The sequence below is a fragment of the Catharus ustulatus genome, chromosome 6, assembly GCF_009819885.2.
Source record: "Catharus ustulatus isolate bCatUst1 chromosome 6, bCatUst1.pri.v2, whole genome shotgun sequence".
Classification (NCBI taxonomy): domain Eukaryota; kingdom Metazoa; phylum Chordata; class Aves; order Passeriformes; family Turdidae; genus Catharus; species Catharus ustulatus.
Window position 1 is genome coordinate 10,899,107 of NC_046226.1, and position 133,404 is coordinate 11,032,510.

Consider the following 133,404-nt stretch of genomic DNA (forward strand, 5'->3'; position numbering starts at 1 on the left):
TTTCCCCTGCTTAAGGCTGGGCAAGCAGAATTCCTTCCCAAGTCCTCCACCACAGCCCTTTGCAGATCATATTTTCCCTTATGGATTTTGATTCTAGTTACCTAAAGAGTCCTCTCTAGCCCTCAAGAAAATTTTCATAAATGCAGAAGTTCAGGCAAAACAATTCTCTGACCATGCACTTTCTTATCCCTGGAGGCTACCAGTCTTGGACTGAAAGTGAGGAATTGAGCTATGCGAGGAATGAGGGTAATTGGGTGTCTGCCTGTTTCTCTGCTCATTCCATTTTCACAAAGATATGACATCAGGTCCTGAAGCTGGAGTGGTGGGTGTACCACTCACTGGAACTTCTAGCACAGATCTTTTCCCCAAAAAGCTGAATATTTTAGAATGCATCATGGTATCACTTACACCCAAGAACTAAACTCGTCTGCCACCATCTCTACAGAACAGGTGTGCTGAAAATAAACAGCTCCCTAAATAGATGCAATCTGCTGGAGAGAGGGGTGCATAAAAGCTGGCTTTACCTTTGCAAGGTAAGTGCTTAACACAGCTAAGTCACAGGGAGGGGACCTCAGTGTGGAAATGCGGTAAGTGCAGGCACCCTTGTTCTGCCCAGCACCAGATTGGCATCCCTGGGAGAAAGCAGATGTGTAAAAACCTTGAAAGCTGGCACTGGTAGCCTGAAGCACAGGGAAGTGTTTGAGGGAAGAGATGACTGTGGGAACGGAACTGCACCTTGAGGTGCAGTTAAACAAAGTATTCATGAAAGGAAGGTGGTGTATCATGACCAAAAGCCTTGTCCTGCTGAGTTTAGCTAATTTTGAAAGAAAAAAGACACGTAGGATTCTTGTATGCCAGGCTACTGGAGCATCTCGAGTTCCAGTTTGCACCATCTGCTCTGGATGAAGCAGCTCTGGCAGGCAGAAGGGAGGAGGACAATCCAAAAATCAGTGTTCAGCTGCCCAACCTTTGCCTTCCACTGCTGTGGCAGCAGCTCCAGCCAGCCTGTTTGCACCCCTGTAAATGTGGCTTCCCTCTCAGTTTCCCCTTAACATCCCTCCGTGGCAGCCTTGGGGCTCCTGGCAGCTCATGGGCTCAAGAGCCGCCACCCTCAGCCAGGGCAGGGCAGCCCCTTCCTACAGGGTGAGAGCTGCCCTTGTGTCCTGGGCAGCACATGGGGCTGGAGGGAGTTCCGTGGGCACAGGACCACGTCAGGAAGGCAGGATGGAATCCACAGTGCCAGCACAATCTCAGTGCTTGCAAAATGTCCCAAACATCTTTTTGCGAACAGGGGGTGATGATGAGACAAGGCATCAGCTGCAGGCCTGGTGTGGGATGCCCAGGAAAGCCGAACATTGGCAGGAGTGTGTCCCAGCGGTGCCTGATGCTCAGGCCAGCGTTGCCGGCAGGGTTAGCTGAGGACAGGAGCAGAAGACAGCAGGACGTGCTCAGCCAGCAGGAGCTGCAGTGCTGTGCTCCAGCCAGAGGAGGAACATGGACCAAGGAATCAGCCCCTTCCCTGTCCTTGCAGCAAATATTTTCCCTGCTCCACAATAAGCTGCAGCACTTTTTTGTCATCTGACTGCACAGGTTCATGCAGGTTTATTGATGCTTTCTCATAGATAAAACCCTCAGATTTTTTCAGCCTCGCCTCCTTTGCTGTTCCTTACGCAGTCGCTGCTCTGCAGTCCCGTGAGGATGAGCAGTGCAGAGCCCTGGATGCTGATGGACACGGCCAGAGCTGCCACCCCCAGTGCCTTGGCCAGCTCCTGCACTCCGGTGAGACCAGTCCCTGCCAAATGCCCTCCTGCCACTGCTACCTCCTGCTAAAAGAGATATACGAAATTAAATTCATTGAGCCAAGTCTGTCTTTAGGCTCAGGGATATTTTGAGGACTCTGCCACAATCTGGGTTTGCACAACTTCTGTGAGCAGCTGTATCGTGCACAGGGAAGGCGCTGTGCTACGAGTTGGTGTCCATTAATAGTGTGCAGTTTGCTTTTTCTTTTGAGGCTCTGGGAAGCAATGACTCCTGAGATCTTGCCATTAACACTAATGCATTTTGAATTAGTCTGTCACGGTGGGGGACCCCTGACACTCAGGACAGAAGCAAAACAAAGCCATCAGGTGCCCAGACCTGCCGCGCACAGCCTCAGTGACATAACCCCCCATCTAATGTGCTGCTTACCAAAGATGTCTGTGAATTAAATTCCTTATTTAGGCAGGATCCCAGGAGACATTTCTGTACCGAACCCCTTCGCTCTGCCGTGCCTGCACAGTGGGCTGTCTGTGTTGGTGTGCAGCAATCACGGATACAATCACGGATACAGCTGTTTTTCCAGCAGCTCTCAGTCCCCAGCATCACAAACTGCCTCTGGTGCTTCATTTTGTTTCTGCAGAGCTCCCCCCTCCCTGTGCGTTCTGTACGAGCGAGCGGACGTGGCTCCTGAAGGAAAAGTACAGACTGTGCTCTGCTCGTGCACTGACAAAAATTGATCTCTGCTTTAATTAAGCCTCTATTGTAAGTGACCTCGAGCTGCTAATGCATTTTAAAAATGAAGCTTTGCCAACAGCAGATCTGTACATGTAGGGGTGACCAGGTGGAGATTCCTGCCACAGGGTGGTCTGCCTCCCTCTGTGTCAGGAATGGGTCCCAGGATGGTGTCCCCCACAAGCACATGCCCATGGCTCACCCTCAAATCCCTGTGTGTCCAGGCAGGACACAGAGCTGATGTCCTCAGCCACTTGCAGGAGAAGGACACTATCCTGACACCTTTTTGCAATGGTCCCTGTTGCCAGTGGGTTGTCTCTTCTCTCCCGCAGTCTATGGCCATGGGATGCTCTTGCCTTTCCCCTTCTGCACACGTTGTGGGAATAGAGACCCCTCCCAAACCTCACATCACAATTCACTCTCACAATGAGCGAGGCCAAAACCAGGGCCACACTCACAGACAGCGAGCTCTGAGGTGAGGGGCCAGGGGCTCCCTGGGGGTCACCCTTGAGTCCCTTGTGTGGGCAGGGCTGGTGTGTGATGGGCTGCACAGTGCAGAGGTCTCCAGCGTGCAGCACTGCACTGGCCCCAGGAAGAAAATTTCTGTGTGTGTGTGTGTATTTGAAGGCTTGTGGGCTGGAGGAGATGCAGTCACCTGCAATGAACTGATGTGAAAGGGGAAAAGAACACAAAAAGGCCCTCACAGGCAGAAAGTAGGGATGTAGCTGGTGGAGGATGTGGCTGCTCTCACGGGCACCATGGTAACACCACGGCTGCTGAGCTGCACCAGCCCTGACCATGCAGTGCTGTCCGGCCCTGTGGGGCCAGCAGGAGGGCTTGGGGTGGGGATCTACCTTGGGCTCACATCACATCTGTGTTGTGTGATGTGTTTTTCGGTCCTGTCCCTGGGTCACTGCTCCCCACAGTGATGCACTGGTTGTAGGACCATGGGATGATGGGGATTGAGTATTCCCAACGTGTCCATGTCAGCTGCTGCAGGCTGATGGCTTCCTCTGCTTCTTGACATGCCAGTGACCATGGCACCCTGCAACAAGCTCCTGACAGAGGCAGGGGAAACTCCTGCCCAGGCAAGTTGCTTTTGGTCCCAGTGCTGGTAGAGGAGCCCCCTCAGGAGAGGTGTGCATGGTGAAATCCCAAGGGTGTGTGTTCCCTGAGCACAGAACTCCTCCTGGCTCTGCTCCATCTGCAAATTCACTGCAGCAAGCAGGAGCTCAGAGAGGCTGCTGATGTTCCCTGCCTGCCTCGTGCTTTTGTCCTGCCTGTTTCCAGAGGGCAGGGCTGGTCCCACCACCACATGCTGCCTGTTACCCTTTCTCAGGGCTCTGATGCACCTAATGATGAATTCCCAGGCCTTTGAGAAGGCATTATGTCTTCCAGAGACTACAACAAAATATTATAAACTTAAAATAGCTGCTTCCATATGGAATATGCCAACAAGCCCTACTGAACACCCAGTAGAGTGTAAATTTGCATCAATTTGCATACATATCCATAATTTCCACTTCACCCATCAGCCCTGCTCCATAAAGATGCAGTGCCTGACATTGTGGGCAGATGATGGTGTTTGACACAGGCCAGCACTAACGAGGCTCCTCAGTGCCACTGCCCCAACCCTCATCAGACATGGGCTGGTGACTGTCCCCAGCCCTCAGTTCCTGCCTGCATCTCTCCCTGGGGATCCTGGCACCAAACTTCCTTCCCCTTCTACCAGGAGAACACTTTCTCACCTGAAGAAATAAAAGAATAAATCCCCAAAAGTCCAAAAATGTTTCTTACCCATCAGTCCAGGCACAGAGGGAATGAGCAAGCTCCAGAAGCTTCCCTGGGAATTGTTTAATTGTTTAATCAGGACTGCACCTCACCCAGTGGACAGGAGTGAGAGGAGGAATGGGGACCCTGAGCAGAGATCCCCAGTTGGAAAGCAAAACAACTTTCCAACTAATGGGTCCAAGCCCTGAAGGCCCTGGGTCATATTCTGTGATGTGTATGAGCACTGAATTTCTGCCATACCTCCAGAGATGCTTCCTTCAACCTGCACAGTGCTGGATGAAGCATGGGGTGCTGAGCTAGACCCAAACTCCTCTGGATACCATTTGAGACCTAAATCTCAATGCTGAACTGTCTAAAAAGAACTGCAAAATACAGTTTAAAACCCAGAAGTAACACCAGGGAGGCCATGTCCATGTGACTGAGTCCCAGCAGTGAAGGTTTGCTATGGTTTCCTTCACTGCACAGACACTTTTATTCAGGTGGGATCTGCTTCTGGCTTAAATCCCACCAGGAGTGGTGTGAGGGGCTGGAGAGATGGTGGTGTCCCCAGGGGAGTGGTGTCTGCCTTCAGCATGAGTCCACACCATCAGGTCTCTGTCTCGCTTGCATCGTACAGAGGGTTGAGGTAGAAAACCTGGAGATCTTTTGGTAACTCCTCTCCAAGGTCAGCATCTGGAGGCTCCTGCAACAGCAAGGGAGGAAAAACAACCCATGGGGAAGAGAAGCAAACCCTCGGCAAAACCCACCCAGTGCTGAGTCCTTGAGCAGCTGAGAGGTGACCCGAGGGAGAACGGGCATGTCCCACAAACCCCCCCTGGGCTGGGAAAGCACAGCCCCTACCAGGGTCACCCCGAGAGGCTTTCAGGAGTGTCAGGGCACCCAGCAGCCCCCGGTGTCCCTGCAGTGGTGACTCACCACGCTGAACACGGGGTTGTCGAAGCCTTGGTCGCTGGCTGGTGCAGGGGATGCCGGCTCCTCCAGGCGGTGCCAGGGCTGGGGCGGGCGCAGGACGGGCAACCTGGGGAGAGCTGGGCATCACCACCCACTCCCCTCCATCCCTGCAGCTCCCCCGGCTCAAACCCTGCCTCTCCAGGCGGTGGATGGGAAAACAGACAGGGGCAAAGTGTCAGGCTGTTATGGAATGGGATATTTCTACCCTTTCCTAGGGAATAGCCACTGTATCCAGCAGAAATCATTAAGCCTGGAGATCTGGGACCTGCATTCTGGAGGGAGGAGTTTGCAGAGGCAGACAACTCTAGCACAGGCTTCACTTTGGAGCAATCATTCCTTCCCTGTGGCCTAAATGAATTGCCACAGAGCTGACACCTGCTTCCCATTGCAATCTCAACAAGTACTAATTACTTTTATCATTACTTTTATCGCGTTATCGTTTTTTCATCTTAATCACCATCACTGCTTGTATTATTTTCTTCATTACTTTTATCCTAAGGGTCCCAGCCACTGAGCATTCCCCTGCACTGGGCACCTGCTGCATGTCACCTCAGGAGCTCTGAGGGAAGCTCTGCCCTTATTTCCCTTTCAGTGGAAATAAGGGGGACCTGCAGCAGGAGTGGGACAGGCCCTGGGCTCGTGTTCAACTCTGTCTCCTGTAGCTATACAAAAATCCCTCCTGCTGCTGACAGAGCTGGTTTCAAAGGCCTGTCCAGCATCCAAAGTAGCATCAGTGAAAGATAAATCATCAAGTAGCAATTATGGGTCTGGGAGTTTTACTTAGAAATTAAATGGGTTTACTGCTAGGAAATACCATGTCAGCACATGTCAAGCAGCAGGGTAATTGTTCCTGGCCAGGGCCACTGCTGCACGGTGATAAAATCCCAGTGGAGAAGTGGGAGGGAACAAATAACCTGATTTGTGAGCCTGTGACACAGCAGCCCCAGCACCCTGGAGACACAGGTGCACTCTGCATGTGCAAATTTAAGCAATTCCTGGCCCCTGGTTATCAAGTATGTAAAGTCAACCCCACTTTCCCACAGTTGGGTAAGTGAGACAACCCCCAGTGGCTCAGCAGGCAGGCAGCAAACCTTGCAAAACCCTCCATGAGAAGGTGGGTGCATGTGGGAGGAGTAAAGGTGGGTGCCCCAAGCACCTGCCATGGGCACTGCTGGGATGCCCTAATCACTGCCAGGCCCCATCTCCAAGCTGTGAGGGAAAAAGGTGATGGAGAAGGGGTATTTCTGAGCAGCTCCCAGCTGTGGTGCAGTCAGGTGCACCCTCCAGCCCTCCCCTGGGACCTCCACTCCATGCTGTGTGAACAAGCAAAGCACCAGAAGCTGCACTTGCTTTTGGATGCTGTCTCTCCCTTTAATGGTTATGAAGCTGTGGGACGAGTGTTTTGCATTATTTTGATGCATTTCTATTGAGCAGCTGGCAGGTTCAGTCCTTCCCTCCCCAGCAGGGCTGCAAACTAATGGTGCCAAGGAGAGGAGATGTCACCAGGCACCATGACTAGGCTGTGCAGAGCTCCAGCCAAGCTGCAGCAGCCCTGCTCCCACCAGGCACACTGCACCCAGCCAAGAAGCAGCTCCTCCTGGTCAGGGAGGAGAATAGAAGCCACAGTCCAAGAGCACAGAAATGCCTTTCAGCCACCTCACCTGCAGTAAACCATGAGGAGCAAGGACAAGTTTTAAACTGACACAGGGCAGGTTTAGATCAGATATTGGTAACAAACTCTTTACTGTGAGGGCAGTGAGGCACTGGCACAGGTTGCCCAGAGAAGTGGATGCTCCATCCCTGGATGTGTTCAAGGCCAGGCTGGCTGAGGCTCTGAGAAACCTGGGCTAGTGGAAGGTGTCGCTGGCTACAGCAGGGGGTTGGAACAAGATGATCTTTGAGGTCCTTCCAACCCAAACCAGGCTGTGGTTGCATGAACAGTAATGCTGGGGTAGCAGGCTGCCAGGCCATGCCCCTCTCTGTGGGAGCTCTGGGCAGCACCCTGTGCCTTTGTGCCAGACTGGAAGGACAGCCTGGGCTGGCAGCTACTCCCAAGCAGAGGCAGCCTGAATATTTGCTGCTGGCAGAAGCCCCATCCCTACCTCAGCTTTCCCTTTCTGTAGAGAAAGAGGATCCCTGCAAGGAGCAGGAGACTGAAGAGCAGCCCCATGACGGTCCCCACTGTGATCCTGCTCACTGGGTGACTCCCCACTTGCCCGCTGGCAGTGCTGCCAGTGGCCACTTCCATTTTGCCACTTGAAATGCCGAGAGCTTCACCTGTGAAGAAAAAGGGATGAGGATTGTACAGGGCAACACATTCCACACCCATAGCAGAGGGAGCCTTCAGCTGGGTCTGGTCCTGCTTGCCTGGTTGATCACCCTTCCCTGGGAACAGGGGTGGGATTCACAGGTAGATGGGCTTGATGGGGACAAGCCCCTGTGGGTCTGACACCCACACAATGACCACCAGGTCCTCTGGCTGTGACCTGTGTGCCCATCAGCATCTGCCAGCTTCCACTGTCTGCCTCCACAAGGAGCATCCTGGCTGCAGAGCAGCTCTGCAGACAGGGACCTGGGGGCCTGGGCATGGTCAGACATGGCATGGAAGCACACCAGCATCCCAGGCTGCATGAGGAGAACTGCCAGCAGGGCAAGGGAGGTGAGACCTTCCACTCTGCCCTGGCCTGCCCTGGTGAGCCACAGCTGGAGCACTGAGCCAGGCTCTTCTCAGCAGCACCCAGTGACAGGGCAAGAGGCAACGGGCAGATACTGAATATGGTAAATTCCACTTAAATACCTATATTTATCTAAGTATTTATATATAAAAAACTGGTTTACTGCAAAGATAGTCAGTTGTGGAGACAGGCTGCCAAGAGGTGTGGAATCTCCATCCTTAGAGACACTCCGACCCCACTAGACATGTGGGCTGCTGGCAGGGAATACAAAGCTGTGGCCAGCAGTGTGTCTGGGTGCACTGCAGGGGAGCTGCCGAGGAGGACAGGGGTGTTACCGTGCTGTGCTATGCTCTCCATGATGTCTGCTGCCAGCTGCTCCGCAGCCGTGCCCGCCTGCCCTCCTGCTCTGTCATCAACCAGCACAATCTGGATGACAGGAGTGGCGCTTCGGGACACGATGCCCAGGAAGGTCTGTGCTTTGTGCACCTTGGATATGGCCATCTGCACACCGGCGTATTTGGGCTTCCCAAAACACAAGGAGACACATAAAGGCCGTGAGAGGGTAGGCACAAATGAATCACATCTCCAGACAGCCACGGTGGGTGCAGCTGCAAACCCCAGCTGAACCCATGTGAGCCCCACCACAGAGCTGCCACCCCTGTCACTGCAGGACTGTTGCATTTCCCAAAGGAGAGGCTTGTACATCCCCTCTCTCCCAGCACCCACCCAGCACACAATGAGCCCCCATGGGGGAGAGCATGCTGAGAAAGCAATTTCCTGTATCACACCCATTAAAAGCTGTATTGAGATGTGTGTCTGTAAGGAGGGCAGGCAGACAGCTTTCAGCTCAGGATCAATACAGCAATACTCTGGTATCGAGCCTTCCAGTGCAATGCAGAGCACACCTCCTCCCCAGCAGCCCCTGGTAAAGAGGAGCGAGGTCATGCTGTGTCTGACAAGCAGCAGCAAGAAGTGATGTTTCTAGAGCATCTGAGAGCTGACCAGTGCCAGTCACCCACCAGTGCTTGCCTACTGGGGAATGGAAAAGCAGCCAGAGGCCAGGGAATGCCCTGGTGCAGGCTTGCATGGTCCCAGCTGGGTGCACTGAGATCCTGTGTGACCTAGACCTGACCTCCTGTTTTTTAGAGCAAGGTTGCCTGCAAGCCCCCCTGCATCCTTCCCCACTGCATGTCAGCAGCTCTTCCTGCCCTGAGCTGAGCCAACGGTGGGGAGCAAGGGGCCCAGCCCCCACAGCAAGCAGGCATGTCCAAGAGGTCACTGCAGGGTGGTGGGGAGTGAGCTGCACCCCTGGATGCATGCCTGCCCCAGACAGTCCCACAAGCATCAGGCTTGTGGTTTCATTGGCCCCTCCCAATCTGACAGGCTGATGTACCTGGCTCAGCAGCTCTTGGACCAATCTGTCCTGATACTTCTGCAGGTCAAAATCAGGAGTGAAATCCAGGTTAATGGTGGCCCCTGTAACCAGAAAACAGAAGACATGAAACTGTCACCACGAGTGGGCCACGGCAACACAGCTCTGGCTGCCAAAAAGGCACTGGGACCCTTTGGTACCCTGTGCACCTGGTCTGGCTGGGCTCAGAGAGAAACCTCCCTTGCTGGTCTTTTGTCAGCTGGGTTTGGCTTTTGGCTTTCCAACATATTCTGGAGAGAAGCTTTCCCTGGAAAGCTTTCTCCCACTCACCCTCTGGGAAGTTCTTCATGTCCCTGGTTTTGGGGCCATGAGGATGTGGTGCAGCAGCACTACCCTGGCTTTAGGGGGAAGGCTGAGAGGAGGGAAAACCTGTGCTCCCTGCACCACTGCACTGCAGTCATGGAGACAAATATTTTCCTGGGAAAAATACAATTAAGCATTTGCTGAAATTTTAAATTGTCCTAAAGACTGTAAGAGACTATGCTTTTAGGACCACATTGGAGAAACATATGGTGCCATTTTAATGAATTTGGTATGACATGCCAAATATTGGATACCAAATATCCAGGTACAATTGTGCATGAAAAACTGCCCCTAGCAATATTTCATGCAGATTAATGGAGGAGCACCCATTGCAGAGAGGATGCTGTCAATCTGCATGCTTTTATTTCAAATTAAATTAAACAAGCTGGCTGTTGGGAAGCTGACATTACAGTGGAAAAGGTTGCATTTCCTCTGCGTGTTTTCGGCTGCATAAACTCAGCAGAGCCCTATTAGCTTGACGAGCTGTGACATCCTGACAGGATAAACCAGAAGCAGGGACAAAGGGCTGTGACTCAGAACAGGCTCCCAAAAGCCAGGATCTCTTCAGAGAGACATGCTGGGAAGGTGGCACGATGAGATCTGCACATGGGACCCACAGATGGGACCCTTGGCAGCAGTGATACAGCAAAACTTCAGCTTACAACCAGCAGCAAGAACACACCCTGCACCCAACCTTCCCCCATGGGGCCAAGGGAAGCAGCTGGCATGGCAGGGAAGAGGAATAGGGCTGTGCCCCCACTCACCACAGACCCCACAGCAGTGGCCAAGGGGCTGCAAAGGGCTCTGGCACGCTGGCTCTGGGCACTGCCTCCCTGATGCCCTGAGCAGGGCTGCGCAGATGCGGGGGCCGTCCTAAAGGAGAGCAGGGCGTCAGTCCCTCACCCCACAAACTGCACTGGAGACCCCAAAATGGGAAAGGGAACACTCACCAGGGTGTTCCCACAGGCACAGCCAGACTTGTCAGGACAGCCAGTGCCTGTCACCTGGAGAGTGCCATTGCCATGAAACTGCAGCGGGGCAGAGGGCCCCCCCAGGTACCCCGCCCAGGATGATGGGGTGTTCAGCTCCTGTGCAGGGAAGAGCAGCAAAGCAGGTGAGTATCCAGGACAGGTCTCAGTGCTGTCCCCAGGCACCCAGCTGTGCTGCTGGGACACCTGGTGTCACATCTGATGGCCATCACTGGGCAGCCCCACCGCAGGCAGCGATGCACCAGGAAAACCCTGCCAATACACCCATTCCATCTTTTCCCCGGACCAACAGAAAAACTCTCTCTAAAACCAAAACCAATGACAATGGAATGGCTAGGCCTTCTCTTCTTTTGTTTCCATCTTTCTGCTGGCTTAGAGAATTCAAGTTAGTCAGCTTTTCACTACTGGGAGGAAGGGGGCTGGATCTGAGCTGTTTTCCTTCTATCTAGGAAGAATTTCTATGTGCTTGGCATTAGCAAAGGCTGAGCTGGACCAAGCAGCCTCCTGCCATGTCACCTGTGATTCCCTCACCCACTCTCTTCCACAGGAAGTGTCTCCATGCCCTGGCATGAAAATAATCATCACAGAGCACAGAGTAGGCTGGCTACAAAGCGATAGAGAAGCTCATAAGGTCAGTTCTTAGGAAATATTCTATGATCACAAAAAGCACCTTCTCCTTCCATCTCATCACTCAGCAGCAGCCCTGCCCAGAGGGACAGCCAGCAGTGGTCCCTGGGGGGGATGATGTGCCATGGGGTAGTCCCCAGGCATCAGCAGGACTGCATCACTCTGAGCACCCAAGAGCATCCACCTCTCCATCCTTGGGGCCATGTGTGTCTGGGGTGAGTCCCATGGGGCGCTGCCTTGTTCAGACTCACCTGCACCCACCTGGGTGGGTAAGAGAATGAGTCTATTACTAAAAAAGCAGCTACCTTATGCCTGGCCCTGAAATGGCAGATCCCAGCCAGCACAGCAGCAGAAATAATAAATAACTTATGAAACGCCTGCCGCATCTTCCACTCCTGGAAGGAGCCTGTGTTTACTGCTGCAGCGCTGTGATCTTCTGCTCCTTGACCAGGAGGGACAGGGCTCGTGAGGAGCCTGATTCCCAGGCTGAGGCACAGCAGGCTGCCAGCACTTCTATAATTATCCCTCCAATCAATTAGAGAGCAGTGCTGAAGCAAAGCTGGGAGATGATGACTGGGCCACAGGCCATGTTAAGGTCGGGGCAGGAGAGAGGTGTCCCCAGAGGGTCCCTGAGCAGCTCGGCTGCAGACACGTGCCGGGGAAGGGACAGACCCCTGGGAGCCAGCGAAGCTGCCGTTTGCTGCTGGTTTGACCCATGCTTTAAACATGCACAGTGAGACAGCCTGCGCTCCCACACTGCAGGGAGGGAGGCAATAACAAACTGGTCAATGCAAAAAGCCATCGAGGCCATCCACAGCAGCAGCTCACGAAGCTGCAGCCCCACCGGTGTGCCCCATCTCCCTGAGCAGTGCTGCTCCCCCAGCTCCAGCTGTGCTCAGAGGGTGTGGAGCCAGTTCCTCCTCCTCACCACCTTACCTGGCCCATGACAGAGATGCTGCGGAGGCGGATCACAGGCTGGGATGAGTCGGTGTTCACCCGGAAGGAGGTTTGGGGCTGGAAGATAACATCATCATAGTGGCACGGGACACGCTCCTCGTCCACAGAAAAGATGGGCCCATCTGCCTTGAGCTCCCCACTGGGAAGAACATCCTGCCACAGAGTGGGGTCAAACCAGGCATGGTGCTCAGCATCAGCAAACCTCACTGTTCCACCTGGAAAAGGGACAGGAAAGGCTGAGCATGACCCAAACCCAAAGCCAAAGCCCCAGCAGATGCGTCTGGGTTGGTGAAACCAGGCACTGTCTGGCCTGAAGGGACAGATCTCTCTCATCCTATGGGCAGGGAGCCAAGGGCTGCTCCTGGCATCCCCTCATGGGCAGCCACTGCAGGCATTTCCCAGAGCTTGGCAAAGCTTCCTAGAACTCAGGGCTGGGGTCTCAGCCCATATCCCACATCTGCCTGCAGGGTTCCAGGCCCAGATCCCACAGGATATTTTCCCCCCCATTTTTTACAGCTCATCCTTCTGGTTAATGAGGAAAACATCTGCCTGAATGCTGAGTATTAGCTAAACCTGATAAAGATGGGTATGACAATTCATGTCCCAGTTTCCCAGCAGCCTGGCAGGTCTGCAGAAATGTGACCAGCCCTGTTCCTGCAGTATGTAACCCCAAAGCCAATGCCCCATTTAACTATCAATTATTTAACCATTAACTATTTCCCTGCTGGTTAGTCTCATCATGCAGTGCTCTGATTCCTTCTCTCCCTTCCCAGCAGCTGAACCTTTACCAATTCAGCCAGCATGCAGGTACTTAGGGACTGAATTATTTGCATTCATTTTGAAATCATGCTTTAAAGAAGTCAATTTGTGAGAGCTGTCCCAGAAGCACCAGCTGATTTCAGGAGAGCAGTGCAAGGTCAGCAGTTAAAGCCCAGCGCCAAGCACAGATGCCAGAGCATCCCTGCTGGGGGGCAAACAGCCCCAAAGCAAAAAAATGATAGGGATGAAGGATTTCAGAGTGGCTCCAGACAGTCTTAAGCTACAATCTTTCCTCTCGGGAGCTTGGTTTAGACTTTTTCTCCCTTTTTTCTCTCTTTTTTGTTTTTTTTTCCTTTCTTTCTTTCCATTCAGGGTTCAGGCCCAGATGCTCTACATAAATGCTTCCTTCCCTGTAGAGGAATTAAAAAGTTACTTGCCACTGAAAGCTTGGGGTAATTCTTAAGCACCCAAAATACAGCTCCCTAGAAATCAGCTTTCAGATAATAGCAGGCATCAATGACAAAAACCCGCTGCCTCAGCCATGGGCTGGAGGCTGGGAAGGGAGGAGGATGCGTTTGTGGGGGCAAAGGCCAGCTTGCTGTGATGGCCATGGTTTGGCTCACCAGTGTGTACCTCCTAACTGGCTTTCTTTAGAAATACCATGGCAGAGAAAATAAGGGCTTTGATGTGGCTACATGCCTAATAGGCAGGGGAATATAAAAACAGTATTTGCCTCTCTGTTACTACTTCAAAGGCTTCCCTACTATAATTACCTTTTTAGAAGACAGGTGATCTACAAGGAAAAAAAGATCTGATGTTAGAGAGGTCATCAAATAAAAGGTAAGGACTAAGGAGGAGTGATTCACTTTGCTCTGAGGTAGGACCTTTGGGCTGAGTTTGCATGATTCATCACAGGCTTGATGGGATGCCTGGTTTGGGCAAAAAAATACCTGAGTCACAGCCTGGATCCCAGCTGCCATCGAAAGCTGTGAATGCTGCACCAGCTGCCAGCACGAATTCTCCGCTCAGGGGCAGGTACTAGATGAAGGGATGCAGAGAGTTACTGTCCTGCTGCCAGCCACCCAGGCTTGTAATCAAATAGCTCTGCTAATTATTAGGCTGCCTATTACATTCACAGTCTCTGAGGCACTTTATAGTTATCAGGAGCTACCCTTACCGTGCCCAATGTAAATGGGAAAGTAGCAGCTCCTGGATTATGGATGGGGAGAGGCAGTGTGACATTGCCTTCCATAACACAGAAAAGCATGCAGAGAAACAAGAAAAGGAAAAAGCAAAATAAGCTCTTTACCAGTTTCTTCCTCCTCCTGTACACACTTGCAGCAGCTGAGGAAAGGATTTATACATGGTTGGTACACCAAGAAAAACTCCACCTTGCTCTGCAAGTGCCAGAGGCCTCCTCAATTAATGGGTTCCCATTTCCAAGGGCTGTGCTTGCCCCACAAAATATAACTCAGGGACCCAGGCTATGCTTGGTACAGTGTCAGGTAGTGAATTCACACTGAGCACAAGCAAAGGGAAACAGTGGCACAGTGGCATTTGGAGCAGCTTGCCATAGCCAGACCCTCTTCTTGTTGGCTAGGACATCACCAGCAGGTAGCCAGGGTCACTGTTGACAAAGTTCAGCAGGCACAGTTCTGCCATGGGAACCTTTTCAGCAAGAAACTGTGGTCACCTGGGTCACCAGCCAGCACTGCTAACTCTGGGACAGGCCCTGGGAAATGATCGACTCAGGCACCTCATCCACAGCAAACAGGTTATTCAGCCCAGCCCATCTTATTTTGCATTTAGAAATCGCAGAGGGAAAGTCATGGTTTCTCCCAATATTCTAGAGTGAGTGACGCTCAATGCTCCCTTCTCTAATTTGGTCTATCCAGTGTTTTAGCATCACTCCCAACAGCAGCTGAAAACCCTTCAGGACTGAGTCATGCCAACATTCAGGGTCCTCTGCTCAGGCACAAAAAGTGAAATGGGACTTTAAGGTTTCATCTACTTAATTGGTCTTTAAATATGCATGTAGGTTAGAGAAAGCAAGACTTATGATTGCTGCAGGTGGCTGTGATAGCTCTCTGTCCCTGGCCAGTCTTGCCTGAGGATGCTCAGTCTCACTCAGAGGCCCCCATGGGGAAGGCATGGGGGAGGTGGACAAGGCAAAAAGCTCATCACCTCCAAACAGTAGGCAGGCACCTGTTAAGAACTTTAGTGCCTTGGTGGTGCAGTGCTTTGAAGGCCTTAGCCCTGGTGCCCCTCTTGGTTCAGGAACCATGAGAAACCAGGACAGAGAGCAGAGGGTGGCTGCCACCAAGAAGAGTCCCACAGCGCTCCTCTGCTTTGGACCCAGCAATGCCATACCCTGGGCTGGACAAGAGGGAATAACACTGGGAATAACTGAGGTTGGGGTTGTGTCCCAAGGGTGTGGAGTCTCCCCCCCAGCCAGGAAGAAGCCTTTGCCTATGGACACTGCTCCATCAGACCACAGCCTGTGTCCTGCCATCAGTTTCTCTGATTTTTATTACTTTTGAGTAGAGGAAATTTGTCTTGTACTGAAGCACTGAAAAAGGATGAAAGGTCTGCCGGGATACAAAAGGCATCATGTCCTTTAGCTGCAGATGAAAAAGCCATCAAAACATGTCTGTTTTGAGGCTCAAGACTTGGCCTGCATTCAGCTGGATGAATGCAATGCTACCAGCTTCAGCCACAAAATGCTGTACTTCACTTCAAGTGTCCTGGCTTGTTTTCCTGTGAGCTCAGGCAGGAGCTCAGACAATGGGACACTTTGGAGCAGCCAGCTGTCACCCATACTCAGGCCAGTGCCAGTAGCACTGCCAGCCCAGACCCTTCTCCCAGCCTGGCTGGGTCACTGCAGCCTGGAGTCCCTGGGTGCTGCCTCTTGCCCAGTTTGAAGGCTGATCCCCTGCAGCCAGCCAGGCACAGCAGGGCCAGGCAGGAAGGGCAGCCAGCTGGCTGCTGGGACCCATCTGAGCTGTGACCCATCAGTGGGGGGCTTTGGAAGGGATGCAGCACATCCTTTCAGGGTACCAGCTCCTCTCTGCAGTCAGCTCTGGGCACTCAGACCCAAAGCTGCAGGGATCTTAGGGTGAAAGAAGGAAAATCAGGCAGCAGCTGCTGCTGAGGGGGATGGTTACACAGCAGGACCATGATTGGTCTCCATTTGCTTTCCCAGGCTGCCGAGGTTGGCATTTGTGAGTGTTGTGGCTGGATCAAGACCACTGGGTTGGGAAGTCCCCGCTCTCATCCCTGCCTGCCTGACAGCTCTCTCCCCTGTAGTTACCACTTTGACCACAGCTGTGGATCAGAGCTTCCCAAACACCCTGTGATGAGAGAATCACAGAATGACTGGGCTGGAAGAGACCTTCAAGATCATTCAGTCCAACCTGCACCCTAACACCTCAACTAGACCATGGCACCAAGTGCAACATCCAGTATTTTTTAAACACATCCAGGGACAGAGACTCCACCACCTCCCTGGGCAGACCATTCCAGTTCTTTATCACTCTTTCCATAAAAAACTTTTTCCTAGTATCCAACCTATACTTCCCTTGGTGCAGCTTGAGGCTGTGTCCTCTGGTTCTGTCAGTGCCGCCTGGAGAAAGAGCCCAACCCCCACCTGACTAAAACCACCTTTCAGGATGTTGAACAGAGTGATAAGGTCACCCCTGAGTCTCCTTTTCTCCAGGCTAAACAACCCCAACTCCCTCAGCTGTTCCTCACAGGGTTTGTGTTCCAAGCCCCTCACCAGCCTTGTTGCCTTCTCTGGACACACTGCAGGTCCTCAAGGTCCTTTCTAAACTGAGGGCCCAGAACTGGACACAGCACTCGAGGTGTGGCCTCACCAGTGCTGAGTACAGGGGAAGAATGACCCCCTGCTCCTGCTGGCCACACTGTTCCTGACACAGGCCAGGGGCCATTGGCATGCAGGACATAAGCTTTTGTGTCCAAGGGGATTGTTCATTCAGACCTTCACGAACTAGCTAGGGGAGAAGGAAAACATGTCAGGGATTCACACAGGGATCCCCGCTGAGGCCAAAATCCCAGGCTGGCTGGACTTCCCAAGCCCAGACAAAGCTGCCCATGTGGGTGGAAATGAGAGTGTGGCAGGGAAATGAGAGTGAGCACACATAAGATCCCTTCACACCCTGGGATTACCCAAACACTGCATGCACCAGCCCTGGAATGAAGATGCAACAAAACACGATGTAAGACAGGGGGCAGAGCCTCCTCATCTCCACAGACATGAAGTTCAGGAAGAGCTCTGTGCTTCTGCTTTGTCATAGGAATTTCTGGGGCTGGGCCCTGCAGCTATGGCTCCATGCCCACTGCACATCCACCACCAGCCCTGCCTGGGACTCTCACCACTGGGCAGCATTTCAGGAGTGTCTCCATTATCCAGTGAATCTTTGTAAATAATTTGCCCTTTCTTTTTTCCTAACATAAGTTGAGCATCTTGGCTCACTGCAGAGGACAAATGGAGACTCTGGTTGGGCAGTGGTTTTCTACCTTTGGGAGTTTAGTATGGAAATTGCATACAGGCTGGGCCACTTTCCAAGTACATTTTGAACTGAGCAATGACAGGTACCAGTGGACCAAAGCCAAAAAGCTGGCAGTTTCATCTGCTTTCCCTTCCTCCTGCCAACCTGTATTCCAGGACCATTAATACAGTGAGTGCTTAGAGTCCCATTAGTCATTTCCCATCCTTGATACTGGTAAATCACTTATCTCCTCAGTTATCATTATCAAGTGTAATGACAACTGAAACACAGTCATCATTTTTCTTATCAAAGTCAGCCAAGACAAAAAAAAAAAAAAAAAAAAAAAAGAGGAAAGACCCCATGTGGCTCTTGGACCAGACCCAGCATTGCACTACAGAAGGAATCTGCTGCCCCAATGCATAAGTAACCTCCAAAAAGTGAAACAAAAAAATAGCGAAGTCCTGAGAGAAGGCTTTCCAATCCGATGTCCTTACCCAGCCTCTGGCACATTCTGGCTCTGTTTGAGTCGCAAGCATTGGGCTGAGATGACTGACAGCAGCACTGTGACTGGCAAGTCACCATCATCAGCACAGGAAAAATGCAGCACTTGTGCTTTAAACTGGGTGAACAACACTTGTGACTGCAGCCAGGTCTTTCCCCAGCCTTGCTTTTATTTGCAGCATCAATGCATTTGAATTCCTTGCTTGGATGAGATGGTGCCACCGTCCCCATCATTCAACACTAAGACTGCCTGGGCACACTGAGCTCCCCAGTGTTGCACCCATGGCTGCTCCAGCAGGCAGGTCAGCAGCCATCAGCCCCTGGGTACATCCCACTGCCTGGCACCCAGCCCAGGAGCAGCTTTGGCACTGCTGCTGCTGGCCTTCCATTGAAAAACATCACTGGGATAGGGCGCAGGCGGGCTATCCAACACAGATTGTTGTAACCCACCATAAGCAAAACTGCTCAAGGGAGCTGATTTCCATCTCATCTTTCCCAGTACAGCCCTGCTGGGGCAGTGGCAGCCCATGGACAGCAGCAGTCGGGTGGGCCCTGCCCATTCTGCCCACAGGTGGGAACAGCAGGATTTTCCTGGTGCCTGCTGGGGCTGGGGGTCCCAGCACAGCTGGTGGTGGTGTCTGTGTAGGCTGTCCAGCTGTTGGCTGACACCCCAGAAAGGCACAGGGCCAGGTTCACCCACAGGTGAATCCCTCTGACAACTCTGGAGCATTGCCAGGGGCTTGCTTGCAGCAGCAGTTCCTGGGTTCATTACTGGGGCTTCATTTATTCACCTTCTGGTCCAGCTGAAGCTTTCACCTGCACCCTCAGGACAGTGTCCTTCCCCTCAGCCACACAAGCCACCCCACACCCCCAGTTTGCTGCCAGAGCAGCCTGTTCCTGCCACAGCCCTCGATCCCACAGGCAGGATGACCTCCTGCCAGCCCAGGACCTCTGTGTGAGCTGAGGGTCACCTGCAGTGGGGCTGCTGCCCAAAGACCTCCCTGCTCAGGCACACGGTCCCATGAGGAATGGGCCTTTAGCTTCCCAAGGAAACCAGGCCAGAAATGCAGCCTGTATCCCTCATGCAGGCTGGTGCAGCACACCTGGGGCACAGAGACTGGTGCTGCTGTCCATGAGCCTCACCAGCAGTGGCAGGGGATGCCCACAGCCCTGCTCTGATCCCAGCAATAGCTCACCCCTCTGCTTCTGATCCAGAGCAGGCAGGAGCACAGGCATGGTGTGCCAGGAGATATCATCATTTCAGTGCCATCCCCTGCAAGCTAACGAGGTGCTTGGCTCCCCTTGTGCCCAGCCGTGCTGTCATTAATGCCAGAGCCAGCTCCCCTGCTGTGTCTGCTCCTCACGTTTTAGGTTGTGTTTCAGCACATGGGCTCCCCACAGCACCTGCCCAACCTGGCCTTACCACCACATCCCCTGGCACAGGGGTGGCCTGACATGACACATCATGTTCCCAACTCATCACAGTCCTGCCCATCCCTACAGAGAAGCCACAGCTCCTGGCCATCCCACACTGCTGCTGGCAGGCACAGCCCCTGCCAAACCACCCCGCAGGGCCCAGTGAAAGCATAGGAGGATAAAAAACAAACAACAGACCCCAGAAGCCCCTTAACTTGGTTGCAGATCCCCAGAACACATTTGTAGCTGAACAGGTCCTGACCTGTACAGAAATCAGGTGTCACAAGGACACGTGAAGCCCCTTGGGTAGCTGAAGACATTGAGCTATGAATGCAGAAGACACAGAAAGGCTTAAAGCCATTTGCCAAATCTATTTCACATTAGTTAAGCTCCCTATCCTGAACTTTCCTCTACAGACAAGGTCAGAGAAAGCCAGGAAGAGGCTCGAGGTGTGGGCAGAGGGGCCATGCCCAGCAGTGAAGGGATGGCAGACGGTCCGTGGAGCAGCTTCCCAGCCAGACAGGCTCCAGCATCCGCTACAGCCCAGGATGCTGGCAAGCTGCTCTGCTCATCACAGACTTCAGTAACTCCTCCTGCTGGAAACCAGCCTGAAATGAGCAAATAGACTCGGGGAGATGAGTGTAAATGGCTGCTTAACCCAACTCCTTTCTTAGCACACACCTTCAGTGTGAATGCTGACACAGAAAAGACTGCAGGATTCCATCTTGGAATTATGTGCTGGCACACACTCCCCTGAAATTTTTTACCTTCATCTTAGGGGAAGGAAAACTAATCCCTTTTCTGGTTGTGTGATTACCCTGCTGTCTGGGAAGAGTGGGGGAGGGAGCACCGGTGCCTGGGACTAGCGCGAACTGTGGCAATTCATTAGAGCCGGTGCCCCTGGAGAGCAATTGGCATTTCAAGATCAATCTCTGCCAGGAACCGAGCGGGAGCATCCTGCAGCAAAGCCGAGTACATTTGGCTCTCGCAATTAGGCAGCTAAAAATATAAGGCTGGGGGAGGTGTCCCTGGTCAGACCCCGGTGCCCCACACACTCCAAACCCTTGCCCAGCCCTGCAGCCCCCATGGGGCAGGCAAGGAGGGGTACAGACAGATGCTGCCCCACAGCAGAGCCCAGGGATGGGGCAGAGCTGGAAAGGGGATGTCAGGGCTGCTGAGTAGCCCCAGCCAGTGTTTGACCCTGGGGTCGAGCAAGGCTGCTCTGCCCATGTGAATAAACCCGACTCTTGCCGCCCCAAAAATAGAAGCAGCAGCATCCATCCCTGGCCTGTGTGTCAGTGCTGGCCAGCTGAGACACAAACTGCACAGGGGCTGGTGTTACTGGGGCAAACACCAGGCTCACTGCTGCAGCCATGCCCCAGCCTGGCTCCCTTCGGAAGCAGAGCCATAGCCAGAGGCTCCAGTCCCTGCAGGAGTCTTTCTCCCCCATCAGGAGACAAACAGCCAAAATCTGCCTTGCCCTGGAGCATCCATGCCAGGCATCATCACCTCCATTTCCATCTTTTCTGCACATTTAGTCTCAGGCACCTCCAAAAGCTGGCTAAATACTGATCTGCATCTTTAGGCAGCTAAATACCATAGAAAATCCAACCTAATCACAACAGTTGTGCATCAAAGCCACTTGCGCTTAAGCAGGATTTGGATTTAGTGTGTGACTGAATTAGGAATCCATTTGAAACCTCAAATAACTGCTGAGCTGGGTGCTCAGTGGGTGAGCTCTAAGCAGGGAGGCAGGCTCTGTGCCCCAACAGCCTCCTTCTAAGAAGGCATCTCTCAGCACTGGGCTGATGCCCACAGGGGATGGATGGGGAGGGATCTGCAGAGCTCATCTGGAGCCCACATGGGATGGATGGGGAGGGGAGCTGGAGAGCTCACCATACAGAAGTGAGCTTTCACAAAGATGTCCAGGAGAGGAGCAATGGTGACACTTGAGGACCGCCTGATGCCCCACTCACCTGGGGAGTTGGGAGGGGAGGTCTCATGCTGTCCCTCCACCACCAGCACCAAGCATCCTCCCCTACTCTTGCCACAGCAGGCACTATCTTCATGAAAGTCACTGAGAGCCTAATCCCTCCTCAGCCGTGAATTTCCTTCTATGCTACTATAGCAAACAACATTCTGCCTTTTTTTTTCTTTTTTTTTTTTGGCCAAAGGCTGTATAGCATCTCCATGGTGATTCTAAAGCTTAATGTATTCTTGCTGATTTAAGTGATTAATGCTCCAGCGTGCATGGCTGGCAGCCGAACAGGTGCAGCCCAGGCTCTCTGCAAAAAGCCTCATGACCAATTCATTTTCTAACCAGCTGGCTGCCAAAATTTCATGCCATTTGCATGAGTGGCAGCCCAGCTCAGGTGGTGGGTTTCATTCCTTTTTCATCCCTAACCTTAGCAGTCCTGGTTATCACCTGGTGACAGCAGAGCACGGCAGTGAACCAGAGGGAAGTGCCTGAGCTGAAATAAAAAAGAAATATTAACCACCTCACTAAGAGACATGCTGGGACAGTTCACAGGGAATCGCTGGGCAGCAGTGATGCTCACAAGGGAGGTGTGAACTGCAGTACAGGCTATAGGCAGGGCTGGCTGCCCACCTGCAGTGCAATTCAGTGCAGGAGGGGAATGCTGCCCTCACAGCCCATGTGATGCTTCGTTCCCTCATGGATCCCCTACAGTCCTCCCCATCTGCACAGCAGTGGAACTATCAAATTCCCTGGAGCCTATGCAGCTGCCTGCCAGCAGCCGAGGCCCAGAGAAACCCCAAGGCAGCAGAGGATCCCCAGGGGCTCCCTCCAGCACTCTGGATCCTTTGACTGGGATGAGTCAGGGGTCACTGGGGCACTCTGACCCCTCAGTCACAATAGGAGCCATCCACCCGAGCAGGGGGCAGGGCCATGGATGTTGGTTTGTGCTGTGCAAAGGTTGTGTTGATCTCCCTCTCTGCTCAGCTCCTCTCCAGCTTGGCTGCGGGAGGCTCAGCCGTAATGACTGATGCTGCTCTGCAATTATGCACTTTGCAGGCCTCTGATGAAAGTACTTTAGAAATATTATACATTCATCTGTAAGTAAAATAAAATCTACTGGAGTGGTATTTTGCTCTTTTCTTCTCTGGGTAAATTCCACATCATTTATTACATTATATTTGTACGTGTTTCCCCAGTACATTCTTTCCTTCAAAAATTCATATTTAAAATGCCATATAAATAAAGTATCTTCCCCAAATATTTGTAGAGGGATTAAATGTGGCACATGGCGTTATTAAAGCATCAAAACTATTAGTGGCATAGACAGCCTGAACAAATTACACCACATAAATTTCAAGGGCTTCTTCAAATTTAATGGCCAATAAAAGAGCAAAGCTGCCCTAAAACCGAGAGAGGAAACTCGTCCACAAGCTCATCAGGACTAGAGGAGGAGGTTTTCCAAACAGGATCCAGCCCATTTCTTCCCATTCCAGCACTGAGAGAGGGCTCACTGGTGACCAATCCCCCACTGGTTGGGGGAGTGGGGTTGCTTTTCCCTTTAATTCCTCCCTGTTAAATTTTACCCTCCAACTCACAGAGACTGAGAGCATATGGCTGCCAGCCTGCTTTGGGGCAAAGTTCCTCATGTGGGGCAAAACCAGGTTGCTCAGAAACCCCTCTGAGCTGAGGCCCCCCAATCTTATATCACTCAACACACATTTCAGCAGAGTGTCATGTTCATCCTGCCACAGCCAGCCTGATAATACCACAGAAAAATATAAAACCCAATGGCACTTGAAAGAAAATTTCTCAAGCAACATTTTGGGATTTCCCAGAACAGTTTGTTTTCATTTCGAGATATTTTGATGTCAGCTTCACTTAGCCTCTGCCCAGGGCTAGTGCCTGCTCTGTCAGCAATGCTGTGGATTGGTGCTCCTCAGCCAACTACTGCCAAGCTCTCCATCACATGGAGAGGGTTTTTTCCCTCCTTTGAGAAGGGAAAATCAATTTCTTTCAAATGAAATTGGGTTTTGTTGCAGTCTCTTTCATCTCCCCTAATTAAAAAAAACCAAAACTAAACAAAACAAAAAACAAACAAACAAACAAAAAATAGAAGTGGGCTTTTTGGTTCCATGGTACAGAGAAACCCAGGCTGCTGCAGGACTCCTGTCCGTTGCCTCAGCTGAGGCATCCTTGGCCTGGCTGGACCACGGAGGAAAGTGTCAAAGTCCATGGAGTGATTTTAAACTGACAGAGGACAGTAGGACATTAGATATCAGGAAGAAAGTCTCTTCTGTGAGGGTGATGAGACACTAGCACAAGTTACCCAGAGAAGCTGTGGATACCCCATCCCCAGAAGTGTTCAGGGCCAGGTTGGACAGGACTTTGAGCAACCTGGTCTGGTGGAAGGTGTCTCTGTCCATGCCGGGGGTTGGGACTGATGACCTTTAAGGTCCCTTCCAAGCCAAACCATTTTATGATTCTGTGGAGAGGGGGAGAGGGGAATGTGCCACCAGGAAGAGCTCCAGGGCTGGCTCTGCCCTTGCCCACCCTCTTACACCCCTGCACACCATGCCTTACCATGTCTGTCAGCGCGTGGGGAGACCTGACGAAGACTGAGACAACCTGTAAGAAAAGCAAGAATAAAGTGGGCTTTGCCCTGTCAGGTAAAGGGGCTTTTCCAAGCCTGACAGTGTTTTGTGTAAACAAAAATAAAATTAAATTTAAAATGTTTGTACCTTGTCCTTCTCAAAGTGAACCACATCCCTGGCACAGGGGACTCTGCCTTTATCCCAGTTGGAGGCCGTTTCAAAATTGGTGTTGGGGATCCACTGTTTGTACGTGGCAGCGGTGGCAGCTGGGAGAGAACAAAAAACCAGTTTATCCCAGTCCATGGGTGGCACTGGGAGCCTGCTCTGGGATGTGCTTTAGGATGGCCTGGCATTTTTAGGCCAGATTTGGGGATTTTCCCAAGAGCAGCTCCTGCATTGTCCCAGCTGAGCAGTCACAGACCTTCCCTACAAGGGAATTTTTTTTTGCTAGGTGATGGTTTTAGCCACCCAGACAGGAAGAGAAGCAAGCGACAAACACTCAGCAGGCAGACAGAAGGCAGGAAAGTGTCCTGCAGACAAAGGGTAAGAATAACATACACCTGGTAGTTAAGCAATCCTTGCAGGGGGTTTTGTTGTCACTCAGGCTAATTAAACAAGTTCAAGATTCCTCAGCCTTTGGTTTCCAGAAGGTACAGAGTGGGCATGCAGAGCTGCAACACCACTAAGGGCAAGAGAAGAAAGGGCATTTGCTATGGGATGTGTAGCACAAGTACAGGCTGGAGCTGGAGGATTCAATGGTGTACTTCAGCCTGAGCCTTCAACATGTTGGGAAACAGGGTTCTTCCCCTTAGAACCTGGGACAGCAGCAGTCCTGCCCTTGGGGCCCCACAGGGACGAGCCTGCTGGCCAGGGCCAGGACATGGCAGAGGGGTTTTCATTCTGACCTCTCTGATTGCACAAGAACTGCAGAGCAGCTTCCCAGCCTGACATTTCCCAGGCTTGGCTGGGGGATGCACGTTCAGCTGAAGATGAATGAATCTCCAGCAGCCTGAATTAAATGGCTTCGGGCAAGTGACTATGAGACAGAGAAGAGAAAATGACAAACCCCCCTGCTTTCGCCCTTTTAATGGATCATCTTTTCTGTAGGAGAAAGACCCACAGGATTATAAAATATGTTGAAAGCCCGTGGTGGAAGGGGCTGGGGCACTGAAAGGGAAATGCAGGCACAGCCTGGGTGGGAGCGGGGGCTCTGAAAGGCTCCAGCCGGCAGAGGAGAGTGCGCTGCACAAAGCCTGGGCACGGCTGCTCCAATTGATGGGGTGCGCTGTGGCTGCAGAGCCTCTGCACACAAGGATCACCTTGAGGTGCAATTTGCGCTGCTCTCTCTGCCAGGGGCTCTGCTGACCGCTGGCTGTAGTAGCCATCCCCAGAAGAACAGGAAACAACGTAATTTGAACCAGAATGAAAGCCCTGGAGCCCGGGTACAAGGCACATGAAGGAGCCCTCAGGCAGAGCGAACACACCCGTGCCGTGTCCTCTTTACAACCCACCGAGAAGGAAAAAAACATCACCGGTGGAAGAACTGGAGCCAAGAATCTGCTCGCAGTGTTGTGGTTATAAGCACTTTGATGGCTCAGAGAAGAATAAGAAGGGGAAAAAAAGCCCCCAACAGTAATGGCAAGTTGTTCCGTCCTTGCTGCAGTTCCCTCGTGTCCCTGCCCCCGGGAATGGAGAGGTCACAGCTCCAGCCCCACCACACAAAGCCTCACGTCCCGTAGGTCAAGCGAGCTCAGAGCCGGGCACAGCCTGGACACAGCTCCGCATCCCACCCGGCCGCAGGGCAATCCCCCGGCCCCGTGCAGTCCTGCACCCGCCCAGCTCTGGAAATATCCGTGTGTTTTTCAATCGGCCCTGTCTCCCGGGAAGCGCAGTCCTTGAACATCAAAGCTAATGCATATTCAGCAGGGAGCGTGTCCTGCAGCGCTGCTGGCTCCACATGAGAGGCTCAGCACGGCTATCCCAGCCTCAGTCCCTGCCTGCCTTCCCCGTGCCTGGCTGTGAGTGACAGAGCCTGCAGCCCTGCTCCAAGCCAGGGCAGCCGGAGCACACGCGGAATGCGGAGCTCGCCCAGTGTCAGCCCTGCTCGCCACGGCCGGGCCCTGGGTACTCACCCAGGAGCTGCAGGAGAGCCAGGAGGAAGAGCAGGCACTCCATTTGGCAGGGTGCTGCTGTCCCTCGATCCCTGCCCAGCTGGACCTTGCACCTTCCCGGACACGTGATGGGCTCAGCCGGGAAGCTGGAGGGAGCAGGGAGTTAACCGGGATGGGTTAAGCCTTCCCCAGAGCCAACAGCAGCCTGCTCGCTTCCAGAAGCTCCTTTCCCAACCTTCCTGCTTCCTTGGCACCCACTGAGAATCTGAGAGAGCCACCGAGGAGATATTTGGGGAGTCAAGAGTGGGGCTCTCCCCAGCTTGGCCCACCAGACCTGGCCACCCACACTCCGCCCACCCAGCCCGGTCCGGCTGAAGGCTGTCAGGGTGTCACACTCCGTGCACATCCCACGCCACTCTCCCTGCTGAACAGCGGCTACCTCGTAATTACTAATAATGGCCTCCATGTGTTTTCAATTAGCTCCTTGGAAGGGAGCAGCTCCCAGCCACGACTCGTGATTGTACTTTGGCCACCAGCTGATTTGATCATTAGCCAGCACAGCCCGCGCTGCTCCTGTGGGAATACAGCAGGAGGGGAACTGCACCATCCCTGTCATCTGACACAGCTTGGAGCAGTGCTGCACAGACCCACGTCTTCACCAAGGGGGTGTTAGGAGCAGAAAAAGACGGGGGGAGAGCATGGATGGTGGCAGAGGCTCATGCCAAGGAGAGAGCAGTGGGGCTCAGCTGCCCTTCAGCTGACACTGGTACCAGCAGGGTAAGGGCAGAGATTGGTGAATGCAGGGGTTTACTAGAGGCCAGGAAGAGGCTGGAGAAGTTCTTGGAAGGGTCATCCAGTGGAAGGGTCACAGACCACAAGAAGCTCTCACCTGACACCAGCAAGGATTTAGGAGTGCAGGAGTGGGAAGCAAACCATCCCCATCCCACCATTCATACTCCCCCTGCTTCCTAGCTTCCAACTTGGCAGACAGACTGTGGTGCCAGGAGAGAAAGCTCCTTAGAGCTGCAGCTCTGAGCCTGGGCATCAGCCAAAACACAGTCAGCACTTTCTGCCCAGGGAGCTCAATGCTGAGAGATGTCCTCGAGGTGAAAGGCTCCTGCACTCTAATTACCACTCACAAATCTCTCCTAGGGGACTCTCGAGGTGAATGCTGGCTCAAGTGAGATCTGCTGTATTTTAATAGAGGGGGGGAAATTATAAATCATGAATACTTGGCAATAAGAGCTCGGAGAAAGGACTGCAGTGTGCAGAGGGCAGGTGTTTGCTTGTCTGCGGCCTCAGCACCCTGCAGCACAGCCAGGATGGGAGGAACTGCTCATGGGACCCTGTGCAGAGAGCAGTGCACAGCCCCTGAAACCCAGTGTGTTGGCATGTGCTCCACACCCTTCGTTTGACTTTCTGCACTCTGCAACTGCTGCTTCTCAGTGCTACTTGTCCCACCAAAGCTGATACTTGATTTTAAATGAGCTGGAATTCACCTGGCAAGCAGGCAGAACTCAAAAATTCCCCATCCCTGGGAAACCCTACTCAAGATGGACAGTCCCTGCTCCAGTATTAGGGTAAGACAGGACAGGGTAGAGGAATGACAGAAATTCCAGCAAAATTTATTACTGGGGCCAAGTGCTCACTGCAGCATTGCTGAATAACCCAGTCAGAATAACCCAGCTCTCTCTGCAGGTCTCTCCCCATGGCTGGAGAACACTCCTCTCCATCCTGCATTGTTGCTACTGTCCCAGGATGCTGCTGTGCCTCAGGACCAGACAGAAGGCTGCCCAGGAACAAGGTTTGGGTCAGGTGGTTACAAGGAGAGTGAAGCAAAGTTGAAAAGAAGAAGTCAGTCCCCAGAAATTAAAGCAGCTGCCCTAATGCAGAGATCAGCACTTTTTGCTGCCTGCCTGTTCTGCTCTCCCATGCTGGCTGCCCACAATGCCCCTGGGAGGGGCAAGAGCATCACCACCACAGAGGGGAAACAGCACTCAGTGGATGCTTGGCCTTCCCAGCACTGAGTTATAAACGGGCATCAAAGCCAAAAACATTGTTCCCCTTAGCCAGCCAGCAGAGCCACCTCCTAAAGCCCTTCAGGCACATCCAGCACCTCTCAGAATTTCCCTGTTGCACAACTGCATCTCTCCTCACCACTTAAAAGCTGTATCCTGCAACACAAGGGACTTTACCCAGTACAAGCACTCAGACCCAGGGCTGAGCACAAAGCAGTGATGGTGTGGGCACCACGCCCCAAGGCAGATGACTGCCCCCACAAGCACAAGCTTCCTGCAGCCCTCCAAACAGCCAAACAGCAATGGCACCATCCCCAGAAAGTCATTAAATGCGTGGAAAAATTTGTGGTAACTGTATTACATGCCATGGCCTCAAAAAGAGAGAGGGGAGAAGGCAGAGGTGTGCCAAAAACTGGCTCCAAACCCCCAGTGCTGAAGCCACCCCCTGGGAGCTGGGCTGTACCCAGGCACTCAGTGCTTGCCAGTCTCCTTGGCACAGTGCAGCACTGCTGAGGGTTTGAATGTGAAGCTAAGCTTAAATAAATGAGGAGAAATACCCTGGCAGGTGACAACCTTTAGCTGTTATCTATCTCATGGCTGCCCTTAAAGCAGGCAGCTCCTAGCATCAACCAGAGAAAATCCCCATGTGGGATTTCCTTTAATTTAAAAAAAAGATTGTCTTGAGTGCAACAGCACAATCTATACTGCCAGAACCAGTCTCTGGTGGCATAGGAGATGTGTGTGCTGCTGGAGAGGCATGGCCTCATTTCAGGGCTGGTCAGGAGTCGAAGCTGAATATCCAGTCAATGTGTGGAGTTAAATCCCTCTTTAGAACTCCACACCAATTCAGCAAGAGGAACTCACACAGCGCTTACAGGCCTCCAGCAGCCGCACAGCCACCTTACCCTCAGGGCAGCAAAGCAGGAGGAGTCACTGGAGGGGATCACATTTGATTTCAGAGCTACCTGGAAGCCACGCTCCAACTCACATCTTGTAGTGTGAAGCAGGGGAACAAGAGCTTCTTGTTAGGGATGTCAGCAAGGAGCAGCTGTGGAGTGAGATCTGTGTGGATGTAGGGGTGTGAGCAACCAGGTTTGCTTCTCAGCCCTGAGCCCAGGCCAAGTTGCACACTGGAACCAGCCCACTCCATGGCTGGGATTTCTCTTTAACCTCAGGAATCAAAGGACCTTTCCCCAGCCATCCCTACCCACCCCAGGGATACCTGCTAAGGAGCCATGGCTGGGGACAGGCTCACACCTCGCCTGTGGGGCTGGTGGCACAGGGTGTGCCGAGGGTGTGCACGTCATTCCTACCTGCCAGGCAGAAATACCTGGTAGAAATCCAAGTAATCTCTGCAATGCTTCTGCGTTGGCACAAAGTGTCCACAGCAGTATCTGCAGACAGCTCCCACCTCCACTCACACAGCCATGCTGCCAAAACACAGCTGTGTCCAAACACTGCTTAACCCAAGGGGCAGCCTTGGGTGGGAGTCAGTTCCTGAGGTCTTTTCTGTGTTTGCCAGCCCAGCCAGTGGGAATTCAGTTCCTGGCTTGGGCCATTCCCCATTCTTGTGAGCCTACAGAACACACCAGAGCATGGTCTGAGGTCCAGTGCTCACCCAAAGACCCACTTGAAAGAGCAAGAGATCTGAGTGGGCTCAGCCTCCTCAGGTGCCATGTTTGTCAACAGGGGTAGGGAAGGTACTTGGGTTTTCACCTGTTTTGGAAAAACAACAGGCCAGACACATTACTCGACAGGAACAGCCTCCAGGGCTCAATCCAGGCGTGCAGGAAGGAACCACACAACTGATTCACAAAATAACTGGCTTTGGGGAAGGTTGGGGGAAATCACCTCTTTCACCACTTGTTTTGATCACTGGGTATTTCCCCATTCCTCAGACAATTCCGACTTGGTCACATCGAAGCAAACAGGGAGCAGGATACACAGGACTGAACATTTTGAAAACCTCTGACTTCTTACCAGACAGCAAACCAACCAAAGGTTTGAAACACTGGAAAACTTCCCAAAAACTTCCCAAAGACTTTTAAAAAACCCCCTGCAGTTCTTCCAAGAGATGGCCCTAGCAGCAGGTCCAGGCTCTGGGAGTGCTCCTGTCAGTGAGCACCCTCTGTAGCCCAGGAGCTCCTCACCCTGCTCTCCCTGGCTCTTGGTGCTCCCAGAGCTGGCACTCTGCTCCTGTCACCGTAAGTACAGATGGCTCACTGGGGGAAAGCACCCCACAAAGCTCACAGTCACCTTCTGGGACCTGGCATGATGGAGAAACCTTTTGTAAAGCCTCACTGGAGCCAGGAAGGGCACCACTTGCCATTTCAATTACAGTTCTTTGCTGGGTGAGGAGCAGCAGGGAGCTGAGAAGAGAATTAGTGTTTGCCTTCAAGTTTAAAGCAAATTTGTTTCCTCTCTGCTTATCCTGCTGCTCTGTAATGATGGAAGTGTCACATCTGAGCAGCACCAAGCTCCCCAATTTGGGAGGAGGAGTCTCTGCTGGAAGGTAACCCACTTCATTAGGACAGGAAGCTCACCAGCCCTTCACGCTCCAGAGCAGAGATATGAAGAGCTTCAGGCAGTGCAGCCTCAGGTGCCAGCGCTGGGAGTGCGAGTGGAAAGGCTGATGAGCAGGACAGCCAGAGCAGAGTCACATACAGTGACTGCTTCCAGCAACAAAAGGAACAACCTCAGCACATCCTGCTCGAGGTGAGGATGGCACTTCTGACCCACGCTCCCCATGCCCACCTGCCTGCATCTGCCATTTCTCTGGCATCCCAATGGCATGCAGAGGGCACACAGCTGCCCAGCACTTTCAGACTGCCTGCCTGTTCCAAACACCAGCATGGGCTGGCCAGGTCTTTCTCATATTCCAGTGCCAGCAACGTGGTGGCGGCTTTTGCCAAGACACTGTAGTCTTGTGTCTGAGCACAGGGAGGACATTCCAGCATTGCTAAACCCAGTACTACCCCTGCAGTGATGGGAAGGAAGGGAAACTGCAGATTCAGTGAGAGAGGGGTGGGAGGGACAGCAGGGAAGAAACAACAGAGTGGTGCTCAGTAGAAGTTGCACATATTGTACAACACCCCAGGGGATCAGGGTTTGCATCCCTAGGCTGAATCTGAAACGTGGTGGAAATACTATTGCTCCACACATTCCAGAACTGCCAGGTGTTTTTACAGACTGCATCACGTTCAGTGACTACAAGCACACACCTGGCATGAACTTCTGAGCTGAGAAGAGTCACTGATGACACAAGAGAAGAAAAAATAACAACTCTTCATCTTTACACATTTAAGCTCTGCTTCAACTCTCCTTTCCCATGCTCTTTGGGAAAGCAGTGTATTACAAATGCATGAAAAGCCATTCCATTTATTTCTACTCTGTCTGCACCAGGGCTCTCAACTCTGATCTTAGGATGAACACCATTGCCTGGTTTATTCCAGCAGAGTTAGCACACAGAAAATAAGACTCTGACAGAAGTTAAGGCAAGTTACCTGAGCAGAGGATGGGAAATGCCACAGTAAAGCTGTAATCAGGTGTGTGAGCACAAAGCACAGAACAGCCATGCACTGGGCTCACACAGGAGGAATGATGTACCCTGGCCATCTGCAAGTCAACAGCAGTCATTCAAATTCAACACACCACGTTTTTTTAAAAAATATGATTTCCTACTTATTTATTTTTCCTTTAATAACACAGTTTAGCATTTCAGAGTTCAGCATTCTACACTCTTACACACTGTCCTTGTTTATTAGCATTTAAACACAAAAAGACATAGCAAGACCTCCAAACACAAATAAATACAAAAACACAATATACAGTAAACTGAAATACAACATATAATAATGCTATTGGGAAATTAAGACATGTTGCTAATTCCTTTTTTTATTATTATTTTAACAACATGGTTATTGCTGAGCAATAAATTATACATTTTAAAATTGTTTTTCCCCCTAAAAGAAAAGGACGAGAACCACTGGTTACCAGATCACTTGCACTGTATCCTTACAGCTATTGATAATTAAGACAGGCAGAATATACACAATCAAATGAGGCTGGCCTTCTTTGGTCTTTGTTTTTGATCATAAAACTGAACACAAGTGTACCGTTCACTGAAGAGTATGAGATTAAAGAAATGGATACACAAGTTTCAAACACATTAATTTGTACATTATTCTCAATCACTGATGTCTTTTCCATAGTTCTCACAGAATTTCTTGGAAACAAATGTCAGCTCTAGTTTTCCCAATTATTATGTTGTTCCATGCATCTTAAAGGTTATCCTACTTGTCTAAGAGAAATGGACCTACATTTAGCCCATCATCTCCTAATGGGGTATTTTCCACAGCTCTCTAGTCACCACTAATTCATTGGAGTTTTATACCTTGTAGAAAAAATCCTGAACTTCCCCATTTTTTTTCTATAAAACTGAAAAAAAAAAAAAGTATTAACTGAACAACAGCTATAAGAAAAACACAACAGGTGGATCACACGATGCATCAGCAACGATGGACGCTGGTACCTTCCCATTCCACAAGTACAGATTACACAACTCTCTGCCAGTGACGCAGGTCATAGTTGGAAGATGTGTCCTTTCAGGTGCGAGCTATATTCAAATACAGAGCTCGGAACACTATGCAAGAAAATGACCTTTACGAATGATAATGCTGGTTTATCTCAGTAACCCTTAGACAGAGTCAAATTTTATCACTACGCATCGCACTGCCAGCAATGGAGCGTGTGAACACCGGCATCGCTAAGAAGTTAAAAAGTCCTTGCAGAACTGGCAACCAAATTAAAAGCTTAGTTCCAAAGGACCAAAAACACAAACACCACATAGAGACAACAAACCCTTCCCTGAATGGGTAGGTTAGTAAGCCACAGAGCTGGGATCCAGATTTGAATTCCACATCAAGTCTGGGATGTTTGAATCCAGAGTTTTGGTTCAGGTGCTTCTCTGTGAAATTCAGATCTTATTTGAACCCTAAGGAACTAATCCTAACTTGGAGGGAAAATAATGAAGAGACACAGCCTAGTATCTACACTGACATCATGAAATGGAAGACAGAAGCTGCAGTCTTATTAGAAGAGAAACAGGAATAGTCAGATCCCTTATGTGTTGTATAACTCTATCCTTCTAAATCTTAAGAGGATGTCCCTGAATCAGCAGTCCAAAGTTTTCCACAACCTTCCCATCTGGTGCTTCTCTGCAAAGGCCTGGATTAAGAGGCAAGAAAGAACAATTAAGCCCTCCAGATTTTGGTTTACAGAAAAAGGGAAAAAGCCCCACAAGAAAGAAACGATCAGTCACACTGACTGGTAGAACAAAGATGAACCCACTTCACTGTACAGTGGTATTCTCCCTCCTTAGTAAGGAGGAGCATCAAACGAGACTGGTTTTGTTGGATGATTCTGAACAAACAGAGCAGGACACACGTTTGCTGCTGTTACTCACACTGACATGCTGTGCTGGCCTTCACTCTGCACGTCTGGGCCACCACACGTGTACAACCCCAAATCACGACAGCTTGAATGTTTAGTTCTAGCCCTTACTGTCCTGATGTGGGTCTTCAGGGTATGTCAATGAATTTTCCAGTTCCTTTAAGGGACTAATGTGTTAAAAGAGTAAAACCTCATGATTCAGAGATAACACTAGGGAACTGGAACCTCTCATTCAGTCCCAGCTCCAGGAGATTCCTTTTGTGACTCTGGGCAAATCACATTTCATCCTTGATTTCCTTGTTCCAAAAAAGAGAAATAGCACTTGCTATACAATGTACACAGTATTAAAACCTATTCTCAGATTAAACTACCAAACCAATCATTTTTATTGCAGTAGCTTTCACTTCTAGGTCAACCAGAATATCAAGGTATTGAACTGAATAGGACAGGAATTTCAGGGAAGAGGTCCAGATGCTTTTAATCATTTTTTGTTCCAAAGTAGAGGAAATAATTTGCAATCAAAAAGTTGCGCATCACTACAGTTGTTTAAAATACAGGAATCTCCAAATTATCAAAGCATGAGGAAGAACATGTATCCCAAATTACAATTCAAAGTCTTCAGAAAAGCTAAATGAAGTGTTTGCTACATACAGGTCTTCAAACCTGAAAGATATGAACCAAAGTTTGCCCTTAGCCAAGATCCTCCCTTAGCAGCAGCAAGTTATATTTGCACCAATTGTTGGAGGAAAGGGTTTTGTTTCATCACTTCTACATAAAGAAAAGACTTTGCATATTTATGTGCATGCATGTCTGTGTGCATATGTATGTACCTACACACATACAAGTAATTTACAGAGCAAAATCTAAGAGATTAGGTATGCAACCCAAGAATTTCCCCCCTCACCTATCTGTGTATTTGCATAGTTAAATCATATCAAAGGCATCAATACTGCAGTCATGTTTTTCACTCTTCTGCAGTGCAGGCAACTTTCCTTGTCACTCCCTACATGCTTCTCTGTCTTGGACCAAAGAGCACCAGTGCTTTAAAAACTAAACAAAATATCAACAGACACCCTGCACTGTTGGTGAAATGCCTATCCCAGGTGATGGAATACAGATACAAATAGGTGGTAGCTTTTAAACTCCATTTCAGCAAGCCATAATCGTGGCAAACTGAGGAAACAGAAGCGATACATTCACAATCTAACATTCATGGGTTCAACACTTAAATCCCAGCTAACACAAATCTCTATCACACCTTTGCATTTGAGAAATTCACTAGGCACAGAAACAGGCACATATCTTCATCTTTCCTTTTCCAAGTAGAAAACACCACAAGAAAAGGAAATAAACTGCATTTCATTTTTTTTCATCTTTAAAAAAATCTAGCGTGCTTTTTCCATCAAAAGTATGCCACCCACTATTCCCTTTTCCTATTGCACATTCTCTTTGTGAAGAGCAACATTTACAGTACAAGGCTGAAATCAACATTGCATATTGTAAGTCAGCAGTTGAAGGTGTACCGTGTAGACAGTAACTGAAACAAGACCCCAATTAATTAGCTCAGAGAAGCAATGCAGACATGGTCATGCATCGTAACTGCAGGCTGGTCTTTAAACACCCAAATAGTTTCATCCTGTTTAGGATTCAAGACTTTCTAGGTAACAGGTGCACTCACTCTGTGCTGAAGAGTATACACAAAGGGCAACATCCAGATTGTCACACACTGGAATCTCCCTAGAGGAAGTGGAAACGGAAGAGGCTTGTACACAACTCAGAGCATCACCGTGAAGAAAGAGACTTCAGCAAGAGACTTCAGCTGTGTGCTGCTAAGAATTACTAAGTAGAGGACAATATGGTTCCACTGAACAAACTCTGTTCAAAGCAATGAGAGTACTCTGGGACCCCCTCGCACTAGTGGCACCCCCAGGAGTTTGCCAGGATTCAGGAGTATACCTGGGGGCAGGGTGCTGTCCCATCAATCACTTTAAACAGAGAGTCCCTAGAAAACTTGGGATATCTCAGTCAGGAGCAAAGAGAAAAAGGATAAAGGGCATTTCAGCGATGAGAGAAACAGTTAAATAACTTAAAAGTGTTGAGTAAAGCACCAGGTATCTTTTCCTTTCAACTTAGAGAATATACAGTGGCCTTGTTTTCACAAAATGCTACATACTCCTTGCTGGAAAGCAGAGGAAACCGATTTCTATGTACACAGTAAGAACTCTACAGAGATGCCTGTGAGTTCTGCGGAGAAAGGGGTGTTACAGTCAAGGCTTCAGGTATTCCACAGCAGGCGGTGTCTACATTTGTGTAGCAAGATCCTGGATTTCACAGTACGCAGGGTTGGCAAACTGGAAATTCTCTGGCAGCTTCATGTAGTTTTAAAAAATAAGTGCAGTAGGCCTCTGTTTTATTAACTGTGATAAAAAGCACATATGCAAAAATATTTTTATATCGATAGCACATTACTGCATTATAAAAGCTGCCCAAGTGAAGCTGAAGATTCTGGCAGCTGGTGCTTTTGGCACTTGGGAGATGTGGAAAGCAGCATAGAGATCTGTGAAATACAACAGTGACTGATGTTTCTGCTACAGTGATCGGCATTTAGATAGTTAGCAGTGTTCATATTTAAACTTCTCTGTGAAGTTTCTGAGTCAATATCCCACCAAGACGAGATATTCAGATCTCTTAAAGCTACTAGTTTAGGCTGTGTGCAGACTCAGGAAGACTTCCCTATTGGTTTACACATTCACATGTTTCAAAGTCCTCTTTCAATCACCAAGGCTGGAAATGCTTTTTTTCCTCCTCTTTTAAAGAGCTTGGATTTAGAAGCGCAATTCTGTCACAGAAGTTGGAAACTGTAGTCACAAATCTGCAGAATATGCTGGGCCCTGCTTATACTCAAAATCTCCTCCAAGTCCCAGATTGAAACAGGATATAAAGTGTTTTGAGATGGCCAAACGGTTTCGTTTAATTTTACAAGACATGCATTAGCAATGGGAGGAGAGTCCTTTGGACATTTCCACTTGGGAATCCTGTCTTCAGTAAAATTCTGTGATGCACAAACACAAAAGCTCAGCTGCCTACATTCACAATTATTAAAATGACACAAGTTGAGCGAACCTTCGCCCTAAAGCGTAAGTGATGGGTTTACTTATGCAGCCTGCATAAAACTGCAAGTGCCATACAATTATATCTAGAGATATAGATGCAGGTATATCTATAGATATTTGTCTCTTGTGCAGAACATCCTCCTTCCGTGCTAGAAATGAAATGCTAGCACGTGCCTCCATAATGAGCTTGCACCTGTTGACAGCCACGTACCATAGAGGGAGTACAGTACCCGGACAATGGAAGGCAAGAAAAGGAAGACAAGGTGCTGCTGATAGTCAGGACTGTCAGCAGCAGGCAGTATTCTAGCAGGTGCCTGGAAAACCCATGAAGACCACTTAGCATGCATTGTATATCCATAAATACTTCTTGCAGGCACTGTGTGTGAAGGCACAGCCAAAAAAGACAACGGCAAAGACAAGCTGAAATACAAAGGCATGAATTCAACTGCACCTTAGACAAAAATTGTGACTATGCCTCAAAAAAGCAGAAAATTGACAGAGCCTGACATTAAAGGCTGAGATGCAATAGTTTTTTTCAAGCCCATGAAGGCTGAAAACACAGTGGTGCAAGCCTGCTCTGCTTAAGCAGGATTTTAAAGAGCACCACAGTCAGGCTGTGTCTCTGGACTTGCTTGTCACAGGCTATTAAAGAGAAGCAGATGAACACAGCAGGTTGCAATCAGCATGTTTCAGGGCTAGCAAATGCTTTCCACTACAGTTCAGGCTGTTACAAGAAAGAAGCCCATGCATTCCCCATTAGGATGCTACGAGAAGCTGCCACGAGCATCCATATTCACAGCCCCAGAGTTCTCAGATGGATTCGTTTCAAGTGATGCCATCTTACAGCCACAGGCATTAGAGGAAAAATGTTGCCTGCCTTCACAGTGGCCATGGAGACTGTCTAGACCAAGCTCCATAGGAGCACTGAGCATAACGTTTTGGCACCTCAATAGGATGAATTCCACCATGGCCAAGTCATAGAAGCTGCAGAAGCCAAAGGAGTGGGCTTTGGCTTCTGTTTCGAACATTGCAAGGTACCTAAGGGCTCTGAAGACAAGGGTAAACATTATGCCTGAAGTCCAATTAAACTACCATTTCAGATATCAGAATTAATCTGAATAAAAAGCTATGGTTTATAAGCAGCACAGCACATCTAAGGCACATGTATGCATGCAAGCCACCATCACTGTATTAAGACATTGCTGGTTTGTCTTGAAGCAATGGCTGCTAGTACAGAACAAACATAGAGGCTTTTTTTCAGCACTAATCCTCCTCCCCAATACTGAAAATACTATATACTGCTGACAGCATAATGTGCAACATATATAGCTTGATTGGAAAGCATGGGGCAGAACTTTAAAAAATGTACAGGATTCCGTTTAGAACTCCAAAGTTCAACAAATGCCCTATTTTAGGGTGAAAACAATTATAAATCTGATAATGATGCACAGCATCCATGAGTGATTTTTCCTTAATTTTGAAATAGTGTCATTAACTACGACATATATTGTAGGTTTACATTTCTAAAGAGAAATAACAGAATTGAATAGTTTTTTTTTCCTATCACAAGTGATAACCAGTGTTTGATATCTTCTATTTTTTCTTCCAAGAAATATCAGTCTATCAACAGTTTTAAAATAAAATGTTTTCTGTAACAATAGAACTTTAAATAAAAATATGATTTTGATTCAGATACTTTTGAGAAGACATGGATACTTTTCCAAGATCTTCTGACAAAGTAATTATTAAAACAGAGACCAGATGAGGCCTTAAAAAGACAATATACTATATTTCAGACAAGATTGCACCTCAGTTGTTCAAAGAATACCATAATTGCAACATTACTTCATCTTCTTTTAACATGCTGACAATTTCCAGCTAGCCCACGTGTGAAGGGTTTTTCTTGTATTCTAGCTTAAAAGAAATAAAAGTCAGTAATTGATTCAGCACATACTGTATATGTCTTTTCACCTCCAATTGACTAGATCATTAATAAGTTAAAAAAAATCCTCTCTGACCATAATCACTATCCTGATGAGGGATAAGTGATTCTTCAGAGCTCAAGTGTTGCTAGTTCTATTAAAAAATATACCATGGTATGATTTCTTAATGTGTTGCTACTTTCGCAATTGGACCCTATGCAGTTATGCCTTCAAACTCTTCCATCTGTTCCACAAGGTGGTTCTGTGAGCTTTAGGACCTCTGATTGAAGACAAACTGATATAAAACCCCCAAACGGAGTTGCCTTCTGTTTAATCCGCCTCCCTCAGTGTATGTCAGGGGTCTGGTAGATCCGATGTATCCACTATGACTTTAATAAAAATAGTATCATCTTTAATATATGTTCCATTCTCTAGAACAGTTTGAGCCACAAAGACTGGGCAGCCAGATGCAATGTTCATTTCTCCAGTTGGCTTCTTGAAACTGCTGCTGTTTGGATCTGGCTTGAAAGCATCTCCCAAGTGGCGTCGAGACGGTCCCTGATCCATGAGCATGAGAGTCACTTTCTGCTTGAAGGGCCAAGGAAGCAAAGCATCGTATTCTCCGCGCATTATGACAAAAAACAGAGACAAGTGCGTCCCCTTTCCCATGCCATCTCCATTCAGGTAAACTCTGGCACACATCTTGTAGCCAAAGTATCCAGTATAAAAGGGTTGGCTGTACAAGGACAGAGTCTTCCCCATGACTGCTTCCTGCTTCCGCCGTTTATAATCGCGGATTTTCCAAATCAGCACTCCGTTGTAACTCGCAGTTTCGAGGACCTGGAAGCGGAGGTCCATGTCAGCCAGCCGAATGTCGTGAACGCTCAGCATCTGGTCGTGCCTGCTCAGCTGGGTCTCCAGCAGGCCTGCCACAAACACAAAGGATGGGGTGAGAAACCTGCTGTTTACTAAAGACTCTGAAAATCAATCACCAGTGCCACTATTGTGTATGAAAACACTTTCCTCCTCGACAACCCAAGAGCATTTGGCCAGTGATGAAGCAATTTCTACAGGCTCTAATTTGCTGCCTGTATCTAGGTTAGCTGGGATCTTTACAAACGTGGGCATTAATCATACATGCAGTAGAGTCAAACATTCAAATCATCTAACAGATTTTTCCTGGTCACTAAACAGTATAACTAGAGGCTTTCATTTTTTAAAAGGAGACAATCTTATCTGAAGATTGCTATTTAGCAGGTAAGACCTTGGAAGCAGTTACATATCTTATGTAATCCCTCTGAAATTCAGAAGCATTCCTGATCACTCAAAACATTCTTTTTATAGACACTATTTGTCTCAGAAGTACGGTGCTGTTACAGAGTCTAAAGTTCTTCATAAAAAACCCAAAAAATTTAAGCTTAGATCAGTATTATATGGTTATTTATTTAGTCTGGAGGGAGGGCTATATTTTCTGTGTCCCCCTTCCCTTCCATGTTACTCTTTTGTTTTGCTACTGGCAAAATTGGCCAACACACAATACTGAGAAGCAGATGAATTCATAAGGCAGGTTTACCTAATATAGGTCTATTTAAATGTTCTCTGTCACAATAATTTAAATGCTTGCATATAATTTACACTGTCCTGCTGCACTCCAGTCTTTATTCAGAAGCACAACGACATTATTCTTTAGCAGATTTCAGTTTTCTTAGGATCAAATACACCTGTCTAACAGAATTAGGATGGGTAGTTTCAGGTGGATAACCATACTGGTCCATTCACAGGGGAGAACAGTAGTAAAAGATGCCAATACACCAAGACTATATTTAAAGAAGTTGCTGAAAGCTATTAGCTATCAAAGATCAATTAAGAAACTGTTTATAATGAGCTAACAATGCAGTCAAGACAAGAGTCAATAAAACAAAACAGAAGACAAGAATCAAGCCTAAGAAAAAGCATGGAAGCAATGCCACACCACCAACAAATGAAATACACAATCTCCTACTCAGAAATCAGAAGCATCAGCATTACTGATGTTTCCCTATAAAAGTCACAATGGGAGTGCCACTCAAGGGACACCGTTTTCCTCTCAACAGCACCTCAGCCCATTGTGCTTACACTCACTTGTATTCCGAGCTCCTTGCCCTCCAGTCTTATCAACACTTTCCAGCTCAGTCACTCTGTTCTGGAGGGATTCCACACTGCTCTTCATGCTGTCAGCCTCCTCCCAGTTCTGTCGGAAGGGACGGATTTCTTTGTCCAGTTCTTTGAGTTTCTCTGCTTGACTGTCTATCACTCGCTTTATAAAATAATAGCATACGAGTTAAAATAACACAAAGACGTTGATTCATGCAAATTAAACAAAGATTATACGTTGGTAATAAGACTGAATTCCAATATAAACAGGTTTTGCTTATGTCTAATATTTTACTAACAAAAACCTTGAAAATTTAAAAGAATAGCCCAGGAATTTATGAAACCTTTAAAAATATTTAGTTCTACATAGGTAGAGCACTGTCAGAATTAGCAATAGGCTTATTTTTAAAAAGGGACTTGTTCATGTGTACCTCTTGTCTAAGATAGTTTGATTTTGGTTTTTTTTTTAAACCTTTCAATGTAAGAACAATTTTCTGAATGTCTCTATATTGGTATTATGGGCTGATACTTGTTGGGTTTTATCTGACTGTACTTAAGCAACAAAGTATGGGCACAATTTCCTGTGGTGTGGATCAAATGGCTGCCCATGTGCACAGGTTTACATTTGTTTACAGCAAAATAACTTATGCCTCCAGGAAAACATCATTATTTTTGCACACATGGAACATGAGTACACACATGTGCAAGCTCCCAGCTCACATAAATCAGTCATAAAAGCCTAAGTTATAATGTGCCCATAACTGTATCAGAAGACCTCAAGAATATAAGCAAAACAACCACTTCTGCTCCTTAAGTACCTTTAAAATTCCCACTCTTACTTCCTAAACTCAATAACCCATGCATTTTGAAGGTATTTTCAGTTAAATCTTTTTAAGAAAATAAACAAAAAAATAGCCCAGCTGATTTTAGAAAGGCATTAAAGGTATCACTCAAGAAAGAAAAAGACAGAAAGGCCAGTATTCTCTGAAAGAGGGACATTGCAAGCACCTTAGTATATTACAAATATAAGGAACATATTTCCCAGTCTATCTCAAATCTGATGCAAGAAATACACAGCACTTCACATTATCACATCTAATTTGGACTAGCAGGAATTTTAGCCAGAACCCTATAATCACTTGTGAAGTTTAAATGATAACAAAAATATCTGAGAGAAGAAACTACTTTTGCTACCACCTACAGTTAAATTCCAAATCTATAGCTTTATAGTTCATGATCACTAAGAGCCAAAAAATGTAAAAATTGTTTTTAACTTCTTCACAGCAATAAAGTGGCAGTTGAGTACAAAATAAGAAAATAAATTAACTTTGCATTTGCCTTCTGGTTAGCCATGTGGATTCAGTGATTCCCACTCATGGGGAAAACCCTTCTGCCTCATGCAACCTCCATCTCCCTTTGAGCCATTTGCTTTTAATCACGTGGTTTCAGTTAGACTGAAAGTCTGCAACCTTTAATTGAAGGTTGTCAGTTTGATGAGCCAGCTAGCAAAATCAGGTTCTAGGAGTCTTATTTTTTGTCTCAAAACCACTGAGCAATTGAACATATTTCAGGATTAACTATTTATTTCTGTGCTCATGTTTTAAAACAATTTATGTATCTCTGACTTCCAGAATTAGGGCTTTGTGAAGGAAAGCTGTGCACTGAATAATAAATGCTAGGGGTATGGACCCAGTAAATGTATGAAGCAGCTTGCCTGAACTTATGAAACACCACCTACCAACACAGTCACACCCTCCCACTTGGGCTGATGGTAATCAGACAACAGAGCAGGGAAGGGCTCTTAGCCATATATGTAAGGAAAAACACCACAGCATGGCCTGAATGCATGTTATGAGAGCAGAACCAAAGCATTTGGCCACTAGCTCATAGTTAACATGCAAAAGTAACTCAAAATATGCCCAAGTCTGATATTTTTCCTTTACTCATACCAAACATGAACTCTCCAAGGCAGGAACAGTAACATGGCTGGGGTTTGCACAGTGCTCACAGCTTGCATTTCTTTGGACTAACAGCATCAAACAAAATAAATGATCACGTTCTTACATGAACTGGGGAAGTGCTAAACATGCAGAAGAATTTTAAGCTATTCTTTTGGGAGAAGGTTACCCAAAGTTGTTATCAGGGACCCATTTCTCTCCACCACCCTGTTCAACATTCTACCTTTGTATATGCACAACCAATTCTGGTTTAGCTGCTTCTGCTTCGCATTGGAAAATATGCAGCATTTTTATCTAGCTTGACATGAGAATTCAAGAGATATAAAATAATCAGAAATAAGACCTCTATTTAATTTTTTAAAAGCAGTGGAATCTCTATCTTTTTACCCTACAGGGAGCCAACCTCCCTCCTGCTGGGAGATACTGATGTACTAAATCTGAATTTAATGCAGCAGTGGAGATTTTCACTCTAATTATTCCATTAGAAAGCACACAGATGTTTCACACTGTACTCATAAATTTTCAAGTAGTTATAAATTTTCTGCATGCGCTTTTCATTCTAGCAACTGACCTCTCCGGATCATTAATCCCGAGTTATGTGCTTGGCAAACCATTGTGAGCTCCTTTTGATGTTGATTTTCACATGGGGTTTTGTTTAGTATTTCTAACAACTTCCAGAATTTTAGCACTATACTTACTAAAAGAATTTGAGAAAATGTCATGAGGAATTGAAGAGCTGTAATGACCTTTCCACTGCAACTGATAGGGCGAAACTGAAAAGCTAAAGAACAGACTAGAAAAGGTACTGCTTGCCTTGGGAAAGAAATCACGTGTCCTTCTCTTCTGAAGGAAGGTATTACTCAGCAAATCATTTTATCTTCATGAGGTCACTGCTTCTTTTGTCCCTCAGCACTTCACGTCCCCTCTCCCCTTACAATGGCTTACTCACATGCTTCCATTTCCATATGAAAGACTGGACACTGCACGTGAAAGTGGCAGCAGCCAAAAAACGCATCACACCCTCTTGGTAAAAACACTTCCCCTAGAGACTAATATATATAAAACTCATCTGAAAACAAAACACCCCTAGGCTGAGGTTCCTGCCAGTGCCCAGACTGCCTGGATGCATTTACACTGGTTGTGTCTGATGCCTCCCAGTGCAGATGATGCTCAGTGATGCTGCTGCCACTCCCCAAAAAAGGTCACCTGACAGCCAACACTGCAGCTGTACTAGACATCAGTAGCATCTGTAGGTCTTGGGGGACTAAGCAAACAGTCCTTGCCCAGACCTGACCTGGTTAGTGCAGTATCTGTTAGTGCAGGGCTGCTCAACACAACTCAGGAAAGGAATGGCTCACAAAAGGCAACTAATTCCTTCCACTCCTGGTGGGCAACAGAAGGAGGCTGATCATGTTGTCCAGGAAAAAACATTGAAGTGTGTATCCAGGATACCCTTAACAATAAGACTGAACCAGGAAATTCTGCTAAGTGGAAGGAATCAGGTTGAAATAGCTTTGAAATACAGTTTGGCTTAAAATAACTAAATTGGAATAGCTGGCAAGAGGAAGTAAAGAGCAGGGGGGGAAAAATAAAAATTAAAAAAGAAAAAGAAAAAAGAGCAAAACATTTTCTCCAGTACTTATTACCACCATAAAGCCACCTGTTGGAATCTGCTGCTTTATAGTGGTTTGGGGTTTTCTTTTTTCCAAAACCAACCATTTGAAAATTGATTTTGCTAACACTTACAGCTCACGGAAAAAGATATTGCAATCTGTCATTTAAGACAATAATGAAAAACTCTATGTTTTTTCAATTTCCACTCTCATTGCTGGCCACTGAGACAGCATGTGTAAGAACTCCAGGCTTACAAATTAACTTACCTCCTGGTAGATTCAATCAGCAATATCACTACATCCCAGGATTAGCTCCCCAGTGTCAGAATGCAATACTGCAAGCAGGCAGCCATATCCCAGACTATCATCAGACAAGTAACAATGACTAAGGCAGGCTGAGCTGATTACTAAGTGGGCAGGTCATGGAAAGAAATTACTGATGTAAGGAAAAATGTTACAGCTGCCAAACTTGAAGATTTCCTTATAAACCATCATCGAGGGTTTCCAGGATCTGAGCTCCTGAATGTGCCACCCTTTGAAATTTAGCCACACACTGGTTTGGAGGCCTTTATCTTTCTTGAGTTATCAACATTTGCAGTTAATATGTGAAGTGAATAGTAAATGAAAAAGATAATTTTATTTACATTCCTTTAAGGGGGATGCTACAACAGGTATCTGATATTTTAGCAGCAGACATACTACATTAATGTGTAAATGATACCTCCACAATTGCTTGCTAAATATCTCCTGAGGTTTCCCTAATTGTGGTTAGTATCATGCAAGCTAATAAAAATTCCCAGCACCCACATTCCAAGTGAGCTCTGAATACAGAGCAAGGAATTTCAGCTTGGGCTAACCACCATGCCAGGGCATCCAGAGGATTTCTAGTTTCATGCTGGCTTGTGGCCAGGTCATTCAAAACACAGAACATGAAACTCAGAGACATGAGCAAAGGAATAACTGCATAAATTTTCCTCAGAAGGAAAACAGAAATGTGGATTTTTAAAAAATGTATTCAAATTGATTATGCTATATTTGAATTAAATCCACACCAGACTGATCTCACTCATGATTCATATTTTTTCAAATACCAACAAGTGGAAAAGAAATATGCGTAACACTTGACAATTTTAAGGTGCTAATCTTGCCCTTCAGTGAGACTTCCTTAAGTAGATTTTTAAGTAAAAATAAATAAATGATTCTTCATATAAGATTTCTCATTTGTTTTCACTATTTTCCCTTTTTAAATTTTATTTTTTGTTTTAACATAGGCTTTAGTTTAATGAAGTATCTTACCCTTTTAAACATAACAAACCAGAAGAAAAAAAATCAGAATGGCTCTCTAATAATGTAAAATCTCTCCCCCCCTTTTTCAATTAGACCACCTCACTTCAGAAGTGTAAAGGCACAGAACAGAAGCTACTACCATTTCTGCTTTAATGGGGAGATTCTATATTTCTTACCTGTAAATGAAGTATTTTAGATTCATTATTCCGCAGCATTTCCTTCTGTCTTTCAATTTCTATTTCAAAGCTACAAATCTGATTATGTAAAGTTTGTATACTCTTGTTCTTTTCCAAACTTTCATTCTGGAGCAAGGCCACCTGGAAAAAATTCTACAATTACTCCTGCCAAAGTTTATTAAAATACCTATAACTTTGTTAGTTTAAAACTATCTTAAACACATGAAAGAGATAAGATCCCAATAAAAGCTCTCTCCATGTCTTGCATATATATAAATAAAAAAATAAATAAATAAATAAACTCCAACCTTCTGATAGCTATTTTTGCACTTCCAATGTATGGCATTGATACAACTTTGGGTTAAGAAAGTGCAGATGGGACACAAAACCAGCAAAGAACTTGTCTAAATGTAACATTTTCTTTATTCACTTCTTGTTTAATGGCTTGGTTTCCTGGTTTCCACCAACTGACTTGGGAGTTGCTTGGAGTTTGGAAGAAACAACCTAATTCACTCTAAATTGGTGTTAAGAACTCAAGCCCTGCACAGGAGGGACACCTGAGACAAGCTGAGCTGGTTGGTCAGGGAACAGTAATCTTCTCCACCTACTCCAATCCGTCCTGATCTACAGCAAATTTAAAGAAAAACATCTGCATGACTTGACTTAAAAGAATGTGGTGGTGATGAAAACTCTTGAAATGAGTGAATACAGAAGGGATCCGTGCATTTGAAGGACAATCCAATGGTGCCTACTAGTAAAAAAGACCAAAGAGCTACAGGCTGTGAATTATATTCTCTCTCTGTACTGACGTTTTATGAATTTATTCATTAGTGACTCATTCTGCTTTTAAAACATGAGCCTTGTTAAAAGAATATCGTATTATATATCTCCTTGGGGATGAAAGTAATACAGTAAATATTTTCTGTCACGCTGCTCACTGCTTGTTCATTAATGTGGTTTGGAGAAGGGGGCTGCTTGGTGGTGCTGTATTGCTTTTTTGAAAAATGTAGCTTTTCCCCAGGCAAGATCATTCAGCAGTAAAAATGTAAAAAACAAACACTTGGCACAAGATGATGTTTGGACATGCCCTGACTATTCCACAGATAGATCTTTATACGGATATGACACAGCACCATTTAAGACCCAAAAAAATCTTGATAAATGTTTCGCATCATGACCAATTACTTGGATGTTTCATGTTCTCAAAAAAAGTCTACTCCCTGGCCTCTATTAGAGGTGCTAATTTGAGATTAGGCCATCTTCACCACTGATGTGGGTGCCACCGCAGAATTCCACCCCCCTAACTGCCCCCTAATCAGACACCATCACCAATCCCATATGTGTCACTGCATTCCTAGCAGAACCCAGCTGCTTGAAAAAGTAATTAATCTAAAATCTCTGAACCAGCCTAAACTAGACAAAGGACTGTCCAAGTCCACAGCCATTCAGCAAGTTCATTAGACAGGGGCTCAAAATCACAGAGATACCATAACATATGTGTGGGCATTACTTTTCAGTATAGTACAGTACAGTGTGTGTGCATATACACACATAGTTTGGTTCCGTACTTTAGACATGGAAAAACTGGCAAAAGAAACGCAACAGAAATGAGACAAAGCTAAGTTTGTCAGTGCAGAGAGAGAAGCAATATTGAGGCTGAAGGAATTCATGCCTTGGTAGTAGAAAAATTTTTCAAGAACAAGCTTAAATTTAAACCAGTACATCTGCCTCCCAGTTATTTAAGATCTGCTGGATGGATACTTCATTTTTTTGCATCCTCCATTTCCTTAATGAATCAGAGTTCTATAGTTAATTGTGATCTTTACATTTCCCTTTTCTTACTGTTTCCTCCTCAGGCCTCCCAATCACAAGGCAGTTGTGCTCTGGGTCACTAAGAATTGTATTTCCATTTTTGTACAAGTTATAAAACATGGGTCTATCTTGCACTGAGATTTTCCATGCAGCTTTACAGAATACAAGAAAAGTAGAATTATGTCCTGCAGTCCTTAATATCACAGAGCTGTCATTGCTAAGTCAGCAATTGTAGTTTGGTTTTGATTTGTGAATAAAAGAAAAAATTTAATACTAAATAGTTTCCCAACTATGGTTTCAGCATAATTCTTTGGAACTTCAGTTTTAAAAAAGGGTAAAGGAAACACAGCATCAAATTACAAATTGCATCAGTTTCCTTTACTTAGTTGGCATATTTGAAATATGCCTAGGAAAAAGCATGCTCTTATTCAGCAATTTTTCAAATTAAGCTGTTGCTTATTGTTGCTTACTAAAGAAGAATGGAAAAAAACCTTAGGCCACAAGAAACAGGTTCCATATTTTAGTCTCATATTAAAAAAGAAAAAACAGTTTATACAGTTTTCTGCAAGAATGTGATGAAGCCACAAAGTTACATTCAAGTGATTATTTCCAACATTACAAAACTGTGGGAGTTCAGTCTGCAATTCTACACCATTACAGAGGGAAAAAAGCACTATTTTAATTCCTCCCACAAAGTTCTGATTCAAGATTTTACATCTGACCTTCTCTTACTACTCTCTGCCACCAGCACCATTCAATACCAAACTCCTAACTTAGCACAAGCTTTGCAGCTCTGAACACTTCCAGTTTGCCTACTCCACATGCACTGTTAAAGAATGAGGTGACTGGGAGAAGACAACTTCTCCTTTCCCCTCCAGATGTACCACAGAGAGAATCCCAAATTAAATCCTGACCCTATACAAACTAAAGACTTCCACTGACTTCAGCAGGGCTAAGATTTCTGAGACACCCATCAGGCAAGTTGACTTTGCACTCTTGTTCTTCAGTGCATTGCTTAATTTTTTCCTCAAAGAGCACAGCAATGAAGTTACAAATCATTCTGTTACCCTTCCCTAGACTAAAGTCACTGACATATGACATGTGGTTAGCTGTTCTGGTAAGTTGGCACTGGCTTGGGATTTCCAGTGATTCAACTCTTTATTATGAATAGGAAGAAGCCTACAAAGCAGGAAGTAAAAAGAAAAAAAAATGGACATACAATGATAAGCAGTTATGTCCAAAACGAAAGTTGAAACAGAAGTCCAACATAAAACAGGAGTAAAGTGTATTCTCTAAGGTCTGTAAGAGACAAACATAGAACCGCTGGGCATTTTTTAAATGACAAAGCACCTCTCAGGACACTGACAAAAGGCGGAACATGATCTATTCTGCAAGTCACAGGGAACGTGGGTTTTTTCCTATGATGTGAAATAAATTGTGTAGTTTTAATCAGACTAATGAAAAACGAACTAAAGATATGAATCTATTTCTCTCAAAACTGAAAAATGTAAAGTTCCAACACTGGCAAAGTGTCACATGCAAAAGCAAACGTAAGTAATGTAATGGATTGTCAAACTAGGACCTACCTACAGATGTAGAAAAATTCTATCTTAAAAAACCTGTATTAAACCTCTTCCAGGTTCAGTGGCTTCCTTAAGAGGCTTCAAGTTCCAAATCAAGCAGTTCAGGGACAAACATACTGGGGGCAAAAAACATATTACACTGTTCCAGGTAATGTCTGCTTCAAAACTACACTTCCTGCAGCTGCATGTCCTTGCTGGAGACCCAGGCAGAAAAGATCTTTGTAGGGCAAGAAGGGAATGTGCCTTCTAGACAGAGTTTCTTAAACTCTAGCTTGTGATCTGCTCTGAGATGACAGAAATCATATCCTAGTGGCCACTGAGCTTACACTGAAACTGCTGCTTGTGAACTCATTTGAGAAAAGTCTGAAGGGGCTCCTGACTCTTGTGCCTGCATTTGTAGGATACTTTGGTTATTCTGGGATCTTCTTTCCCCTAAAAATACAGAAACATCAGTTTGATGTCTGTGTAAGACTTTTGCAAAAGGATTTGAGAAAATAGTAATTTGTTCTGAAGTTTTGTATTTTTAAAATCAAAGCCCTGAATTTTATTTGCAGAACATGTGGTTACGTCATTCAAGCTTATTCACAAGATAATAGCTGATACAACTCCCAGCATCTCCCAAATCCCAAATAATTTAAAACCTGGAGTCCCAAGGAAACACTGCAACATGGACTTCATGCTGGTCTAGCACTAAAGCAGATATCATCATGCCCATGAGCTACAGTATATTTAATTTAATTAACCTGTGCAGGTCTTTAAGTTTGGAGAGCAAGAACAGAAATAAATAAAAGAAATAACCAGTTTATTACACACTTCTGAAGTTATGTCAGGAAAAATAATGAGGTGGAAAAGATACAGCTCATAGTGCTGTCATGGCTTTCTGAACTCTGTTCTGTAAGAGGGCAGTTCAGAGAGGAAATACAATACTGGACTGTTTATTTATGTGAAGAAAGTGTTTTAATTAAGTTATCAATGAGGAAAATTGCCCACGGAGTTGCGAAGCCAAGTTTCTCACAGCATTTTATTATATAACAAAGGTACAAAGATACACTAAATGGCTTGATAGTTTTTGAAGCCTACTAGTGCTTTAGCTGCAATGTTGAACAGCTGTAAAACAGGAAAAAAGCGCTTCTGCCAGTACTTTTATATGATTTTAAAAGGTCAATGAAAATTAGAAGTGAGTAGAAGATATACCTTATTTTCTAGAGCATTGCTCCACTCTTTCAATAAGTTAACATGCTGCACTGCTGAGCTGGCTTCATGTGCTTTAATTTGTTGGTTTGTTCCCTGTGACAACAAAGAATTTATACATTTTAGCCAATTCCACTTCTTTTAAACGTACAAAGAAAGAGTATATAAAGACATCGAACCAACACTACATACTTTGGTTCACAGTGGTGCTTGTTGCAGAACTGTAGAGAGGAGGGAAATCTACTTGGGAATTTACAAAAATCAGGAATACATTTAGTATAGCAAGTGTTTTATACAACTGCTATGTATCTCCATCCAGTGTGCTTGATAACTCAGAAACAATAAAGATGAACAAGATTTACAAAATGAATTGTATTTTAGTCTTTTGTGTAGCTTAGAACTAAACAAACCACAATAAAACTCTTGAGTCATATAAAATCTGAAACTTCCAATTCCACTAACTGTAATTTAAAAGTTCCATTCTATTTCATGAACAGTTTCATAAGCACTACATTTTCCTTCAGCTGAACATTAAAGACAAATATTTAAGATAAATTTATCACCACTGGAAACCGCCAGCTTTATAAACTACACTGAGAGTTATTACAATGACTATTTTGTCACGTTTAAGATGTTACCATGATTGTTCTGTGATATTCAGATATGCTGCCTCTGCACAACCTACAAGTGCTGTTACAAATAACCACTATATAGTTTACAGAACACACATAGATTATATACAGAGTACATAAGATGCAGACCACATTGCTTACTTCATTTGTATCACGATGCATTACACCTACTTCAGTAAGTGCTTTGCAATGCAGAGAGTATTAGCTTTGATGGTGGATAGTACTGCAAAGCAACTGAAAGGGTTTCAATGATCCTCAAGGTATGTACTCTATATAAAATCCTAAAAATATATATGTGGATATATGTACATATATGCACACATATACATACATAAAATGAATGGCAATACGTACGACATAACAGTGGGCAGGGTTACAGCATTGATCAGTTCTAACACTAAGAGCATTACTGTTAACACTTAAAAAGATGGATGCTCATTATTTAAGAACCTGGAAATACCTGCAGGACATCATCTATTGAGAACTGTTGCTCCTTAGTGAGTCCTTGTCTCTTTCAATAGCCATGGGCTAACAAATGAATCAGTCTATCGGATAAATGCCATTTTTTCCTGTCAGTGGTTTCTGAAATGTCCTGACTAATATTTTCATTACATAAGCATCCAAATTCCCCAGGATTTATGGTAAGGGAAGCAGAATATTGGAAGAAACTGGAATAATACTCTGAAACTAAACTCTGAGATTTGACTATTTTTTTTTTTAATTTTGCAGGGATTGCCAGGATTAAAATCTAAACCGTTTTTTAAAAAATAGATTTCATGCTTTGATTATACACCTATGTGCACACAGACACATTAATGCACGTAAAAATACATGTTTTAAGTGTGCTAACCTAACTTCAATTAAAAATATTAAGACACACAAATGAGAGAAAATATAAACATACTTCGTTCAAGAAAATGCTTTCATAGAAACAACTGAAGTTACTAGGCTATTTTCTGAAGAACTAAAGAGACTTTCCTCTTATCCTAAGTTAACAAGTTCTTCAAATGTGTCATATTCCTTTTTCAGCAAGATACCCTTAATAACTGAACTCGCAAACCACTGCAGGAATGTGTGGACTTTTCATGTTGTTTATTTTTAAAATGCAAAATCAAACACCTCCTGTATAATCACTTGGTGCAACTGGATGATTTTCTTAACTGAAACTGGAGAAGTCCAGAACTTTCATATTAAAGAATTAGGTTCTATTTGCAGACTTTCATTAATTGGGAAGTATAATTGTTATATACTGACCTGAAAAGTGCAGCCATAACGCTTAAAACTACAGGTACTTGGGGCATTAATACATTCTGACAAATGTGCATTCAACTGTAATAGGAAAAAAATGTGAGTTTTGGCAAAAAGACTTTTGCATGATAACATAAAGGGCAGAGGTTATCAGGTTTGTATTGTGTGCCATTTGCAGAACATACAACACACATGTGTATATTTTCTCCAGTCTGATCTCAAGTGCTAATTCTGTATATACACATATGTAAACCACACGCACATGCCAATACAGTATACAGTGTGATACATTTAATATACAGTGAAACTTCTACCAAAGACTATTTCAATAGGCAACCCAATTAAAAAAACCAAAACAAACAGAAAGAGCATACTCTACAATTATTTTATTTCATTTGACTTTAGTGAATGGCTAATCTTTTCTCAAAAAGTGATTTTATTTTACTGGTGCTCTGAGCAAGTCTTAAGATCAGTTTCACTGTAGTAAAGTACATTTTTTTTCTAATCCTAATTTCACGAGGAACCAACTTTTCAAAACATAACATGCAATTCTCCGTGCCTAAATTTAACAGTTAAATTACACAAAAAAGACTAAACAAGTACTGCATGAAACAGACAAAGAGTATTAGAATAGGTACAGTTCAGTAACTTTAAAAAAATGCAGTACGCGGGATTAAAGCTGATTAGTAAAATGCCTGCATTTGTCACAGATTGAGATTTAGTCCAATGTCTTGGATTATTACAAGCACAGACCACTTTTCATTTAGAAGTAAACCAATTTGCCGAAGCATTACATATATATGGACAGCAGCAGCACAGGTGGCAGCAGCTGGATGCAAACTGCCTGAAAGTTGGAGCAGAGAGCCATTTTTGGAAAGGCCAGCCTAACAAACACTCTCTTTTCAAAACCAGAGTCTGCAGTTTCTATTTCCCACAAAGCAGACAGGAGCCAGTGCCTGGCTCCTCAGCTGGCATCCCTCTTTTGGGCTGCAGAACCTCATTTGAAATTCCCACTCCTTAAGCCCCACATGACTCAGCTCATCCACCTCCCTGGAAAGAAGTGGTGAATCAACATTGCTTTGAATGTGCAGCACTGGAACAGGCAAGGGAGTCTTTAAAATCTCATACTGAGATGCCATCAGTCACTCATCTCTGATTCACAACTATTGTGTTCTAAACACTACCTGTAGAAATTCACAGTATCATTCCAAAAGACATGTAGTGGAGGAAAAAAAAGCAAGAAGGGGACATGTGGTCTAACAGGTTTTACAAGAACACCATGTTTTTCAACTTCTCGAAACCAGAAGTCTGCCAAAGAGTTATGAATTAAACATGAAAATTGCCTTTTATTCTACAGTAACATATCCACTTGTACAGTACAGAATTTTCTCAAACTGTTAGGCAGGCATTTTTCTGTTTTCTGCATTAGACCTCTTGTCCCTAGTCATGCAACCAAGAAACACATACATTTCCACAGTATTAGAAAAAAAAATTAAGCAACATACAGCAACAGATGATGCAGGGCAAAGGGCTATTTAAAGTTCTGTTTCTACCCATGGTTTCAAACCCCATTCTGACTGCGAGTGTAACAACCCAGCCTTTAATGGTGCAGTTCTTACAAGCACTCAGACACACCTCTCTGAAACTAACTGCTGAAGTCAGGTTTAAGAATAAGCCAAAGTGCTCCAGAACCAGGATCTAATCTTGGCAGTAAGCACTGGTAGGGTTGGCCAATATATGTATTTTTTCTTAACAACTCTGTTACTCTTAATAAATACAGTATATATAATACATTTTGTATTTCATTATCTTGGAGGAAAAGACTGCACTAAACTTTGGCAGGAGTCTTAGGTGCCTTCTGCACTCTGCTACAATTAATAATTTACAAGTGCAACTGAAAAATGGTATGAATCCAGCTCAGGAAGTAAGTAGCAGAGGAAACAGAAAGGCTCATCCTCAGATCAGAAACTGCACTTTCCTTAAAAGAGGCTTATGGAGGGATGAAGACTTCAGTAAATTCTTCTCTATCCTTGGCAAGGAAGTTCTACTTTTAGGGAAAAATTAAGTACCTCAATTTTGACAGATGTTACTTTTATCTCTTCAGGTACAAGAACATGGATCTCTTCAAAGCAAGGGTTTAGTTTTTAAAAATCTACATATTACTGGAAGCTTCTATACAGTAGGAGAAACCTTTATGCATTGTTGCATCTGCTGTTGGAGTGCTGTACTCTTCCTCAATCTTACACCATTTCTCTAAGTATCAGTTACTATTTTTCCCTCAAAATTTAACAGATTTATTAATAATTTAAGTTTTTCCATTAAATTATGCATCTATATGAATTCTGTAGTCCTCACTAACTCTTGTCAACATGCTCTGAGTTTTAATAGTGTATTTTTTATTTTAATGTAAGCTAACTACCCCAAGATGCTGCTCTATGGTGCTGAGAAGAGGGAAGGGCAGGGGGAGAGCTAGTAAAAACAAAAGCAGGAAGGACATGCGCTAGTCTTGGACAAGCCAAGTGTAATAATGACTCAAAATTAAGAAACTGTTTCTTTTTTAAATAGTTTTTCAAGAAATCATTAAAAATATTTGAGTGTTATCACACTTAACTGTGTGGTAGAAAAAGCTTTTCCTTAGATCTCACATTTTAACAAGGTAATGGCTTCTGGCAAAATTCTTGCGAGATCTTACTAAAGACATTGTTTAATTTTTCAGCACAACACAGGGCATGACTTCTTACCTCGCTCCTCATGAGTGTTTTAACACTGCACTTATGAGGACAGGAAACCATGACACATGGGCAGTCTGTATCTTCATGTTTCTACAGAGGAAAAAAACCAAACAAACCACAAATCAGATCTCAGTCTTTAACTAAGAGAGCACTTACCTGCAAAGAAAAGCATCCTACAATAATTAAAAATCCCACAACACTTTTTCAACATTATTCCCAATTGCACAGTTACAGAACTCCAACTGCTCAAATATCAGTTTACACTTTTGGTGGAGGTGCTGATATTCTGAAGCAAAACCAAGGGCTCCTTGTGTTTTCCCAAGCAGAGCAAGTCCATTTGCTTACCACTTTATTGGTTTTACTTCAAACAATGAAAGAGTAGTCAAAGTCAAGTTTTAATCCCCAACAATCACTCACAAAATTGGGCATCTTTAAAAGAAAGCAGAACCAGTGTAGGTGTCCTTTCTAGTAAGGGAATATAGTTCATGGAAAAGCTCATCAGAAATGTATACTGCCTATTCTCAGAGATTCTCTTTCCTATGTATGGATATTCCCTTCCAATTCTTTTCTAGTTTTGATTCCCAAACACCTGATACGAAGACCTGTTACAGACAATGATGCTGGGCAGGGATTTTAATCCAAACCCAGATGACAGGTATCTCAGCATAGCTGTCAACCCTATCACCCCAGTGAGGGAAGAAAGTTAGGCCCAAATAACTGAATTTACATTTCCTCTCAGTTTTCTCAACAAAATGAAAAATCCATTTCTCGTCAAGTGACACGTCCCATTCAACTTGAAACACACTGCTTCATTTCTGGTACATAAGAAAAGCAAAGGAAACAAAGCTCTAGATTTATAAGCCTGTTAGAAAGGGAAAAACAGATAACATACCCTTTCTGCCCAGTAACCAGGTCTATTTTTTGAAATAAAACTAATACATAAAGGAGATCTGATCTCCAAGATGTGAAAGGCCTTGGTTGGAATTCTGGCATAGATCTGCCACTATTTGAAACTGTCTATCTCCTCCTCCTAAAGCAGGCATCAGACACTGTCCTGACCCATCTACCCTGCCACTCACACTCGCTCACTTGGCACTGGCACAGTCCCAGTGACAGGAACCAGGGAGCCCTCAGCTGCTCCTTAGCCAGAGAGCTGGGACAGCTCCTGATTCATCTTCAGCCCATCCCCACCAGGGTACCCAGCCAGGAGCAATGCCAGGAGCAATGCCAAGCAGCCAGGAGCAATGCCAGCCCCTCTCCTCAGAGCAGGCTGGCAGGGTGACAGCGATGCTCTCCTGACAAGCAGAGTGCCAAAGCATCCCTCCTGCTCAGAGTCAGGAGCTGGACCTGGGCCTCTCACTGAACACATCTGGAATTGTGCTGAAGGGAGACATCACACACAGCCATGTGACTCTAGGAACCTAATGCCCTACACACTTCCTTAGTTAGTTATCAATTACAGACCCAGAAAAGCAATACTCCCTTCTGATGTTCATTCCCTAATTTGAATTCCCTAACCTACCCAAACCATCTGACAAATGCTGACACACTCAGTCTTGGTTCATGATAAACAGGCAGCATGCAACTTCTCAGCATTCTCTCCTGTTTTCCTCCTTGCTCCACATCCCAGTGTCCACACACTGAAGCCATGGCCAGCCTTTCCAGGATATACCAGAGTAACCCAAGTCCAGTGGCAGAACTCTCTCCCTCCTTATCTGAATTCAGCCAGCTGAGCACATAAAGCCAAATGCCAAACCCAGGATAAACCACAGGTGATACCACATGCAGGGCTCCCAGCACAGATGAGGGCAGGGCAGGATATTAACACTGCTCCCAGAAAGGCCAGTGCCACATTAGGAACACATCTGGCTCCAGAGCAGTGACAGGGAGCAAGGGACAATGTCTGGGGTCTTTCCCAATGCTGTCCCAGCCAGATCAGCTGTATTTCAGACCACTGGGCAGAGCCCAGACTGCCCTGGCAGGGTGTGGGTTATGGCCAGGGTGTGGGTTATGGCCAGGGTTTCAGGGAGGGGCCCAGGCACAAAGCAGTGCTGTCCTTCCAGATCTGTCACACTACTGCTGTCCAAGTACCAATTTCACAGGACAAACACTTCCAAGTGGATTATACCCAGAAAAATATAGTAATCCAGAAGCATTTCAGATTACTAATCTCCATTTTAACAGTGCACCATTTTTATCTGTTAGGAGGCAGAGGATGGAAAAGGTAAGCTTGTGACAAAAAGAAATGCTAAATTTCAAGATGGTTTGAACAAAAGACACTAAGAAGCTAAGTCACTGAGTGAGCATGCAGGCAAGACAAATGCAATCTACAGAAGAATTCTACTGACATTGTTAACTTGTTGGAGTCTGCCTCCAACCACGGGGATTTCCTACCCCACAGATCATGGGATTCTATGAAGACATGAACCACATGTTCTCCAGTAAGTTTTTTTGTTTCCATTTGCATACCTTTTTTCTCAGTCTGATCCCCCTATCTCCATTTTCAGTTCAAGTCAGTGAGGCCAGCTTCAGTCATTATTACATTAGAGAAAATTCTAGGCTACAGAGCCCAGAGACGAATTCAAGTTCATCTCTAAAAATCCGGTTTTGTCAACAGGGTGACAAAACTCAAATGAGAAGTCAAAAGAAACCTAACAGCACCCAAAGGGGCCTACAGAAAGTCAGAGAGGGACTTTTTACAGGGGCATGTAGAAATAGAACAAGGGAGAAGGGCTTTAAACTGATAGAGGGCAGGTTTAAATTAGACATTAGGAAGCTCTAAACTGTGAGGGTGGTGAGGCACTGGAACAGATTTTCCAGAGAAATAGTTTAATCCCTGGAAGCATTCAAGGCCAGGCTGGATGTGGTTTTGAGCAACCTGGTCCAACTGAAGGTGTCCCAGCCCACAGAAGGGCTGGAACACGAACCATCTTTAAGGTCCTTTCCAAGCCAAACTATTCTGTGATTCTATGAGTCAAACATACAGTGTCATTAAGCTCCTGATTCTTACTACTAAAGTATAGTGAGGCAGCATTTTAATTAGGCCACAACAAAGAAGCCCATCTGCATTTCTATAACCACTGAACTTTTAAAAATCTAGGGAAAAGTCCCTAAAGTATCAGCCAATCCAGTTTGCAGAACATAGTTAAAACTCACTGATTCTGGCTGTTAAGACACTACATATTTTTTAATATCACTTTTTGCCTCATACCAATTCCCAGCCTAATCATAATTCTGGGAGAACAGCATCCATAATCTACCTAAATACACTTTCACCTCTGTATCAGAATATACAAGAATAAACACAGGGCAGACTTATTTTTTTCTGTGTATTTTCATGTCTCAGCTGCCTTATTCTAAGTGAGGCACAGTTACTGAACTACCAGCCCCTGCAAGTGTGCACTCAAATATCTGAGAGCCAAATCTAAACCAGAACTTGGCCAAGTTTCTACCTATGCCTTTCTGTAACAACATCTACAAGCAAAGAATACTTCTCATCAAGTTGTCAGCCTTCATCTAACAAACAACACACAAGAATACAAATCAGAATAAAATTTTCATCACACTATAGTATGAAGGTGGGAGATCCAAGATAATCAAACTACAGAAATTATGCAGACAGATTTAAAAAAAAAAAAAGTTAAAATCATACTAAGATAGATGCAGCATAATATCTTGCAATGTGAAATAACACAAACACAGTCATGTTAAAATTCCATGTGTAAAGTAAGCACGACTTTGTCAACCTCTGCTCTGCAATTCAAACCCTCAATATGCAGCCTGTCTGATGCCAAGAACAGCAGCAACTCATCCTAGGCCTGTCATGAACCACTGCTGGTTATGGCAAGGTACAATTTGCATTTACATTCTTCCTTTTCTCACACAATGAGTTTTACATTCTTCCCTTCCTCCCACAACAGATCACACAGTAGCCAAGAAGGATTACGTAGAAGATGCTATTTTTCCAGTCTATTGCAGTGCTTATGCTTTTCTTGCATAATATTTGATTGTTATTATGGTAGTTGCATTTATTATTTAAGTTGTAAAAAAATCTAAAAAGCATAGCAAGATTAACTTCAGCATCAATAGCAGGCAGTGGATATGAACCTTTTAAAATGCAGCATCTGAACATCAGAATAAAAAAAAAAATCCTATTCAATGCACTCTTTTCCTGCAGGAAGAAGACATTAATTCTGGCTGAGAGGCCCAAGCCCTTTTGGCAGCTACAGAGAAGGACAGAAGAGTTGTTATTATTCTACATTATTGTAGGGAATCTTGATGTATATATACAAGGAAATACTGCACCTGCAACATAATCATTGGGACTTGGCTTTTACAGTATTTACAGGTTGTCTCCCGGTATTTACAGGTCTTCTCTACATGGTCTGGCAAATCTTTCCTCAGTATTTTTTCTTTGCAATCAGCACGAGGACATGGGAGTTCTTCAAACTGACAATCAGTTCTCAAATGCATCTGAAAGATTTAAAAAAAAAGTCAATTCAATTAAGTTTTGTGCATGTCTTCCATCGTTTGAAGACACTCAACATTAAAAAACTTCAGAACCAAAGTAAGGAGAGTTATTTTGTGAACTGCATCACACAAGAGCAAACACTCCCTTCACCTGGACAGCTGATTTCACTGTATTACAGATGTACATGAGCTACTTCCACACTAAAAGCACTCTAATACAGCACAAAATTCTACATAGGCTATTTAAAGAAAAGGTAAGCACTCTTTTTAAAGGTATATTATTCCACATAAACATAGGTGCTGCTTTAAGTTGTTTAGGTACCTGAGCTTGCTCACTCAAAGCAAGAATCTACACATCTCACAGCAAACTGCTGTGCAGCCATACCACACAGCTGCTGAGTTACTGAATTACTGCTATCTCATGCCTTCACCAAAACTGCCACAGGTCCTTTTACACAACTCTGGACAAGCCAAAGGTTTGATTTCATGCATAAACACCCATGAAAAGATTAGGACAAATAAAACCACACCAAAATAGAAATAAAATTTCTCACATTTGTCAACTACACATTAAGATTCCTCACTATTTTATTTCTCCTTCCAGTTTTCATTTGGTTCATCCATTTATATTTCCAAGCCTTAGTGCCAGACAATCACATGTATTTTACAATTCCTTAAAGTTCATAAAAAAGCTGAGTTTCAAAACAATTTAAATCTACCATAACTTTTATAAATCACATTAACCACCAGTGAGAGCAAGTTAATAAACTGATTTTAATTTGTAAGAATTTTTTCTTCATTCTTTAACTCAAAAGAAAGTTTTTGACTGTTAGATTATCTTACCAGTAATTGACCCAAAGATAGCTGTTCCTTACAGCCCTTGTTTTCATTTCTGCAGTATATTTGAAGGGCAAGTAGTTCTCTCCTGCAACAATTATCTTTAAATACCTGAAAAATCAAAAATCACTTTATTTTAGAAACTGAAAACCACTCAAGGATATGCAAGTTCAAATAAAGTAGAAGCCATGCAATTCAGCTACAGCAATGTCATTACATTCTAGCTTTATGTGCCAGAAATAAAATCCTGCTATTCTATTTTTCTAGAAAGTGCACAACACGGCAGTTCCTCCACTGTGAAGCAGCTCAGTGAAAGAGTATTTGGACAGATACTCTACTACTGTTTCAGTTTTACTATAAATATAATAAAGGGAAAGGTACAAGAAAGGACCAAATTTGCTGCTATCTGCTTGCCAATATCAGGTCTGCCCAAGCTAGAACTGTCTCCATTGTTTGGGGAGCTGCTGTATTAGGCACAATATCAAAAGACAAAAGAGACTCAAAGCACAGTAGTTTGGAGGGGAAGCATTTCATGGATGGTGGTCCCAAAATCACTAGATTGGTTGGCTGGACTACCTACTTGCACTTCACACATAATGACAGATATTTTCTAAGGTTTGGGATGGAAGGAGGTTTTTTATTTCACAGATAAGTGGGTTTTAACTATCTCTCCATTTTAATGCTTATAAGAACTTCCTGTGTTTTTGTCCACAATAAAACTGAAAGAAGTTACAAACAGAGAGGTTGGGGTTTGAGTTTTACACCTTTTATAGGAGATACCCCATAAGAGACAGCACAACTGAACTCTCAAGAAGCCAAATTGTGAAGGGCAGGAACTAGAGAGAGACAAGAACTGAAAACCATTACTGCTATTTTGAAATCCAAAACCAGAGAGATAAACTTCTAATTGCTTTTAACTGCTTTAATAGCCATTAAGAAATACCTTAAGAACCAAGCCCAACCTATGACTGCTTCTGTGATAAACAGACTCCTGTGACACTGTGTACACTGCAGCACTCCTGTAATTATAGAATGGTTCTGCATGCTAACACTTAACCAAGAATTATGATCCACCTGCCCACAGTGACTATGAATCTATCCCAGTATCAGTGAAGAAGGGAACATTGCAATCCCTCTCATCTGATCTCATCTGACACAGGTCAATGATTTCTATTTACTTTTCAGAAGCCTGTGGGAAGTCTAATGAATCAACAAGCCTCATTTAAATAATCAATTGGCTATGCTGCAGCATCTTTTCCAAAGTAATTCACAGGGTCAGTATGCAGAGTTTTGCTGCCTGAAGATAAGGTAAGAAGACAGCTTCTAAAGTTTTTCAAAGACTATCTAAAAGCATTTCTGTGATTTAGGACTTCAGCATTCTGTGGGAAGAGAGGTTTACACTGATTTGCACAATTAGTCTAACAGGTACTTCGTATACACTGGCCTTCTTGTCCTGTTTTAAAGATACTTGAAGTTTCATAACAAAAGTACATAGTTATGTATATTGAGAGCCAGAAAGAGTTAAAAGAACAACTAAATTAGGCATCATGATTATTGGTCTGAGCTCCTGGAGAATCCATCCATGACAAAATCAAATCATGCTGAGCACTGTTCAGAGAACTGATTTGGATTAAAACAGAGATTAACACACCCATCAACTGCTCCTTGAAAATGGTTATGAACACAAGTATTAATTTAGGCAAGAAAGACTACTACCACAAATAATCTACAAAACACTTTAGCAACAATGTAAAAACACATAAACTGCATACAAAGCCAAGAAGTTTTTTGGCCTTCAACACTGCAAAAGCAGCAAAAAGTTTCGATGTGAAAAACAGTGAAGAGGGTATCACTGAAATAACTTATACATATAAAAAGAATCTGACTCCATCACCATTACTGTAAGTCCCCATTGTCCTAATTCCAGTGGGGTTCACTGAACACCACACTGTGAAAGAGGTGAGTGAAACAGCAGCCACTAGGCTGGGACCAAATCAGTGTTCACCTAGACCTGTCACATCCCTGCACCTACAGACATGGAATATTTTCCCTCTCTACAGGAGATGGAATATTTCTTACCATTCTCTTGGTTGATGGGAGGACAGCTGCAATGCCTTGCTGCAGCTCCCAGCTATGAATAGAAGATGTGACACCTGTCTGGATGTTTTGGGATGAAGCTGACATGTTTTCTACCATGAGGTTACCAGGAAAAATGAGCCATCTACCTCTATAAAATGCAGGGTTTAGCTTACATGACAAATCTACCGTTTTAGGCAGTTAATTAGGTTTATGAAATAGTTACCACATAACAGTAACACAACTTGTGTACGCCACACAGTTCAATACTCTTGAATAACAAATGATTTTCAACAATACCTTATCTTTTACTATGCTTTCTTGACATGCTGTACATTTGGGACTAGAAGACCTGAAGAGAAAAGAAAAGAGAAAAACTGTTTTAGCTCCTCTGAATTTTTGCAGTACACAAATTTTCATTTATGAGGCACTTTGTTTTTTATATTCAGTGTATTCTAAAACCATTAAAAGTGGATATAGTTAATTATAAGGAGAAAATACAACATTATTTCAATAGATTTGAACATCTGAGTTTTCAGTGGAAAGTATCTGGTATTCCAAAAGAAGTAATATCATCACAATGTCTCCAGACAACTGCATAGTGGTTTTCAAGTTAGTAAAATTGATTCCCTACTTTTCAGTCTGCACCTCATCCAAAATTGTTGTCATTTCTCAAATCTGCACAAACAGGCAAAATATTGTCTCTTCAATTATTGTTTCTCAAACAATACCTAATGAAAATTTACTTTCTGACAGTCAATTATACATCCTTTTAAGGTAAAAAGGTATTTATGTCCATCTCCTTCAAATCTGTTCTGCTTTTAGCAAGTGCTACAGATGCTTGCTGCCTCCTTCATCTGAACTACTGCCTTGTAGCTGTCTTGGTAAACTAAATACCAAACTTGTGACCTCTTGGACAACAGGCAGAATCAGGAGCAGGGCAGACTGTGAAGAGGAAGTGGAGTGCAGAAAACCAGTTTCTACAGCTGTTTCTGGCTCTGACCTGCCAAGTGTTGTAGTGTAAACCCCTTAGAATCATAGAATGGATTGGGTTGGAAGAGACCAAAGCTCATCTGGTTCCTTTCCCCTGCCATGGAGAGGAACACCTTGCACCAGACTGGGCTGCTTCCTTCCTTTTTAGCTCCTTTTCTCACATAAAATGGGAACAGTCAAAATTATCTCCCTTGTAAAGCACCGAGACGAAAAGCACCAGGTAAAAGCTGCGTGAATTCTTTCATAAAGCAACTCACTGACAGGCTACCCAGCAGCAGTGCAAATCAACGTAAAAGGCTGAAAAAGTTCAATCATGTTATATAATCTGTATGGTTATTTCCAATCATTGTGCTGCCTTCTGCTCTTCAAACCAACCATTTTGTGTCTCATCACATTTCTGAGCATCTTAAGTACCTTGAAGCTTCAATATCCGTAACGCTTTTCATAAGTCAGAAAAAAAAAAAAAGGAACCTACACTGCATCAGGGCATATAGTGTTTAATACAATGTCATGCTTTCCTTGCTCTTACTGAATTCACTCAAGCATCCAGCTTGCTTTTTCAAACTACTCTTGCATACTGAGCAGACATCTTTACTGCTTTATCTCCACTAACTCCCAATTCCTTGTCCTCAAACAACCCTGGAACAGAAGCTGCTAACATAATTATTGTGTTTGTGTATGCAGCAGCTTATAAACACTGAATGAAAAAAATTTGTGCCAAATGCAGGACCAATATAAACCTATTCTGCTTTCAATTTTATGGCATACTTTTTATTAAAAAAAAAGGGAGGGATGTAAATTTTAATACAGGATTTGTTTGCAACAAGCACTTAAATAAAGTGATATAACTCAATGGCCTTAAGCATGTGTCCTTTTCAGCAACAGACTGGTTGGAAAGTCAGGAAGATAAAATTACACATATTCTGGCTACACTGTAATAAGCACATGTGCACGTCTCACAGCAGGGAAGGAAAATTGCCCAGACTCTAGCAATGCCAGAATTGCTACTGCTTAGATTGTCAAGGGTCTGCTCTGTCCACCTGTGCACATCCAAGCATGGCAGGTGTTTGGTTTTTTGCAGTCACTATTATTAACATGTAAGAGTCTTCCAAAACACATACTGAGTAAGAAATAACTGCGTTTCTTAAATACCACACCTCCCTTGACACTGTGTATCAAAAGAAAAGTAGGTGAGTTTTTTGGTTGTTGTTTTAAATTTGAAATGCTGTAAGTACAAAACCTGCAGGAGTGCATTTACTGAGCTATGGACCCTTGTGTTTGCCCAGTACAGAAATTACTCTTTATCAGGAGACTGGGTATTGTAATAACTCCCATATTCTTTTGTCATGTTGCATATAGTCTTGACTTAGATATCTAAGTATTAGATATCAGATTACAGTATTTCCAAGTGACATATAAACCAGCATCTAGAGTCAGAGTGGTCACAAAAACAACTGGTAAACAGATCAAAGCTTCCAAAGTGAAATGCTCTCTCTGATAGTAGTCCAGTACGCAGCATTCATCAAGCCAAGTATCTTCTGTATTTCTGCTTTTCCAGTAGTACATGAACATATTCACTGCTTATGTACCCCAGGAGACTAATGTGTGCTAAATGGTCTCCAAACATTACACAAACTTTTGAAATCACACTACTGAATACAGCCAGCAGTAATGCACCAATGCTGAGAGGCACCTGATGCACAGGTACTTCTGAAAACCTAGATACTCCCTGAATGATTGCACTTTTATTTTTATCTAGACTGGGAAAGATTGCACCTCTCAGCATTCCTTTCACATCTGTATCATTCACTGACCCTCTCTGCACTCTGGCCCAAACATCTCAGCAATAAAGATGCCAGCCTTTCTGACCCTCCTGCAATCCACAGGACACACAAATCCCAAGACAAACAGCTGTAAGGGCTACAGGGGAACTGCTCCACAAGCAGTTACATTTACCCAAGGGTCCACACCCATCTCTGAGGCTGGGTCCACAGCCAGGTTAGGTATCACCATCCCAAGGAATGTGTACAAGCTCAGTTCCTCAGACAGACAATTTACTCTGTGTGTTTGACACCAGATTACCCAAGTCAGAAGTCTTGAGAAACAGCTACTCCATTTGGCCTCCACAGGGAATGAAATTCTTACCTAACACATTGCTACACAGGATTACACCACCTTAACAACTGCTCCAACAATACTGATGGAAAGCTCAGTTGCCTTACCCTGACCTAGAATTAAGCACAAATGTTTGTACCAGCACACAGATAACAAATTCTCAAGCAAGCAACAGTGGAAGGCTCATATTGCTAAAGCTGCAATGGTGTTCACAGTAACGTCAGTAGTTCACAACATTTAAAGGTATCAAGATGCTCTACCAGAACAAACAACATACCTCAGCAAGGCATTCATGCAGGTTTCACAGAATCTGTGTCCACATTCAGTCTGTTTAGGATTGCATAAGATGAGGTGACATTTTTCACATTTGTACTTATCTTCCACAGCATTCACAAATTTCTCTTTGTAGCCACCTTGCTCTGGAACATAGATGGATGCTGACGGGCTGCGGTCAGGATTGGCCCTCTGCTGTACCATTTCTACAGATAAAGGGGGTTCTGACTTCTTACTGGTGTCCATGCTCTAAGATAGTTTCTGTGGATCAAAAATGAGAAAAACTGAGACATGAGGACCTCTTTCACCATTTAAATAAAATAAAACGGAGCATCTGAGAGACTGCATAAAATCAGAAAGGATCAAGAACAGATCTGTGTCCACACATGTGAACATAACACATACATTACTGCCTGAGTATATTTGGCATAACAAAAACAATCTACATATTCAAAGGCTCTAGGAAGCAAAGAGTTAAAACCTGCTTCTGAAAATGAAGTGTTAATTATGGCCATCACTCTAGGAATACATAAGGGATTCTCTCAGATCTTTCTCTCTCTTTCTCTTAAAAAAGTATTGCTTAATATTGAAGTCCAACCATTAGAGGCAGCAAGAGGTGTGGTGAGGAAGGTGCTCTGGCACAGTACAGCACATGATCCTGCCCAAATGCTACTGCAAAAGCACACAACCACCAGTGTCCTACACAGGGTACCCAGAGCCTGCCCAGACCCCCTGCCCACTTTTCCTGTCGATCCCTTTGCAATAGCATTGTGTAAGACACACTCCTTCAAGTCTGCTTTACAGCACCACAAAAGGGTTTTACTTACTAGATACTTTCCAACCTTTTCATTGCACATCTTCACCTGAAGAGAGCAGCTGAGCAAAGTCTAACTGACAGCAGAGAAGGGCCTATGTAATGTGGCCATTTGATTAATTTGCCAGGGCTAAGCACAACTGGCAGGCAGCTGAGAAAATAATTAATCCAGCTGAAGAGTAAATTACAGTACCTATTATCTTAGACAATCCATCTTCTAGGTCAGCATGCAAAGCATTAGCAGAACAACAAAGGAATAATATCCCAGGTTAAGTTTTTAAATGTGTTTTCAATCATTTCCTAGCTAATCTTATAGTCAAACAAGCATAAGTGCCCTTTGAAAGGCTCAGCATATACAGGAGACAGCACAGTTGGAGGATACAATAGCTATTTACCTATGAGAAGTGTCTGGCAATCTACAAGAGAAAGCAAACTTCAACTGCCTCTCCATGTTAACTGGTAATTTAGATATAAACCTATTCCACTGCTCTGTAGTTGGCTCAACTGATGTAATTCAAATTTTAAGAAGCAGAATGAAGAAATGAGGCACAGTTCACTTCTCAAAGTATGCCCACAAATGCCACTAAGAGTCAAATGCTTCACATTCCAAATACACAAACCATTTACACACAGTTTTTGTGGTATCTTACCTTTCCTTGCTCAGCCCAAAACCACACACTTGTAGTGAAACATATCTACTTGCAGATATTTTCTGCATCTATAATTTTGGTACCGAATTCTCCACGCAAACTAAACAGGTATGGAATTTTCTTAGATTTCTGATGCCATTATTTACAGGAAAAAAAAGACAAAATCATTGTGACTCAATGCTGAGACTATTTCATGTTTTCACACCACCAGCTGAGCAAGGGTAGAGGTGCAGAGTGAAGAATTCTCACTTCATTGCCCCCCCTACCCATGAGAAAGCCTCTCTGGTCTCCATCAAACTCAGAGTCCAAGGAACCAATCCTCATAACTGCATGCAGACTCAGTGATTGTTCTTTATTCAAAGGATATGTCATACCCTATTCAAAACCAACAAAACAACACAAACACACTCAAAAAAAAAGAGAAAATTAACTGAAAAGCTACTATAAATTCTGAGTAATAATTTGAATTAATGTTAGTCTATGCCTTGTCTGCTCTTCAAAGACTGCAGAGACTTGTCTTGACAGAACAATATGTGAAAGAACCGAAAAGTCTGTGCTGAACTGAAAGTGACTCACACTTCTCATTAATGAGGAAATTCAGATTATTTCAGACCTTAGCTAGAGTTTCACCAGCAAGCATAAAAACCCAGCAGGTAATAATGACACTGAAGAGGCAACTCGAGATTGTAACCAGCACAAAAGAAATGAGAGAATGCTGAGAACATGATTCAGACAAGGAGGTTCACAGAAGTGCCATGAATGAGAAAGGAAAGCAGCTTACAAAAGCAGTCTAGATTTAGATACTGCCCAAGGCATGAGTGCTGCTGCTGTACATCAGTGGCTGGACAAGGGGAAATGCAATCATGAGCTTAGGACCTGACACTTTTCTGTGGTTGTAAGAGAAAAAGATTAGCAAGAGATAGAAAAAAGTGCAACTCCTTAAGTATCCAGGCTGCTGAAACTTAGTGGCCTATGGACTTGCTTCCTGTGTGTGACTGGAAACGCTTCACTTGGCACTTCGTTTAGGAATCTGTAAATGTTTCAGTTCCTTGATTTGTAGATACTAATACCTCTTTTCCCTCTGCAGCTGTGTATTTTTAAAAATCATATTCAAAACCTCCACTATTCTGTCAATTCTTGAAATCAAAAGCCAACTTCATGCATGTTGACTTAGGAACAACAGGAACAACTTCCCTTAAAATGACAGAAAAAACCAGACACGACCTGCTTCCAACCCACAAAAGAAATATAGAAAAAGAGATACTAAAAGAGATGCTGACAGGAGAATTGTCTAGCCAAGAGACCTCAAAGTTCCCAAACCTGCAAGTCACAGTCCACAACTACTGAATGTTTGCTTCCCCATTAAGTTTCTTCTGAACAAGAAGAAGCTAAAGATGATTGAGATGTGAAGTCTTCCAAAAGCAAGATTTCTTCAAGGAAACTGAATAATTAGTCACAAGGAGGCAGACAGGGGTGACAGGAGAATATTCAAGACTCAACACAGACAGCACCGAATGCCAAATGAGCAGCAGGTGAGAGTTTCACAGAGATTCGAAACTGCTCCAGGCTGGACTGTCAGCTGTCAAGAGAGATTTCACACCAGAATAAACTGCACAGGGTGCCACAGGACTCCACTTTTGGAACTGACACCTTGGATATCTTGTCACAGAAAACAAGCAGAAAGCACACTGACAAATAAAACCCACTATGCAATATCCCTAACAATCAGACTTGTCTGCCTTGGGTTCTGTATTTATTTTATGAAGAAAAGCTCAACAAGCTCAGCAAACAGAGCAGCCAGATTGATGAGGACCTCTCTTCCACAATACCCTGAATACCAGCATTTTCCTGTGCAGCAAAACTCAGAAGCCATTCATGAAGTACTGTCACAAAATAGAACAGAGCATTGAGCTTACAAGACCACCACAACCTTATTCAATGAACAAGCTGCATTTAACAAGGGGATGGGGAGAAGTGATGTTTATCTGTCTGTATGCACAGAGCTTTGCCATCATGCATACAGTTATATGCTCCTGCATCTGCATGTGGGATCGGTGGTGAACACAAGCACAGGTAACACAAACATTTCAGCTGCCACCCTTTTGCAAACAGCACTCTGTTATGGTTCCCATGCCACTACAGGGCGTCATCTGCAACGGCTTCTCTTCCTTTGCAGGAACCTTTAACAGCAGGACTCGGATTATTCCCCCATAATCATGTTTCAAGCTGCCAACAGAAGCAATTTTGAAGTCACACCTCAGTAAGATACTCTGCACTTATGGCAGTGAAGTTAACATATTTCCAGAGAGCAGGGAGAGGAGCCTAGCTAGGGCATTCAAGATGGGCTAGTTCTGGTGGGAGCCTCTGATTCCTGAAGGCATGGCAAGCTGCCATCCAGCCAAAGACTCTGGTTCTTGCTCAGCAAGCTAAATCTTAATGCCCAATTAATCACCAGCTAGTTCTTACACTCCAGTTTCTTATCTGTGGGAAAAGATCATCACAATAAAAATATATGAACTTTTAGATGTCTTTTAAAACTGTTAAACCTTGGACAATCACTTTTCAGGGCAGATAAGCACATAAAAAGAGGACAGTCACCAAGGTTGGTTCTGTCCCCTGCTGCTTGCCTTTCAGCCAGCATGTGCTAACACTCACACCTGGGAGGACACTGCTGTGGCCATCGGATGGGTGACACTGTGACACTGCTTGCTCCAGTCTGGTCACTGCTGTTCAACACAAGTGGCATTCAAGCAACTGAGGCTGGACCTCAGCTGAAACTTCAAGCTGTATATACTGCAGTGAAGGTCAGAACAACTTGTTCTGAACAACTTGTTGGTGCTTAACTTACACTAATATTAGTACAGAAGCTCAGAAACTGGAAGCAAAAGTGAGTTCACCCATAACCTGTTCCGAGAATTAGGAAGCACGGGAATTCCCAAACAAAAGGCATTTTGCTTTTTCCTTATTTAAACAAGGGTGTTGTTCTCACTGCACAAAGAGCAAGCATCCTAAAAATCTACACTCGTGTTCTGTATTACCACATATCTTTATGATTTGTTCTTTGGGAATAAAGCCAGTTTATAAATGAAACTTTTATAAAAATTCAAAATAAATTTGCATCCTAAAGAAAACAGAAAATAACTCATATAAATTTAAAACACTCCTAAAAATTTGATTGATACCATGGGACTTTAAACCTAGAAAGCTCTGCATGCAAACAGTTTCAGTATACTGACAACATGAAGCAAACAAGCTTCTGCCACAGTTTTAAAATTCAGAAAGAGCAAAAAAGCTATTAGAAAGAAATGTTTTCATTACAGTACCTTAGAAGAGAATAATGCATGACATGGTTTAATTTGGTTGTTACTACAGGACAGCAAAGCTTTTTGATCAAATTACAGTTTGCAAGGAGAACATAAGTTCCTGAAACAGAACAGCACTGCATGCACAATATCTAAATTAAGCTCTGAAAGAGAAACCTAAAGTGGGACAGGGAGTTTAAGATCAGAGCAGAAAAGTAACCTTTCCTCTTCAAAAAAATGTTGTATCTAAAACGTATAAAAGCACACAAACTTCAGCATCTCATCCTAACCAGGTCATTTCTTTTGGTAGCCTGGGGTATAATTTTTCAGTGTAGTTTTTAATGAGATAAGGGCTTGTGATTGTGCTGTCTCTCCTCTCAGCCTCCCAAAACCACATCAGAAACAACTGGACAGTTTTCATGAAAATGAACAGCTAGGAGGGGAACAGAAAGAGAAACTTAATGTAGTGTGACAGTGAGCAGAGGTTGTAAAAGTGCACTATCAGTCAGTCAGTGCACAGACAGGCACAAACCAGCCAGGGACACCTGATCCCCCTTGTCCCACTAAGCTTCATGGTCTGGGTCTCCTCCTAACCCATAAAAGCAGGAGTGGAGTGGAGATTTAGAGGTTTTTTTGTTGTTTGATTGCTTTTCTGGGGAGGTGTTTGATTTTTGATTTTTTTTTTTTTTGAGGAGGGGGGGAGTAGGGGTAAAAAAAGAGATGTAGAACACAGATTAGTAGGAAAAAAGACTTCATCAGTTTTACTGCTCTTCACAGAACTTTCTTCCCTACTCCACAGGATAGCCTCAGAGAGACAAATAACCAGGTACCAGGAGAGGTATTTTCAGATCTTCAGTCTTTCCAGCTCACTTGCTTTCTATCATCAAGAATTATTGCTTCAAGTTAGCACACAGAAACCTTTATCTTAAAATTAAATTATTAAAACAATATGAACCTTTCCTCTGTCTTATATTTCAGCATTTTATAGCTTCTAATAAATTCCTAGCACATACTGAAAAGAATGTCCATCATTCTTTCACCATTTTAGACAAGTCTTCTGAGCTGGTTCTGCTTCCGAGTGCTATTATAACATGTAACATATACTGGCATACTCTGTCTTGTTAAAACAGTAATGCTGAAAGCAGTATATTGGTGACAACATATTATCAGTTTACTCAAGGCACACATGTCAAAAAATATTCAAATAAGGCTGAGCAGGGGGGAATCTTGACTCTGGAGCTCTCCAGGGTGAAGGGGTCCTACTGCAGAGTATCATTCTCACAACATCCAGCACACCTCTGGCATAGCCCCACTGCTCATCTGGGCAGGGGCACTGAACAACAGACAAACAAAAGGCAAATGGCCTGGATCACTGCAAAAGAAGACTGAGGCCATGACTGAGGCAGCACTAGAGTGGCAGGTTTGAAAAGCAGACAACCCATCCATCAGATTTATTTTGTGCGAGGTCAGAGGTCTTGGCATGTTCACTCCTCTTGTTTGCACAGGAGAATTACTGATTTATTCATTTTTACCTCCATGCATTACATGCTTTAAGTGCTATTTACTGTTTCTCCACAGCACATACATATATATATATATAGGACAAACTAACCAGAGGTTTAGGTATTTCCATGTATTTAAATATTTGATACTACAAAATATATTTTATTAATACACCATAAATATCAATGCTCCTTTCATTTCTGTACAGGAATTAGACTTAGTATTTGAGTGCAAATCTAAAAGAAGGTGAGGAGTGGTCTCATATTTCTCACTGTGTAAAGTTGTATCAGCATTGGCGACTTAGCAACCCTTCCCACATTCCCTCAGAGAAGGCCCTGGAAACAGGTATAATAATAAATATTGATACCTAAAACTTCTTTTTCTCTGTGCTAAAATAAATGTGTTATTTTAACCACTTTAAACTTCGCCCAACAATTTCATAAACATGCATCTTCCTTGCTGTGGAGATGACTGGAGATCACATACATCATATTGCAGAACAAATGGAGACCAACAGGAAAAAAAATCGGTGCTTGGATATAAGCAAGGAGGCCAAACATTTGAAAACACACAGAAGCCATGCCCTGAGTATTCTCCACACAGGAAGCTTCTCCCTTTTGCAGTTCTCCCCAGGGCAGTGTTCCAGCTGCTGAGCTGAAGGCACATCTGGAGCCCACCCAGCCCTGCCTGCTGCCCAGAGGAGACCATCCTCAAAGTCAGGGCAGGCTGTCCACTGCTGAGCTCTCAGAACTGCCTGGGTGAAGAAACCTCTCCAAGAAATCTCTCCCATCACTTAACACCCCTCTGTGATGAGTTTTTATTGTAGCAATTACAATGTGATATTCTGAGGGAGCAAAAAGGCCTGTTCTGATACTTGAACTGCGAGGATCTCAAGCAATTAAACCGTATTTCACCACAATCTCCACAGGCTCTAGCCTGTAGAAATTATTGAACAAACAGCAAAACTATTTTTGGTTTGGAAGGTACAGGCTAATACTTCTTTTCCTAGCTCACCTAGAAAATCAGAAGTATAATCATAAGATGCTATAATGATATTCTTGCAAAAGAACAATGCATGTCACTTGAATCATAAACATTGTGTATCTCCCATGTTCTAGTTTGCAAGACGACTGAAGAGCTGGAAATGAAAGGTGAGTTAAGTTTTACATTGTTTTATTCTTTTAACTTATCAATTTCTTTGGCTGCATTTATTTCAAAAACGAGTCTGTGAAGTGTTTTAGAGGATTAAACAAAACAGCATCCCCACACAGGGGATCTCGATTTAGCAAGTCTGCTGGACTGTGCTGTCATGAAGAGTTCTAACATATACTCCTGCTCAGTGTAACAAACTTCCAGATTCTCAATAAAGGACAGATTTGGAAAGCAATTACATCAGCACTAAGAGGTTACAATAGTAATATTTATAAATAATAACACAGTATTAACATAGTTCAGAATGTCCAAAAGCCAGGGACTGACACTTTCAGCAAATCCAATAATTTGCTGAATACAATTAACATTTAGTCTAACAAACTCCACAACTTTTAAAGGGCTTTAATTTTATCTAATAAAAAAAGACAGCAGAAAAAGTAAGTCAGTGCAGTTAAGGAAAGCTGATTTTTACGTGACACTATGTTCAACTCTTTCTTTTTTGAAGGTTTACAGCATTCCTTTGAATCATGACACACGGGTTGGCAAAACAGCTTTAAGATTCAGCCTCAGGCAGCAGTAAAAATAAAGTGTTTGTATTTTGATTTACACTTGCTATCTACAGCTCTCAGTAATTACTTCCCAATCTCACTGGGCTTCCAAAACACAGTATAAAGTCATTTGAAGTGCAAGAAATCAAAAGCATCTTTTAGAAATCAAAAGACCTCTTAAGCTTTGAAAGCCTGGGTTACAAGACAACAGATAAGAGAAATGCTGTCCAAGCTCACGACGAGTATTATTCTGCATTTCCAACTCCAATTCAGGCTCCTGTACATTTCCTCTTTTCTCTCACGCACCCCTAGACAAAGCTATTGCATTTTACCTATTAAGTCAACCCCCAGCTGTGATCTGTATTTCTATAGCAGGCTTTTAGTAGAAGCAGATAAAGAACAGGAAAGATCAAAAGATGATCAGATGATCACAGAACAAAGTATACTTTAATCTCTTCCTCTCCTGTTTAGGGGAAGTCCATGATTGAGATACACATGACAGTCCTATGTGGGAGAAGCGGATGAACAGTATGAATTTTTAATTTTTTTAACTTCTGGCTCTGTTTACAAAGGAAAAGTTCTATCTTCTACAGAAGAAATATACTCAGATAAAATATTGCCAGAAACACCATGAAAATCATCATATTTGAAAGTAAAGGTACTTTCCTCTTTCAAAATGGTTTTATACATGCTTTGAGAGAGAAAACCCAGCTTGTATTTGCATCTGGAATACTCTGTTCTCATGGAAAGCTATTTCCATCAATCCAGATTTTCTCCAATTCCTGTTTCACAGTAAGCCTAACACTTCCTTGATTTTTTCTGCACAGCACACAGGTCAAGTCTCTGGTTCACATGATGCAAGTGGTAGTGTCAAATGACAGACACCCAAAAGCCCAACTGCTCACCAGGATTCCCACTCCTGCCTGCTGTGACTGGGCAACAGGGCACTGGAACCAGCCACAAACCCTAGCAAGGATCAGCAAGGGTTAAGGCACATGGCATGTCCCAGGCATTCTGACCTGGCACACAGTCCTAGAAAATGATGTCTCATCCTCTAGAGACCTAGTCTAGTCCCCTTTTCCTCCCAAGGTGTGTCTTCAAGAAAAGTCTGCTGCATGAATAATTAGGAACAACTCTGCTTATAAATTACAGCAACTTAAGACAACCAAGTCTCTTCACCTCTGAAATCACCAAGCAGGAATCAAAAGATTATTGCAGTATTTTTGTCAACCTTTTCTTTGTTCTTAAACCAAGACCTATCAATCAATGCCATTCTTTTCCTTTCAGTTAGTCAAAGAGATCCTCAGCTTCAAATCTAACAAAATTTCAATTCTATCAGAATAGCAGAAGATATTCCTCAAATCAGAGAATCAGTCTACCTATCTACACTGCTGTCTGCCAAGTGCATCAAGAATATTTCTGCATTGCCAATTCCTGACAGAGTGCATCTGTGCTCTCTCTTAATAAACCCAGCCCTGAAATCTCAGCAGAGGTAAAAAAATAAGACAAGGTAGTACCTCATCTTCTATAATTAGAAGAAAGTATGTGAAAGCAAAGGTGTCAGAAACCAGTAAATAAAAAGAAAAAACCCAAAGCACTTCAAAAAGCTTATTATGAATAATTACTGCAAAACTGCCTTCTCAAGAATACCTACAAAATACTACTTAATTAATTTTAAAACACAGCTCATCTTTAACAAAAATAGTCCTCCCAGGAAATTCTGCACACAGCAGAGTTTAGAGGAATCTGGTAAATGAAACAGAATGCAACTTCAAGTATGGCTGGGCACTTCTTGAACTGAACCTTGAAATGAAGTGCTGTGCAACTAGAAATGACCATACCAGAAAACTGAAAACACAGTATCTCACTCCCACATGAAGTTCCTTCCACTCTAACTAAAGTAAGCCTTCTAAGCCTACATCCTAAACTCAGAAAAATCTATCTAACCTGTCTTTTATGGAAATTAATTAACTCTCATAAAACATTTCCTGCTCCTCCATTTTATCCCAGTGAACACAGCATACTATGAACACAGGTAAGGAAGAAATACTTTTTTTGCACTGCCTTAAACACCAATCAAACTCTAGAAATTAACACAGCATGTGACATTGTAAGAATATTTTACTGAACACTAAACTGCATGGAATATATTTATTCATGCACAGAATTCAACTTTTCACTAATCCTGAGTGAAATTTCCAGCATTCTAGACAATGTCTTCAGTTTTGTCTGAATCTACTGCTTCTTATTCAGGAAGGAGAAGGAAAACAAGAGAGTAACTCTTTTCATTTGCCTGTATTTTATTATTTATGAGAATATGAGGGAAAGAAAAACACTGTCCACTTATTTAATGAAGCAATAGCAGGTTTAACTTCAGTGTCTACACTGTACACTTTAGTGTTTAGATTTTATTATCTATGACCAACATCTTGGAGTTTGGGAAAAATGTGGGAGTTTTATTAAGATTTTTCTATTAGATGAAATGAAAACCCCAAAACCAAAAAAACCCCACCAATTTTGTAAATAGAATCTGGAATAAAGAAAAACTAAAAAATTTAAAAATCCTCTAAACCACTTTTGCTAGAATTTCTAGTTATACTAAAGTACATTCCAGTTTCTATGGCTCTAGCAAAAAAGCATTACTGAAGATGAGTTTCCAGGAGAAAGTCACAAACCCTTCACCCAGACTTGTCATAGTATTCATAATCATAACTTCACATTCACTGCCATATAAAGCATTTACCTTTATTAAGGTGTTCATGGGGGAAGCTGTGTCTTCCCTTACTGAAAACTGAGATTCACAAAACAGGTTTCCCAGTAATGTAACAAAGGAAGGAGCATGGTGCTTCCTCTTGCGGTAAGCACAGACTTTAGAAATGTGTTACTGGAAGCCAAGTCCACCTAAAACACAAATGCCTGCTGGTGTGTGACAGTATTCATTATTCCAACTGTCAAGTGTCATTAAAAGACTCTTACCTGGAACCTGCATGCAATTTCCTCGTTTCTCTCACAGTTTCTCCTAGTTTCTATGTCTTCTTTGTGATTACTTTGCCAGGTAACAAACTATGTTATTATTTTGTCTTGCCAACATTAAATGTTTTACTTGCTGCCTGCAGGTTTACACCAAGTGCAGTTCTGGAGGTTTCAGATCAATACATATCATTGACATATTGAGAAAAAGTCATCTCTACAGCCCTGGGTCAGACAGGATACTATTAAGGACCAAAAACACCAGGTCTCTTTGAAGGTTTCTCTTGTACCAGATTAAGAGAATTAACAAAAATCAATGAGGATGTTATCCCTCTACAACACACCTAATGTGGAGGTTGCAAAAGTAACTCAAATTTTTCTGATTGAATTTCACATCACTACCCAGAACCAAGTGTTTATCACTGTTACACAGCCAAAAAAGTTTCACACAAGTGATAGCAACCTTTCAAAGAAACTTGTACAGTACCACTGCTGCTGCTTCAGAAACACATTAAAACACATTCCACACCATCCACAAGGCCTTAAAGAGATGTGTCCTCAAATTTGGAACATGAAGTTGACAGTTTTAGTTGAAAATTCTTTTTGCATGCTTATCGCCTGAAGGCTTCTTTAGTTAATATTAATGAAATCATGTTCACTTCTACCAAATAAATACTTAATAAAGCAATCCTGTTTAATGTATTAATGGCAATCTAACCTTTAAACACGCATTTTTATTTCTGAAAATTCAAACCTGAAAGCCTCCAGGTGTTACACTAGAAACTAAGTGAGAATACTCAGATTTGTTGGAAAATTTATGCTCACAGAGAATTATTTGCTTATAAAGATTCACCTAGGCACAGTCTAGATATGCAGAATGAAAAGAATAATTTACAACTGGAGCAAATGCCAGATTTAGAAGGATTCAGAGGACACTCACTGATAGAGAAAGCAACTTAAGTCTCAAGAATAGAGCTTATAGGATCCTGCACTGCTAATGACACTTCAGAGGAAACAGTGCTGGTTCCCACTTTTTGCAAATAATTTGTATCTAGGCAATGGAGCTCCCAATATTACAGCAGCGGTTTGGATTTTTTTTCCCCACCAATTCTACAAAATTGCTACATGACTTTAAGACTTCATCCCTTTGTTTCTCCCTAAATTGTATAATAAGTAAAACATTGTTCACCTTTTATAGCATCCGTGGCCTGAGGTGTTCTACATCAGTAGGAACTATTATTTTAGGACTCTTCTAGTGAGATTTGTCACCACCCTAAACCCTCCTAGAAGTCTTCATAAAAAAAAATAACTTCCCCACACTTCTTAAGTGTCATAAGAGATTCTTTTTTTTACATCATACTTTCCAACTAAACTGTACACGGACGCTTTATTATCTTAGGTAGCAATTTCAGGACCCGAAAACACAAGGTACAATATTAAAGACAAACCTACATCTCTCTATATAAGGAGAACTACCACCTTAACATTGCAAATGGTTCTGAGAAGAATCCTTTCTTCAACCTGTTTCACACTGTTCTGGAAGTACTTTTATGGTTGGCTTTAGAAGATCCCAAATGAGTATCAAATTTAATCCAATTCAGAATATATATAAATGCACTTCCTGCAATATAGCATAAAGTCACAAAATACATTAAAAATGTTCTAATGTTGATCCATCAAGCCAGGCTCAAACCAGTTCCTGGAATTTTTTTCCATCATTATACAGCATCTACAATACACTAGTGAATAGGCAAGAGAAAAAAAAAGAGGTAGGGAGGAAGGTAGCGTCAAAGATTCTGTTAAGCATGACTCCTATTTCCTCTATACATCAGCTAAATTTACAAGCAATTATTTTGAGGCCAAGAGCAGCAAATTCTTAGTGTTATCCCAGAACAGTGAGTTCTACAGCTTAGACAGGTGTCAGAGTGTCAAAAAGTGGGTTGTCTTTGTCTTGGGGCTTTTAAAAACAATTTCCCATTTTTCAAGACATTTATCCAGGGGGAAAAAAGAAATCATTAAATTAGGTGTATGTAAACTCACGCTGCATTTTTAACTTTATATGGTTTTACTTCTTCACTAATTTATTCTCTGGGGTATAGACTGCACCAGAGTTATACTTATTCACTGACAGCTGTGCTGGTGATAGCTGTGATTAGTTACAGTAAAGGCTATTCCATTTTGGAACAAGGATGGCTTTTGTTATCAATCCAAGCAGCCTCTGTGTCCCAGTGAAATAAGGGACTTCAGTGCACTAACACAAGACACAGGGCTGGCAAGAGTTGTAATTAAGGCAAATCCATAATATCTTAAGTTCAGCTGAGAGAGGACAATCCTAAGTTTCACTTCCCACAAGAAAACTTTACATCTTTTATGACGTGTCATCACCCAGTTTTTTAAAATCATCTCCAGATAATTTCTTTTAAAGTGGCCTAAGCTGAATGTAAAAGGCACACAGATTGTCTCTTTTAGTACAAACTTCTTGTACTCATATATTTTCCTTTATAGAGGCCCCTTTTTTCTCTCATCTGCTCAGTTTTAGCAGTCATTTCAATCAAACCCTCCACTACCACATTCATGTTTTACTTCGATGCACAACTCAAAAATCAACACTACAGATGCCAGGAGAAAATATTGTAAAAATCTATTTTTCATCATACCAGTAGTGCAATGCTGAATTGGTAAAAGGATTGCACATGAAAGTTCAGACCAAGGTGGTCAAAATAAATACTCACAAAAGATTGTATTACATTTTTGACATAGAGAAGGAAATATGTGCATGACTAGAATTAAAACCAAAGGCAAAGATATTTCCAAGCACCTACTTCACAGTAAAGACTGCTTAGGTAAAATGTTCTCTTCTACCCCTATATTAATGTTTTAGGAGAAAAAAAAATTTTAAATGACAGTATCTTTAATAAATGTAGCAGCAATTTCTCTCCTAACCAGTACCTACCAAGTTTATGAAGTTTGGATTGAGTACAGCCCAGTTCAGCCATACACTCAAGCACAAGGCGAAAAAAACTTTTGAGAGAAAGTGTATCAAACTGCAATTCCAAACAAATCTCTTTCAGAGTTCATCCAGTGCTGTCAATTTTTCATGTTTGACAAACGTGAGAATTCTCCCAGCAGTCAAAAAATCTTACATTAAAAACAAAAGGAAGGATTTTACCATATCGGAGCCACAGAAAGCAGTGGCAGTGCCACCAAGGAACACGCCACAGATGCGAATAGAGTTTGAGACTACACACAAGTTACAAGCACTAGAAGTTGAAATGTGAGTGTCCAAACTCACAGTAACACAATTCCATGAAATACAGGTATTTTCTTAGGATCTAACCTTTAGAAAAGTTTCACCTTAAGAACAGGTTACAGGACCCTTTCCCATTTAAACACCTCTTTGGTACCACAGATGCTGCCAGAACAGCATAAAGGTTGGAATCCTCTACAGTTCTTGCCCAGCCTTGGTTCTTACTGCTTTTTCTAAGCCCTTCACTAGTTACCTGCCAGCAGGTAAACTCTGTATCAGTCTGGAAATTATATGTTCCTTCTCATGTAACAATTCTCCTTTACAGACAACTAAAGAGACTATAATATTAAAAACTGCGTTGTTAGCTTAAATAGGAGCTTTTAATTTCCAAAGCCCATGCAACAGCTTTCTTGATCAAATCTGTACACTTCTCTTCTTCCCACACCTCCCCAAATTTGGAAGACTCTCTGATTGCTTACATTTCCTTCGTTTTATCTGAATCTCATTTGATCCGCAGCTTGAGAAGAAAGAAGAATAGGCTTTCTCAATGCTCTGATAGGGTTCTCTTTACTCTTGCCAATAAAGGGAGCTTTGCTACAGTCTGCCTGGTTTCTTTCTTTGCCCTGAAGAAAGAAAAAGCTTGAGTTACATTACCTTCATTGAAAAACCCTGTAACAGGCTTCTCAGAATCTATCAACTTACTTTGTTAGTGTCATTAACCATCAAACTAATTCTTAATGATGAATTTTAAAAATAACCTAAATGTAAGATAAATAACAAAGAACACTACACAAAACATATCAATACGAGTTTTAAGCTATTGTTTTCTTCTCCTCCACTATTGCTCACAAAGGACTCTCAATAAAACAGCATTAAAGGAGGACAGGCACAGTTAAAATCACAGCCAGTATTTTTTGCTTTCACTCTCACACAAAAACTTCACCCATATTCACTGTCAGTCATTACAGATTGTATAAAATCTTCAAAGCAGTGTTATTTTCTCTGAAAATCAGATAAATTTCGTTTGAAAACACCAGCTCAATTCCGGGAAGGTTGTTAAGTGTTCTGCAAAGTGTTTCTTAAAAAAAACCCCACCCCACGACAACATTCCAAGAGGTCATTAGAAGTAAGTAACTTAGTTTGGGGAAGTTTGTTTAATCCTGGAATTTTTACAAGCACAGAGAAAAAGAAGAAAACAATCCAAAAGTGTAATTAATACAAACCTTCACCAATCTCGATGTGCATTCTCAATGCCCAGGTCACCACTACAGAAAACCTGACATCCCCACAGCCCCTCTCATCTTTACCCATCAAGGCCAACTTTTTGTGAGCGCGCAGCAGTAACCTCACCTGGCCAGGCACAGCACAGAGCCAAAGCACACAGCACAGGAACTGCAGCTGCTCAGGTCTTGCCAGTGACCCCTGCACCCACCTAGCCCAGGGTCAGCAGCGCGGTGGCCAAGCCAGGTGGCTACTCCGTGGTGCCGGGGCAGCGGCGCTGGCGGGTGGCGCTGAGCGGAGCGCGGCTGGGCAGCGTGCTCCGTGCTCTCATCCTGCACACCATGCTGCAGACACGGCCTCAGCGGTCACTCACAGCTGGCTACGAAAGGTCACACAGTCACAGAAATGCTCACTGACCCCACACACCTGGGCTGTCACTGCCACAGCTGGACTGCGGGGCTTTGGAGCGCCAGACGGAGACGGAATGCCACAAACTTCCACAGCTATAAAACAGGGGGGTTTGTGGCTTTCTGATTTTTATCTCAGTCATGCGCTACAATTCACCCTTGGTCCTCAGGAAGTGGAAAGGAAAGGCTACTGCTGCTAACTAAGCAGCAGCAATGCTCCTTTGGACCATAATCACAGTAAGTAACATGCTAATGAGCGGTTACAGATTCTAACAAAACACACAGAGACCAGTGAAAGCCCAATCTGGCTCATTCTAGAAACACACTACCTGGAAAAACAGCCCAGCACTGAGATTTATAGAAAACTCCAGGAATAAATGCTTACTCAAACAAAAAGGAGATCTGCAACCGTACACTTTCCCCACCAAAACAGTATATAAATTACAAGTCAGCCCATTATACCTACAGATGTCATGAAAGTAGTACAAATTTCTGTACTAAACATTTACATATTAACTCAGCAAAAAACTGAGGCTCTAAAACTCTTAGCTCCCATTCTGACTTCAGACACCAATTATATCAATGACCCTGGGCCATTACATGGCCCAGAATATACTCCTTCATATTCTTAGGTATAAATCCAAATTTAGTGCAGGGAGTTTTGCACTTTCAGCCTCTCCTTTCCCTCCCAAGACACCAACCAACCCCTTCCAAACCACAGTGAATTAAGGTGGCTTCAAAGTTTCATTCTTACTAAACAAGTGCACTCCATAGCTGAACAGCAGCATTATGACAGTGCTACGCCCTTAAAAATCTGGTATAAGAAAAAAAAATCCAAATATATTGGTAAGACATAGAAAGGATTGGGGATTTAGCTCCTAAGATTAACATTAGAGATTAACATTAAGATTAAAAAGAGGAACATTCTCAGAACAATTGAAAATAATTGATCTTGAAAATAATTCCACATTATATTGGAAAAACAAAGTGAAAACTGACTAAAAAAAAAAAATCTTTTAATACTAATGAAGTACACATGACTGTTTCTCAACTTGAACACACTAGATATTTCAGGGAAATTATTACAAAGAATTTCAATGAATTACAAGCAATAAAAAAGGCAATCAAAACTTTTACTTTCCAACAAGCAGTTATTGTTGCATGCTACAACATACAGAAATTACTTCCATTATCTTTTATATGTTAGTCAACAAAAGTACCTTACCTTATTCTCCACTGTCTGAGCACAGAGGATTAAAAACAAAGTATTAGGCAGAAACTGCAGGTGTTCTGTATCAAGAAGAAACCCAAACCACTGCATCAATAAGCTCAGTGGCTGTCCAGCATGCCATGCACACTCTAGGGACATTTAATGAAAACTTATCCACATCCTTTTATTTTTTGCAAGCTTCCAGATTTCCCAAGTGGAAACCCAAAGGCAGCCGTTCATTACCTCCTCCAAAATGCAGATCTCAGCAACACCACCCTGCAAGAGGAGCCACCACAGCTTGATTTTCCCTCCTAGTAATTCCCTCCTTGCCAGCTACTGCACTGCAGTCTTTCTGAGAGCTGTGCAAAATGCAATTGGGGAGGGCTGAAAGAGCCCAGCAAAGAAACACAGCTACAGGAAAGTTCTGTCACATCATCTCATGACTTCCTAGTCGTGGGCTGACAGGCATAAACTGCACAGTTTGGTGGGATCTCTTAGCATTTTCTCTGCTGCTCCTCCCCTCATGTTCCTGCCTACTTTTTATTTCATTTTTCACAGGATAACTTCAGGATAGTACTTTGTGGTAAAACTAGAGGGAATAAGAGGGAAATAATAAACAATTTTGATATAATAAAGCTACCTTCAATTCTCATAACCATAATATTTTAAGAGATTAAAACCAAAATGTCTTTTAAGGTTTAGGATGTTTTGGTGTTTTCTCAGTTCAGGGAAGGGGCAGATACTGGTGGATTTTTTTTCTGCTTTTGTTGCTTAAATTGGGGAGTTTAGTCAATTAACTACTTAGCACTTGGATGCTTTCCCTATACAATTAAAACAGACTTGATTACACAACAGCAGTATTTGTGAGACAAGTGCCCAGCAGGGGCATTTGTAATTATTCCCCAAGTGTTCCACAACAGCAGCAAAAGAATACATTCAAATATTAAAGAAGCTTTCACAGAAGGCATGGGGTTGGAAGAGACATCTGGAGACCATCCAGGCCAGCCCCTCTGCCCAACACAGCCACCCATCAGATTTTGAGTATTTGTGGAGAGTGATCCTACCACCATGCTGGGCAGCCTGTTGCAGTGTTTGAGCACATCCCCAGTCAAAAGCTTTTCTTGTATTCAGATGGAATTTTATCCTTTTTTTTCTTAATTTATGCCCACTGCTTCTCTGGACACCAGAAGTCTAATCTATAATTTGAGTTACCTCCATCTCTCCACTCTCCACAGCTGTGTTTAAGTGCAGAGGGAGCAGAAATGAGCCCTCAGTGTCAATCAGCCAGTTGTTGGCTCATTTCAAACAATAGGTTCATCACTGCTTTCCACCCCTCCTTCCTTCTGCATCCTGCAGAGCCAGGCTCAAGGCCAGATCTTAGCTCATGGCAGCTGCCTACCATCAGCAACCTATTATTCCTGGAGATCCAGGTCCTCCTTGGGGGAGCATCCTGCCCATCTCCTCTGCTTCAGACTCACTGAGGAACACTGAGCACAGGCTGGCAATGGCATGGAAAGCTCAGAAACCTCCTGAACAGCCCTCTGGCACCTCCCCACCTTCTGTGCAGCCCCCAGGAGAGGAGCAGTAGCCAGCAATCAGAGCGTGTTATATGGGGATGAGCAGAAAGGAAATGGGAGAGGTTAGCGGTAGCTGCGTCCTTCGGGGGTTTGGCTCAAAGCTGTGCAAGGGCTGGCTGGTTTTAGGAGCATGTTTCAAAGGCTTTCCTTTCCCTGAAAAGGCCAACATAATGGGCAACACAGGTACAGACTCAGATACAATGAACACAACCACTGCCCACTCCCTACCAACAGGTGGGAGGAAGATTAATTTCTCAAAGCTGTGCACAATTCCTCTGCTTGCTCTTCACAGGGGCTCCTGAGCTCCCATGCACTGAAACAGTGATTTTACAATTCTTCTTCTAACATGGCATAGGTAACATTAACATTCCTGTGGTGGACAATATATATCCAGTTTAGGCTCCCAAACACAGTTTTAGTTTGTTTTATTCTAAATTTTTATCTATTGAAAATAATTCACCACCGAGGATCATCTTCAGCTTCAAGTCCCTTCCTTGGTTTCAGACCACAAGATATACAACATCCCAAAAACATGATCACAAATTTGGAAAGAGGAAAGAGAAGCCTGTTGGCTTTGAAACAAGAACAAAATCAGAAAAGCTATCAGAGACCTTCTGCATAACTTAAAGCACTTCTGTATATTTCTATTCTCCTTTGCTGAGGAACAGATCCCCCCCTTACCTGGGCACCTACCAAGTTCCCATCTCTTCATATGTATTACCTTGTATAATAGGACTCCAGTCTTAAGCTGGGAACTGTCAAAAGTGAAAAAATAACTAGAAAGGAGGAACACAAAAACAATTATATCTTGGTAAAGTTGGGGAGAAGGACCAAAAATAGCCCTTTCTCCTAAAAACCAAACATAAATGGTAAAATAAGATCTTGAAATTTTTTTTGTTTGTTTCTGCAGTTAGTTTAAGACCAGCACCTCAACACTTCTTAACCTGTTTTGCTTCAGGACAGTGAAAATTGCTTCAAGGCAGCCATGTGTAGCCTAGTTGTTTTCTGGCAGGCATTCACATACCAGCACAGAGGCACACAACGTTTCTTCAGAAAACACCAACAAACACCTAGCACAAACCTAGAAGACATGGCCAAGGGAAAAAAAAAAAAATCTTACAGCAAGATAGCAAGTCTGCTTCATGAATTGTTCATGGTCTTGTGTGGGAGAGTAAAAGAGAAAGAGAGAAGGCCAAAAGAATGCCCAGTTATTCCAGCAGACTACTTCCTTTTCCTGAACCCTTCAGATGCTACTTCCAGATCATAACTTAAAAAGGATTTGTTGTACTGTTATGTGAACCTACAAAAAGAACTTATTGTGACAAGTACACGAACTTTTGTACATAAATACCATCATTAATTCACATAATTTATTAGCAACAAGAAGTTTAGTTGCTTAGTGCTTAACATATGGTCTAGTAATACTGTAGCAAAAAGCTTAAATTTTATCCCTTTCCATAGAGAACTTTAAAGGAGTCTCTTTACCTTCCAGCTTTATAAAGCTGTACCTGTTCTGATGAAAAAGGCACAGAGTAGTCCCAGAGCATCACCTGCTGCTCCTCTACGCAGACACAACCCCCGTCACTCACCTGAAGGACTGACGAATTTCCTATGTTCATGTCAAGAAGTTGAAAGGAGCACGTTTCACTTCTTTTATCCATTCCTAATTTAAAGCTTAAACTGAAGGCAAAAAGGACTAACTTTTTTTTTTCAGAAGTATAATTTCTTTTTAAACTCCAGCAAAGGTAGAGTGGAACAAGGAAGGAAAGCACAACCCCAAACATATTTAAGGTACTGTTCTAAAGGATTCAGGATATTTTCTCCTCTTGCAACTAAGGTTAAATGCAGTTTTCCAAATTAGGCTGGGGCTAACTGAGGAAGCTGGTTTTAATCATATTTTTAATCTCTTTGAAATCAAGCATCTGAGAGGAAGATTTGTTTTTGTGAAACAGAGATAATAATTTGCTTACCTTCCTTGCAAATACAACTGATGAAACAAAAAAACCAAACCTCAACTTAAGCATGCAACTTAAGTCCATCAGGCAGAATGCAGAACTTGCCAAACAATCCATTCTGATTGTGTGCAAAACACACAATGAGATAGAACAATGCTACAAGAGGGTTTATTTACAGAAATGAGAATGAAACTTGTTTTGACTTTTGAGGTATCACCTTCATTCATAACTAAACCAAGCCCAGGCACTGAAGACGACTTGTTAAATTCATATCATCAACTTAAAGATGTGAAAACGCAAAGGAGAACAAGGTACTTCACAGTGTCATGCAATGATACTGACACTAAAAAAAAAAAAAAAATCCCACCAAAAAAACCCCAACTCACACAACTGTCACGAGGTTTCTCAACATACATATTAAAAACATACACAGCAGAAGAATTGTTCCTACCTACCTGTTTACATGAAAAAAATTCACAACACAAACCCCAGTGACACACAAGACTGCAGTCTGTGCTTCCGATAGATTAATATATTGTTTCCCACTGCTGAGAGCTGGTCTTGATTCAGTTAAAGCCTAAGCACTTAGGCTTTCCTGCTGGGAAACAAACAAGTCAAGTCGGTTTCAAGCATCTCCTATTAATATACAGAAACAATTCTCACAAGCCTGAAGGCAAAAAAAGAAAAATAGTAGGTAAAGGCTGCCCTAAAGTGTAACAAACTACAGCAAATCAAAAAGCTGTACTGAAACCTACTAGGTCACTACAAAACTCATTGCAAAAGTCTGTTTACTTCATGGAGGAAGTCACCACTACCATCAGTGAGTCAATATCTACAAGAATGTTTTACATAATGGGAAAATTTTTATTGGGCAGAGGTTCACAGTGTTCTTTCTTTCCAGAAACTGCAGATATAAAGATACTTCTGTTAACCTAAACCAAAACCAAGAAAAGAAACTATCTGAGATGCACGCTCCATTTCACAACACAGCTCTAATTTTACTGGCTACTGTTCTTCAACCTTCTCCGCATAGGAAAGACCTACACTCTGATATTAAAGGATGGAAATGCGAAAAGTGGAAACAGAGGTAGCTGTTACTACCACCAAATGGTATTAAAACATATTAGTCAGCATAAAATTTTGGTTAGCACATTGTTGCCATTTCTGAGCTGTGATACTAAGAACTGAAGTAGTTTAAGGAATCAGTTTTATTCTTGTAGAAAATTAGTGAGACAGTCAGAACGTATTTACAAGAAAGCATGATACCATCTTAGTTCTTCCATTGTCACTTTACTTTTAAAAGCTAGTAAGAGAGCCAAGAATCGTAAGTCAGTAATGAACTGAAAGGAGTTCCTTCCTTCTTTTAACAAGGAAAACATGCTGCAACACCATTACAGCATAAAATCCAGTTTACTCAAAGTAAAGTACCTTGAATGAAGGAATCCTTCTCAGTTTTCAGAAGGCTGACAACAGTTTAAGGAATATATTTAAAAACCAAAGAGTAAATTCAAAACACAGCACAGGCTATATATTTCTCTTAATCTGCTAAAAATTACCAATTAAAAAAGGCAAATTTTATTTTAGTTGCTGCTTTTAAAGTATTTTGAATGATATTTAACAGTAAGCACTTTCATCACACAACTTTTTGAAAGTTGAAATTGAATAAATATTTTGAATTAATGTCATGGATCATATATGCACAAGCATCAAGATTAGAGCTCTAAAAGAGACTTTAAATTAAGAAACTGCCCATAAACTAAAGCTTATGTGTTAAATTTCAAAAGCACAGAGACCACATTTGTTTTAGTACTTAAGTAGTATAATTCTATTACCATGACAGTGCAACACAACTTTCCTAGCAGGCCACAAAGCACTCAGGGGGACACACAACCAGAAGCTCAAATTCAGAAAGTTAAGTTCATATTCAGCCAACCCTTAGTGCTGGTGCTCCATAATGCACTATATGAACAACTTTTTCTGTTGTTCTCATTTTTTATCTGCTTTTGGTGATGCAAATCCTTTCTAAAGCATTCTATCCTACTGAAACATTCTCATGTCCCCACAGTGTATCAATACATCCCATCTCACTTTTCTTCTGACAGACAATTTACCTATGTATTTGCCAGCAAAAGCCACTTTGATGGAAACAGAAGAATGAATGAAAAAGGTCTTCTGACTCAAGAAACTATGTGCTTCTTTTAAATTAAACCTAGTGATGGGGGCTGCCTCCACTGCACAACAGAACCAACCTTCAAATATGGAGAAAGACAAAAAAGCACATGCAGAACAGAAAACAAAAAGCATGTTTCTGTCTGTTATCTGCTGATGCACTCATTAATCTGAAGTCCTAAATTCTATGCCTGGAACATACAGGCCAGGACCAGCAATGCAGCTGCACTGCTCAAGTAAAAGGCAACATCTCCTGGTCATAATTACCAAGGCATTCTCTTGGGTCCTCAGCACAGTTCCCAATGTGTCCATGTTTCCACCAGTTCACATGGAAAGCAAACAGCAGCACAGCTCTGTATCCTGGGATAGTGAACACTGCTCCTCACCTGCAACTGGACTCTTCTGGTCAGCCTTGACAGTGCTGTACTTCCATGGAGCTCACCTTCTTCATCCACACACGGATATAAATCCTCACCCGCCATGAACTGGCAGGCTGCATTCCTGATTTGCCTTACTAAGAAACTACAGCCTTAAAAAAAATACTGGTTTTGTGGTCTGCCTCGGGTCTTCCACTCAAATCTCAAGAGCAAGCACAGCTCTTCCTACAATGTTAAACATCTGGAAATCATGCTGGAGCAAGCCCAATCTGCTACTTTGCAAGATGGCCCTACAGAGCTCAGAATGCTTGGAGCTACTCTTACAAACGAAGGTAACACCATAAAACCCATTGCCTCGATTCAGATAGGAACATAATGGCAGAGAAGCTTCACTAATTCTGTTCTAATGCTGTATCTCCACATGGTACAGGGAAGAATTTCAGTGCAGTAATCCAAAACACAAAAGTCAGTGTAAATTAGGAAAAAAACTCCAAATGAAACAAAGTAACCACACCAGAAATAAAATACCAATAAAAAACCCAGACCAGAGATAAAGGATGAATTAGAAAAGGAAGTCTTTGCAGCAGCAACAAGCAGCTGTGCTCCAGCCTTTAGTCCAGCCCCTGACCTAGGCCTCTGGTGAATGAGGAAAAGCAGACATGAAGGCAGCCAGGACACCACTCCACACCTGAAAGATTCCTGTTTCTGTAATGGAGACTTGTGCCTTTCTCTGCCCACAAAGTCTCCTGGATGACAGATTGGCTTGCCAGACTCCACAGCTCCAGCCCAACTATCCACAAGTCTGAGTACACACTGGAGACAACCCTGAGCCTCCTGTGTAAAGACAACCATCAGAAACAATTACACCTGGGCAAACTGCAGGCAGTGGTTACTGATTTAACACATGTAACACTCCATCTATTTTCCCTGTGCATTTCTTCCTCGTTTGGTATCGGCAGTAGATCAGTTTTATCAGTTAATATAATGCTGAAAATTCATCAGCCTGATTTCAAGTCTCATACTGCCTGCTTTTCCAAAGTTAGTTTGGATTGTCCAACTGGTTCTGCCACAGTCATAGCAAAGCTGAGATACTGTCAAAGAGGACTGATTGACCACAGTGGGTACCTGCAGAAAGAATGACCTCAAGCCACCACTTACCTTAGTGAAAACAGATGAATGCCCTACATCATCTTAGAACAATGGAAGCTGAACTCTTCTGTATTAATTTACAGTCATTATATACTAACCTCTTTACTTTTGATGTGAACATCTGGATAAGGAGGATAGCTCTAGGGAAACACCCCCTCAAAAGTCACTTGTATCCAAACATGAAAGTTTTTTTTAAAAAAATTCTATTTACAGGAAAATGAGTAGAGACCAGAAGAACTGAGAGACATCAGTTTAAGGAAAGCATCATATGGGCTCAGGGAGCTCTAACAGGGAATAAGGCCATACAGAAACATTATTAAAACACTCATTAAATGCTCTTGTTTCTATTTTACTTAATGTACATAATATTTGGCAATGGGCTCTGATGTTTGAGCCCTGGTAACTGACTACAACATTAAGATATTGATACATCTTTATTTGGCTTTCCCCCTTCTTCCTTGGAATTTACTATGCTTGCAGTAGTGGGGAAAAAATAAGCAAAACAGAAAACTCCCCAAACCTAAAAATCAGGACAAAATCATGACTTGGTTTTTAGAGTTCACAACATCATATATCATAAAATTCATGCTCAGCAGTGGTTTAAACACTAGGTTGAAAGGTACAAAGTGAGTTCCAGTTCTCTGCAGCTCTGGGCCTACTCTGAGTGATGGAGACACACGATTTCATTTTGGTGTCAGTAACAGCATCAAGTCTGACACATTGCATCAAGTTTTAACATCAGGCTCTAGTATTTCATTTAATAACTTAGGACAGCCATCCATATTTATTATCAAGAGCTTCCCTGTACATCAATAAATTCCTTCACAGGCGTGTGGGAAATGCACTCCTTTCTCAAAAGAAACCTGTGCAAATAAAATCCTTCATTTAAGCCAAATCTTGTGTTTGATCATTTATTTACTACTTTTTTTTTTTTTTAAGCAGAAATACACCATCCCACTAATTTTTGTTGGGTATATCACAACCCTGCTCTTATCACTCCCTAGGCCTCCCCTCACTATCTTCTTCACCTAAAAAAAAAATAAATAAATAAACAAGACATAGCCTCAGCACACTACAATATGCTGTCACTTCTTCCCTGTCCTGACTCCATCCTCTCTGATCAACATGTCAGTGGGATATGCTGTTGGATGCCATTCCAGAAGCAAGTTAGACTCCAGACTGAGGAATAAGCACAGCAAAATGCAGTGACAAATCCTGTTAATTGCCAAATCTTAGCCTGTAAGCAGAGTTAGTCTCCTAACCACTTGAAAGTCAAGGTAGGAGGAAGAAGCAAGGCTAGGTCTTGTTAATTTTTATGTATCTACTAAGACAGTGCAGAATACTATTAGTCTTCTCTCTATACACTATCCTGGACAATGTCAGAATCAAGGCTTTCTATTCAAGGTGACAAAGCACAACGTTCTTCCTTCCTAAATCATTCCCACCTTTGGCTTTGGCCTCACTCACCAAGCCAATCCCGTAAGAAATGACAATTTGATACAACGTCGTATGGCTGGACGTCATAGCTGCTTCCTTTGAATTGCCCCTTTAAGGATTATTATTAGCCAGCTCTAAGTTATTATTAGAAAACTGATAAAACACTAATGGCCAAGTTCTCTCACACAACAACTTGTTGATTTTTCCAGTTGTCACACTGAGTTATTCCAAAATAAATTATTAAGATCAAGAAGAATCATTCCCCTGCCTATCATCTGAACCTGTTATATTTTGAGGAACTAATGGCATTTGACAATCACACATTTTAACCCTGGTCAAGGTTAGAAAGTCAACAAAGATTTTTGCAAATTTCTCTAGTTCTCTTTTTGAAAACAGAAAATTGGATGTGACACCCACTGGGTCTCTCACACCACTTCAACAGCTGTTAAACTCAAGTCAAGTCTGTTAAGTGAGGCTTCCAGCTGCTAGAAGCTGAAATTATTTAAATTTTCTACCTCTAAGAAGTGGATTTTTGCTATGCTACTTCTTCAAAAGAAAGAAAAAGGGATTAGTCTCAGTTTCTCATGAAAAAATTAATCTCTTGCATTTCTTGCTCAGTGCTTTTTAATGCTACTAAACTTTTTTTGTTGGTCGGTTATAGTTACCCTGATTCTGATTCTACCTGTAACGAAAAGAGAACCCAACGTGACTAACTTCATTGCTCTTTCTAAAAATGAAGTTTAGGGTTTTTTTCTACTTACAGCCCTGTGGTGTGGGAGAACTCAAAGACCTCAGCAACCTCATTCTGCTATCTTTGAAGCAATCTTACCAGCAAGGAGTACTTAACAAATTCACTTTTAATTTAGTTCGTATCTCAGCTCTAACTACTGCAGAGAGAGAGTCAAGGGTCTGATCACAGGTGTTTAGCACAATTCCAGATGCCAAGTCCTGTGCAGAACTGGCAGATAATGAGTTTAGCCATATGGACGATCTCATACTTTTTGAGCATCAACTTCACATCACAGGGGACAACTTACAGCTTTTAAGATGGTACCCAGTGCCTCTGGGTATGTGTAGGCACCATCTTTGCTCCCTTAGGTCTTTCTAAAGTCAGTAGTCATTCAGGGCTTAAGCAAAGAAATACCATCACAATGTGTTCAAGTTAAAACACAGCTCTTTAAAATGAAATGCTAGTAGACAGGGTAAAAGAGATCATAGGAACTCAAAAGATTCACGGGAGATTTTTTTCTGTAATGGTCTAATTAATTTCAGGATTTTAAAATCAAGTATTTCTTGAGACTGCATTTCTTTAATGCTACAGTATCCCCATCTACATGGTAGCAAGGTATGAACATAACAGAGTCAACAATTGAAGATGAGAGCTACAACAGAGGCAGCTGCTAAAATCTAAATCACCCACACAAAAGGCATATGATTGATTCCTTCCATACCTCCTTCCCATGATGACAGCCTGTCTTTCTGGTATTTTATCTAATCACTCCAAACTGAAAAAAAACCAAAAAACCCATACCTTAGCAAGTATTTCTGCCTTTGAGACTTTTTTTAATAAAGAGAAGACCTTAAAAAGAAAAATACAGACATGGAAATAGTTCTAGGCAGAAGCCTGCTTCCATTAGGTATATAAATATTTCAATCCCAGCAGCACCACCTAATGGAGAGCTCACCAATTTTCCCCCTCCTTTAATATGACAAATATTTGAGTTTGGAGGTGTTAACAACTGGTACTTTAGCACATGGCCTAATTATTACCCTATAAAATCTGATTAGTTACAAGAGAAGCCAAATCATTTTTCCATAGACAATCACGGTCCTTTTTTCTGCAGACACCCACATTACATTCATACAGAAATTTCTTAAGAACACAAGATATTTGTTTAACCAGGAGATAAGACTTTAGTCAGAAATTTATTTTAAAAAACCCCAAAACCAAACAATAACTGCAGCAATGCCAGCTACCTCAGGCATGTTTCAGCTTGTCCTCAGAAAGGAGAACAGAGATGTCACTACTTCTGAAGTGTACAGAACATTGACAAACTCCAGCCTAAGATGAAGTCAGGCATTCCCAGACTTCTTCAGCCTGCAATTCTGCTACAAAACACCCTATGGGAGGTGTGCAGCAATTTATTGTAAGCACCAATAAAGTGTACAGCACGATGCCTGTTGTAAATATCCATCATTTATCTCCTGCCAACAGACATGACAGAACTTATGTCTAACTGGACACATAAGAAGTCAGTTTTTTCCTCACTGCCTTTGTCCTCCGTGCCCATTATATAAATCTCAACATAGTAAGTAAGGGTTCAACTACTTTGAACTTTTCCAATTAATTCAGCATATGGACACTTGCTCTGGAAAATCTGCCTTTTTATGTATGGCTCAGACGACTTTCAAAGTCTGTCTGCCCGAGCTCATCTCAAAACAGTCAACTAATATACTGAGAGTTCATATTGAAAAAAACAAACAAAAATACCATCAACATCTTAGCCATTAATTCTGAAAAATTACACCACCATACTTTGGTTTTATGAACTAAAAACTTTATTCACACAAACAGGATAATTCCAAGCTTCTTCCTAATTTATTTTGAGAGAGTCTCCTCTGCAAAACTATACAGAATGCAGTGGGTAGATATTTATTTGCTTGTCCTCAATCTGTCTTTATAAAGCAAACAAAAGCACACACAAAACCAACCAAATAGAAAAACCCCAAACCAACACAACAACAACAACAAAAAAACAACACAAACAGCAACCAAACCACACAAACCACCAAAAGAGTAAATCCCCCAAAATTCCCTCAAAATCTTACTGGCTAAAATACTGAAAGCTGCATGTCTAAATAATCCTTTTCAAAATGAAAGTGCAGTTCTCAGGAATTTCCAAGAAGGGAAGAGGAATAGGAGAAATTTATGGTGCCAGCTAGTGAAAAATATCTGATGGAATTCAATACTCAAATAACAATAAACTTGTTTTATCTTCCTAGAAATTGCAAGAGAATTCTTCTGTCCATGCTCAAAACCACACAGCTACAAAAGCCACCTGCCAAACAGTATGAGCAACACAACAGCAATATCTACTGGTTAAAGTACAGCACAGGATTCATTGGCATTTCCATCACATATTGACACCATGGGTGAGTGATGAGATGTATTTGCTAATCTGAACTATAGCATGCTCAGGTTCTGTAGACAGAAACATGGTTCAACTCCTGACAGAGAACAGGATACTACTGACTTCAAGGGATACTGCATGTCATTAATTTCAAATAAAGTTAGCAAAAATCCTTTATTCCCCACCAAAACACTAAATTTGAGAATGCAATGAAAACACTACTACATCAAAGGGTTCCAAAACTGCTAAAGATACACACACAATTCAGCAGTCTTCATTTATTTAGGTATCCAACCTCCTTCTACTCAAACTGCCAAATGGCAGCATTTTGAGAACCACAAGCACTTTTACCTTCATCTATTGAATACAGAACTGGTATCCTAATCAAATTATGACCACAACAGTCATAAAGATAAAAACATTCCCAAACACAACATCCATGCTGAACAGAAAAGAGGACAGTGCAAAAGGATGGAATAAGAGCAAGTGCAGACTCATAGATATATGTACTTCAGACAACAGTAGTGTACCTGCAGAGGGTCTCTGGTGACCTGGAGGAGAGGAGCATGTTAATTCACCTGGAATGGGAGGTGGGGCAGACAGGAAATCACAGAAGCAGGTAGCTACAGAGGGGTCAATGAAAAGTGGATTTTGCAGACAGAAATTACTTGCCAGAGTGTGAAAATAAGTACAACCCTGGAAATGAGTAATTCAAGAGAAAAAAAGAACTAAGTAAATGGAAGGGGAGAACGCAGCTACTTTGCTCAAGTGCAAAACCACCTTGGAATAAAAGTCACCCGTTAGCAACTCTAAAATCTGATTGAAAGTAGGTAAAAATAAATCAATTCTAAGAATCAGAAAAACCAGCTAGAGAAATTAAGAGCATTTATACTGTTTGGACAAACAAGATGGAAGAGAAGTACAGCTCGGACAAGAGCAATCCACTGGTAACTGAAGAGCATAAAATGCAGAAAGGAGTCACTTGGGATGGCTTAAAGGAGATTACAACAAGAACAAGTTAAATGAAAATTATGAAGTTATACTTCCTGTGCAAAAATCAAGACTTACATCTGCGAGTCATTAATTTAAAAGCCCCAACACACAAAGCAACCCACTCTCACAAGGTTCCTCTCTGTGTAAAGACAGAGTGGGCACAGTCAATCTGGTACAGCACACAAGATCTTCATTATCAAAACATCCAATAATTGTTGTAATTATCTCTCTCTCGCATGTACAGAGGTGAGCTTACAAAACAAAATCCATTCACATTGCTAAAATTAGGTTTATGAGCTGGGCTTTGCTGTTACAAAGTACCAGAGGTATCATGAAAGCTAGCTCCACAAAATAAGTAAAAAAATGTTACTGTTCTAGAACATTCAAAGGAGAAAGCCAGGAACAAGTACAAGCACAGGAACAGCTACCACTGAAAAAAATTCTGTCCTGTACACTCAGCTTCATCAAGCACTGCATGTCTGCTGAGAGCATCAATGGAAGAGAGAAGCAAGTGCTGTTTCCTGTCCCAGTGCTGATGGTGCAGGATAGCAGAGCTCTGCAGAGCAGGCAGGACTGGATGCTTCCACACAGCACTTGTAATTCACTCACTTTATCAACAGATGACGCTTGCACTGCCCTGCTGGGTCTCAGCACCTCATCATTTTTATGTCCTCAGATCATAGGAAAGTACCGCTATTCCCATGTTATTACAGACCAGGAAAATGGTCTGTATGTGGAGCCAGAAGTTAGACACAAAAGAAGCCACTAGCTGCATCAAAGTTATTTTCAGAACTCCCAGCCAGTTACACCACCTAAACCTGCACAACACCCAAGTAAGTACCTCTTTTCTTTCCCAGCATATATTCCACACTTGAGAAAACATCCTGACAAGGCCAATAACCTCAGGAAGAACATCAAGTTCAGATGCACAAAAAAACAATAAACAAAACAACTGTGGATAAAGCATCAGCAGACCTTAAGTCTTTACTCATCCTGGTAATCCTAAAAAAGTCCTAACCACTTGACTGAGACATCATGCTTCCTCTCACCCTGCTTCTTAGGCACACTGAGTTTTGATTTTTCTTGACATGGCAAAAAGTTTCAAGAGAAGGAAGTGACACTACTCTTAACTGGCCTGTGGCTTGATGATGAGAATACTCCCCAGGGAAGTAGGAAACTGGGATTGGAATCCCCCTTCTGCCCCTGGGACTCGGACACGTCACACCACTCAGCACTGCAGCACCGAACCCCTGCTGGTCTGGCTCCAGCTGAAAGCCCACAGCACACACATCTAGAGGAATGAGAAAAAGCCAAAGCCCAGCCTCCAGGTCTCCTAGTTTGACACTGGTATCTGCAGTGGAACATCTCCTTCTTGACAGATGTCAAAGCTTGCAGGAACAAAGTGGCAGCCAGGAAGGCACTTATCTTACACTAGCATCTGCAAAACACTTCTCAAGACAGACGAAATCCAAATTATTTGTCTTCCTAGACACCTAAGAAAGCTGTAAAGACTCATGGCATTTTGAGCTTGTCTTCAGTGTACATATCTTACTTTATCTACAAAAACAGGTTTTTCACATTAATGCAGAAACCAAAACATGAGACCAAAGTCCTGTATTATTCCAAATGTCAAATTTTTCTAATTATGAGCTACCATACAGTCATCACTAAAACATGTAAAATAGAAGATTCATTACTTTTTTCAATATTTTTGAGAAGCATTTATCATTTGTGGGTGAAAAGATTCACTTCAGAGCATTTAAATTACTACAAAATTAGTAGCAACTTTTATTATGGCAAATAATCTACAGAATGTTTCCTCTATACATCAGAGAAAACTATTATACAAATCAACATCTTATAAAACTATATAAAATAATACCAGAACCATGAAATATTCCAACTTAAGGCATTCCTGCTGTGTCCACTGAGGATGTCACATCTGAAACTGGCAAAAAATCAAATCTTGATGTCCAGGTACACAACACCCCAAGTTTGAGTACAAGGAGTGAGCAGGAGATGGAATCCATCACACACATAGAATACTGACCTTCTGCACACACAAACATGTTGAGACTTTGCTTCCCAGACTGCCTTGACTAGAGAAACAGCAGAACTTGAAATTCTGCTAAAATCACATTTTATACATGCAGAGTAAAGCAGCAGGGAAGAACAACAGCATGGAAATCAAAGGCTTAACATTTTTTGGGGGGTGGAGAGGATTAGTGACCTACAGTTGTTGTATATAATTTTAGAGACACTCACCCTGTTAGCCTAGTTACAAAGCCAACAGTCAGGAGCAATTGCAGTCACAGTGGCTATGATATTTTTCTGTCAGGGCTTCAGAAGAGATGATCTACACAAAGAACACAAACACTCCCCCAAAGACTTTGTCAATATCTCTCCCTCTCTCACGCACACATGGAATTCTCAATATCAAATCACGTTTTGCTTCATTTTATCGTTAAGTTCTAAGATGTTTTCACAGGATACCTTCCTTATTTCCCTTAACTAGCCTAAGAGCTTTTTTGCAGTTATTTCTGTTTCTCTTCTTGCCCATTATAAAAAGGGAGAGAGAACACATCTTCCTACATTGTGGACACCTAAAGATAGTTCATTTTAAGTAGACTCCCCTTTTCTCCCAATTCTCTAGTCCCTTCTCCTGCCGTAAGAAAAAAGACAAGGAAAAAAAAAAAGAAACATTTGTGATTTGTCAAAACTAAATATACTGACTTTAAACTATCCATTTATAAGGGCATGGGCTTCCAGTAGGCAGAGCTGGGAAACCAATTATATGCTGCCAGCCCTTTACTACTGTAGTTTCTACAACACTACTTCATCGCCACAGCTTAAGAAGTTTAAGATAAAACCTAGTGCTACTACAGCACTCCCTCTTGTGCTACAATCACACCTTTATTCTGCTGCACAAAACCACACAATTCTCCCTCCCTTGGCTTCTTTTCCTCATATCTCATTTTGAAATCTCCAGTTTCTCCCACCACTTCTGGTGTTCCTGAGCCAGATACCAAAAATTCAAGGAGGTTTCAAATACAAGCATTCTATTCAGAAAGTACCCACAGCTTAAAAAAAACAAACAAACAAAAATTTAAGCCTTGGCAATACTTTAAAGGAAGTGAGCACCAGTGTACAGATACCTGAAACCAATGTGTAATAGCAATCTTCACACAGATGCAGCACATTCAACTAAGAAACACTAGAATAATAAAAACTCTAATGAAATCCAATAACTACATCATCTAAGATATAAGAGATCAGAATGTTTTATTTTTACAATATCTATTCATACAAGGCCATTTTAGGATATTGGAGTAGATTTAAGTCATTCCTATTTTTAAACTGCCTTTTTGTCTGAAGAAGAATTATGATCAATTGCTTATCAATCAATAATCAAGGTTTTCGGCTTTTTGTATTTTCAGCATTGCCATATCTACTATAGAACAGCTGCACTTCAGTACCAAAAAGCCATTCCTCTTCTCTCCTGAAGTGATCATTATGGACAAGAACAACGTAAAACCTAAAATACAACATGATCCCAAGATCATTTAAAAGACAAACTGCATTAACATAGACTAGTAAGACTTCATAAATAATCTTTGGTCACTGATGCTAACTACTGCCATCTTACTGAGTTTTCCAAGGTATCAACAGTAAATATGCTTACACAATATTCAAATTCTCTGAATCCATGCAAGAATGGCTTCTCAAAATTGGTATCATCAGATTTAATTGCAGGACGACTTCAGGAAAGCCTAAAGACTGAGTCATTTAACACACCCTTTTGATTAGAATTCATTTTCTTTGATACTGAATGCACTTTATAATTCTATATTCTAGGTCCAGCTATTATTAGAAGCACCTCACCAAGTCATATTTCGGTAAAACACCTACCATTCTTGTGCTGGAACAACCCAACTTTTATAACCCCCTAGTGCCGCCTGCTTGCAATGCCCAAGCTCATGATACATCAATGTTTCCGTTACCAAGCTCTATGACGAGGGGTTTCCCAGTACAGCCATAAAAAACTGATTTGTCCAAATGTTCAAGTATTTCTCACTTTAAATGAATAGCCCTCTCCCTAATCACCCCCAAACAGAACTAAGATCTTAATCCATATGTGGTATAAGCCAATGGTACATTTAAAAGGACAACATGCAGCATATGCTATGGTCTCTCCTGTTCTGAACAACCATCAGTGTAGCCTTTTAATCCAGGCTTCAAGGCAAGTCAATAGCCATTTTAAATACAGATTTTTACCACTTCAAATTATACTATTTCACTTGTCTAAAGACAGACACTGCTAGTACACCTTTGCATCACGCACTAAACTCCTTTTCAGCCTACGAATGCAAGTTCAGATTAGTGCTCAATAATGCTATGTGCATCCTATGGGACAAATCTGCAAGGAAAAACACACCATTCTACTCAAGAAACAGAAAACACGTAAATTAGAATATACAGCATATGAGGCTCAGATCGCAACAAGCTAGAGAAGTCGCAGACCCAAAGAGACAGCATATTTCAAATGGTATCATTGGAACTTCCCACATTTTACTACTACAGAAAAAGCCTAAGATGAAAGATGCTCTAATGCGTGGTACAGATCCACGCAGAGGAGCACATACAGCCTGTCACGTCACACAGGTTCCGATCGGCACAACATGAGATTATGCCTCTTAGCATTAATACAATTTCTCCTGTTTTTCTGCAAGTAATCCAGATCTTAGGCACTCAAAGACACAAATAAATCAAGACATAAATCTTACCTTCCTATTTTACAAGCCACTGCAGTTCGCAGATTATGAGTCAGTCATAGGTTAATCTGCAGAGGAATGACTCAGTATAAACTTTTAAGCATTCATTATTTTTTCTAACCTACAACACGGCGATTCATTCAACGCGCTAAAACGCGGCGTCGCGAATCAGCGCATGAAATGAATGGCGTGAAAACAAAACACTTTTCTTTCCGCTCACGGCAGGCAGACGGGCAAAGCGCAGCGCCGGTGCAGGCAGGCGGACTGTGCGAAAATATAACTCCTCGGGCGCCGAAGAGGGGCAGCTCCGGCGGGTCCGGGCGCAGCCCCATGGCCGGGGATAGCGGGGGCTCCGCCGCAGCGGCAGCCGGGGGGACGCGCAGCCGGGACCGCGCTCCGCGCCAGGCGCGGCGCTGCCGGCAATGCCCCTTTAAAGGCCGTCGGCCCGCCCCCAGCACTGCATATGGAGGGAGCCAGGAGCGAGCGAGCCTTCTGCATTCAAACGACACATCAAACGCCGCAAGCGCCAACGCGGCTCCCGGCTCCGCTCCGGCCTCGCCTCCCTCCGCTCCCCGCACAGGCACGCACGCCGCGGGGAGCGGGGCAGAGAGCGAGAGGAGCAGGGGAGGGAAGGGGGAGGCAGGAATAAGTAAGCAAGAAAGAAAGGGGCACCTGCAAAGCCCTGGAGTGCGAGTGCGTCCGGGCAGGAGAGTCCGCGCCGCCCCGCCGCAGGCTGATCTATCCCCGGGCACCGGCGGCCGCCGAGGTCCCGGCACGGGCTGCGGGTGCAGCGTTCGGCCCCTGCCTGGCAGCAGATGCCTCGGTCAGCGCCGTGCCCCCTCCGGAGCGCCCCCGGCTCCCGCCGCCCGCCCGGCCCCGTCCCCCTGCCCGGAGCGCCCGAGAGCGGGCAGCGAGCGCGGCCGGTGCCGGAGCCCCGCGCGGGAGCCGCCGCCACGGCGGCACCGAAGCTGCCGCCCTCCCTCCTGCTCCCGTGCCGCCCGGCCGAGCCGAGCCGAGCCGAGCCGAGCCCCGCGGCCGCCCTACCTGCGAGCGTGTGCGGGGAGCGGGGCGGCGGGCGGCAGCTGGAGCCGGGCGAAGGCGACCGCCAGCCCGGCGGAAAGTCCCGACCGCTGTGCGCCGTCTCCCCCCGCCCCGCACTTCCTCTCCCGCCCGCTCGGGCTGGAAATCCCCGGCGAAGCCCGCTGCTCTCCCGGCTCCTCCCAATCACCGAGGGCGGGCCCGGCACAGCCGCTCAGCGCGCAGGCGGCAGCCGGGGGCCGGGCTTGCCCTGGCCGCTGGCCCCGGCTGCACCTGATGCTGCTGTCACCCCCCTCCCGCGGGCACGACTCGGGCAAAGGGGCCCCGCGCCCGGCGGAGGAGGCGCGGGCTGGGCAGCGGGGACGGCGCGCCCCGCTCCGGGCGCGGTGATGCCGGCGGAGCCGCGGGGGCTCGGCCGGCGGGCGGGCGTGCTGTGGGCACCGGGGGGAGGAAGGGAGCGGGGATGGCGCCGGGGCGCGGGGCTCCGGGAGAGCGGGATCGGCGCGGCGGAGAGCCGCTCGCTTCCCCTGCCTGCCCCGAGGGAGGTGCAGAGCCCCGCTCAGACAGGCGCCTCGAACACAATAGCGTTTATTAAACAAAGAAAATGCCTCTGGGAAGAATGGGAGGGAGGGAGAGCAGCAATTGGGAGGGGGAGAAGGGTCTGGAAGTGATCAGGATGGAGCAGCCAGCCGGAGCAGCTCGCCCCGGCAGCCGCCGGCCGGAGGAGCCAGCCCCGAGTCCCGGCGGGGCTGGGGGTGTTCCCTGCCCGCGCCCCGGGGGTGCGAGAGGCACCCGCGTCCCCTCCGCAGGCACCGGGGAGGGGGGCGGCGCTGGCAGCCCATAGGACCTGTCGCTCCCGGCAGCCAGGTGAAATAAATGCCTGCGTCGTGCTCCGCTGGCATCACGGCGTGTTCTGGCCGGGGGTGGTATTTGTTCCGCCTGTACCGGCGGTCTCGCTTTTACACGGGGCATTGTTGGCTGTCGTGGCTTGTCGTGTCCGCGCTGCCTCACCGGGATGCGGGGAGGGAGAGGGAGGGAGGGAAGGAGGGAGGGAGGGGGAGAGGCGGCTCTGGCGCAGGAGCGGCGCGGGGGCTCAGCCGGAGCCGGGAATGCCCAGCCGGAGCTGGGGATGGGGGCTTGGCCGGAGCCTTGGACCAGGGTGGGCTGGAGGAATTGCCCCACACGGGCCCTCGGAGCCCAGGGTGCAGCGATGGGGCTGGCAGCCGGGAGAGCCGCAGCTCTAAGGAATGTGCAGAGCTGAACACGGAGAAATGTGTGGTGTTTGGCTAATTTCAGTGGGATGAGGTCACCGTCCTTTTTGGACGTTGTTTATCGAGGGATCACTAGGGAGGAACAGTTGGATGCGTGATCCTGAGCGGACAAGCTTTGCGTCATAGTTGCCGCTTGCAGCATCTCCACGAGTCCCGAAATCCATCCTGACCCTCCTCATATCCCCCGGCTCTCCGTGACGCCCACGCCACGCTGCCCTGCAAACCTAAACACCTCCAGCTCCGCGCTGTCCTCACCAGCCTCTAAATCACGAAGCTTGGCCGCACTGCTAATTCCCCCTGTGTGCTGTTTTTCTCCTCATCCCACTTCTCTGCTTTCTCCCTTTCCCCCTCTCTCCCGCCTTTGCTGCCGTCCCCAGTCAAAGGCTGGCTTAGCTGTCACGACAACTGCGGCTTTTGAAACGATGCCGTGAACCTGCCATCAGAAAGACAGCCGCAGACGGATGTCTTGCATCTTCTCATCACTTGTTCAAGATTGCCTAGCTCTGGACCAGCAGAAAGGATTGTGCACCAAGTCTGGATTTCTCCAGCAGCAGGGCTGCAAATAAGTTTCTATCAGAGACAAACCTGCAATTTCTTCCTTTGCCGCTCTTTTTGCTGTTGTATATGTGTGCTCTTGTTTTGCCCTAAAAGAAAAGAAAAAATGGAGAAAACATAATAGGATTCCAGTGCCTGTAGCTCTAGCAGCAGTACTAATGTGTTCTTCCCTAAAAAGAGAAAACAAATTCTTATACCATTTAAAGATGTCAGAAGCCTTTCCACATTAAAAAAGCCTGTTGACAAAGGGATAAAGTGATTATTTAATGAAATACCTAGCATTTCAATTGCTTTGGTTTTTTTTTTCCGTATTGTGACTCCAAAATTTTAGAGATTTCTAATACAATTATTACAGCAAGATAGGTCACCAATGTTTAGTCTTTAATTGGTTTGTAATTCTGTGTTATAAGCAATGTTTTTTCTGGGGCTTAAAGGGTTGTCTCAAGGCTGCTGTGATATGCTGAACACTTCTGCTTGGCAGTAGTATTTCAAATACGGTTGTTGAAGGGGTAGCTACTTAAAACAGCAGAAATTATAGTGAAGACCATGGAGTAGCTCTGTATTTTAGTAAATTGTTTGAAGAAATAAAATAATAGTGCATTACTCTGGAAAATCACCTGTGAGGAAAGAATAAAAAAGAAATCCACTGAGAGAAGAGTGGTAATCCCTTACAAACTTGGACAGGGATGCTTATCTCCAAAAACTATTTGGAAGACATAGAAGAGCAAATGGCATGTGATTATGGGAAACTAATTTCTCAGCTACAGACTGGAAGGTACCACTGGGAACTGGTAGGGCTTAAATGTTCTGGAGTGTTGTAGAAACTCGATTTCTCAAGCAAACAGTTCATGAGAGGATGCTATTTTAGGACTGGTATTAATAAGCAGCAAGGACCTTGTAGAAGGCCAGAGTGTTGAAACTGATCATGAACTGAGTGATCACAGACTAATCCAGCTGAAGTTTAACTGTAAGAGGGACAAATGCAGATATTTGACTAAGACTTGGGACTGCAGAACAGCAAACTTAGAGAAATGGGGAAAATTCCTGAGGCTGACATGATGGATGAACACAACGATGATTTTTACTTAGAGATATTGGAAGCAGCATAAAATAACAACCGCCAAAGCAAGGTTTTGTTCAAGGTTAAAAAGGCTAGAAGCAATACTCTGTGCCTAGTATAGTGAAAGAAGGAGGGTGGTGATGCTGGTAGCCTTGGGTCTACTGCTCTGACCTTACTGTGGGGGTGAGCTCCTCCATGAGAAAATGACTGTGAGCTGCCAGCAGAATGGCTATGGAAAAGACTCACTTGAGTCTGTGATGCACAAAGCATGGTATTTTTAGTAGAGAGAGGGAAGTATAACATGGCTTCACACAGTACAGCTGAGGAACCTTGTTTGGAAAATTGCATCCAGTGCTGGTGACTTACGGTCAGAAAAGATTGACTCAGGTTGCCACAGGTGCAGAAGAGGAATACTGGGGTGGCAAGGGAGCAGAGTATCTGAATTCTTGAATGGGAGCTGCAAGCAAGCAAACTTAGCTTCCTCAACTACCCAAATTAAGCCAAAATAGTGCAATTCACACAGTAAATATCAAGGAAAGAGTACTATTTAAGTTAAAGGATTATGTTAGCACAGTTATGCATGGTCATAAATTGGTCATGAGTATACTTAGATTGAAAAGTTTTCTAACCATTCCAAGAGCAAACAGTACTCCAGGAACAAACACCTACATGACTTTAAATCAGGGCATGATACATGATTTTAAATCAGGGCATGATGCTTTGTTGTGTCCAAAAGGGATCTGAAAATGACTCAACTGCTGACCTTTGACATTGTACTGCAATCATTCCTGAGTTTCAGGCCTTCTTCTGGTCCTCTGCCCCATCTACATTTGGCTTGTGAGGTTTTTTCAACTGCCTGTGAAGCACTGGAAATTAGTCAGAGACAGGATGTAGAAAGGGCTGGTGACATTAAGCATCAGGTGGTTTGTGATGGATCTTGCTCACAGGCATACTGTGATTGCCAGATTTGTGTCATCACAAAACCTCTTCCCTCAGGTGAGCCTGGAAAAAGAGTGTTTTGTGCCCCTGCCACCTTCTCAGAATCTTCTGGGAGATTTATTTGGTAAATATCTTATTGCATGGTTATAGTCTTCTCTGATACTGTGCTTGAGAGATTTAGCCTTTTACTGCACCTCTTAAGTTTATTAGCTCTTACTAAAAAGGTTTTGGTGACTCTTGATAAGTGGGGATGCAGAAAAGTTATTGCTCTGAGATCTCCTGAACAAAGTGGCCATTATGTGTTTGTAGAGGGGGCCATTCTCAGTCCTGTCTTCCCTGAGGTGGCATCAACAGGTTATTTTTAATTCTGGAAGCAAACATGAGAGAGAGAGAGAAAGAGGGCAGCAAACCATAGTTTCTTGCATGAATTTGCTTATTGCAATTAACAGTCATTCAGCTGAACATTTATAGTTTGGAATGGTACAGTACATCCTTATTAACCCTGCTGTTTCAGGTGCAATTTGGCACTGCTTCTATATGGAATGTTAACTCCAAGTGTTGTGGTTTGTGTGCTTCACACGGCTTCTCCACAGTTTCTGCAGAATGTGGTTATAGGTTTTTCTAATCATTACCTATTGTGGATCTCAGCAACACTTAACAGGAGCCAGTTTCTACATTTCTGGCACTGAGGAAGTTTCTTGACTTGCAGCTTCCTCATCCCATACTCTGGATTGAAGAAGCTTATTAACAGAATAATAAAATCATTAAATTTATATTCTTTTTATTGCTGAAGCACTGCCCAAGAGGACCTCTATTGTGGGAACACACATTCATTTTTTGCATCCTATACATGAGGTAGGGGTTCCTCAGAGTTTATTTCAACTGCTACCAGGCAATAATATTTAATGTGATAGTCCATTTGTTTAGGGAAAAAAATTCCCTTGCCCAAGCTATGATTTTCTACTTTAATTTCCTAAAAAGTGATGGTTTTCCAAGTGACAAACATTCCCCAACACTACCAGAAGTAAGTTGTATATGCCTTTCTGAATTTGGTATGTAATATTTTTCTTTTCTTTCTAGTTAATTTTAGTTCCCAAGTCAACTTATAGAGCTGCTTCACACTTGACAAGGAATATTAGTATGGCATAACACAACTGTGTCTCAGTAATCTTGGGGCCTTCTTACTTTCTTGTTGAGACTATTAAGGTCCCCAGGCTCCCCTGTTATCAAGACTGCCATTGTGCCCATGCCAAATTGACTTTGGAGTCAAATGAAATTTTGGAGTGCGTGTCAGTGGATTCCCAAAGTGGCCTGTGAAGTGGTTCATGTGAACTGTAAGCTGTGCCAGCCATACATCTGCCTCTTGGTATGGCTGCAAAATCAGAGCTGTGATGGGAAGAGTGCAAACTCAGCAAGATCAGCTCTCCACCATATGGAGATTTCCCTGTGACAGCTGAATCTGAATATAACCAATAAAAGCATCTTAAAGGCTGCTTTGTGCCTTTAGAGCAGCACAAAGAAGCTTTATCATGAGGAAGGACTTGGTCCAAAAGATTTCTCCAGACATAAATTGTCATTTATTACGCTAGTTTGTAACTAGCAACAGCAAGGATTCTGTTGAAACCTGGCAAAGTAAAAGTCTGACATGAATATAACAGCTGTATTGATTTATTCAGATGCCCTCATTTTCTGGATGAAACATCCTTAGGATATCCTAATATTCTTGAGATCTTTTCTCCATCAAGAATCTCAGAACATAATCAGACAAGAGAAAAAGCCTTACCTAATATTGTCAGAAAGATCTGGTGGGTACACTTTCAATGCTGAGAGTCTTTCATTATTATAGAAATTGTTACAGGCTCTTCTTCAGTAATCAATAGTAGCTCTTTCTTTAGAGTGATGTAACTACTTTTGCTTTCACCTTTTCTGCATGTAGTCATGGGAACAGCAAACAACATGTAAGAATCAGGCTTAGGAATAATTTGAGCATTTGAGATGACTGGGAGGTGGTCACTGTCTCATAATTTTCCTGGCTGGCAGCCTAACTGTGTGCCTTACCCCCAATGCTGTCAGAGCATCAAAACAGGTCTGAGAGGTTTTTTCACACACCCCCCCCACCCCCTTTTATTTACAGTGCTCTAGGTAGTTGTAAAGAGATATTTCAGAGTATTCTGGAAGGTTGTTTGAGCCTCTGGATGTTGTTTTGTTGTAAGTAAACTGCCCATAAAAGGTGCATTTCCAAAATCTGAAGTATTCTGTCCTGAATTCACATGCAGCCTGACCCAAGCAGACCTACCAGGATTCAGTACTGAAGAGATTACACAGGATGGAACCTCTGTGTTTGCTGCCCTGGCAGATTTCTGAAGAGCATCCAGTCAGGAGAATCACCATATAAAGTACAGTTGTTCTAGAAGCCTAGAGGAAAACATTTCTCTCGTCACAATGGTTTCCTTTGTCTTAGCATACATCCAGCCCTCTAGTGGATCCACGTGGTGGGATTCAAGACATGCACACCTGTATGACAGCATAAAGTCCTTCTCTCTGAATTTTTCCTTAAAGCTTGTAGTCCCTTGTTGGTCTGCCTCTTGTGACTCCACAGTTTTTCCCACTGTCCTTAGCAATTTTCTCACCTTGTATAGGAAAATGGTAATTCAAATTTATAGTTTCCCAGATACCATTCATTCTGTCTCATGACAGTTTGGATAAAATAAGGTAATGCTAGAGAAGCAGTAATTATCCAGCTGTTTGTCTGAAGATACCTCTGAGCTGGATTCTATTTATCCACCTGCGTCTTGAGAGTTAGAAGACATCAGCATATTCACTGGATGATATTTAGAATTATTTCACTTTCACATATAATTTTTTATCACAGGGGTTGGGGAGGTTTTCGACCTGTGTGTATGAACAAAATGACTCAAAGTGCTCCAGGTGGTATTGGCAAGAGAGTGGCTGTCTCGAGATGAAAACAACTGGCTGTCTTAGCAACCCCCACATACTGCATTGTTAAAACCCAAGGGCAAGTATCTACTTTAAATGTATCTTCAGGGAAGCAAGATTATATTCAAATATTTTCCTTGCTGAGTTTCAGATTTTCTATGTCAAATATGCTCAGTTTTCAAGTAAAAAAAGTAAAATCCAAGTGCCCTCAGAACAATTTCAGCCTAGCCCCTATGAATCAAGCTTCCCTTCGTTCCCTTCTTACTGGCTATGATGAATGCTCTGCAAGTCACATTATACCCTAATCAGCATTTGCATAATCTTTACTATCTCTGTGATTGCAGTATATAAGCTAGACAGTAATTAACAAGAGCTAGAACGAACCCAGTTCCAATGATTAGCATGAGGCAGCAATGATTCAAGAGCTGTGAGTGTTTCATGTGCAGCATTTGGAAGAGAGCTGCCCTGCTAAAGGAGCTACTTTGAGTTTCTTAATCAGAATGGACTATTCAGATTTTTGGGTGCAGACCCCCATGAAAGCTCAAGGAGCAAAAGAAAGCCAGACAGACCTGTTGGACATTGTGTATTCAATTGCTGGATAGAATCTTCTACAATTCCACAGCAGAGGTTGCTGTTTTGGTACTGGAGAATAACAGAGAAGTTCTGTGGCACCAGCACACACAAGAGCCATGTCCCCCAGAGAAGTAGCCCTTCCTACTCTTCCAGATGCTGAAAGACCTGTTGTGGAAGTGGTGAAATACTAGGTAAGATTCTTCAAAGGTCTGAGCTAGGAGAATTAGCAGAATTCCCTTGGAGCCTTCAGATGGCTGGAAAGGAGTGTGCGTGACAAAAGTGGCTCGAAGGATTTCACAGTAAATACATGAGCTACTTCTCTCAGCAGTGGTCATCTGTAGCCATGGGATGGTGTCTGTCACAGGCATCTCCCTACTGAAAAATGGGCAGAGGGGGTAACACTTTGCTCTAGCTGCCCTTGAAACTCAAAAAGCTTGCTTGGGCTGCAGCTCCGTGAAGAACCCTTGGAGCAGCGGAAGGTTTAAGGAGAGGTCAGCTTATAGGACACAATTAGTAATCTGCTGCCAGTGTAAAAAACAAGGATTCTTTGCACATCAAAATGAATTTTGCATTTATTTGTTCATAAGAACAGATAACAATAGAACAGAACCTGTTGTCAAACAGCAGACAAGCCCAGACACTCAATTTTAGCAGATGGAGCTAAAGGAGCCCTAGAATATTCTAAGGACAGCCCTCTCACTTTAATAATAGCAGGCAAATGTTGTCAGTGCGTTTCAGGACAAGGAGCTGCTGTGTTCAGCCTCAAACAGAATAGCTGAGCTCTCAGGAGTCTTAGGGAACTGAGACAATGGGATTTCATCATTCCCTAGGTCACACCACAGCAGTTCCCAGCTCCTTCACTTTTTCGTCCTTCCTAGTTTGTATCCCAGAGAGATAAGAGCCTTTTTCTGATCCTGCACTACTTTCCTGAGTTCAGTCCTCAGTGTCTGCTTCAGCTGCTAAGAAAAATGCTTTCATATCCTGAAGTAAATGCTCCTCTGTTGCAGACAGATGTGAGTTAAAATGCACAAAATCTTATGTCATCTTTGCGCTGAATTAAAAGCCACAAAAAGCAAGTTCTTCTTTGGCCTCATTCTTACCTGAGGAATGCTAATTTGTTTTTGTGCAATTGCTGCAGACTGACACCAACATAACCCAGAGCAGGAAGAGGCCCCAAACCTCTGCTGGGCTGTTTAAGATACTACACAGTTATAAAGCCAAAACCCAGTATCCCTCCCTCTTGCAGTTTCCCCAAGGTATCAGAAAACATTCTGGTCTCAGATCCTAAGTGGAAAGCTGTGATATTTGCACTTGCTTTCTTGGAGTCCCTCCCAGTCCATACTGTGGTAACAGACTCAGCTGAGAGCAGAACTATTTTTCTTTAGCTGGGCCTCCCATTTCAGTGGCTGTAGAGAGAGAAGATGGCAACCTGCATCTTTTCCTGCAGAAATTTATTTCCAATGGTATTGCTCTTAAATATAGCTTTGCATCTTTTATAGACCTCAGGGAGTCCTTTATTTGTAAGAAGGGCATTTCTAAACCTCAAACACATCTGAGGAGCTACAAATTGTCAATTCTCACAATCTTTGTCTTAAGTTCTGTGATATTTGAGGCTTTTTCCTCAAAGTACCAGCTCTTGGAATGATGTGATTATGTTAAAAACTCCCATTTTTCTTTCATTTAAACAAAAAGGCAGTAGTTTTCCTGCTCTCATAGATATTATGATAGAATAGACAGAAGCTTAAGTTATAGATAGATGTTAGACATATATATATATATATATAGATAGAAGTTATAGATAGAAGCCTAAAAATGTAAACTGAGCACACTGCAAAGGCTAAGAATCAGAAGGCAAAGCAAAATTAATTGAACACATATTCACTGCTAAACATTATGACTAGAAGTCCCTTTCATACTTTTTTTTAAAAAGATCTGACTCATTATTTTTAAATTATTCAGCTTGGCAATACCATATAGATTCATTATGCTCTTGGATAAAATTCTTTGTCACGCTAAAGGCTAAATTGAGCCAAGAGTAAGCTCACCATGAACAATTACATGTATTGTCTATTCTCAGCTTTTTAAAAACATCATCTAGTCTTTACAAAAACTCTGTAACACAATGAAGACTAAAGCTTTCATCTAGACAAGCTCCAGTATATGACAAATATAAAAATTGAAAGGCACAATGGAAATAAAAGCTAATAAAACTTGAAATAGGTGAGATTTATTTCTTTAAAGTCTCACTTCTTTCATACCCACTGGACCACAGTTTGTTCTGGGTTACACTAGGGTAAACCCAGAGTAAATCCAGTGAAATAATCTGACTTTATTGTTCACAATTTATATGTTTTGCAGTGAATTGATATCAGTTCTGCTAAGTGTATCTGTCATTTAATTTCTACTTCCACCACTTATATCAAAATCTAGTGACAACAATGTGACTGGGGGACTGAGGAATTACTAATATTAAGCCTGTGTGTGCAACTTCAGTTTGTCTGATATCCCTTCTGCCCTGCTTCTGAATGTGTATTCTGAAGCCCTTAATGAAGCAATCACATTTTTTCCACAGGATCTGCTGCCTCTCTGAGTAAGAGATCATTCTGTTGAGGTTTAGATATGAAGCACCACAGCAAGAGGGACTCCTGCCTTCCAGATCTGTACTTCACTTTATCCTTAAAGAGGAACTTGGTGCTACAGAAATCAACCTTGTAGAAAGTAGATGAGAAGTGAGTATTTGCACACTCAGCATGCTGTGCTTCGAATTCCTTCAATGAGAAGGGTAAACATGCAACCTGCAAAAGAAACACAATCCAGGAGTCATACTTGCCATCCTCTAATTCATAATCAGAAGGTATTATCTATTATGCTATCAGAATGCTGTTGGCAAGGTTTTTGATTGGATAGATGCACCCTATAATCAAAGTTGAAAGATGGATAATGAAATTTATTTCTAAAACCCCACCTAACTTCTCCCAAAAATAATGGAGCAAAATAAAACCCTTGACAAGCTCATATGAAGATCAATTGGGTGTTTGTGAAGCCCTCAAGAGCAGCAGTGATGAGTACTAGAGAGAAAATTTTAGGACTTGAGCTAGCACATCACTGACAAAAAGTAAAAGGAATAGAAGTCTTACATGGTTACTCTCAAATCCTCCAAAGCCAAGAGCACTTATCCCTCAAACCCTCTTTTAAAATCCTGTCTACTGCCTAAGAGAATCATTCAGCTGGGATTCAAAGGGCAGAAAAAAGTATGTACCAGAGAAAAACAAATACATAGTACCCTTACTTAGGAGGAAACAGATGGCTTTTCAAACAAGCCTGGATAACACAAAATAAATATGTAGGGCAGCAGACATTAAGTAGTGCAGATGAAACAAAATTACTAAGGGGTCCTCTGTCCATCTTGTGTATCAAAGAAATTCAAGTCCTTCAGAAAAAATAGTATCCCACTAAGGACTGCAAAAAAACACCATCTTTATTGTGACATTTTTCTGAGTCATCTGAATTTCTGAATCACCTGAACTTCAACCTCATTGTCACTTGCTCGTGTGGATTTCTATTTTGAGTTAAGGGCAAGGAGAGTGACGACTGATTTTTTTTTTAATTGTGTCATCCAGAGTAATTCATACTCTCATGCTCAGATAGAGGAGACTCTTTACATCCACTCCACAGACTTCTACTGCTTGACCTAAGAGAGCAGCTCCTCACAGCGCTGCAATGCCAGGAGCTCTGCAGGAAGAGCTCCTCTCCTGCCAGCACAGCATCACTGCTGTTTAACCACAGCAGAACAGTGAGGCTCAGCAGCCTGGCTGCTTTTCCTTGCTCTGATGGGGGTGTTGCACATCTTGATGGGCATTCCCCTGAGAGGGACCCTACTTCCTCTCATGCTGCTCATTTTTCCTGTTGTTTTAACTGCACTCTCCATTTCTCAGGGATCCCATCCTCATCCCAGTCTCTCTCTCTCATTATAACCTCCAACTCTTGATTTTCCATCCAAGTTCTACAGTGTCAATGCCTTTGCACCAAAGCCCAGCCATCTTTTCATCATCATGCTCATTCCTGTTTTTCCTCCCTTTTGCTTGTACAATTTCCCTTTCTCTTTATATCTCTGTCCCCTCTAAGCCTGTGTCCCACACCAGCTATCACTGTGACACTTTTGCCAAAATAAACACCCAGAGATGGGTTATTGGAGACAACCATACTGCAATCTAAACCCTTGTTGGTGCATGAAAACTACAAATAACACAAAGTATTGAAACATGATAAAAAACCATGCAGGAACAAGGGATAGCATGTTTGTTGATTCAATGTCCATCATGCAATTTTAGGATATTTTTAGGAGGGCCCACGAATCCTGAAATCTGTATAGAACTGCAGGGTTCAAGAATCAAGAATTTTAACCAGTTGTGATCTGCAGGAGGGACCAAAGGAAGGGGGCTAATTGGGCTTGACCCACTTTTTCCTGCAACAGTAGGCTTGGTTTTACAATCCAAATGGAATGGGAATATTATGGGGAGGATATTTATTGAACAGGAATAAATCCAGACTCAGTCCATTCCATACCTTTAAAAATTAGGCAAAAAATAGAAAGATCCCCAGACTTCTCATGGCATAGTCAAAGGCCTTTTCTTACTGAAGAAGGTTGAGGAAAACAGGTTTGAAAATCTAAAATTCACTTAATTTCTAAAGAAAAATAGAAAAAAAGACGACACCAGATGATTTTACCATGAAGAATTGAAAGGCACAGGTGCAAGTAAAAGGGTCACAGTAAATACAGCATAACCTGTAGCCTTCAAAGGGATAGCAATAATAAACTTAATAACCAGTGTCAAATTCTTGTGTCCTTGGAGTATTCCAGTAATAACTGGAACAAGACTGATTTTTTTGTCTCTAATCTTATATGTCTCCTTGCCAAGAGTTCAGAGAAGCCCTGCTGTCTGGAATAAAGTTCTGAGAAGACAAAGACTGAACAAGTCTAGGCATGACTAGCTAAATTAATAGGGATGGCCTGGGATGCTGAGACTCAGAGATAGGTACTGTAATATCTGGAACAATTATTCTCCCCCTTTGTTGTCTCTCAAGAATCTCTAATTAGTTCATGCAACAGATAAAAGCTTTGAAAGGTCTTCAGGATCTTCCCTTGCAGCATAGTTCCAGCTCTGCCTCAATGCTCTGCTGATTGCCAGGAGGTGAATGGATCTCTTTGTCAAGTGCTCTAACCCCTGCCTCTTGTGTCATCTCCAGCAGCTGACACATGCAGCACAAACAACAACATTCTAACACAATAAAGCAAAGTTTCAGGCATCAAGCTGCAGTTGGAATTCTGAAAGGAGACAGGCACTGCCTGGTGGCGTGCAGTCAGATTCTCTCCCATGAGAAGGGGTGGATTGAAAGCTTCAGCCAGGCGGCCTTTGCCAATGTAACTGTGGCAGTGTAAGGGATGTCCTTGTCCTTGCTGCAACTCCTGGCCTGAAAACTGTTGCTTTCCCTTAGCAGGCTGGCAGAATTGCCTGTGACATAACTTGCCTGCCTCAGAGGTGAGCTGGTCTGACATTGCCCTGGGGCAGGAGGGGAATGCTCAGGTGAATGCCCTGGTGTGACAATGGGAACCTCTGCAGGGATGTGACCAACTCAAACAGCTGCAGGGATGATCATGTCTTAAATTGATGCAGTTTCTTCTAAAGTGGTAATGTATATCCAAGGATGTCTCCTCTTTTCAGTGCCTCCTACTTTTGGTAGCTGGCATCTCAGTATAGTGGTTTTTGGGATCTTCTTCTGATGTTGCCTTGCCATCTCCATGCACTGTGGGGGGAAGTGGTCTGCCACAGACCTGCAGATCCTCCTGTGGCTGGTGTGCAGCTGTGTTCTAATTACCCCATCAGTAGGGCAATCCACCTTCCCCAGCAAGAAAACACACTAAAAGCACTACTAAAAGACAGGAAGGAGGCCACAAGGAATTTTTTCCCATACCAATCTCAACACAAAGTTGCTCAAGTTTAGCCAAGAGTCACTTGTAACAAAAGAGAATATTCTTTAACTAAAGTTAATTGTAACTCTTACATGATGATCCAAATAGTAACTTGAAATTAATCTTTACAGAATTAAACCAATGGCAGCAGAAAGGCTTGGAGATGCCAGATGGAGTCTTTAGGGTTCCCAGACGTGCACAAAGCCATCAGGCTGCCTTTTAAACCTTGAATGTTTTCACTGTCAACTGACTTTGCCCTCTCTTCTGCCTCTCTCCCTCATCATCACTATGGTGACTACTGTATCACAGCCTTTGAAACTCTCTCCTTCTCTCCCTTATTCATTCTCTTTCCTTTAGCATCCCTTTTCCTTTTGACCCAATCCTGCCCTTTAAATGATAGGATCAGCTCTGGACTGAGGCTGAAGTCATCCCAGCTGTCCAGCCTGTCTGTGCTGCGTGCTTGTCTCATTGCTCATCAATCATCTCCTGAACTACCTCCGTTTGCCAAGCAACGTTTTAAGGCAAACTGAAATAAGCAACAGCTCACCTTGAAACACACACTCCCAGCTGTGACAGCCAAAGAACTGACTGACAAGCAGCTGTACAGCAAAAGGGAGGTGAATGAATGTCCTAACATAAACTTTCCTTTCTCTGAAAACAGTCTCCTCCATAACACAGGTAATTAATGCTCATCCATCTTCCTCTTATTGATTTAATCTTATGTCAAAGCTACCTTTTCACGTATTCTGGAAGAGGTCCTGTTTCCCTCCACGTGTCACCCACCACCACATAGCACAGCCAGTGATAGGAGCAGGGTTTGGGGATGATAGCAAGCTGTGTTGTTTCTGATGCAAGGCACAGCCCCAGAGGCTCAGAAGTGCTAATTCAACTTCAGCTTGGCAAATGAAGTCCGAGGCTTCTGACAGAGCATCTCAGACCTGTGTGTCCCCCTTAATGTCTTGGAAGGGAGAGAAAGTATTTAAAGCACCAGGTATGTGCAGGATCAAGCACAACAGTTATTTTAACATGACTTGCTCCCTTTCACATTTCGTACTGATTTCCTATAGAAATAAAGCTTATGAGATCAGCTGAGCAATGCACATCTCTCACCCTTCAACCTTCTTTCCCCCATTAGCCAATTTCAAGAGCACTTAATAGGAAGTAAAGTCCTTCAGGCTTAAATTAATTCTTACAGGATTTATAAAAAACAGTGGCCAGGAAGCAGAGACCATGGTTTGGACTTTCCCAAGTTGACCTCTGATGATTTTGCTCCTGTTACCCAATTTCTAGGATATCACTTTGCTTTAAAATCCATGGGGGTAGGTGGGGAGGAAGAGCAGGGTGGCAGGGGTGAATTATGTGTGGAATGTTGTAAGGGCAAAGCAAAGGGGAAACAGAGCACCACGGTGAGTGCACCAGAGCATCAATTAACACCATCCATTGCAGACACTGCAGTGCTGTTCCAGTGAAGGCCAAAGACAGGATCCTCACAGCCACCCTGGGGCAGCATGCCATGGACAAGCATTGGAATAGCAGGGGAATAGGGCAAAATACTGCACTGCCAAAAACAGTGGGAAAAAACGAGGAAGCCTCATGTAGCTGTGCAGCTATGGTCACACCAGTGGGACCAAGAAGCTTCTCCAGAGCAGCCCACCCTGTGGTCCAGTCAAGGACTAACCAAATCCTGGCCTAAAGGTCTGAAGTCTGACTTAATATGAGCCATAAAAGGATACTGTACATTAGGGATATGTCATCCAGAAAATGTCTAAATATAGCTTTACATGAAATGAACACGGGGTGCTGACAATGACTGCCATGAATGCACGACCTTAGGATAAGGATGAAAAATTAATCAATTAAAAATGTATAATAAGAGATAGCAGCCACTGAGGAAGTGCACTGCACAGTGCAAAGGGCTGATTGAATACCAGGGAGCAGCTGTGGCCCAGTTCTCCCACCTTTAGCTGCTGTGTCATGTAAGCCCTGGTACCAGAGTTAAGCTACTGTCCCCCCAGTCAAGCGCTGGGGTGAGCCCTGTGCTGTCCAGAGCTGTGTGAAAGAGCTGTGCAGTGGCAGGCAGCAGGAAAAGGACATTCCCCAGCTGGATTGTGGTCAGTGGGCAGATGGTCAACAGTGGAGGTGGGCTGTTGATGGGTCCCATCTCTAGAGCACAGAGAGTGCTGTGGTTAATGGGATGTGGAAGACCGTGAGAGCTCACTGACTCCTCACTGTGGAGGAGTGGGGTGAGGTGTTGCCCTGCTTCCCTGGAGCTGCCCATGTGCTGGGAGCTGCTACTGCTCAACCACAGCCCTGCTGTTAGTTATGCTGGCAGCAGCAGCTCACACAGCCCCTCAGTGAGAATGATGAAGTCAGGGGAAAGGATGGGTTAAAAAGGAGGAGGAAATGACAAGACAATCTCAAGAGAAATCTGGAGCAGCAGAAAAACACAGAGGCTGTAAAGTGCAGAGAAGATGGAAGGGAGGATGAAAGGCTGAAGGCAGCAGAGCAGCTGTGGGGAGGGCAGGAAGGCAGAGTGGCTGAAGAACATGGAAGTTGCAGGGCATGGCACGCTTTATGCTTTATGCAGAGATAACAGTAGGTTTCAGTATAATTAACTTCAAAGTCAATACTGCCCTTTACATGATAGGAACATAGATCTGCAGAGAAACAGGCTTCATTATTTTTCCTGCTTACAGGATGACCTGCTCTCAGGGAAAGTCACTCTCTGACTGGCTCTCATAAGATACTGGAGGTGGCAACAACTGTCCATGTTGACAAAAAGGGAAAAGGTTATTTTAAATGGGCCACAGGAGATGTTGCTCTCCTTTGTTTCTCCAGAGCTAAAAAAAAAAGACAAGAGCATGCAAATGGAGAGCAAGAGGAAAGAGCTGCAGAGACAGAAAACACAGCAGCTGCTGTGTGCTGACTCTTCCTCTCCATCTCATTTTGAAAGAAAGCTCACACTCTTACCATTTCCTCTGAGATGGTTTGTACCAGCACTGGGCACTGCTCACCCTTCCTGAGCACCCTTGCAGTACTCTAACAAAAATGCAAACTTGGCTGCTTAATCCTCACTCTGAAATAGGGGCACAGGCAGACAGAGAAGAGGAAGCAGGGAGGGGAAGAAAGGAAATAAGAAACTGAGGACAACAATGAACATATTGGCTAGATCCTTTCCTTCAATTTCCCTAACTACATAGCTTTTCTAAGATGAAGTAGATTACACCCATTTTAGTAACTTAGTTTTTCCTGGGATTTGAGAAATGCTTGGGCAGAGAACACCTGAGAGTTAATAAATGTTTACTTTACCTAGAGCCCACTGCAGACCCAATATGGGCAGAAACCCTATTCACTCATTATTTAGCCTTTATTAATGACCTTTTCGTTTGCCATGTGAATCTACAGAGCCCTGAGTCCATGACAACAGACCTCTTGAGTTAATCAATTCTATGGTTTTTTAATAATTTCATTCCTTTTCTTTTTTAAAAAATCTTGTAGGGGGGCTGAATTCAGCCCTGGGTAACCCCAAATGCTTTATATCTGTTGACTTTCACGTTTTCACTTCTCTCTGTTCAACCACAGTTAGTTCTGCTATAATTTAATGTTGTGGACTCTTACAACTGCTGCATTTACAAGTACCTAAGAAGGCTCCCACTGCCCTTGGCCAGAGCCTGTGTTTGGGGAATTTTGTTCATGGTGTTTTTGCATGAGACTGAGGGTCACAGCTGCTAACTCCTCTCTCCCTGCATTTCAACGGTGTCACTCCCACCTCAGCCATCCCAGCACAAACACTTACTCTAGAAGTACAAACACAAGGAAAAATAAGCTGTTAAAATATTGTATGGAGTGAAGCAGAGAGTCTCCTGAGAAATCCTCCTCTGCTGCATTTTGTTGAGCAAAAATAACTTGCAGAGGCCAGCGAGTCAAGTATTTGCCCAGGTCCCAGTGAAGAGATTTGATTTTATTGTACTCTGTTCTGTGAAGGAAGGAGGATTAAAACCCCAGGTGGGCAGGGAGGTCTGAACAGGGCCCAATGTCCATGTGAGGCAGCTGACAACTGAGAATGGTGCTGGGGCTGGTCAGGAGCAATGAAAACCAGACAGGCTTTCTGCATCACTCAGTGATACACCTGCATGAAGTCACCCAAAGGACTGACATCCTCCAGGACTTTTTATCTATTTACATCTAACTTTTATACATCTTAGCTTTATGCCAACTGAACTGAAACAGAGCTAAACAGGCATTTTTTCCCTCTCCCTGTAAATTTTCATGAGTCAGCTAGGTCTTTGTTTTGCTTTGGGACCATCATTTTTCATAATAAACTGGTCATTGCTCCAAGAGGTGCCTTGGAGCTGAAGGGCTGTTAAAGCTGAGGAACAGAGGTAGGCAAAGAGCACACCAGCCCAAGAATTAAACCAGTAGTCCTTGACAAAGCTAAATCATTACTAAATACATTTAAATGCATTTTTTCCAAAGTGTAGAGTCCAGGAATTAAATCAAAGTTATCTAGAGACTAAAGCATATGCATTGGTCTCTCCAGATTCTCCCCAAGCCCCCAGAGATGACACCTGTGGCACTGGGAGTTCAACAGCAAACGCTCCCAGAAAGGCACCAGCCCCTTTTAGTTCATTTCTTGCTCTTCCATGGAAATACCCACTCTAAGTCTCTTTGTTTCTTATCTCTCATCTTATGTGCATCTTAACTTTGGAAGGTTACTTTGAGGAAATTATTTAATACTGTGCTGTATTTGGTACATTCAGGATTTTGCAGTGAGGGCTGGCCCATTCCTTTATTAAATAAGGAGTCATTAGTGTGTTTTCAAACTAATCAAGCATCAACACAACCTGAAATTGGTCCTTCCAACCAGCCCAGAGCTGCAGTTGCCATGGTGGAAAGCAGGGCAGCTACCTACTTCTTGATCATCAGCTAAAATAACAGATTACAAGGCAAGGCCCAGGCATGATGTGTGCCACTAACATTCGAAATGAATGACTGCTTTTGGCTCACTAGAAGTCCTTCTCTTTCTCTGTCTAAATTACTTATTTCTTAGGTTATTACCAAATCTTTTTAGCCCTCACATACAAGAACTGCAAGAGGAATTTTCATTTAGGTGACAGATGGATGGACTATCCCTGGCAGAGCTGGGAAGCCCATGCTTCTACAAACATTGGCACATGGGTTTCCTTGGGCCAGCACTGCTGGAGACTGTGTGAGCCCTGTCTGGGGAAGCTGAGACGCTGCAAAGGAGCCGCTCTCCTCCTGGACATGCAGTGTTTCCAAGAAAAGGATGTTCTGTTCTCTGCCACCTCTAAAAACAACACTGTTTCTGGCATCTCCAGGTTTGTTTTGCTATGCCTGATATTTTTAAATTGTTTACTCAAACCACTGCTGATTTAATTGGGTGTTTGTAATAGCACGAGATGTGTGCTGCTGGCAGGAGCCAGGAGGCTTCCCCCATCCCACTGCCATTGCCAGGCCCCTGTGGCTCACAGAAAACCCCTTTCCAGTCACCCACTAAACCCCCTTCATGTGATTCCATGGTCACCACCTGCTGGGATGAAACCCCTGTGAGAAGGTGTCCCAGAGTCTGAAATCATGCACAAAATCACCTTGCTTTAATTTCACCATAATTATCAAAATGTTTCTTCAAATCCTATTGCAACCACAACACAGAAAGAGTTTATGTAAAAGTCTTCTCTCACTGCTTTTACCAGGATCATGATGCTGTAGTACTGTTGCACTGGAAACTGTCATAAGGAAAACTCATTAAATTTCATTGCAGAAGTGATCAAATATGAAATGTAGAGAGCAAAATAATTTCAAGGAAAGATCCTAAAAGAACTCATTTCAGGAAGATGAAAATGCAGCTGTTTCCATCTGGAAACTGAAGAGAAGACTGTGCTTATGTAGTTACAATGCTAAAACAAATACTAGTAAAATATGGAAATCATCTTTGTAATAGTTAAATAAAATCATTGCTAATTAAGTGACTGCTTACACAAAATACACTAAACAAAAAAAAACTAAACAAAAACAATGTCAGAAATACAATATTAAGACATAAATACACAAAAGGGGAATTCTAAATCAAGTCAACCCTTTGCTTAATGCAATTCTTATAAAAATTACACTTTTCCAGAAAGACCTAATTCCCAGCATTTCATTTTTCTGTGCACCAGGCTATGGAGTGAGAATGAATAAATTATTGTTTACTCAGTTTAATTAATGCTCCATATTTCACATCCACAGATAAATGTTGGAGACTTGTGGTATCCAGCAATGTGAACAAGCTGCCAGGTCTCCATTTCACTCTGTCTTTCTTCCTGTCATCCTACACAGTCCAGAGTCACTTCTGCAGGGGAATTGGTGATGTTTATGCCCCCCTGCCCGTGCTTTCCCCAAAAACAAAAGCAAATCAGGTGCCATGAAGCCTGTGTCACCTTTCTCCCCACTGCTGCCTTATCCAGGACATGGCAGGGCTTGTGTCTGAGCCCATCACCCACCCACAGCAAAGGGACACAAGGGACAGGGAATGCACATGCCAGGTGCCACAGGAAACAGAGCAGGAGGCCAGTGAGAGAAATATCCAATAGAGAAAAGGCTGGAGGAGGCAAAAATTGAGGAAAGGAAAGGGAAAGTAAAAAAGGACTTACTCCTCTTGAGGAGGAGGCACTAGTCCCTGGAAAAGTCCTTATTAGACAAAGCCTTCCTTCTGTTTTCAAATTCCTCCTGCAGAAATGTGGACAATAAACATTTTCCTCCTTCTCTTGACAAAATAAATTGGGATGTGCCTTAGAAGCAAAGCTACTGAAGGAAAATCAGCATTAGCACAAGAACGAATGGGTCTGAGCTGGCCACAAATTTGTTTAAGGTGACAGTGAGAAGCCAGTGGCACTGGGAAAAGACAGGAGTTTAATTTAGTATGGAAAGGATCTTGATGCATTCATTAAGGGGATTACAGAGTGTGACCATCTCTGAAGACAGGCAACCTGTTTCAATGGTACCCAAGACCCCCTCCTCTGTTCCCAAATCCCACTGTGCTTTCTTTGCCTCACTTTTGCCAGCCTCTCATCCTTCCATGGACCACACTTTCAGCACCATGTTTCAAGAATAAAGCACAAAAAATTGGATGCCATTAATGCAGCACCACACAATTTTATACTCTTACGCACATAAGACCAAGTCTTTCACATAGAAATACTGGGCCTACCAAGGGCTGCAAGAGTACATACAGATCCATCCCAAAATAATGCTTTCTGTATATTTCAGGAATGAGCCTTAACTATACTTAGGATAAGGAATTTGTCTTCATGTGATGAGCCTGACCTCATCTTCTACAAAGGGAGAGGTTGTGAGAAAGCAGACACTCCTCTCATCTGCAAGGTCCAAATCACCAGTATATTTCATATATTTAAAGTACTGATCTGGAACCCATTGCCATAGTGTCTGGGTGCCTCATAGTCTGCCTAAAAATAAACAAATATCAGTTACCCAACTGGGTGACTCATAATCATACCCAAGCCCCTTCCAGTGTGAGCAGATTGGCTGGTTAATTAACTTGAAATCTGACTAACAGATGATCCTAGTACTATCCTCAAACTACCAACAAACCACTTAACTCAGTGTGTATAAAAGGGTCAAAGTGCACAAAGCTAGTAAACTAATTGCCTCTTCCCTCGCACATCATGTACTAGGAAAAATTCCCTGTTCCCATCCCAGAATCCATCCTTGTTGACAAGAAATGCTCATAGAGTTCTTTCTGTCCCACACTCAAAATATGGGCAGAAGGGCAGGTTTTCATCATGTTACCAGTGAAAACCTTTCACCAAGGCATGAACCCAGCAAAAAATTCAATCCACTCTTGAAATACCGCGATGCTCAAATATTGTGTTGTAGATGGTTCTGATAACTTAGTCTCACCTTCCATCCCCTCCACACTCGTAAAAAACACACAGTCTATTGAGAGAATCCTTCTGAATCTTGATCTCATGGGAAATATTTGTTGTAAATAACACAAGTATTTTACAATGAACATATTTTTGAATGAGCAGAGCCCATTGGGATGCGATAAGTGGTTGATTTCCTTGAGTTGAGCTTCTTGTTTTCAAAAACTCCTGTCTTCCTGTAAGTACACACACACAAGAACAGATATAGATATATAGAGATAGATATAGATATATACAGGTATACATAAAAATATATAGGACCACACAGAAATGTCTTTGCCAAGCCAGACTCATTCCAGAGGGAGCTTTGCTGGCAAGCACAGGAACTTTTGCTGTCCTTTGACTCAGTAGTAGCCCCTCTCAGTGCCAGCAACATTAGTTTAGTTACCATTCAAAAATGCAGAAAAAATATATCTGGGCATAATTTCCTTAGAAAGCTACCAAACTCAATTGTTCCAAGAAAAACAAAATTCACCTTTGGTTAAAAAAAAAAAAAAAAAAAAAGAAAAAAACCCACAACAAACAAACAAACCAACAAAAAAACCAAAAAAAACAAAAAAAAAAAACCAAAAAAAAAACCAAAGAAAGAAAGAAAAAAAACAACAACCAAACATATCTACAGATTTTGTGGCATCTTTATGAAGTGTTACTATGAAGTGCTACAATTGGCCACCTTTAAAAGAAAATTGAAGTTTAAACCCATGTCTTACTCCACATGCTGCTTGCTTTCCAGTCTAAACAATTCCTCTGGGCTGGAGGAAGAAGCAAGGGGGATCCTAAAACACACTCCTTATCTATAATCATCCTTTATAATTACTCCTTCCTTTAGCTGGCTCTAGCATTTTCCTGTCTACACCCCAGCATCCACACTCAGGGAAGACTCTCTGGAAGTCAATACAGAGCTGCAGCTCTAAAGTCATCCTGAATTGACTTTTTCAGCCTCCCTGCAGGTGCCAGCCATGGTCGCTTTTTGACATCCCTACATTACATTGGCTTTGTGTGTACAAATGAGTGAAGTTGCTCCCTAGTGACTGATTTGAAGGGACTTATTACTACCAACAGCTGCAGGAGCTCTCTTTTTGCTCAAGACATAAAAATGTGGGGTTTGGAGTCAAACAACCAGACAGGCAAAGTAAAACACACTGAAGTTGATGAGAAGGTTCCTATCAGATCCAGTGGGACCAGAAATCTGCCCTTCCTCCTGGGGCTGACAGGTGTGTGCAGTTGTGCCTTGGATTTGGGGTTCATTTCCAGCTCACACCCCCCAGGTCTGACTGTGTAGCCCTGCAGCATTTGCACACAGCAGGATCAGGTGTGAAACCAGAGCTCACATCACAAAGAGGCCTTGTATTTCCAGCAATCCCAACATTTTTCTGCTCAGAATTACATGCTGGCCAGCACTATTTAATGAATGAGAAAAACATCTGGTCTCATAACTGCTCCTGTGGGCTCCATGGAGCTGAACTGAAGCAAATCTTTACAGCTAAATGCACACGTACAATTCTCCTCTCGGTGTTGCTACTTGAGTTTTCTATCAGCATTCCAAAATGTGTGAAAACAAAGATAATTCAGGTTTTCACCTTACTTTATTGACTGTTTCAAAGTGATGTTCACCAGTGCCTACATAATTATCTAAGTGAGATAATACAGCAAACACCTTTCAAGCCGCAGGACTGTACCAGTGGATGAGCTGTGCATTTCATTTGTACTGTAAAAAATAGTCTGGAAGGAAGTAGGGATTTGTGCTAAGTTACCAATCAAAATTTTTGGGGGTTTTTGAGGGAGGTTTTTGATTTGGGTTTTTGTTTGGTTGGTTGGTTGGTTTTGGTTTGGTTTTTGTTTGTTTTTTTGGTAGGAGTTATGAAACTACACGAAAACAAATGGAAAAATGTGTTCTAGAGGCAGATACAATGCTCACCACAAAAGCCATCCCAAAGAAAAAAGTAATTCCCAACATTGTGCTATGTGGGTTTTGTTTCAGGAATAATAATTAGCATGAATAGCATGAATACGCAGTTTTCTGGATGGACAGGAGTCTGAACAAAGGCAAGAAAATCTTTTTCTTGTGTGGTTTTTTGCCTTTTATTTTAAGATACTTGTAAATGCCATGGGATATTTTCAGCCTAGTGTTGGGATTGTGGTAGAAAATGCAGACAGTTTCATGTGCTACACCTGGCCCTTTTCTCTACACTGCATGATTTTCTGAATATATAACTGCAGTTGCCTTTTGGGCTTCCTTCTTACTCTAGAAAAGATCTACAGAGAGCTACAAGGGGGAGACAAAGCTGATTTTACATGAAAGTAGCAGCAAAACCAATTATACAGTGGATGTGGTCAAATCTATCCAGGGAATACATGAGAAAAATAGAGATATTTAAATTGTTTTGAATCAAAGCAGTGTGATGGTGGAACTGGGAACATCCTTTCATCATTAGCAAAGGCTGCCAGTCTTTGCTGGGGGTCAGAGTCTTGTCCCTATGTAATGGGGATTTCTCATTTAATGCAGGTACACACCCCCCTGGTCACTGAGATGGGGTCTTTTTCTACTTCATATAGGTAAAACAGGAGATGAAATAATAAAGGAGATGGCACAAAAACAACAGATGACTTTAAAAGACATTCAGACTACAGGTTTCATTTCTGTCTAAATTATGTCATTTGTGCCAATGCGCTGTGTGCTGTGACCATTACACTGCAATAAAGGGAATTCTGCCGTGAATGTTACTAAAGGAAAATAGCTTCTATTGTAACTTCCACCTTGGGAATTGTGTCTAGATTTGTTTTTTGAATGGAGGGGCTTTTTTTCCTTGCTTTAAACTTCCTGTGTAAAAAATACCGTCTTTTTTTTATTATCATTTGTTTATTTTTTCTTTATTTCAGGGCCTCAAAAGAAATGGATCCCTTTTGTTTGAGTGAAATCCTGTGGTGGAGTAATGCCCCATGCTTAGGGGACTGCCTGTGCCAGGATCCTCAGGATAAGTCTTTCTCTTTGGTTCCCTTGGGGAGGAGTTCCCCACTTCTCCCTCCCCTTCTCTCTGTTCCCAGGAACACGGAGATGGTTTCCCCATTTGAGTACTTCATTCCCTGCTCATATGCCAAGCAATTCCTCCAGGATCCAGAGGATCTTTACAGTCTCTTCCAACCCAAACCATGCTATGATTCAGTGATATGACTTAACAACGTGGGTTTGGCCCTCTCTCCTTTGCTGTACCCTGAAATGACAAGGGCAGTGAGTTCTATCTCCAGTCTGCCTCAGTGCACTCCAGCACACAGGGTTATACTCACCCATGCAGTGCACACATGCTGTGGGCCATTCCAGCTCGTGGACATCGGACTTTGCTCCAAGTGGAAGCACTTCCCAGATGCTACGCATGGATGGCTGAAGCAGATCAGAAGTAGGTTCTAAAGTCCATAGAGAGCTCACAACTGAAAGAGCTTGGGACCAGGGTTTTGTCATGACACCAGTGATAGAGGGACTCAGAACATCTTGTGATCATCTGGTCGTGGAGAAAGGACTATCCTACAGCACTGCTGCTGTTTGGGAGCACTGATGGCGGGCAGATGGATTTCAAAAATCCGCCCCCAGCCCTGGACCCTGTGAGTCAGGAACCAGCTGGTGCTGCAACTCCCGTGCCAGCCCTGTAAGCCCCAGAGGCATGTCCCCTCCATGCCAGCAGCGTGTGTCTGTGTGACACCCAGCCCATGCTGCCCTGCCTCACTCTCATATCACAGCCCTGAAATACCTGCTGAGCACCACCAGCACCAGAAAACCGCATCAGTTCCCACACTGGTTTACACCAGCAGCACAAACTCAGGCTTTGAGCACAATCCTGAGGTATTCTGGTACCTTGCCATGAGCATATCTAAAGCTCCCTCACCCACTTATCCTTCCAAAATTCAAGAGAGAAATTACAGTCCATCACCACTCCTCTTTCTACCAATCCATCATCATCCAAATTTTACTTTTTTGGCATCCTTCTCCAGGCATATTCAGGTGGTTGTTAGCTTTCTTCCCAATAGACTTACACCCTGAACAAGCTGGCAGGTCTGGGTCAGGTACAGGCAGGGGTCTCTCTAAACTCACTGTGCTGGGTTTTGGCACAGGTAGCCAAACCCTGATGAACTCCAGGTCTGTCTTGGTCTGTATCACCTGATTGTTCCTGTTCCAGGCCATCACTGCTGGTCAGCATCTCCAGGCTGTGTTACACGTTTTGTCCATAGGGGACACCAGAAGAGCAGCTGCTCCCCTGTTCATCCCTCTCCTCCCAAAGGCCATGGCAAGACAAGGTCCAACACAGATGGAAAGGCTGTCCTGTCCCTGGGCTTTAAATAAACCTTGAGGCTCAGTGTCATGGAGCCCTGCTTGGGATCTTCATACAGTAAAACAGACTAGAGCAATGAATCAAAGAAACAAGTAATATGTGTACAGCAAGAAGTTTTGTTTTCTACAAACAGCGTCTTAAAGATGAAGCTTGATTCTTACCAGATACCCAAAGAAAGATGAGTTTCTGTTCCTTTCCTGTGTTAGAAGTAGTAGCAGGTCTTCATATTCATGGGACTTAGGGAGCTCGGTATTTCTAACAAGTTAAAAATCTGAAGGGGACAGAGTGATAATATGAGCACACAGTATTGTTTGCATAGTAACCATTTAGCTCAAGTCACAAACACCTTTCCTGCAAGTTCTGGTCCTCTGTGAGAACTCAGGGTAGGACAGCAGGACATGTGCCACCTGGACCTTCTCATGATGGGGAGTTTGTTTAATAAGAGCACAGCAAATTGTGTGTCACAGACCTTAAACGAGATATCTCTCTGTGGGCACGAATTCACCTCTGTTTTTTCCTGCTGGCCCACTAACACCAGGGGGACAATTCACAGCCAGGGACTCCCATTCACTGCTATACAAGTAGTAACATCCTGAAAAGCCTGGAGTGGTCCATTCAGGCTTCAAACCACCACCACAGGACCTCCTGAAGCTCCTCTGATAAAGCCCTTGGTCTCTGTGGCTCAGTGGTTCTCATGAATGTAAAACTGCTCCCCCCTTTCCTACTTTCAGTTTTCTGTCTCTCACAGCAAGAGCAGAGCTTCAAAAAGCATGCAGAACAGCACCCCAAAAACCCGAGGTTCGTTTCCTCATTTTTGCTTCAGCAGAAGAAATGCATATGAATTTGCAAGTGGCTGGTTGATCCATGTTTTCACAAGGATATCTTCTCCTTCCCGAGCACCCCGCCTTCCCCAGATACGGGTCACACCTCTCAGCAAACACCCTTAAGGAAATGCAGCTTATTGCAGCCTCCTTCAGCTGGAATATCTCAGACTGGCTCTTAAGAGATAGCAAACAATGCCAACAAAGTCCTTTTCAAGTGATACAACTGCATCAGCACTGGGACATTTGCCAGCACAGATATTTTCTGGCAACAGAAGAGTGAAAAGCCACTGCTCCAACCAGCACTGGCAAACAGCAGGACAGACCTCTGCATCCCTGACAGCATCTGTCTCCTCTGCCCCCCTTCCCTGGCCCCACTTTCTCCCACCATCACTTACACACACCGTTTTGGGCCAGCCCAGGAAGGGGAGGGATGCACTGCTATCTTCTCATGTAGATAAAATGTCTCATGTAAACAAGTCCAAAGGATCTGTGAGACACTTGGGCTGTATGCTGCAAGTCAGTTCATTCACTCATCACCTGATTGAGCCCCTAACCTGACAGCATCTACTCAGATCTCATCTAACTACAAAGGCCTTGTTTCAAAGGGGAAAGCTTTGAATGATCTTTGTGCAAGAAAAGATACCATACTGGCACTGAGAGCTGCAGTACTGCTGCTGCTTGGTCTGTGAAGCACTGCTAAAAGCTCTGAAGAGCCAGTGTGGCTGCAGCCCTGTCACTTTAATGAGCAGGGAACTTCATGGGGCAGTTGGGGCTATTTCATCCATAACATTTGCTCCCCTACCTCCTGCCTGTGAAAAAAGAAGTTCAATTCTGGACTTTGCGCTAATGCAACTGTGAAATTGCAGTTCAAAAAAAAGCTCAGAAAGGGGAAGCTGAGGGGCTGTTTCAGCAGCAGCCATAGTCCAGCCTTGCTGCAGTGATCCAGGTGGGTTCCCCTGGGTGAGGACACACTGACAGTGTTACAGCTTCCATCATGATGCTTTGGCAGAGCACAGAGCTCAGGGAGACTTGGCACAGCCTGGATGCAACTTCCAGAGTCTCTGCAGGCTCACACCTTGGCTCTCATTCTAGCAGGCAGCACATGGTGCAGTCTGACAGTGCCTGTGCCATACATGCACACAAGCAAACTGAGGAACAGGTAGGAAAAACAAACTACATGAAGTCACACCTCTGCTGGCATGCAGGTGAATCCTGATGACAGACTCTAATCCTTCTTGTCAACATACCTAAATTTTTTACTACCATTTAGCAAGTTGATGCTATTTGGACAAAATGCCACAATCAACATATAAGTTGGCAGGCACAGCAAATTGAAAAGGCTTTGAATAATGTTGTTCCAATTCCTAGCTTGAAAGCTTATAGCTTACAAACAACATAACATGTAACAACACTGTGTATTGATTTCATTAAATAATAGCATTGGGGGGGGGGGCGGGGGGAGGAATTGCTCTGAATAGTGGCTTTTAGAAAAATCACTTTATAGTCCATAGCATCTGATAAAAAACAGTGCTAGCAATCGAGACCAAGGGGAGAAAGAGCTGAATCAGAAGCCCTCGGGATGCAGTGCCAGTCTCTGCTGCAAGGGTGTGGGAATCCTGCAGCAAATTTTACTAATTCTCCTCCAGCCCTGCAGTAGCAGCATGTGACTGCAATCCCCCAGCCCCGCTCTGCCCTGCGTCCCCAAGAAGCACTGCTGAAATCCTTCATGGCCAGACACGGCATCAATCCTTCTGAGCAGCACTTGTGCTCAGCCTGGGCAGATTGTGCCACAATCAATTGTGACAGAATAAAATGCTTCAAACTAAATAGGGAGAGATTTAGATACAATGTTAGGAGGAAATCCTTTACTGTGAGGGTGCTGAGGCCCTGGCACAGGTTACCCAGAGAAGCTGTGGCTGCCCCATTCCTGGAGGTATTGAAGTCCGGGTTGGATGGGGCTTTGAGAAACCTGGTCTAGTGAAAGGTGGTCTTTAAGGTCCCTTCCAACCCAAGCCATTCCATGATTCTGTTATTTGGGCAGCAGCACTGGTGGGGTTTTACCAGGACAACTAGACAAGACTATCCCCAGGCAAAGTTGTCTAGGTGCAGGTGCTGATCATCTGCAAAAGGCAATTTCTGTCAGATAAATGCACCCAACATCTCCTCTGCTCCCCTTACCTCAAACAAATCCTAGTAGGAAAAAACGCTGCTTAGGGTATATCCAAGTGGCTTTTTGCATCACTTCTATCTCCATTATCTGCTGGATCTCATAACACTTCCAGCTGTGGGGGTAAGACCAAAGCCTGGCCTCTAGTAAGACAAGTGGGAAAAGCCTCAAAAATTGACAAATTAGCTCCTGCTCAGAGCAGCATGAGCTGTGTTGGATGTGTGAGGCAGCCATTTAACCTCGCCATTAAGTTTCCATCAGGTGACACCAGTGCCCCTGCCAGGGTGGATCCCAGTTATTTGGGCTTGTCACCTCCCCATCCCTGGCTCCTCTCATTCAGAGCAGTCTGCAAAGGCACAGACCTTGCCAGCCAGAAGCACACTATTAGTAGTACTAGCAGTGGCACTGTTATTATTAGCCAGTCTTGTATTTATTTTTTAGGAAGTTCTAGTGCTGGACTGCAGACCTGCCTGCAATGCTTTTCCAAGGGGGGGCTGGGGAGGGCAGACTCCCCGGCACCAAACCCATCATTAATCTATTTTGAAAACAAGATCGTGTTTTCCAAATAGCACTGCATGACTCGCTCCCATTCTGCCAACACATTTTTATGGTGGTTTGGGATTTTTAGGGGGTTTCTTGGTGATGGGGGAGGAGCTTAATGACTGATAAGTGTACTAGCCTGCTTTGCAGCCAGCCGGGAATAGAGCCTGTGCCGCTCCTGGCCCTCACCCCGGGCTGCTGAGGCAGTAAAGCCCTTCTGAGTGGGGTGGGGAGCAGCACCCCGGGAATCCCTCTGCCCAGGCACTGGCTGTAATCCATTCCAGCTCCAGGATGTGTTTCAATATGCAGCAGTGTCTGAAGGCAATGGCATCACTGCCAGCACGAGCGCAGGGGTCCCACTCTGTCCCTGCTGGGATTTGGGATGAGGCTCGGTGACAGGCTGCATGTCAGAGCTGCTCTGAAGGGTTTACAGTGCCCGAGCACAGCCTGTGCTCCAAATCCGAGCGGATTTGCCCTGCATCTCAGCACACACCGGCTCAGGATGGAAAGCTGGTTCAGTGTCCCAGCTCTGCTGTTGGGAGATGTGTGCTGTCCAGATGGGAAGAATTGAGCTGGCTGCTGGCAGGATCGGGAGGGGCAGGCACAGACCATCGGCTTTGCAGCGAACACAGCATGGAAAGTGAAACACCAGCGCTTTAGCTCATAGCTCTGGACCCCCTTTGGGGAATTCCCGGCATTCAAGATCTGTTTGCTTCCTCCTGGGGTCCCCTCGGGGCAATTACAAATGCGTGTGGTGATGCTCAAAGCCTGGCTTGTCCCGGGATAGAGAGGCAGCCTGGCTCTGCAGCAGGGGCTCCCCATGGCCTGGAGGAGCCGTGCTCAGGCTGAGCTGTGGCAGAGGTGAGAGCACAGACCCACAGCTCAGGAAACACAAATTCTGCTTCCAGCAGCACCTTTGCCTCCTGATGATCCTGTACAAGGCTCCATGCCTCAGTTTCCCTCTCTGTAAAACGGGCAGCAGCCACCCTTCTGGGGAGCTCTCTGACAGGCAGGGAGGGGAGGCACCGCCAGAGCCATCCTCAGCTCTCCCTGGGAAGGGAGAGGGAAAGGACATGTGCCAGCTGTGTAGCAGGGACAGCACAAAGGACCTTAGAACCTGGGTTTTCTACAACATTTATTTTAAAAAACGAGGAAAGCTGGATGAAGGGAAAGAAATTTAAAAAGTCAGGTGAGAAACCGGGTGGTTGGTGAAGTCACACAACTCGGGAAACTGAGGCAAACTTCACTTGGGAATCAATTCACTGACAGTGAAAAGCCTTTTCAGCAGAGGCTCTCATCCACTCTTGAGACTGAGGCGTTCCTGGCAATGAGCTACTTCTAAATACTGCAGAAAGTCCCAGCTGCTGCAGGGAAAGGAGTCTTCCCCCTAGGACAGAGTCGGGCTGGCTCAGGAGAACGTGAGTGTGCTGCAAAACAAATCTCTGAGAGAGACCACTGGGTGCTCTGCTCATTTAGAACAGCATTGTGCTTATTCATCTTTGTGCAATGTCCCCTGTGATTGCACACGGCTGCATGCAATACTGGGGAAGTTAGGAGAAATTCAATTATATTGATTTACGGAAGAAAGAGACAATAACAAATGTAATGGGTAGTTGCTATTCCATATTTTATCATGAGCCATTAAGACTTCAGGTTCTAATATCCTCTACCTTTAGAATGAAATTAAAACAATCATTTTCAGGATGAGGTGCTTCTCCACACAGAGCCTGGAGCTGTCAGCTAACCAAGCGTCGACACACATAAATCAAGACCTCCTCAAATCTGGGTGCCCTCAGGTACTTGCTGGAAATCAGTTGGAGAAGGTTCCTATCACCAAAGGAGCTTCCTGGTACAAAAGATGCCAAGCAGGTTCCCCATTCATATTTCAAAGCTAGTCATAGGCTGCATAAATACACAGTAGGAACTGAATCTGAGGAGGAGCATGTTTAACATCCATGCTTCAAAGACTGATCTTCTACTTACTGTTTAGGTGAGCAGAGTCTACAGCAGGGAAATAGAAAACTCAATGTTAAACTGAAGCAAGCAGAGAATTGTACTGGTCTGTAGCATATTCCAGCTCCCAACAATCAAAGCCTGATCAATTTTAGGGGAGACTTGAGGGAAAAAAAGATTTTTGAGAGGAGTAACAAAACCAGTCACCCAGAACTTGAGACTACCGGCTAAGAAATCCCTGGCATCTCCCACTGCTGGATACACTTGTCAATAGAGGCAGCTTGATGTGCTGCTGCTCTGACACTAGGTGTACAGCTCCACTCCCACAAGGAATAAATCCCTGAGCGTTCTCCAATCCAGTTTTCCTTCTCTGGCTCATCTCTCATTAGGTTTTGCAGTACCATGATGGCCCAGATGGAAAACAAAGTGCCAGCGATTCTCCAAAGCTCTTCCTTTCACCAAGCATGGTGTGAAACCACCTCATGGATAGGTGTGCTGCCAGTGGAGGAGTTTTCCTCTCCAACATTCAGGTTCTGCTGGGGACACACAACCAGGCAGCTGCTCTGTCTAGCAGTGGCTGAAAACACTTGGGTTTTTTATGGGCAAGGGCTAAAAGGCTGCTGAGACACATTCCAGCATTGTAAAATTGCTCTGAATAGAAAACAATAGAATAAAACTCTGGTTTAGTGAAGTACAGCATATTTATGTTAATTGTGGTTTAGAAGCTGTGCTCAGGACTTGAGTGAGTGACCATTTGTTTGCATCATCTTAAGCTACCGCTGCATGCAGTTTATGGCAATTTAACAGAGTATTTATAGCCAAGGTTAATAGTTCCCCTGCAGTTTTTCTTTGCTCCTTGCCACCACCTGACACCTTGAATGGCTCCTGCCCACCCACTGCCTGGACCGACCAGCGATGTGCTGCCAAAACAGCAGCGACGCCTCTTCCAGCTCACCTCTGTCTCAGCTGAGTGATGGGAGCAGCTTCTGCCTACCTAAAGCATGGTCCCAGA

The 133,404-nt window shown here is 43.7% G+C and overlaps 2 protein-coding genes and 1 long non-coding RNA gene across 17 annotated transcripts; 1 reads left to right on the forward strand and 2 right to left on the reverse strand.

The window, feature by feature from the left end:
• Positions 1-4,690: 4,690 nt before the first annotated feature.
• Positions 4,691-26,331, reverse strand: AMN (amnion associated transmembrane protein). Its single transcript, XM_033063174.1, has 12 exons — positions 26,101-26,331; positions 24,116-24,234; positions 23,958-24,002; positions 13,925-14,012; positions 12,195-12,430; positions 10,593-10,730; positions 10,407-10,515; positions 9,301-9,383; positions 8,243-8,429; positions 7,335-7,509; positions 5,197-5,299; positions 4,691-4,963 (listed from the first exon to the last, which is right to left on the reverse strand). Exons 1-12 carry the CDS (start codon positions 26,141-26,143, stop codon positions 4,868-4,870), a joined length of 1,422 nt encoding a protein of 473 aa, XP_032919065.1. The 5' UTR covers positions 26,144-26,331; the 3' UTR covers positions 4,691-4,867.
• Positions 26,332-31,765: 5,434 nt separating this feature from the next.
• TRAF3 (TNF receptor associated factor 3) lies at positions 31,766-101,440 on the reverse strand. 15 transcript variants are annotated; one of them, XM_033062331.2, is made up of 16 exons: positions 101,341-101,436; positions 100,969-101,101; positions 100,309-100,364; positions 86,724-86,866; positions 81,249-85,910; positions 80,378-80,521; positions 65,717-65,973; positions 62,632-62,683; positions 60,262-60,366; positions 59,254-59,421; positions 54,958-55,038; positions 52,223-52,297; positions 50,340-50,432; positions 45,751-45,891; positions 40,705-40,879; positions 31,766-39,509 (listed from the first exon to the last, which is right to left on the reverse strand). In XM_033062331.2, the coding sequence occupies exons 7-16, from the start codon at positions 65,956-65,958 to the stop codon at positions 38,938-38,940; spliced, it is 1,704 nt and encodes a 567-aa protein (XP_032918222.1). In that variant the 5' UTR covers positions 65,959-65,973; positions 80,378-80,521; positions 81,249-85,910; positions 86,724-86,866; positions 100,309-100,364; positions 100,969-101,101; positions 101,341-101,436; the 3' UTR covers positions 31,766-38,937. The 15 variants fall into 15 exon arrangements, with proteins under 15 accessions (XP_032918222.1, XP_032918221.1, XP_032918218.1 ...); XM_033062330.2 differs by having other exon boundaries at positions 81,249-81,498; positions 82,752-86,866; XM_033062327.2 differs by having other exon boundaries at positions 81,249-86,863.
• Positions 101,441-101,807: 367 nt separating this feature from the next.
• On the forward strand, positions 101,808-103,432 carry LOC116997502. Its single transcript, XR_004418195.1, has 2 exons — positions 101,808-102,201; positions 102,983-103,432. It is a non-coding gene; the product is annotated as an uncharacterized LOC116997502 (long non-coding RNA).
• Positions 103,433-133,404: the final 29,972 nt, after the last annotated feature.

Bases quoted from the DNA above. Each gene is read 5' to 3' on its own strand.
- AMN (XM_033063174.1), bottom strand. From the start codon at position 26,143: ATGGAGTGCCTGCTCTTCCTCCTGGCTCTCCTGCAGCTCCTGG. The intron at 12,431-13,924 runs GTATTTTTTTGC...TCCCTTTTCCAG, and splicing joins GGATCCAGGCTGTGACTCAG to GTGGAACAGTGAGGTTTGCT. The intron at 10,516-10,592 runs GTGAGTGTTCCC...GCTCTCCTTTAG, and splicing joins GTGCCTGTGGGAACACCCTG to GACGGCCCCCGCATCTGCGC.
- TRAF3 (XM_033062335.1), bottom strand. From the start codon at position 65,958: ATGGACACCAGTAAGAAGTCAGAACCCCCTTTATCTGTAGAAATGGTA. The intron at 59,422-60,261 runs GTAAGATAATCT...TAAATCTTTCAG, and splicing joins TATCTTTGGGTCAATTACTG to ATGCATTTGAGAACTGATTG. The intron at 52,298-54,957 runs GTAAGAAGTCAT...TTCCTATTACAG, and splicing joins AAACACTCATGAGGAGCGAG to TTGAATGCACATTTGTCAGA.